Raw genomic sequence first — 144,179 nt, forward strand, 5'->3', positions numbered from 1 at the left:
CTCTTATTGACGATTAAACACAGAAATCGCATCGGAATTAAATAGAAGATTCACAATGCCGTCTGAAGTACAAGCAGACTGACTCTTCTTAGTGTCTATGCTTTGAACCATTCCTGTGACGCTAGTTACAGATTCCGATGCTTCACTTCAGGTTTACTGTATCCCTCTGACCTTCTTATTGACGATGAGACACAGAAATTGCATCGGAATTAAATACAAAACGCACAATGCCGACTTAAGTACTAGGAGACTGACTCTTCTTAGTGACTAAGTTTTGAACCATTCCTGTGACACTAGTTAGAGATTCCGATGCTTCAATTCAGGTTTACAGTATCCCTCTGACCTTCTTTTTGACGATGAAACACAGAAATTGCATCGGAATTAAATAGAAAAGGCACAATGCCGACTTCAGTACAAGAGGACTGATTCTTCTTACAGTCTATTTTGTGAACCATTCCTGTGACACTAGTTATAGATTCCGATGCTTCACTTCAGATTTAGTGTATCCCTTGGACCTTCTTATTGACGATGAAACACAGAAATTGCATCGGAATTAGATACAAAAGCCACAATGCCGACATAAGTACAAGAAGACTGACTCTTCTTACTGACTCTGTTTTGAACCATTTCTGTGACACTAGTTATAGATTCCGATGCTTCACCTCAGGTTCACTGTATCCCTCTGACCTTCTTATTGACGATGAAACACAGAAATTGCATCGGAATTAAATACAAAAGGCACAATGCCGACTTAAGTACATGTGGACTGACTCTTCCTACTGTCTATGTTTTGAAACATTCCTGTGACACTAGTTATAGATTGCGATGCTTCACTTCACGTTAACTGTACCCCTTTGACCTTCTTATTGACGTTGAAACACAGAAATTGCATCGGAATTAAATACAAATGGCACAATGCCGACTTAAGTACAAGAAGACTGACTCTCCTTAGTGCCTATAATTTGAACCATTCCTGTGACACTAGATATAGATTCCGATGCTTCACTTCAGGTTTACTGTATCCCTTGGACCTTCTTATTAATGTTGAAACACAGAAATTGCATCGGAATAAAATAGAAAAAGCACAATGCCGACTTAAGTACAAAAAGACTGCCTCTTCTTACTGTCTATGTTTTGAACCATTCCTCTGACGCAAGTTACAGATTCCGAAGCTTCCCTTCAGTTTTACTGTATCCCTCTGCCATTCTTATTGACGGTGAAACACTGAAATTGCATCGGAAAGAATTGGAAAGAGCACAATGCCGACTTAAGTACAAGAAGACTGACTTTTCTTACTGGCTATGATTTAACCATTCCTGTGACACTAGTTACAGATTCCGATGCTTCACTTCAGGTTTACTGTATCCCTCTGACCTTCTTATTGACGATGAGACACAGAAATTGCATCGGAATTAAATACAAAACGCACAATGCCGACTTAAGTACTAGGAGACTGACTCTTCTTAGTGACTAAGTTTCGAACCATTCCTGTGACACTAGTTAGAGATTCCGATGCTTCAATTCAGGTTTACAGTATCCCTCTGACCTTCTTTTTGACGATGAAACACAGAAATTGCATCGGAATTAAATAGAAAAGGCACAATTCCGACTTAAGTATAAGAGGACTGACTCTTCTTACAGTCTATTTTTTGAACCATTCCTGTGACACTAGTTATAGATTCCGATGCTTCACTTCAGGTTTAGTGTATCCCTTGGACCTTCTTATTGACGATGAAACACAGAAATTGCATCGGAATTAAATACAAAAGCCACAATGTAGACTTAAGTACAAGAAGACTGACTTTTCTTACTGGCTATGATTTAACCATTCCTGTGACACTAGTTATAGTTTCCGATGCTACACTTCAGGTTTACTGTATCCCTCTGACCTTCTAATTGACGATGAAACACAGAAATTGCATCGGAATTAAATACAAAATGCACAATGCCGACTTAAGTACAAGAAGTCTGACTCTTCTTACTGACTGTTTTGAACCATTCCTGTGACACTAGTTAGAGATTCCGATGCTTCAATTCAGGTTTACAGTATCCCTCTGACCTTCTTTTTGACGATGAAACACAGAAATTGCATCGGAATTAAATAGAAAAGGCACAATGCCGACTTAAGTATAAGAGGACTGACTCTTCTTACAGTCTATTTTTTGAACCATTCCTGTGACACTAGTTACAGATTCCGATGCTTCACTTCAGGTTTAGTGTATCCCTTGGACCTTCTTATTGACGATGAAACACAGAAATTGCATCGGAATTAAATACAAAAGCCACAATGCCGACTTAAGTACAAGAAGACTGACTTTTCTTACTGGCTATGATTTAACCATTCCTGTGACACTAGTTATAGTTTCCGATGCTACACTTCAGGTTTACTGTATCCCTCTGACCTTCTAATTGACGATGAAACACAGAAATTGCACCGGAATTAAATACCAAAGGCACAATGCCGACTTAAGTACAAGAAGACTGACTCTTCCTACTGTCAATGTTTTGAACGATTCCTGTGACGCAAGTTACAGATTCCGATGTTTCACTTCAGGTTTACTGTATCCCTCTGACCTTCTAATTGACGACGAAACACAGAAAGTGCATCGGAATTAAATAGAAAAGGCACAGTGCCGACGTAAGTACAAGAAGACTGACTCTTCTTACTGTCTATGATTTGAACTACTCCTCTGACGCAAGTTACAGATTCCGATGCTTCACTTCAGGATTACTGTATCCATCTGACATTCGTATTGACGATGAAACACTGGAATTGCATCGGTATGAAATAGAAAAAGCACAATGCCGACATAAGTACAAGAAGACTGACTCTTCTCACTGACTATGATTTGAACCATTCCTGTGACACTAGTTATAGATTCCGATGCTACACTTCAGGTTTACTGTATCCCTCTGACCTTCTAATTGACGATGAAACACAGAAATTGCATCGGAATTAAATACAAAATGCACAATGCCGACTTAAGTACAAGAAGTCTGACTCTTCTTACTGTCAATGTTTTGAACCATTCCTGTGACACTAGTTATAGATTCCGATGCTTCACTTCAGATTTACTGTATCCCTTGGACCTCCTTATTGACTATGAAACACAGAAATTTCATCGGAATTAAATACAAAAGGCACGATGCCGACGTAAGTACAAGAGGACTGACTCTTCTTACCGACTGTTTTGAACCATTCCTGTGACACTAGTTATAGATTCCGATGCTTCACTTCAGGTTTACTGTATCCCTTGGACGCTCGTTTTGACGATGATACACAGAAATTACATCGGAATTAAATACAAAAGGCACAATGCCGACTTAAGTACAAGAAGATTGACTCTTCCTACTGTCTATGTTTTGAACCATTCCTGTGACACTAGTTATAGATTCCGATGCTTCACTTCAGGTTTACTGTATCCCACTGACCTTCTTTTTGACGATGTAACACAGAAATTGCATCGGAAATAATTACAAAAGGCACAATGCCGACTTAAGTACAAGAAGACTGACTCTTCATACTGTCTATGCTTTGAACGATACCTGTGCCACCAGTTATGGATTCCGATGCATCACTACAGGTTTACTGTATCCTTTGGACCTTCTTATTGGCGACGAAATACAGTGATTGCATCGGAATTAAATAGAAAAGGCACAATGCCGACTTAAGTACAAGAGGACTGACACTTCTTTTTGTCTATGTTTTGAACCGTTCCTGTGACACTAGTTATAGATTCCGATGCTTCACTTCAGGTTTACTGCAGTCTTTGTACCTTCTTATTGACGATGAAACACAGAAATTGCATCGGAATTAAATAGAAAAAGCACATTGCCGACTTAAGTACAAGAACACTGACTCTTCCTACTGTCTATGTTTTGAACCATTCCTGTGACAATCGATATAGATTCCGATGCTTCACTTCAGGTTTATTGTATCCCTTGGTCGTTCTTATTGACGATGAAACACAGAAATTGCATCGGAATTAAATAGAAAAGGCACAATGCCGACTTAAGTACAAGAAGACTGACTCTTCTTACTGACTATGATTTGAACCACTCCTGTGACGCTAGTTACAGATTCCGATGCTTCACTTCAGGTTTACTGTATCCCTTGGACCTTCTTATTGACGATGAAACACAGATATTGCATCGGAATTAAACACAAATGTCACAATGCCGACTTAAGTTTAAGAAGACATACTCTCCTTACTGACAATGTTTGAACCATTCCTGTGACACTAGATATAGATTCCGATGCTTCACTTCAGGTTTACTGTATCCCTTGGACCTTCTTATTGCGATGAAACACAGATATTGCATCGGAATTCAATACAAAAGGCACATGCCGACTTAAGTGCAAGAAGACTGACTCTCCTTACTGACTATGTTTGAACCATTCCTGTGACACTAGATATAGATCCCGATGCTTCTCTTCAGGTTTACTGTATCCCTCTGACCTTCTTATTGACGATGAAACACGGTAATTGCATCGGAATTAAATTGAAATGGGCATAATGCCGACTTAAGTACAAGAAGTCTGTCTCTTCTTACTGTCTAAGCTTTGAACCAATCCTGTGACACTGGTTACAGATTACGATGCTTCACTTCAGATTTACTGTATCCCTTGGACCTTCTTATTGACGATGAAACACATAAATTTCAACGGAATTAAATACAAAAGGCACGATGCCGACGTAAGTACAAGAAGACTGACTCTTCTTACCGACTGTTTTGAACCACTCCTGTGACACTAGTTATAGATTCCGATGCTTCACTTCAGGTTTACTGTATCCCTCTGACCTTCGTAATGACGATGAATCACAGTAATTACGTCGGAATTACATGCAAAAGGCACAATGCCGACTTGAGTACAAGAAGACTGACTCTTCTTTTTGTCTATGATTTGAACCATTCCTGTGACACTAGTTATAGATTCCGACGCTTCACTTCAGGTTTACTGTATCCCTCTGACCTACTTATTGACGATGAAACACAGAAATTGCATCGGAATTAAATACAAAAGGCACAATGCCGACTTAAGTACAAGAAGAATGACTCTTCCTACTGTCTATGTTTTGAACCATTCCTGTGACACCAGTTATAGATTCCGATGCTACACTTCAGGTTTACTGTATCCCTCTGACCTTCGTATTGACGATGAAACACAGAAATTGCATCGGAATTAAATACAAAAGGCACAATGCCGACTTAAGTACAAGAAGACTGACTCTTCCAACTGTCTATGTTTGAACCATTCCTGTGACACTAGTTATAGATTCCGACGCTTCACTTCAGGTTTACTGTATCCCTCTGACCTACTTATTGACGATGAAACACAGAAATTGCATCGGAATTAAATACAAAAGGCACAATGCCGACTTAAGTACAAGAAGAATGACTCTTCCTACTGTCTATGTTTTGAACCATTCCTGTGACACTAGTTATAGATTCCGATGCTTCACTTCAGGTTTACTGTATCCCACTGACCTCCTTTTTACGATGTAACACAGAAATTGCATCGGAAATAATTACAAAAGGTTTAATGCCGACTTAAGTACAAGAAGACTGACTCTTCCTACTGTCTATGCTTTGAACAACTCCTGTGCCACCAGTGATGGATTCCGATGCATCACTACATTTTTACTGTATCCTTTGGACCTTCTTATTGGCGACGAAATACAGAGATTGCATCGGAATGAAATAGAAAAGGCACAATGCCGACTTAAGTACAAGAGGACTGACACTTCTTTTTGTCTATGTTTTGAACCGTTCCTGTGACACTAGTTATAGATTCCGATGCTTAACTTCAGGTTTACTGCAGTCCTTGTACCTTCTTATTGACGATGAAACACAGAAATTGCATCGGAATTAAATAGAAAAAGCACAATGCCGACTTAAGTACAAGAACACTGACTCTTCCTACTGTCTATGTTTTGAACCATTCCTGTGACAATCGATATAGATTCCGATGCTTCACTTCAAGTTTATTGTATCCCTTGGTCGTTCTTATTGACGATGAAACACAGAAATTGCATCGGAATTAAATAGAAAAGGCACAATGCCGACTTAAGTACAAGAAGACTGACTCTTCTCACTGACTATGATTTGAACCACTCCTGTGACGCTAGTTACAGATTCCGATGCTTCACTTCAGGTTTACTGTATCCCTTGGACGCTCTTATTGACGATGAAACACAGAAATTGCATCGGAATTAAATAGAAGGGGCACAATGCCGACTTAAGTACTAGAAGACTGACTCTTCTTACTGTCTTTGATTTGAACCATTCCTGTGACACTAGTTATAGATTCCGATGCTTCACTTCGGGTTTACTGTATCCCTTGGACGTTCTTATTGACGATGAAACACAGAAATTGCATCGGAATTAAATAGAAAAGGCACAATGCCGACTGAAGTACAAGAAGACTGACTCTTCTTACTGACTATAATTTGAACCACTCCTGTGACGCTAGTTACAGATTCCGATGCTTCACTTCAGGTTTACTGTATCCCTTGGACCTTCTTATTGACGATGAAACACAGATATTCCATCGGAATTAAACACAAAAGGCACAATGCCGACTTAAGTACAAGAAGACTGACTCATCCTACTGTCTATGTTTTGAACCATCCCTGTAACACTAGTTATAGATTCCGATGCTTCACTTCAGGTTTACTGTATACCTCTGACCTTCTTTTTGACGATGAAACACAGAAAATGCATCGTAATTAAATACAAAAGGCACAATGCCGACTTAAGTACAAGATGACTGACTCTTCCTACTGTCTATGTTTTGAACGATTCCTGTGACATTAGTTATTGATTCCGATGCTTCACTTCAGGTTTACTGTATCCTTTGGACCTCCTTATTGGCGACGAAATACAGAAATTGCATCGGAATTAAATAGAAAAGGCACAATGCCGACTTAAGTACAAGAAGACTGACACTTCTTTTTGTCTATGATTTGAACCATTCCTGTGAAACTAGTTATAGATTCCGATGCTTCACTTCAGGTTTACTGTATCCCTTGTACCTTCTTATTGACGATGAAACACAGAAATTGCATCGGAATTAAATAGAAAAAGCACAATGCCGACTTTAGTACAAGAACACTGACTCTTCCTACTGTCTATGTTTTGAACCATTCCTGTGACAATCTATATAGATTCCGATGCTTCACTTCAGGTTTATTGTATCCATTGGACGTTCTTATTGACGATGAAACACAGAAATTGCATCGGAATTAAATAGAAAAGGCACAATGCCGACTTAAGTACAAGAAGACTGACTCTTCTTACTGACTATGATTTGAACCACTCCTGTGACGCTAGTTACAGATTCCGATGCTTCACTTCAGGTTTACTGTATCCCTCGGACCTTCTTATTGACGATGAAACACAGATATTGCATCGGAATTAAACACAAAAGGCACAATGCCGACTTAAGTACAAGAAGACTGACTCATCCTACAGTCTATGTTTTGAACCATCCCTGTGACACTAGTTATAGATTCCGATGCTTCACCTCAGGTTTACTGTATACCTTTGACCTTCTTTTTGACGATGAAACACAGAAATTGCATCGTAATTAAATACAAAAGGCACAATGCCGACTTAAGTACAAGATGACTGACTCTTCCTACTGTCTATGTTTTGAACGATTCCTGTGACATTAGTTATAGATTCCGATGCTTCACTTCAGGTTTACTGTATCCTTTGGACCTCCTTATTGGCGACGAAATACAGAAATTGCATCGGAATTAAATAGAAAAGGCACAATGCCGACTTAAGTACAAGAAGACTGACTCTTCCTACTGTCTATGTTTTGAACCATTCCTGTGACACTAGTTATAGATTCCGATGCTTCACCTCAGGTTCACTGTATCCCTCTGACCTTCTTATTGACGATGAAACACGGTAATTGCATCGGAATGAAATTGAAAAGGGCATAATGCCGACTTAAGTACAAGAAGTCTGTCTTTTCTTACTGTCTAAGCTTTGAACCATTCCTGTGACGCTGGTTATAGATTCCGATGCTTCACTTCAGATTTACTGTATCCATTGGACGTTCTTATTGACGATGAAACACAGAAATTGCATCGGAATTAAATAGAAAAGGCACAATGCCGACTTAAGTACAAGAAGACTGACTCTTCTTACTGACTATGATTTGAACCACTCCTGTGACACTAGTTATAGATTCCGATGCTTCACTTCAGGTTTACTGTATCCCTCTGACCTTCGTAATGACGATGAATCACAGTAATTGCATCGGAATTAAATGCAAAAGGCACAATGCCGACTTGAGTACAAGAAGACTGACTCTTCTTTTTGTCTATGTTTTGAACCAGTCCTGTGACACTAGTTATAGATTTTGATGCTTCACTTCAGGTTTACTGTATCGCTTGGACGTTTATATTGACGATGAAACTCAGAAATTGCATCGGAATTAAATAGAAATTGCACAATGCCGACTTAAGTACAAGAAGACTGACTCTTCTTACTGTCTATGATTTCAACCATTCCTGTGACACTAGTTATAGATTCCGATGCTTCACTTCAGGTTTACTGTATCCCTCTGACCTTCTTTTTGACGATGAAACACAGAAATTGCATCGGAATTAAATACAAAAGGCACAATGCCGACATAAGTACAAGAAGACTTACTCTTCTTACTGAGAGTTTTGAACCATTCCTGTGACACTAGTTATAGATTCCGATGCTTCACTTCAGGTTTACTGTATCCCTCTGACCATCTTATTGACGATGAAACACAGAAATTGCATGTGAATGAAATACAAATGGCACAATGCCGACTTAAGTTTATGAAGACTGACTCTCCTTACTGACTATGTTTCAACCATTCCTGTGACACTAGATATAGATTCCGATGCTTCACTTCAGGTTCACTGTATCCCTTGGATCTTCTTATTGACGATGAAACACAGATATTGCATCGGAATTAAATACAAAACGCACAATGCCGACATAAGTACAAGAAGACTGACTCTTCTTACTGACTATGTTATGAACCATTCCTGTGACACCAGTTAGAGATTCCAATGCTTCTCTTCAGGTTTACTGTATCCCTATGACCTTCTTATTGACGATGAAACACGGTAATTGCATCGGAATTAAATAGAAAAGGCATAATGCCGACATAAGTATAAGAAGTCTGACTCTTCTTACTGTCTATGTTTTGAACCATTCCTGTGACACTAGTTATAGATTCGGATGCTTCACTTCAGATTTACTGTATCCCTTGGACTTCCTTATTGACGATGAAACACAGAAATTTCATCGGAATTAAATACAAAAGGCACAATGCCGACTTAAGTACAAGAAGACTGACTCTTCCTACTGTCTATGTTTTGAACGATTCCTGTGCCACCAGCTATGGATTCCGATGCATCACTACAGGTTTACTGTATCCTTTGGACCTTCTTATTGGCGACGAAATACAGAAATTGAATCGGAATTAAATAGAAAAGGCACAATGCCGACTTAAGTACAAGAAGACTGACACTTCTTTTTGTCTATGATTTGAACCATTCCTGTGACACTAGTTATAGATTCCGATGCTTCACTTCAGGTTTACTGTATCCCTTGTACCTTCTTATTGACGATGAAACACAGAAATTGCATCGGAATCAAATAGAAAAAGCACAATGCCGACTTTAGTACAAGAACACTGACTCTTCCTACTGTCTATGTTTTGAACCATTCCTGTGACAATCGATATAGATTCCGATGCTTCACTTCAGGTTTATTGTATCCCTTGGACGTTCGTATTGACGATGAAACACAGAAATTGCATCGGAATTAAATAGAAAAGGAACAATGCCGTCTTAAGTACAAGAAGACTGACTCTTCTTACTGACTATGATTTGAACCACTCCTGTGACGCTAGTTACAGATTCCGATGCTTCACTTCAGGTTTACTGTATCCCTTGGACCTTCTTATTGACGATGAAACACAGATATTGCATCGGAATTAAACACAAAAGGCACAATGCCGACTTAAGTACAAGAAGACTGACTCATCCTACTGTCTATGTTTTGAACCATCCCTGTGACACTAGTTATAGATTCCGATGCTTCACTTCAGGTTTACTGAATACATTTGACCTTCTTTTTGACGATGAAACACAGAAATTGCATCGTAATTAAATACAAAAGGCACAATGCCGACTTATGTACAAGATGACTGACTCTTCCTACTGTCTATGTTTTGAACGATTCCTGTGACATTAGTTATAGATTCCGATGCTTCACTTCAGGTTTACTGTATCCTTTGGACCTCCTTATTGGCGACGAAATACAGAAATTTCATCGGAATTAAATAGAAAAGGCACAATGCCGACTTAAGTACAAGAAGACCGACTCTTCCTACTGTCTATGTTTTGAACCATTCCTGTGACACTAGTTATAGATTCCCATGCTTCACTTCAGGTTTACTGTATCCCTCTGACCTTCGTAATGACGATGAATCACAGTAATTGCATCGGAATTAAATGCAATAGTCACAATGCCGACTTGAGTACAAGAAGACTGACTCTTCTTTTTGTCTATGTTTTGAACCAGTCCTGTGACACTAGTTATAGATTCCGATTTTTTCACTTCAGGTTTTCTGTATCCCTTGGACCTTCTTATTGACGATGAAACACAGAAATTACATCGGAATTAAATAGAACTGGCACAATGCCGACTTAAGTACAAGAAGACTAACTCTTCTTACTAAGTGTTTTGAACCACTCCTGTGACACTAGTTATAGATTCCGATGCTTCACTTCAGGTTTACTGTATCCCTCTGACCATCTTATTGACGATGAAACACAGAAATTGCATGTGAATTAAATACAAATGGCACAATGCCGACTTAAGTTTAAGAAGACTGACTCTCCTTACTGACTATGTTTGAACCATTCCTGTGACACTAGTTATCGATTCCGATGCTTCACTTCAGGTTTACTGTATCCCTTGGACCTTCTTATTGACGATGAAACACAGATATTGCATCGGAATTAAATACAAAACGCACAATGCCGACTTAAGTACAAGAAGGATGACTCTTCTTACTGACTATGTTATGAACCATTCCTGTGACACTAGTTGGAGATTCCGATGCTTCTCTTCAGGTTTACTGTATCCCTCTGACCTTCTTATTGACGATGAAACACGGTAATTGCATCGGAATTACATTGAAAAGGGCATAATGCCGACCTAAGTACAAGAAGTCTGAATCTTCTTACTGTCAATGTTTTGAACCATTCCTGTGACACTAGTTATAGATTCCGATGCTTCACTTCAGATTTACTGTATCCCTTGGACCTCCTTATGGACGATGAAACACAGAAATTTCATCGGAATTAAATACAAAAGGCACGATGCCGACGTAAGTACAAGAGGACTGACTCTTCTTACCGACTGTTTTGAACCATTCCTGTGACACTAGTTATAGATTCCGATTATTCACTTCAGGTTTACTGTATCCCTTGGACGCTCTTTTTGACGATGATACACAGAAATTACATCGGAATTAAAAACAAAAGGCACAATGCCGACTTAAGTACAAGAAGATTGACTCTTCCTACTGTCTATGTTTTGAACCATTCCTGTGACACTAGTTATAGATTTCGATGCTTCACTTTAGGTTTACTGTATCCCACTGACCTTCTTTTTGACGATGTAACACAGAAATTGCATCGGAAATAATTACAAAAGGCACAATGCCGACTTAAGTACAAGAAGACTGACTCTTCCTACTGTCTATGCTTTGAACGATTCCTGTGCCACCAGTTATGGATTCCGATGCATCACTACAGGTTTACTGTATCCTTTGGACCTTCTTATTGGCGACGAAATACAGAGATTGCATCGGAATTAAATAGAAAAGGCACAATGCCGACTTAAGTACAAGAGGACTGACACTTATTCTTGTCTATGTTTTGAACCGTTCCTGTGACACTAGTTATAGATTCCGATGCTTCACTTCAGGTTTACTGCAGTCCTTGTACCTTCTTATTGACGATGAAACACAGAAATTGCATCGGAATTAAATAGAAAAAGCACAATGCCGACTGAAGTACAAGAACACTGACTCTTCCTACTGTCTATGTTTTGAACCATTCCTGTGACATTCGATATAGATTCCGATGCTTCACTTCAGGTTTATTGTATCCCTTGGTCGTTCTTATTGACGATGAAACACAGAAATTGCATCGGAATTAAATAGAAAAGGCACAATGCCGACTTAAGTACAAGAAGACTGACTCTTCTTACTGACTATGATTTGAACCACTCCTGTGACGCTAGTTACAGATTCCGATGCTTCACTTCAGGTTTACTGTATCCCTTGGACCTTCTTATTGACGATGAAACACAGATATTGCATCGGAATTAAACACAAATGGCACAATGCCGACTTAAGTTTAAGAAGACTGACTCTCCTTACTGACTATGTTTGAACCATTCCTGCGACACTAGATATAGATTCCGATGCTTCACTTCAGGTTTACTGTATCCCTTGGACCTTCGTATTGACGATGAAACACAGATATTGCATCGGAATTCAATACGAAAGGCACATGCCGACTTAAGTGCAAGAAGACTGACTCTCCTTACTGACTATGTTTGAACCATTCCTGTGACACTAGATATAGATTCCGATGCTTCTCTTCAGGTTTACTGTATCCCTCTGACCTTCTTATTGACGATGAAACACGGTCATTGCATCGGAATTAAATTGAAAAGGGCATAATGCCTACTTAAGTACAAGAAGTCTGTCTCTTCTTACTGTCTAAGCTTTGAACCAATCCTGTGACACTGGTTACAGATTACGATGCTTCACTTCAGATTTACTGTATCCCTTGGACCTTCTTATTGACGATGAAACACATAAATTTCATCGGAATTAAATACAAAAGGCACGATGCCGACGTAAGTACAAGAAGACTGACTCTTCTTACCGACTGTTTTGAACCACTCCTGTGACACTAGTTATAGATTCCGATGCTTCACTTCAGGTTTACTGTATCCCTCTGACCTTCGTAATGACGATGAATCACAGTAATTACATCGGAATTAAATGCAAAAGGCACAATGCCGACTTGAGTACAAGAAGACTGATTCTTCTTTTTGTCTATGTTTTGAACCAGTCCTGTGACACTAGTTATAAATTCCGATTGCTTCACTTCCGGTTTTCTGTATCCCTTGGACCTTCTTATTGACGATGAAACACAGAAATTGCATTGGAATTAAATAGAACTGGCACAATGCCGACTTAAGTACAAGAAGACTGACTCTTCCTACTGTCTATGTTTTGAACCATTCCTGTGACACTAGTTATAGATTCCGATGCTTCACTTCAGGTTTACTGTATCGCTTGGACGTTCTTATTGACGATGAAACACAGAAATTGCATCGGAATTAAATAGAAATTGCACAATGCCGACTTAAGTACAAGAAGACTGACTCTTCTTACTGTCTATGATTTGAACCATTCCTGTGACACTAGTTATAGATTCCGACGCTTCACTTCAGGTTTACTGTATCCCTCTGACCTTCTTATTGACGATGAAACACAGAAATTGCATCGGAATTAAATACAAAAGGCACAATGCCGACTTAAGTACAAGAAGAATGACTCTTCCTACTGTCTATGTTTTGAACCATTCCTGTGACACCAGTTATAGATTCCGATGCTACACTTCAGGTTTACTGTATCCCTCTGACCTTCGTATTGACGATGAAACACAGAATTTGCATCGGAATTAAATACAAAAGGCACAATGCCGACTTAAGTACAAGAAGACTGACTCTTCCAACTGTCTATGTTTGAACCATTCCTGTGACACTAGTTATAGATTCCGATGCTTCACCTTAGGTTCACTGTATCCCTCTGACCTTCTTAATGACGATGAAACTTAGAAATCGCATCGGAATTAAATAGAAAAGGCACAATGCCGTCTTAAGTACAAGCAGACTGACTCTTCTTAGTGTCTATGCTATGAACCATTCCTGTGACATTAGTTATAGATTCCGATGCTTCACTTCAGGTTTACTGTATCCTTTGGACCTTCTTATTGGCGACGAAATACAGAAACTGCATCGGAATTAAATAGAAAAGGCACAATGCCGACTTAAGTACAAGAAGACTGACTCTTCCTACTGTCTATGTTTTGAACCATTCCTGTGACACTAGTTACAGATTCCGATGCTTCACCTTAGGTTCACTGTATCCCTCTGACCTTCTTATTGACGATGAAACTCAGAAATCGCATCGGAATTAAATAGAAAAGGCACAATGCCGTCTTAAGTACAAGCAGACTGACTCTTCTTAGTGTCTATGCTTTGAACCATTCCTGTGACGCCAGTTACAGATACCGATGCTTCACTTCAGGTTTACTGGTTCCCTCCGACCTTCTTTTTGACGATGATACACAGAAATTACATCGGAATTAAATACAAAAGGCACAATGCCGACTTAAGTACAAGAAGATTGACTCTTCCTACTGTCTATGTTTTGAACCATTCCTGTGACACTAGTTATAGATTCCGATGCTTCACTTCAGGTTTACTGTATCCCTCTGACCTTCTTTTTGACGATGTAACACAGAAATTGCATCGGAAATAATTACAAAAGGCACAATGCCGACTTAAGTACAAGAAGATTGACTCTTCCTACTGTCTATGTTTTGAACGATTCCTGTGCCACCAGTTATGGATTCCGATGCATCACTACAGGTTTACTGTATCCTTTGGACCTTCTTATTGGCGACGAAATACAGAAATTGCATGGGAATTAAATAGAAAAGGCACAATGCCGACTTAAGTACAAGGAGACTGACACTCCTTTTTGTCTATGTTTTGAACCATTCCTGTGACACTAGTTATAGATTCCGATGCTTCACTTCAGGTTTACTGTATTCCTTGTACCTTCTTATTGACGATGAAACACAGAAATTGCATCGGAATTAAATAGAAAAAGCACAATGCCGACTTAAGTACAAGAAGACTGACTCTTCTTACTGTCTATGATTTGAACCATTCCTGTGACACTAGTTATAGATTCCGACGCTTCACTTCATTTTTACTGTATCCCTCTGACCTTCTTATTGACGATGAAACACGCTAACTGCATCGGAATTAAATTGAAAAGGGCATAATGCCGACTTAAGTACAAGAAGTCTGACTCTTCTTACTGTCTATGCTTTGAACCATTCCTGTGACACTAGTTATAGATTCCGATGCTTCACTTCAGTTTTACTGTATCCCTTGGACCTCCGTATTGACGATGAAACACAGAAATTTCATCGGAATTAAATACAAAAGGCACGATGCCGACGTAAGTACAAGAGGAATGACTCTCCTTACCGACTGTTTTGAACCATTCCTGTGACACTAGTTATAGATTCCGATGCTTCACTTTAGGTTTACTGTATCCCTCTGACCTTCGTATTGACGATAAATCACAGAAATTGCATCGGAATTGAATGCAAAAGGCACAATGCCAACTTGAGTACAAGAAGACTGACTCTTCTTAATGTCAATGTTTTGAACCATTCCTGTGACACTAGTTATGGTTTCCGAAGCTTCACTTCAGGTTTACTGTATCCCTTGGACCTTCTTATTGACGATGAAACACAGAAATTAAATCGGAATTAAATAGAAATGGCACAATGCCGACATAAGTACAAGAAGACTGACTCTTCCAACTGTCTATGTTTTGAACCATTCCTGTGACACTAGTTATAGATTCCGATGCTTCACTTTAGGTTTACTGTATCCCTTGGACGCTCTTATTGACGATGAAAAACAGAAATTGCATCGGAATTAAATAGAAAGGGCACAATGCCGACTTAAGTACAAGAAGACTGACTCTTCTTACTGTCTATGATTTGAACCATTCCTGTGACACTAGTTATAGATTCCGATGCTTCGCTTCAGGTTTACTGTATCCCTCTGACCTTCTTATTGACGATGAAAAACAGAAATTGCATCGGAATTAAATAGAAAAGACACATTGCCGACTTAAGTACTAGAAGACTGACTCTTCCTACTGTCTATGCTTTGAACGATTCCTGTGACTTTAGTTATAGATTCTGATGCTTCACTTCAGGTTTACTGTATCCCTTGTACCTTCTTATTGACGATGAAACACAGAAATTGCATCGTAATTAAATACAAAAGGCACAATGCCGACTTAAGTACAAGATGACTGACTCTTCCTACTGTCTATGTTTTGAACGATTCCTGTGACATTAGTTATAGATTCCGATGCTTTACTTCAGGTTTACTGTATCCTTTGGACCTCCTTATTGGCGACGAAATACAGAAATTGCATCGGAATTAAAGAGAAAACGCACAATGCCGACTTAAGTACAAGAAGACTGACTCTTCCTACTGTCTATGTTTTGAACCACTCCTGTGACACTAGTTATAGATTCCGATGCTTCACCTCAGGTTCACTCTATCCCTCTGACCCACTTATTGACGATTAAACACAGAAATCGCATCGGAATTAAATAGAAGATTCACAATGCCGTCTGAAGTACAAGCAGACTGACTCTTCTTAGTGTCTATGCTTTGAACCATTCCTGTGACGCTAGTTACAGATTCCGATGCTTCACTTCAGGTTTACTGTATCCCTCTGACCTTCTTATTGACGATGAGACACAGAAATTGCATCGGAATTAAATACAAAACGCACAATGCCGACTTAAGTACTAGGAGACTGACTCTTCTTAGTGACTAAGTTTTGAACCATTCCTGTGACACTAGTTAGAGATTCCAATGCTTCAATTCAGGTTTACAGTATCCCTCTGACCTTCTTTTTGACGATGAAACACAGAAATTGCATCGGAATTAAATAGAAAAGGCACAATGCCGACTTCAGTACAAGAGGACTGATTCTTCTTACAGTCTATTTTTTGAACCATTCCTGTGACACTAGTTATAGATTCCGATGCTTCACTTCAGGTTTAGTGTATCCCTTGGACCTTCTTATTGACGATGAAACACAGAAATTGCATCGGAATTAGATACAAAAGCCACAATGCCGACATAAGTACAAGAAGACTGACTCTTCTTACTGACTATGTTTTGAACCATTTCTGTGACACTAGTTATAGATTCCGATGCTTCACCTCAGGTTCACTGTATCCCTCTGACCTTCTTATTTACGATGAAACACAGAAATTGCATCGGAATTAAATACAAAAGGCACAATGCCGACTTAAGTACATGTGGACTGAGTCTTCCTACTGTCTATGTTTTGAAACATTCCTGTGGCACTAGTTATAGATTGAGATGCTTCACTTCACGTTAACTGTATCCCTCTGACCTTCTTATTGACGTTGAAACACAGAAATTGCATCGGAATTAAATACAAATGGCACAATGCCGACTTAAGTACAAGAAGACTGACTCTTCTTAGTGCCTATAATTTGAACCATTCCTGTGACACTAGATATAGATTCCGATGCTTCACTTCAGGTTTACTGTATCCCTTGGACCTTCTTATTAATGTTGAAACACAGATAGTGCATCGGAATAAAATAGAAAAAGCACAATGATGACTTAAGTACAAAAAGACTGACTCTTCTTACTGTCTATGCTTTGAACCATTCCTCTGACGCAAGTTACAGATTCCGAAGCTTCCCTTCAGTTTTACTGTATCCCTCTGCCATTCTTATTGACGGTGAAACACTGAAATTGCATCGGAAAGAAATGGAAAGAGCACAATGCCGACTTAAGTACAAGAAGACTGACTTTTCTTACTGGCTATGATTTAACCATTCCTGTGACACTAGTTACAGATTCCGATGCTTCACTTCAGGTTTACTGTATCCCTCTGACCTTCTTATTGACGATGAGACACAGAAATTGCATCGGAATTAAATACAAAACGCACAATGCCGACTTAAGTACTAGGAGACTGACTCTTCTTAGTGACTAAGTTTTGAACCATTCCTGTGACACTAGTTAGAGATTCCGATGCTTCAATTCAGGTTTACAGTATCCCTCTGACCTTCTTTTTGACGATGAAACACAGAAATTGCATCGGAATTAAATAGAAAAGGCACAATGCCGACTTAAGTATAAGAGGACTGACTCTTCTTACAGTCTATTTTTTGAACCATTCCTGTGACACTAGTTATAGATTCCGATGCTTCACTTCAGGTTTAGTGTATCCCTTGGACCTTCTTATTGACGATGAAACACAGAAATTGCATCGGAATTAAATACAAAAGCCACAATGCCGACATAAGTACAAGAAGACTGACTCTTCTTACTGACTATGTTTTGAACAATTTCTGTGACACTAGTTATAGATTCCGATGCTTCACCTCAGGTTCACTGTATCCCTCTGACCTTCTTATTGACGATGAAACACAGAAATTGCATCGGAATTAAATACAAAAGGCACAATGCCGACTTAAGTACATGTGGACTCTCTCTTCCTACTGTCTATGTTTTGAAACATTCCGGTGACACTAGTTATAGATTGCGATGCTTCACTTCAGGTTAACTGTATCCCTCTGACCTTCTTATTGACGCTGAAACACAGAAATTGCATCGGAATTAAATACAAATGGCACAATGCCGACTTAAGTACAAGAAGACTGACTCTCCTTAGTGCCTATAATTTGAACCATTCCTGTGACACTAGATATAGATTCCGATGCTTCACTTCAGGTTTACTATATCCCTTGGACCTTCTTATTAATGTTGAAACACAGAAATTGCATCGGAATAAAATAGAAAAAGCACAATGCCGACATAAGTACAAAAAGACTGACTCTTCTTACTGTCTATGTTTTGAACCATTCCTCTGACGCAAGTTACAGATTCCGAAGCTTCCCTTCAGTTTTACTGTATCCCTCTTACATTCTTATTGACGGTGAAACACTGAAATTGCATCGGAATGAAATGGAAAGAGCACAATGCCGACTTAAGTACAAGAAGACTGACTTTTCTTACTGGCTATGATTTAACCATTCCTGTGACACTAGTTATAGATTCCGATGCTACACTTCAGGTTTACTGTATCCCTCTGACCTTCTAATTGACGATGAAACACAGAAATTGCATCGGAATTAAATACAAAATGCACAATGCCGACTTAAGTACAAGAAGTCTGACTCTTCTTACTGACTGTTTTGAACAATTCCTGTGACACTAGTTATAGATTGCGATGCTTCACTTCACGTTTACTGTATCCCTTGGACCTTCTTATTGAAGATGAAACACAGAAATTGCACCGGAATTAAATACAAAAGGCACAATGCCGACTTAAGTACAAGAAGACTGACTCTTCCTACTGTCAATGTTTTGAACGATTCCTGTGACGCAAGTTACAGATTCCGATGTTTCACTTCAGGTTTCCTGTATCTCTCTGACCTTCTAATTGACGATGAAACACAGAAAGTGCATCGGAATTAAATAGAAAAGGCACAGTGCCGACGTAAGTACAAGAAGACTGACTCTTCTTACTGTCTATGATTTGAACTATTCCTCTGACGCAAGTTACAGATTCCGATGCTTCACTTCAGGATTACAGTATCCCTCTGACATTCGTATTGACGATGAAACACTGGAATTGCATCGGTATGAAATAGAAAAAGCACAATGCCGACTTAAGTACAAGAAGACTGACTCTTCTCACTGACTATGATTTGAACCATTCCTGTGACACTAGTTGTAGATTCCGTTGCTACACTTCAGGTTTACTGTATCCCTCTGATCTTCTTATTGTCGATGAAACACAGAAATTGCATCGGAATTAAATAGAAAAGGCACAATGCCGTTTTAAGTACAAGAAGACTGACTCCTCGTACTGACTATGTTTTGAACCACTCCTGTGACGCTAGTTACAGATTCCGACGCTTCACTTCAGGTTAACTGTAGCCCTTGGATCTTCTTTTTGACGATGAAACACAGATATTGCATCGGAATTAAATACAAAAGGCACAATGCCGACTTAAGTACAAGAAGGCTGACTCTTCCTACTGTCTATGTTTTAAACCATTCCTGTGACACTAGTTATAGATTCCGATACGTCACTTCAGGTTTACTGTATCCCTCAGACCTTCTTTTTGACGATGAAACACAGAAATTGCATCGGAATTAAATGCAAAACGCACAATGCCGACTTAAGTACAAGAAGTCTCACTCCTCTTACTGACTGCTTTGAACCATTCCTGTGACACTAGTTATAGATTGTGATGCTTCACTTCAGGTTCTGTACCCCTCTGACCTTCTTATTGACGTTGAAACACAGAAATTGCATCGGACTTAAATACAAATGGCACAATGCCGACTTAAGTACAAGAAGACTGACTCTCCTTACTGTCTATAATTTCAACCATTCCTGTGACACTAGATATAGATTCAGATGCTTCACTTCAGGTTTACTGTATCCCTTGGACCTTCTTATTGAAGATGAAACACAGAAATTGCATCGGAATTAAATAGAAATGGCACAATGCCGACTTAAGTACAAGAAGACCTTCTCTTCTTATTGTCTATGTTTTGAACCAATCCTCTGACGCAAGTTACAGATTCCGATGCTTCCCTTCAGGTTTACTGTATCCCTCTGACATTCTTGTTGACGATGAAACACTGAAATTGCATCGAAAAGAAATAGAAAAAGCACAATGCCGATTTAAGTACAAGAAGACTGACTTTTCTTACTGACTATAATTTGAAATATTCCTGTGACACTAGTTTTAGATTCCAATGCTACACTTCAGGTTTACTGTATCCCTCTGACCTTCTTATTGACGATGAAACACAGAAATTGCATCGGAATTAAATAGAAAAGGCACAATGCCGACTTAAGTACAAGAAGACTGACTCTTATAAACTGTCTATGTTTTGGACCACTCCTGTGACGCTAGTTACAGATTCCGATGCTTCACTTCAGGTTTACTGTAGCCCTTGGACCTTCTTATTGTCGATGAAACACAGATATAGCATCGGAATTAAATACAAAAAGCACAATGCCGACTTAAGTACAAGAAGACTGACTCTTCCTACTGTCTATGTTTTGAACCGTTCCTGTGACACTAGTTATAGATTCCGATGCTTCACTTCAGGTTTACTGTATCCCTCTGACCTTCTTTTTGACGATGAAACACAGAAATTGCACCGGAATTAAATACAAAAGGCACAATGCCGACTTAAGTACAAGAAGACTGACTCTTCCTACTGTCTATGTTTTGAACGATTCCTGTGACGCAAGTTACAGATTCCGATGTTTCTCTTCAGGTTTACTGTATCCCTCTGACCTTCTAATTGACGATGATACACAGAAATTGCATCGGAATTAAATAGAAAAGGCACAGTGCCTACTTAAGTACAAGAAGACTGACTCTTCTTACTGTCTATGTTTTGAACCACTCCTGTGACGCTAGTTACAGATTCCGATGCTTCACTTCAGGTTTACTGTAGCCCTTGGACCTTCCTATTGACGATGAAACACAGATATTGCATCTGAATTAAATGCAAAAGGCAAAATGGCGACTTAAGTACAAGAAGACTGACTCTTCCTACTGTCTATGTTTTGAACCATTCCTGTGACACTAGATATAGATTCCGATGCTTCACTTCAGGTTTACTGTATCCCTCTGACATACTTGTTGACGATGAAACACTGAAATTGCATCGAAATGAAATAGAAAAAGCACAATGCCGACTTAAGTACAAGAAGACTGACTTTTCTTACTTACTATGATTTGAACAATTCCTGTGACACTAGTTATAGATTCCGATGCTACACTTCAGGTTTACTGTATCCCTCTGACCTTCTTATTGACGATGAAACACAGAAATTGCATCGCAATTAAATAGAAAAGGCACAAAGCCGACTTAAGTACAAGAAGACTGACTCTTATAAACTGTCTATGTTTTGGACCACTCCTGTGACGCTAGTTGCAGATTCCGATGCTTCACTTCAGGTTAACTGTAGTCCTTGGACCTTCTTATTGTCGATGAAACACAGATATAGCATCGGAATTAAATACAAAACGCACAATGCCGACTTATGTACAAGAACACTGACTCTTCCTACTGTCTATGTTTTGAACCGTTCCTGTGACACTAGTTATAGATTCCGATGCTTCACTTCAGGTTTACTGTATACCTCTGACCTTTTATTTGACGATGAAACACAGAAATTGCACCGGAATTAAATACAAAAGGCACAATGCCGACTTAAGTACAAGAAGACTGACTCTTCCTACTGTCTATGTTTTGAACGATTCCTGTGACGCAAGTTACAGATTCCGATGTTTCACTTCAGGTTTACTGTATCCCTCTGACATTCTTATTGACGATGAAACACTGAAATTGCATCGGAATGAAATAGAAAAAGCACAATGCCGACTTAAGTACATGTGGACTGACTCACCCTACTGTCTATGTTTTGAAACTTTCCTGTGACACTAGTTATAGATTGCGATGCTTCACTTCAGGTTAACTGTATCCCTCTGACCTTCTTATGGACGTTGAAACACAGAAATTGCATCGGAATTAAATACAAAAGGCACAATGCCGACTTAAGTACAAGAAGACTGACTCATCCTACTGTCTATGTTTTGAACCATCCCTGTGACACTAGTTATAGATTCCGATGCTTCACTTCAGGTTTACTGAATACATTTGACCTTCTTTTTGACGATGAAACACAGAAATTGCATCGTAATTAAATACAAAAGGCACAATGCCGACTTATGTACAAGATGACTGACTCTTCCTACTGTCTATGTTTTGAACGATTCCTGTGACATTAGTTATAGATTCCGATGCTTCACTTCAGGTTTACTGTATCCTTTGGACCTCCTTATTGGCGACGAAATACAGAAATTTCATCGGAATTAAATAGAAAAGGCACAATGCCGACTTAAGTACAAGAAGACCGACTCTTCCTACTGTCTATGTTTTGAACCATTCCTGTGACACTAGTTATAGATTCCCATGCTTCACTTCAGGTTTACTGTATCCCTCTGACCTTCGTAATGACGATGAATCACAGTAATTGCATCGGAATTAAATGCAATAGTCACAATGCCGACTTGAGTACAAGAAGACTGACTCTTCTTTTTGTCTATGTTTTGAACCAGTCCTGTGACACTAGTTATAGATTCCGATTTTTTCACTTCAGGTTTTCTGTATCCCTTGGACCTTCTTATTGACGATGAAACACAGAAATTACATCGGAATTAAATAGAACTGGCACAATGCCGACTTAAGTACAAGAAGACTAACTCTTCTTACTAAGTGTTTTGAACCACTCCTGTGACACTAGTTATAGATTCCGATGCTTCACTTCAGGTTTACTGTATCCCTCTGACCATCTTATTGACGATGAAACACAGAAATTGCATGTGAATTAAATACAAATGGCACAATGCCGACTTAAGTTTAAGAAGACTGACTCTCCTTACTGACTATGTTTGAACCATTCCTGTGACACTAGTTATAGATTCCGATGCTTCACTTCAGGTTTACTGTATCCCTTGGACCTTCTTATTGACGATGAAACACAGATATTGCATCGGAATTAAATACAAAACGCACAATGCCGACTTAAGTACAAGAAGGATGACTCTTCTTACTGACTATGTTATGAACCATTCCTGTGACACTAGTTGGAGATTCCGATGCTTCTCTTCAGGTTTACTGTATCCCTCTGACCTTCTTATTGACGATGAAACACGGTAATTGCATCGGAATTACATTGAAAAGGGCATAATGCCGACCTAAGTACAAGAAGTCTGAATCTTCTTACTGTCAATGTTTTGAACCATTCCTGTGACACTAGTTATAGATTCCGATGCTTCACTTCAGATTTACTGTATCCCTTGGACCTCCTTATGGACGATGAAACACAGAAATTTCATCGGAATTAAATACAAAAGGCACGATGCCGACGTAAGTACAAGAGGACTGACTCTTCTTACCGACTGTTTTGAACCATTCCTGTGACACTAGTTATAGATTCCGATTATTCACTTCAGGTTTACTGTATCCCTTGGACGCTCTTTTTGACGATGATACACAGAAATTACATCGGAATTAAAAACAAAAGGCACAATGCCGACTTAAGTACAAGAAGATTGACTCTTCCTACTGTCTATGTTTTGAACCATTCCTGTGACACTAGTTATAGATTTCGATGCTTCACTTTAGGTTTACTGTATCCCACTGACCTTCTTTTTGACGATGTAACACAGAAATTGCATCGGAAATAATTACAAAAGGCACAATGCCGACTTAAGTACAAGAAGACTGACTCTTCCTACTGTCTATGCTTTGAACGATTCCTGTGCCACCAGTTATGGATTCCGATGCATCACTACAGGTTTACTGTATCCTTTGGACCTTCTTATTGGCGACGAAATACAGAGATTGCATCGGAATTAAATAGAAAAGGCACAATGCCGACTTAAGTACAAGAGGACTGACACTTATTCTTGTCTATGTTTTGAACCGTTCCTGTGACACTAGTTATAGATTCCGATGCTTCACTTCAGGATTACTGCAGTCCTTGTACCTTCTTATTGACGATGAAACACAGAAATTGCATCGGAATTAAATAGAAAAAGCACAATGCCGACTGAAGTACAAGAACACTGACTCTTCCTACTGTCTATGTTTTGAACCATTCCTGTGACATTCGATATAGATTCCGATGCTTCACTTCAGGTTTATTGTATCCCTTGGTCGTTCTTATTGACGATGAAACACAGAAATTGCATCGGAATTAAATAGAAAAGGCACAATGCCGACTTAAGTACAAGAAGACTGACTCTTCTTACTGACTATGATTTGAACCACTCCTGTGACGCTAGTTACAGATTCCGATGCTTCACTTCAGGTTTACTGTATCCCTTGGACCTTCTTATTGACGATGAAACACAGATATTGCATCGGAATTAAACACAAATGGCACAATGCCGACTTAAGTTTAAGAAGACTGACTCTCCTTACTGACTATGTTTGAACCATTCCTGCGACACTAGATATAGATTCCGATGCTTCACTTCAGGTTTACTGTATCCCTTGGACCTTCTTATTGACGATGAAACACAGATATTGCATCGGAATTCAATACGAAAGGCACATGCCGACTTAAGTGCAAGAAGACTGACTCTCCTTACTGACTATGTTTGAACCATTCCTGTGACACTAGATATAGATTCCGATGCTTCTCTTCAGGTTTACTGTATCCCTCTGACCTTCTTATTGACGATGAAACACGGTCATTGCATCGGAATTAAATTGAAAAGGGCATAATGCCGACTTAAGTACAAGAAGTCTGTCTCTTCTTACTGTCTAAGCTTTGAACCAATCCTGTGACACTGGTTACAGATTACGATGCTTCACTTCAGATTTACTGTATCCCTTGGACCTTCTTATTGACGATGAAACACATAAATTTCATCGGAATTAAATACAAAAGGCACGATGCCGACGTAAGTACAAGAAGACTGACTCTTCTTACCGACTGTTTTGAACCACTCCTGTGACACTAGTTATAGATTCCGATGCTTCACTTCAGGTTTACTGTATCCCTCTGACCTTCGTAATGACGATGAATCACAGTAATTACATCGGAATTAAATGCAAAAGGCACAATGCCGACTTGAGTTCAAGAAGACTGATTCTTCTTTTTGTCTATGTTTTGAACCAGTCCTGTGACACTAGTTATAAATTCCGATTGCTTCACTTCCGGTTTTCTGTATCCCTTGGACCTTCTTATTGACGATGAAACACAGAAATTGCATTGGAATTAAATAGAACTGGCACAATGCCGACTTAAGTACAAGAAGACTGACTCTTCCTACTGTCTATGTTTTGAACCATTCCTGTGACACTAGTTATAGATTCCGATGCTTCACTTCAGGTTTACTGTATCGCTTGGACGTTCTTATTGACGATGAAACACAGAAATTGCATCGGAATTAAATAGAAATTGCACAATGCCGACTTAAGTACAAGAAGACTGACTCTTCTTACTGTCTATGATTTGAACCATTCCTGTGACACTAGTTATAGATTCCGACGCTTCACTTCAGGTTTACTGTATCCCTCTGACCTTCTTATTGACGATGAAACACAGAAATTGCATCGGAATTAAATACAAAAGGCACAATGCCGACTTAAGTACAAGAAGAATGACTCTTCCTACTGTCTATGTTTTGAACCATTCCTGTGACACCAGTTATAGATTCCGATGCTACACTTCAGGTTTACTGTATCCCTCTGACCTTCGTATTGACGATGAAACACAGAATTTGCATCGGAATTAAATACAAAAGGCACAATGCCGACTTAAGTACAAGAAGACTGACTCTTCCAACTGTCTATGTTTGAACCATTCCTGTGACACTAGTTATAGATTCCGATGCTTCACCTTAGGTTCACTGTATCCCTCTGACCTTCTTAATGACGATGAAACTTAGAAATCGCATCGGAATTAAATAGAAAAGGCACAATGCCGTCTTAAGTACAAGCAGACTGACTCTTCTTAGTGTCTATGCTATGAACCATTCCTGTGACATTAGTTATAGATTCCGATGCTTCACTTCAGGTTTACTGTATCCTTTGGACCTTCTTATTGGCGACGAAATACAGAAACTGCATCGGAATTAAATAGAAAAGGCACAATGCCGACTTAAGTACAAGAAGACTGACTCTTCCTACTGTCTATGTTTTGAACCATTCCTGTGACACTAGTTACAGATTCCGATGCTTCACCTTAGGTTCACTGTATCCCTCTGACCTTCTTATTGACGATGAAACTCAGAAATCGCATCGGAATTAAATAGAAAAGGCACAATGCCGTCTTAAGTACAAGCAGACTGACTCTTCTTAGTGTCTATGCTTTGAACCATTCCTGTGACGCCAGTTACAGATACCGATGCTTCACTTCAGGTTTACTGGTTCCCTCCGACCTTCTTTTTGACGATGATACACAGAAATTACATCGGAATTAAATACAAAAGGCACAATGCCGACTTAAGTACAAGAAGATTGACTCTTCCTACTGTCTATGTTTTGAACCATTCCTGTGACACTAGTTATAGATTCCGATGCTTCACTTCAGGTTTACTGTATCCCTCTGACCTTCTTTTTGACGATGTAACACAGAAATTGCATCGGAAATAATTACAAAAGGCACAATGCCGACTTAAGTACAAGAAGATTGACTCTTCCTACTGTCTATGTTTTGAACGATTCCTGTGCCACCAGTTATGGATTCCGATGCATCACTACAGGTTTACTGTATCCTTTGGACCTTCTTATTGGCGACGAAATACAGAAATTGCATGGGAATTAAATAGAAAAGGCACAATGCCGACTTAAGTACAAGAAGACTGACTCTTCTTACTGTCTATGTTTTGAACCACTCCTGTGACGCTAGTTACAGATTCCGATGCTTCACTTCAGGTTTACTGTAGCCCTTGGACCTTCCTATTGACGATGAAACACAGATATTGCATCTGAATTAAATGCAAAAGGCAAAATGGCGACTTAAGTACAAGAAGACTGACTCTTCCTACTGTCTATGTTTTGAACCATTCCTGTGACACTAGATATAGATTCCGATGCTTCACTTCAGGTTTACTGTATCCCTCTGACATACTTGTTGACGATGAAACACTGAAATTGCATCGAAATGAAATAGAAAAAGCACAATGCCGACTTAAGTACAAGAAGACTGACTTTTCTTACTTACTATGATTTGAACAATTCCTGTGACACTAGTTATAGATTCCGATGCTACACTTCAGGTTTACTGTATCCCTCTGACCTTCTTATTGACGATGAAACACAGAAATTGCATCGCAATTAAATAGAAAAGGCACAAAGCCGACTTAAGTACAAGAAGACTGACTCTTATAAACTGTCTATGTTTTGGACCACTCCTGTGACGCTAGTTGCAGATTCCGATGCTTCACTTCAGGTTAACTGTAGTCCTTGGACCTTCTTATTGTCGATGAAACACAGATATAGCATCGGAATTAAATACAAAACGCACAATGCCGACTTATGTACAAGAACACTGACTCTTCCTACTGTCTATGTTTTGAACCGTTCCTGTGACACTAGTTATAGATTCCGATGCTTCACTTCAGGTTTACTGTATACCTCTGACCTTTTATTTGACGATGAAACACAGAAATTGCACCGGAATTAAATACAAAAGGCACAATGCCGACTTAAGTACAAGAAGACTGACTCTTCCTACTGTCTATGTTTTGAACGATTCCTGTGACGCAAGTTACAGATTCCGATGTTTCACTTCAGGTTTACTGTATCCCTCTGACATTCTTATTGACGATGAAACACTGAAATTGCATCGGAATGAAATAGAAAAAGCACAATGCCGACTTAAGTACATGTGGACTGACTCACCCTACTGTCTATGTTTTGAAACTTTCCTGTGACACTAGTTATAGATTGCGATGCTTCACTTCAGGTTAACTGTATCCCTCTGACCTTCTTATGGACGTTGAAACACAGAAATTGCATCGGAATTAAATACAAAAGGCACAATGCCGACTTAAGTACAAGAAGACTGACTCATCCTACTGTCTATGTTTTGAACCATCCCTGTGACACTAGTTATAGATTCCGATGCTTCACTTCAGGTTTACTGAATACATTTGACCTTCTTTTTGACGATGAAACACAGAAATTGCATCGTAATTAAATACAAAAGGCACAATGCCGACTTATGTACAAGATGACTGACTCTTCCTACTGTCTATGTTTTGAACGATTCCTGTGACATTAGTTATAGATTCCGATGCTTCACTTCAGGTTTACTGTATCCTTTGGACCTCCTTATTGGCGACGAAATACAGAAATTTCATCGGAATTAAATAGAAAAGGCACAATGCCGACTTAAGTACAAGAAGACCGACTCTTCCTACTGTCTATGTTTTGAACCATTCCTGTGACACTAGTTATAGATTCCCATGCTTCACTTCAGGTTTACTGTATCCCTCTGACCTTCGTAATGACGATGAATCACAGTAATTGCATCGGAATTAAATGCAATAGTCACAATGCCGACTTGAGTACAAGAAGACTGACTCTTCTTTTTGTCTATGTTTTGAACCAGTCCTGTGACACTAGTTATAGATTCCGATTTTTTCACTTCAGGTTTTCTGTATCCCTTGGACCTTCTTATTGACGATGAAACACAGAAATTACATCGGAATTAAATAGAACTGGCACAATGCCGACTTAAGTACAAGAAGACTAACTCTTCTTACTAAGTGTTTTGAACCACTCCTGTGACACTAGTTATAGATGCCGATGCTTCACTTCAGGTTTACTGTATCCCTCTGACCATCTTATTGACGATGAAACACAGAAATTGCATGTGAATTAAATACAAATGGCACAATGCCGACTTAAGTTTAAGAAGACTGACTCTCCTTACTGACTATGTTTGAACCATTCCTGTGACACTAGTTATAGATTCCGATGCTTCACTTCAGGTTTACTGTATCCCTTGGACCTTCTTATTGACGATGAAACACAGATATTGCATCGGAATTAAATACAAAACGCACAATGCCGACTTAAGTACAAGAAGGATGACTCTTCTTACTGACTATGTTATGAACCATTCCTGTGACACTAGTTGGAGATTCCGATGCTTCTCTTCAGGTTTACTGTATCCCTCTGACCTTCTTATTGACGATGAAACACGGTAATTGCATCGGAATTACATTGAAAAGGGCATAATGCCGACCTAAGTACAAGAAGTCTGAATCTTCTTACTGTCAATGTTTTGAACCATTCCTGTGACACTAGTTATAGATTCCGATGCTTCACTTCAGATTTACTGTATCCCTTGGACCTCCTTATGGACGATGAAACACAGAAATTTCATCGGAATTAAATACAAAAGGCACGATGCCGACGTAAGTACAAGAGGACTGACTCTTCTTACCGACTGTTTTGAACCATTCCTGTGACACTAGTTATAGATTCCGATTATTCACTTCAGGTTTACTGTATCCCTTGGACGCTCTTTTTGACGATGATACACAGAAATTACATCGGAATTAAAAACAAAAGGCACAATGCCGACTTAAGTACAAGAAGATTGACTCTTCCTACTGTCTATGTTTTGAACCATTCCTGTGACACTAGTTATAGATTTCGATGCTTCACTTTAGGTTTACTGTATCCCACTGACCTTCTTTTTGACGATGTAACACAGAAATTGCATCGGAAATAATTACAAAAGGCACAATGCCGACTTAAGTACAAGAAGACTGACTCTTCCTACTGTCTATGCTTTGAACGATTCCTGTGCCACCAGTTATGGATTCCGATGCATCACTACAGGTTTACTGTATCCTTTGGACCTTCTTATTGGCGACGAAATACAGAGATTGCATCGGAATTAAATAGAAAAGGCACAATGCCGACTTAAGTACAAGAGGACTGACACTTATTCTTGTCTATGTTTTGAACCGTTCCTGTGACACTAGTTATAGATTCCGATGCTTCACTTCAGGATTACTGCAGTCCTTGTACCTTCTTATTGACGATGAAACACAGAAATTGCATCGGAATTAAATAGAAAAAGCACAATGCCGACTGAAGTACAAGAACACTGACTCTTCCTACTGTCTATGTTTTGAACCATTCCTGTGACATTCGATATAGATTCCGATGCTTCACTTCAGGTTTATTGTATCCCTTGGTCGTTCTTATTGACGATGAAACACAGAAATTGCATCGGAATTAAATAGAAAAGGCACAATGCCGACTTAAGTACAAGAAGACTGACTCTTCTTACTGACTATGATTTGAACCACTCCTGTGACGCTAGTTACAGATTCCGATGCTTCACTTCAGGTTTACTGTATCCCTTGGACCTTCTTATTGACGATGAAACACAGATATTGCATCGGAATTAAACACAAATGGCACAATGCCGACTTAAGTTTAAGAAGACTGACTCTCCTTACTGACTATGTTTGAACCATTCCTGCGACACTAGATATAGATTCCGATGCTTCACTTCAGGTTTACTGTATCCCTTGGACCTTCTTATTGACGATGAAACACAGATATTGCATCGGAATTCAATACGAAAGGCACATGCCGACTTAAGTGCAAGAAGACTGACTCTCCTTACTGACTATGTTTGAACCATTCCTGTGACACTAGATATAGATTCCGATGCTTCTCTTCAGGTTTACTGTATCCCTCTGACCTTCTTATTGACGATGAAACACGGTCATTGCATCGGAATTAAATTGAAAAGGGCATAATGCCGACTTAAGTACAAGAAGTCTGTCTCTTCTTACTGTCTAAGCTTTGAACCAATCCTGTGACACTGGTTACAGATTACGATGCTTCACTTCAGATTTACTGTATCCCTTGGACCTTCTTATTGACGATGAAACACATAAATTTCATCGGAATTAAATACAAAAGGCACGATGCCGACGTAAGTACAAGAAGACTGACTCTTCTTACCGACTGTTTTGAACCACTCCTGTGACACTAGTTATAGATTCCGATGCTTCACTTCAGGTTTACTGTATCCCTCTGACCTTCGTAATGACGATGAATCACAGTAATTACATCGGAATTAAATGCAAAAGGCACAATGCCGACTTGAGTTCAAGAAGACTGATTCTTCTTTTTGTCTATGTTTTGAACCAGTCCTGTGACACTAGTTATAAATTCCGATTGCTTCACTTCCGGTTTTCTGTATCCCTTGGACCTTCTTATTGACGATGAAACACAGAAATTGCATTGGAATTAAATAGAACTGGCACAATGCCGACTTAAGTACAAGAAGACTGACTCTTCCTACTGTCTATGTTTTGAACCATTCCTGTGACACTAGTTATAGATTCCGATGCTTCACTTCAGGTTTACTGTATCGCTTGGACGTTCTTATTGACGATGAAACACAGAAATTGCATCGGAATTAAATAGAAATTGCACAATGCCGACTTAAGTACAAGAAGACTGACTCTTCTTACTGTCTATGATTTGAACCATTCCTGTGACACTAGTTATAGATTCCGACGCTTCACTTCAGGTTTACTGTATCCCTCTGACCTTCTTATTGACGATGAAACACAGAAATTGCATCGGAATTAAATACAAAAGGCACAATGCCGACTTAAGTACAAGAAGAATGACTCTTCCTACTGTCTATGTTTTGAACCATTCCTGTGACACCAGTTATAGATTCCGATGCTACACTTCAGGTTTACTGTATCCCTCTGACCTTCGTATTGACGATGAAACACAGAATTTGCATCGGAATTAAATACAAAAGGCACAATGCCGACTTAAGTACAAGAAGACTGACTCTTCCAACTGTCTATGTTTGAACCATTCCTGTGACACTAGTTATAGATTCCGATGCTTCACCTTAGGTTCACTGTATCCCTCTGACCTTCGTAATGACGATGAAACTTAGAAATCGCATCGGAATTAAATAGAAAAGGCACAATGCCGTCTTAAGTACAAGCAGACTGACTCTTCTTAGTGTCTATGCTATGAACCATTCCTGTGACATTAGTTATAGATTCCGATGCTTCACTTCAGGTTTACTGTATCCTTTGGACCTTCTTATTGGCGACGAAATACAGAAACTGCATCGGAATTAAATAGAAAAGGCACAATGCCGACTTAAGTACAAGAAGACTGACTCTTCCTACTGTCTATGTTTTGAACCATTCCTGTGACACTAGTTACAGATTCCGATGCTTCACCTTAGGTTCACTGTATCCCTCTGACCTTCTTATTGACGATGAAACTCAGAAATCGCATCGGAATTAAATAGAAAAGGCACAATGCCGTCTTAAGTACAAGCAGACTGACTCTTCTTAGTGTCTATGCTTTGAACCATTCCTGTGACGCCAGTTACAGATACCGATGCTTCACTTCAGGTTTACTGGTTCCCTCCGACCTTCTTTTTGACGATGATACACAGAAATTACATCGGAATTAAATACAAAAGGCACAATGCCGACTTAAGTACAAGAAGATTGACTCTTCCTACTGTCTATGTTTTGAACCATTCCTGTGACACTAGTTATAGATTCCGATGCTTCACTTCAGGTTTACTGTATCCCTCTGACCTTCTTTTTGACGATGTAACACAGAAATTGCATCGGAAATAATTACAAAAGGCACAATGCCGACTTAAGTACAAGAAGATTGACTCTTCCTACTGTCTATGTTTTGAACGATTCCTGTGCCACCAGTTATGGATTCCGATGCATCACTACAGGTTTACTGTATCCTTTGGACCTTCTTATTGGCGACGAAATACAGAAATTGCATGGGAATTAAATAGAAAAGGCACAATGCCGACTTAAGTACAAGGAGACTGACACTCCTTTTTGTCTATGTTTTGAACCATTCCTGTGACACTAGTTATAGATTCTGATGCTTCACTTCAGGTTTACTGTATTCCTTGTACCTTCTTATTGACGATGAAACACAGAAATTGCATCGGAATTAAATAGAAAAAGCACAATGCCGACTTAAGTACAAGAAGACTGACTCTTCTTACTGTCTATGATTTGAACCATTCCTGTGACACTAGTTATAGATTCCGACGCTTCACTTCAGGTTTACTGTATCCCTCTGACCTTCTTATTGACGATGAAACACGCTAACTGCATCGGAATTAAATTGAAAAGGGCATAATGCCGACTTAAGTACAAGAAGTCTGACTCTTCTTACTGTCTATGCTTTGAACCATTCCTGTGACACTAGTTATAGATTCCGATGCTTCACTTCAGTTCTACTGTATCCCTTGGACCTCCGTATTGACGATGAAACACAGAAATTTCATCGGAATTAAATACAAAAGGCACGATGCCGACGTAAGTACAAGAGGAATGACTCTCCTTACCGACTGTTTTGAACCATTCCTGTGACACTAGTTATAGATTCCGATGCTTCACTTCAGGTTTACTGTATCCCTCTGACCTTCGTATTGACGATGAATCACAGAAATTGCATCGGAATTAAATGCAAAAGGCACAATGCCAACTTGAGTACAAGAAGACTGACTCTTCTTAATGTCAATGTTTTGAACCATTCCTGTGACACTAGTTATGGTTTCCGAAGCTTCACTTCAGGTTTACTGTATCCCTTGGACCTTCTTATTGACGATGAAACACAGAAATTAAATCGGAATTAAATAGAAATGGCACAATGCCGACATAAGTACAAGAAGACTGACTCTTCCAACTGTCTATGTTTTGAACCATTCCTGTGACACTAGTTATAGATTCCGATGCTTCACTTTAGGTTTACTGTATCCCTTGGACGCTCTTATTGACGATGAAAAACAGAAATTGCATCGGAATTAAATAGAAAGGGCACAATGCCGACTTAAGTACAAGAAGACTGACTCTTCTTACTGTCTATGATTTGAACCATTCCTGTGACACTAGTTATAGATTCCGATGCTTCGCTTCAGGTTTACTGTATCCCTCTGACCTTCTTATTGACGATGAAAAACAGAAATTGCATCGGAATTAAATAGAAAAGACACATTGCCGACTTAAGTACTAGAAGACTGACTCTTCCTACTGTCTATGCTTTGAACGATTCCTGTGACTTTAGTTATAGATTCTGATGCTTCACTTCAGGTTTACTGTATCCCTTGTACCTTCTTATTGACGATGAAACACAGAAATTGCATCGTAATTAAATACAAAAGGCACAATGCCGACTTAAGTACAAGATGACTGACTCTTCCTACTGTCTATGTTTTGAACGATTCCTGTGACATTAGTTATAGATTCCGATGCTTTACTTCAGGTTTACTGTATCCTTTGGACCTCCTTATTGGCGACGAAATACAGAAATTGCATCGGAATTAAAGAGAAAACGCACAATGCCGACTTAAGTACAAGAAGACTGACTCTTCCTACTGTCTATGTTTTGAACCACTCCTGTGACACTAGTTATAGATTCCGATGCTTCACCTCAGGTTCACTCTATCCCTCTGACCCACTTATTGACGATTAAACACAGAAATCGCATCGGAATTAAATAGAAGATTCACAATGCCGTCTGAAGTACAAGCAGACTGACTCTTCTTAGTGTCTATGCTTTGAACCATTCCTGTGACGCTAGTTACAGATTCCGATGCTTCACTTCAGGTTTACTGTATCCCTCTGACCTTCTTATTGACGATGAGACACAGAAATTGCATCGGAATTAAATACAAAACGCACAATGCCGACTTAAGTACTAGGAGACTGACTCTTCTTAGTGACTAAGTTTTGAACCATTCCTGTGACACTAGTTAGAGATTCCAATGCTTCAATTCAGGTTTACAGTATCCCTCTGACCTTCTTTTTGACGATGAAACACAGAAATTGCATCGGAATTAAATAGAAAAGGCACAATGCCGACTTCAGTACAAGAGGACTGATTCTTCTTACAGTCTATTTTTTGAACCATTCCTGTGACACTAGTTATAGATTCCGATGCTTCACTTCAGGTTTAGTGTATCCCTTGGACCTTCTTATTGACGATGAAACACAGAAATTGCATCGGAATTAGATACAAAAGCCACAATGCCGACATAAGTACAAGAAGACTGACTCTTCTTACTGACTATGTTTTGAACCATTTCTGTGACACTAGTTATAGATTCCGATGCTTCACCTCAGGTTCACTGTATCCCTCTGACCTTCTTATTTACGATGAAACACAGAAATTGCATCGGAATTAAATACAAAAGGCACAATGCCGACTTAAGTACATGTGGACTGAGTCTTCCTACTGTCTATGTTTTGAAACATTCCTGTGGCACTAGTTATAGATTGAGATGCTTCACTTCACGTTAACTGTATCCCTCTGACCTTCTTATTGACGTTGAAACACAGAAATTGCATCGGAATTAAATACAAATGGCACAATGCCGACTTAAGTACAAGAAGACTGACTCTTCTTAGTGCCTATAATTTGAACCATTCCTGTGACACTAGATATAGATTCCGATGCTTCACTTCAGGTTTACTGTATCCCTTGGACCTTCTTATTAATGTTGAAACACAGATAGTGCATCGGAATAAAATAGAAAAAGCACAATGATGACTTAAGTACAAAAAGACTGACTCTTCTTACTGTCTATGTTTTGAACCATTCCTCTGACGCAAGTTACAGATTCCGAAGCTTCCCTTCAGTTTTACTGTATCCCTCTGCCATTCTTATTGACGGTGAAACACTGAAATTGCATCGGAAAGAAATGGAAAGAGCACAATGCCGACTTAAGTACAAGAAGACTGACTTTTCTTACTGGCTATGATTTAACCATTCCTGTGACACTAGTTACAGATTCCGATGCTTCACTTCAGGTTTACTGTATCCCTCTGACCTTCTTATTGACGATGAGACACAGAAATTGCATCGGAATTAAATACAAAACGCACAATGCCGACTTAAGTACTAGGAGACTGACTCTTCTTAGTGACTAAGTTTTGAACCATTCCTGTGACACTAGTTAGAGATTCCGATGCTTCAATTCAGGTTTACAGTATCCCTCTGACCTTCTTTTTGACGATGAAACACAGAAATTGCATCGGAATTAAATAGAAAAGGCACAATGCCGACATAAGTATAAGAGGACTGACTCTTCTTACAGTCTATTTTTTGAACCATTCCTGTGACACTAGTTATAGATTCCGATGCTTCACTTCAGGTTTAGTGTATCCCTTGGACCTTCTTATTGACGATGAAACACAGAAATTGCATCGGAATTAAATACAAAAGCCACAATGCCGACATAAGTACAAGAAGACTGACTCTTCTTACTGACTATGTTTTGAACAATTTCTGTGACACTAGTTATAGATTCCGATGCTTCACCTCAGGTTCACTGTATCCCTCTGACCTTCTTATTGACGATGAAACACAGAAATTGCATCGGAATTAAATACAAAAGGCACAATGCCGACTTAAGTACATGTGGACTCTCTCTTCCTACTGTCTATGTTTTGAAACATTCCGGTGACACTAGTTATAGATTGCGATGCTTCACTTCAGGTTAACTGTATCCCTCTGACCTTCTTATTGACGTTGAAACACAGAAATTGCATCGGAATTAAATACAAATGGCACAATGCCGACTTAAGTACAAGAAGACTGACTCTCCTTAGTGCCTATAATTTGAACCATTCCTGTGACACTAGATATAGATTCCGATGCTTCACTTCAGGTTTACTATATCCCTTGGACCTTCTTATTAATGTTGAAACACAGAAATTGCATCGGAATAAAATAGAAAAAGCACAATGCCGACATAAGTACAAAAAGACTGACTCTTCTTACTGTCTATGTTTTGAACCATTCCTCTGACGCAAGTTACAGATTCCGAAGCTTCCCTTCAGTTTTACTGTATCCCTCTTACATTCTTATTGACGGTGAAACACTGAAATTGCATCGGAATGAAATGGAAAGAGCACAATGCCGACTTAAGTACAAGAAGACTGACTTTTCTTACTGGCTATGATTTAACCATTCCTGTGACACTAGTTATAGATTCCGATGCTACACTTCAGGTTTACTGTATCCCTCTGACCTTCTAATTGACGATGAAACACAGAAATTGCATCGGAATTAAATACAAAATGCACAATGCCGACTTAAGTACAAGAAGTCTGACTCTTCTTACTGACTGTTTTGAACAATTCCTGTGACACTAGTTATAGATTGCGATGCTTCACTTCAGGTTTACTGTATCCCTTGGACCTTCTTATTGAAGATGAAACACAGAAATTGCACCGGAATTAAATACAAAAGGCACAATGCCGACTTAAGTACAAGAAGACTGACTCTTCCTACTGTCAATGTTTTGAACGATTCCTGTGACGCAAGTTACAGATTCCGATGTTTCACTTCAGGTTTCCTGTATCTCTCTGACCTTCTAATTGACGATGAAACACAGAAAGTGCATCGGAATTAAATAGAAAAGGCACAGTGCCGACGTAAGTACAAGAAGACTGACTCTTCTTACTGTCTATGATTTGAACTATTCCTCTGACGCAAGTTACAGATTCCGATGCTTCACTTCAGGATTACTGTATCCCTCTGACATTCGTATTGACGATGAAACACTGGAATTGCATCGGTATGAAATAGAAAAAGCACAATGCCGACTTAAGTACAAGAAGACTGACTCTTCTCACTGACTATGATTTGAACCATTCCTGTGACACTAGTTGTAGATTCCGTTGCTACACTTCAGGTTTACTGTATCCCTCTGATCTTCTTATTGTCGATGAAACACAGAAATTGCATCGGAATTAAATAGAAAAGGCACAATGCCGTTTTAAGTACAAGAAGACTGACTCCTCGTACTGACTATGTTTTGAACCACTCCTGTGACGCTAGTTACAGATTCCGACGCTTCACTTCAGGTTAACTGTAGCCCTTGGATCTTCTTTTTGACGATGAAACACAGATATTGCATCGGAATTAAATACAAAAGGCACAATGCCGACTTAAGTACAAGAAGGCTGACTCTTCCTACTGTCTATGTTTTGAACCATTCCTGTGACACTAGTTATAGATTCCGATACGTCACTTCAGGTTTACTGTATCCCTCAGACCTTCTTTTTGACGATGAAACACAGAAATTGCATCGGAATTAAATGCAAAACGCACAATGCCGACTTAAGTACAAGAAGTCTCACTCCTCTTACTGACTGCTTTGAACCATTCCTGTGACACTAGTTATAGATTGTGATGCTTCACTTCAGGTTCTGTACCCCTCTGACCTTCTTATTGACGTTGAAACACAGAAATTGCATCGGACTTAAATACAAATGGCACAATGCCGACTTAAGTACAAGAAGACTGACTCTCCTTACTGTCTATAATTTCAACCATTCCTGTGACACTAGATATAGATTCAGATGCTTCACTTCAGGTTTACTGTATCCCTTGGACCTTCTTATTGAAGATGAAACACAGAAATTGCATCGGAATTAAATAGAAATGGCACAATGCCGACTTAAGTACAAGAAGACCGACTCTTCTTATTGTCTATGTTTTGAACCAATCCTCTGACGCAAGTTACAGATTCCGATGCTTCCCTTCAGGTTTACTGTATCCCTCTGACATTCTTGTTGACGATGAAACACTGAAATTGCATCGAAAAGAAATAGAAAAAGCACAATGCCGATTTAAGTACAAGAAGACTGACTTTTCTTACTGACTATGATTTGAAATATTCCTGTGACACTAGTTTTAGATTCCAATGCTACACTTCAGGTTTACTGTATCCCTCTGACCTTCTTATTGACGATGAAACACAGAAATTGCATCGGAATTAAATAGAAAAGGCACAATGCCGACTTAAGTACAAGAGGACTGACTCTTATAAACTGTCTATGTTTTGGACCACTCCTGTGACGCTAGTTACAGATTCCGATGCTTCACTTCAGGTTTACTGTAGCCCTTGGACCTTCTTATTGTCGATGAAACACAGATATAGCATCGGAATTAAATACAAAAAGCACAATGCCGACTTAAGTACAAGAAGACTGACTCTTCCTACTGTCTATGTTTTGAACCGTTCCTGTGACACTAGTTATAGATTCCGATGCTTCACTTCAGGTTTACTGTATCCCTCTGACCTTCTTTTTGACGATGAAACACAGAAATTGCACCGGAATTAAATACAAAAGGCACAATGCCGACTTAAGTACAAGAAGACTGACTCTTCCTACTGTCTATGTTTTGAACGATTCCTGTGACGCAAGTTACAGATTCCGATGTTTCTCTTCAGGTTTACTGTATCCCTCTGACCTTCTAATTGACGATGATACACAGAAATTGCATCGGAATTAAATAGAAAAGGCACAGTGCCTACTTAAGTACAAGAAGACTGACTCTTCTTACTGTCTATGTTTTGAACCACTCCTGTGACGCTAGTTACAGATTCCGATGCTTCACTTCAGGTTTACTGTAGCCCTTGGACCTTCCTATTGACGATGAAACACAGATATTGCATCTGAATTAAATGCAAAAGGCAAAATGGCGACTTAAGTACAAGAAGACTGACTCTTCCTACTGTCTATGTTTTGAACCATTCCTGTGACACTAGATATAGATTCCGATGCTTCACTTCAGGTTTACTGTATCCCTCTGACATACTTGTTGACGATGAAACACTGAAATTGCATCGAAATGAAATAGAAAAAGCACAATGCCGACTTAAGTACAAGAAGACTGACTTTTCTTACTTACTATGATTTGAACAATTCCTGTGACACTAGTTATAGATTCCGATGCTACACTTCAGGTTTACTGTATCCCTCTGACCTTCTTATTGACGATGAAACACAGAAATTGCATCGCAATTAAATAGAAAAGGCACAAAGCCGACTTAAGTACAAGAAGACTGACTCTTATAAACTGTCTATGTTTTGGACCACTCCTGTGACGCTAGTTGCAGATTCCGATGCTTCACTTCAGGTTAACTGTAGTCCTTGGACCTTCTTATTGTCGATGAAACACAGATATAGCATCGGAATTAAATACAAAACGCACAATGCCGACTTATGTACAAGAACACTGACTCTTCCTACTGTCTATGTTTTGAACCGTTCCTGTGACACTAGTTATAGATTCCGATGCTTCACTTCAGGTTTACTGTATACCTCTGACCTTTTATTTGACGATGAAACACAGAAATTGCACCGGAATTAAATACAAAAGGCACAATGCCGACTTAAGTACAAGAAGACTGACTCTTCCTACTGTCTATGTTTTGAACGATTCCTGTGACGCAAGTTACAGATTCCGATGTTTCACTTCAGGTTTACTGTATCCCTCTGACATTCTTATTGACGATGAAACACTGAAATTGCATCGGAATGAAATAGAAAAAGCACAATGCCGACTTAAGTACATGTGGACTGACTCATCCTACTGTCTATGTTTTGAAACTTTCCTGTGACACTAGTTATAGATTGCGATGCTTCACTTCAGGTTAACTGTATCCCTCTGACCTTCTTATGGACGTTGAAACACAGAAATTGCATCGGAATTAAATACAAATGGCACAATGCCGACTTAAGTACAAGAAGACTGACACTTCCTACTGTCTATGTTTTGAACCATTCCTGTGACACTAGTTATAGATTCCGATGCTACACTTCAGGTTTACTGTATCCCTCTGACCTTCTAATTGACGATGAAACACAGAAATTGCATCGGAATTAAATACAAAATGCACAATGCCGACTTAAGTACAAGAAGTCTGACTCTTCTTACTGACTGTTTTGAACCATTCCTGTGACACTAGTTATAGATTGCGATGCTTCACTTCAGGTTTACTGTATCCCTCTGACCTTCTTATTGACGTTGAAACAAAGAAATTGCATCGGACTTAAATACAAATGGCACAATGCCGACTTAAGTACAAGAAGACTGACTCTCCTTGCTGTCTATAACTTCAACCATTCCTGTGACACTAGATATAGATTCCGATGCCTCACTATAGGTTTACTGTATCCCTTGGACCTTCTTATTGAAGATGAAACACAGAAATTGCATCGGAATTAAATAGAAAAGGCACAATGCCGACTTAAGTACGAGAAGACCGACTATTCTTATTGTCTATGTTTTGAACCAATCCTCTGACGCAAGTTACAGATTCCGATGCTTCCCTTCAGGTTTACTGTATCCCTCTGACATTCTTGTTGACGGTGAAACACTGAAATTGCATCGAAAAGAAATAGAAAAAGCACAATGCCGATTTAAGTACAAGAAGACTGACTTTTCTTACTGACTATGATTTGAAATATTCCTGTGACACTAGTTATAGATTCCAATGCTACACTTCAGGTTTACTGTATCCCTCTGACCTTCTTTTTGACGATGAAACACAGAAATTGCACCGGAATTAAATGCAAAAGGCACAATGCCGACTTAAGTACAAGAAGACTGACTCTTCCTACTGTCTATGTTTTGAACGATACCTGTGACGCAAGTTACAGATTCCGATGTTTCTCTTCAGGTTTACTGTATCCCTCTGACCTTCTAATTGACAATGATACACAGAAATTGCATCGGAATTAAATAGAAAAGGCACAGTGCCGACTTAAGTACAAGGAGACTGACTCTTCTTACTGTCTATGTTTTGAACCACTCCTGTGACGCTAGTTACAGATTCCGATGCTTAACTTCAGGTTTACTGTATCCTTTGGACCTCCTTATTGGCGACGAAATACAGAAATTGCATCGTAATTAAATACAAAAGGCACAATGCCGACTTAAGTACAAGATGACTGACTCTTCCTACTGTCTATGTTTAGAACGATTCCTGTGACATTAGTTATAGATTCCGATGCTTCACTTCAGGTTTACTGTATCCTTTGGACCTCCTTATTGGCGACGAAATACAGAAATTGCATCGGAATTAAAGAGAAAAGGCACAATGCCGACTTAAGTACAAGAAGACTGACTCTTCCTACTGTCTATGTTTTGAACCACTCCTGTGACACTAGTTATAGATTCCGATGCTTCACCTCAGGTTCACTCTATCCCTCTGACCCTCTTATTGACGATTAAACACAGAAATCGCATCGGAATTAAATAGAAGATTCACAATGCCGTCTGAAGTACAAGCAGACTGACTCTTCTTAGTGTCTATGCTTTGAACCATTCCTGTGACGCTAGTTACAGATTCCGATGCTTCACTTCAGGTTTACTGTATCCCTCTGACCTTCTTATTGACGATGAGACACAGAAATTGCATCGGAATTAAATACAAAACGCACAATGCCGACTTAAGTACTAGGAGACTGACTCTTCTTAGTGACTAAGTTTTGAACCATTCCTGTGACACTAGTTAGAGATTCCGATGCTTCAATTCAGTTTTACAGTATCCCTCTGACCTTCTTTTTGACGATGAAACACAGAAATTGCATCGGAATTAAATAGAAAAGGCACAATGCCGACTTCAGTACAAGAGGACTGATTCTTCTTACAGTCTATTTTTTGAACCATTCCTGTGACACTAGTTATAGATTCCGATGCTTCACTTCAGATTTGGTGTATCCCTTGGACCTTCTTATTGACGATGAAACACAGAAATTGCATCGGAATTAGATACAAAAGCCACAATGCCGACATAAGTACAAGAAGACTGACTCTTCTTACTGACTCTGTTTTGAACCATTTCTGTGACACTAGTTATAGATTCCGATGCTTCACCTCAGGTTCACTGTATCCCTCTGACCTTCTTATTGACGTTGAAACACAGAAATTGCATCGGAATTAAATACAAATGGCACAATGCCGACTTAAGTACAAGAAGACTGACTCTCCTTAGTGCCTATAATTTGAACCATTCCTGTGACACTAGATATAGATTCCGATGCTTCACTTCAGGTTTACTGTATCCCTTGGACCTTCCTATTAATGTTGAAACACAGAAATTGCATCGGAATAAAATAGAAAAAGCACAATGCCGACTTAAGTACAAAAAGACTGACTCTTCTTACTGTCTATGTTTTGAACCATTCCTCTGACGCAAGTTACAGATTCCGAAGCTTCCCTTCAGTTTTACTGTATCCCTCTGCCATTCTTATTGACGGTGAAACACTGAAATTGCATCGGAAAGAAATGGAAAGAGCACAATGCCGACTTAAGTACAAGAAGACCGACTTTTCTTACTGGCTATGATTTAACCATTCCTGTGACACTAGTTACAGATTCCGATGCTTCACTTCAGGTTTACTGTATCCCTCTGACCTTCTTATTGACGATGAGACACAGAAATTGCATCGGAATTAAATACAAAACGCACAATGCCGACTTAAGTACTAGGAGACTGACTCTTCTTAGTGACTAAGTTTTGAACCATTCCTGTGACACTAGTTAGAGATTCCGATGCTTCAATTCAGGTTTACAGTATCCCTCTGACCTTTTTGACGATGAAACACAGAAATTGCATCGGAATTAAATAGAAAAGGCACAATGCCGACTTAAGTATAAGAGGACTGACTCTTCTTACAGTCTATTTTTTGAACCATTCCTGTGACACTAGTTATAGATTCCGATGCTCCACTTCAGGTTTAGTGTATCCCTTGGACCTTCTTATTGACGAAGAAACACAGAAATTGCATCGGAATTAAATACAAAAGCCACAATGCCGACATAAGTACAAGAAGACTGACTCTTCTTACTTACTATGTTTTGAACAATTTCTGTGACACTAGTTATAGATTCCGATGCTTCACATCAGGTTCACTGTATCCCTCTGACCTTCTTATTGACGATGAAACACAGAAATTGCATCGGAATTAAATACAAAAGGCACAATGCCGACTTAAGTACATGTGGACTGACTCTTCCTACTGTCTATGTTTTGAAACATTCCTGTGACACTAGTTATAGATTGCGATGCTTCACTTCAGGTTAACTGTATCCCTCTGACCTTCTTATTGACGTTGAAACACAGAAATTGCATCGGAATTAAATACAAATGGCACAATGCCGACTTAAGTACAAGAAGACTGACTCTCCTTAGTGCCTATAATTTGAACCATTCCTGTGACACTAGATATAGATTCCGATGCTTCACTTCAGGTTTACTGTATCCCTTGGACCTTCTTATTAATGTTGAAACACAGAAATTGCATCGGAATAAAATAGAAAAAGCACAATGCCGACATAAGTACAAAAAGACTGACTCTTCTTACTGTCTATGTTTTGAACCATTCCTCTGACGCAAGTTACAGATCCCGAAGCTTCCCTTCAGTTTTACTGTATCCCTCTGACATTCTTATTGACGGTGAAACACTGAAATTGCATCGGAATGAAATGGAAAGAGCACAATGCCGACTTAAGTACAAGAAGACTGACTTTTCTTACTGGCTATGATTTAACCATTCCTGTGACACTAGTTATAGATTCCGATGCTTCCCTTCAGGTTTACTGTATCCCTCTGACATTCTTGTTGTTGATGAAACACTGAAATTGCATCGAAAAGAAATAGAAAAAGCACAATGCCGATTTAAGTACAAGAAGACTGACTTTTCTTACTGACTATGATTTGAATTATTCCTGTGACACTAGTTTTAGATTCCAATGCTACACTTCAGGTTTACTGTATCCCTCTGACCTTCTTATTGACGATGAAACACAGAAATTGCATCGGAATTAAATAGAAAAGGCACAATGCCGACTTAAGTACAAGAAGACTGACTCTTATAAACTGTCTATGTTTGGACCACTCCTGTGACGCTAGTTACAGATTCCGATGCTTCACGTCAGGTTTACTGTAGCCCTTGGACCTTCTTATTGTCGGTGAAACACAGATATAGCATCGGAATTAAATACAAAAAGCACAATGCCGACTTAAGTACAAGAAGACTCACTCTTACTACTGTCTATGTTTTGAACCGTTCCTGTGACACTAGTTATAGATTCCGATGCTTCACTTCAGGTTTACTGTATCCCTCTGACCTTCTTTTTGACGATGAAACACAGAAATTGCACCGGAATTAAATACAAATGGCACAATGCCGACTTAAGTACAAGAAGACTGACTCTTCCTACTGTCTATGTTTTGAACGATTCCTGTGACGCAAGTTACAGATTCCGATGTTTCTCTTTAGGTTTACTGTATCCCTCTGACCTTCTAATTGACGATGATACACAGAAATTGCATCGGAATTAAATAGAAAAGGCACAGTGCCTACTTAAGTACAAGAAGACTGACTCTTCTTACTGTCTATGTTTTGAACCACTCCTGTGACGCTAGTTACAGATTCCGATGCTTCACTTCAGGTTTACTGTAGCCCTTGGACCTTCCTATTGACGATGAAACACAGATATTGCATCTGAATTAAATGCAAAAGGCAAAATGGCGACTTAAGTACAAGAAAACTGACTCTTCCTACTGTCTATGTTTTGAACCATTCCTGTGACACTAGATATAGATTCCGATGCTTCACTTCAGGTTTACTGTATCCCTCTGACATTCTTGTTGACGATGAAACACTGAAATTGCATCGAAATGAAATAGAAAAAGCACAATGCCGACTTAAGTACAAGAAGACTGACTTTTCTTACTTACTATGATTTAAACAATTCCTGTGACACTAGTTATAGATTCCGATGCTACACTTCAGGTTTACTGTATCCCTCTGACCTTCTTATTGACGATGAAACACAGAAATTGCATCGCAATTAAATAGAAAAGGCACAAAGCCGACTTAAGTACAAGAAGACTGACTCTTATAAACTGTCTATGTTTTGGACCACTCCTGTGACGCTAGTTGCAGATTCCGATGCTTCACTTCAGGTTTACTGTAGTCCTTGGACCTACTTATTGTCGATGAAACACAGATATAGCATCGGAATTAAATACAAAAAGCACAATGCCGACTTATGTACAAGAACACTGACTCTTCCTACTGTCTATGTTTTGAACCGTTCCTGTGACACTAGTTATAGATTCCGATGCTTCACTTCAGGTTTACTGTATACCTCTGACCTTTTATTTGACGATGAAACACAGAAATTGCACCGGAATTAAATACAAAAGGCACAATGCCGACTTAAGTACAAGAAGACTGACTCTTCCTACTGTCTATGTTTTGAACGATTCCTGTGACGCAAGTTACAGATTCCGATGTTTCACTTCAGGTTTACTGTATACCTCTGACATTCTTATTGACGATGAAACACTGAAATTGCATCGGAATGAAATAGAAAAAGCACAATGCCGACTTAAGTACATGTGGACTGACTCATCCTACTGTCTATGTTTTGAAACTTTCCTGTGACACTAGTTATAGATTGCGATGCTTCACTTCAGGTTAACTGTATCCCTCTGACCTTCTTATGGACGTTGAAACACAGAAATTGCATCGGAATTAAATACAAATGGCACAATGCCGACTTAAGTACAAGAAGACTGACACTTCCTACTGTCTATGTTTTGAACCATTCCTGTGACACTAGTTATAGATTCCGATGCTACACTTCAGGTTTACTGTATCCCTCTGACCTTCTAATTGACGATGAAACACAGAAATTGCATCGGAATTAAATACAAAATGCACAATGCCGACTTAAGTACAAGAAGTCTGACTCTTCTTACTGACTGTTTTGAACCATTCCTGTGACACTAGTTATAGATTGCGATGCTTCACTTCAGGTTTACTGTATCCCTCTGACCTTCTTATTGACGTTGAAACACAGAAATTGCATCGGACTTAAATACAAATGGCACAATGACGACTTAAGTACAAGAAGACTGACTCTCCTTGCTGTCTATAACTTCAACCATTCCTGTGACACTAGATATAGATTCCGATGCTTCACTATAGGTTTACTGTATCTCTTGGACATTCTTATTGAAGATGAAACACAGAAATTGCATCGGAATTAAATAGAAAAGGCACAATGCCGACTTAAGTACGAGAAGACCGACTCTTCTTACTGTCTATGTTTTGAACCAATCCTCTGACGCAAGTTACAGATTCCGACGCTTCCCTTCAGGTTTACTGTATCCCTCTGACATTCTTGTTGACGGTGAAACACTGAAATTGCTTCGAAAAGAAATAGAAAAAGCACAATGCCGATTTAAGTACAAGAAGACTGACTTTTCTTACTGACTATGATTTGAAATATTCCTGTGACACTAGTTATAGATTCCAATGCTACACTTCAGGTTTACTGTATCCCTCTGACCTTCTATTTGACGATGAAACACAGAAATTGCACCGGAATTAAATGCAAAAGGCACAATGCCGACTTAAGTACAAGAAGACTGACTCTTCCTACTGTCTATGTTTTGAACGATACCTGTGACGCAAGTTACAGATTCCGATGTTTCTCTTCAGGTTTACTGTATCCCTCTGACCTTCTAATTGACGATGATACACAGAAATTGCATCGGAATTAAATAGAAAAGGCACAGTGCAGACTTAAGTACAAGGAGACTGACTCTTCTTACTGTCTATGCTTTGAACCACTCCTGTGACGCTAGTTACAGATTCCGATGCTTCACTTCAGGTTTACTGTAGCCCTAGGACCTTCCTATTGATGATGAAACACAGATATTGCATCTGAATTAAATGCAAAAGTCAAAATGGCGACCTAAGTACAAGAAGACTGACTCTTCCTACTGTCTATGTTTTGAACCATTCCTGTGACACTAGATATAGATTCCGATGCTTCACTTCAGGTTTACTGTATCCCTCTGACCTTCTAATTGACGATGAAACACAGAAATTGCATCGGAATTAAATACAAAATGCACAATGCCGACTTAAGTACAAGAAGTCTGACTCTTCTTGTTGACTGCTTTGAACCATTCCTGTGACACTAGTTATAGATTGCGATGCTTCACTTCAGGTTTACTGTATCCCTTGGACCTTCTTATTGAAGATGAAACACAGAAATTGCACCGGAATTAAAAACAAAAGGCACAATGCCGACTTAAGTACAAGAAGACTGACTCTTCCTACTGTCTATGTTTTGAACGATTCCTGTGACGCAAGTTACAGATTCCGATGTTTCACTTCAGGTTTACTGTATCCCTCTGACATTCGTATTGACGATGAAACACTGGAATTGCATCGGTATGAAATAGAAAAGCACAATGCCGACTTAAGTACAAGAAGTCTGACTCTTCTCACTGACTATGATTTGAACCATTCCTGTGACACTAGTTGTAGATTCCGTTGCTACACTTCAGGTTTACTGTATCCCTCTGATCTTCTTATTGTCGATGAAACACAGAAATTGCATCGGAATTAAATAGAAAAGGCACAATGCCGACTTAAGTACAAGAAGACTGACTCCTCGTAATGACTATGTTTTGAACCACTCCTGTGACGCTAGTTACAGATTCCGATGCTTCACTTCAGGTTAACTGTAGCCCTTGGACCTTCTTTTTGACGATGAAACACAGATATTGCATCGGAATTAAATAGAAAAGGCACAATACCGACTTAAGTACAAGAAGACCGACTCTTCTTATTGTCTATGTTTTGAACCAATCCTCTGACGCAAGTTACAGATTCCGATGCTTCCCTTCAGGTTTACAGTATCCCTCTGACATTCTTGTTGACGATGAAACACTGAAATTGCATCGAAAAGAAATAGAAAAAGCACAATGCCGATTTAAGTACAAGAAGACTGACTTTTCTTACTGACTATGATTTGAAATATTCCTGTGACACTAGTTATAGATTCCAATGCTACACTTCAGGTTTACTGTATCCCTCTGACCTTCTTATTGACCATGAAACACAGAAATTGCATCGGAATTAAATAGAAAAGGCACAATGCCGACTTAAGTACAAGAAGACTGACTCTTATAAACTGTCTATGTTTTGGACCACTCCTGTTACGCTAGTTACAGATTACGATGCTTCACTTCAGGTTTACTGTAGCCCTTGGACCTTCTTAGTGTCGATGAAACACAGATATAGCATCGGAATTAAATACAAAAAGCACAATGCCGACTTAAGTACAAGAAGACTGACTCTTCCTACTGTCTATGTTTGGAACCGTTCCTGTGACACTAGTTATAGATTCCGATGCTTCACTTCAGGTTTACTGTATCCCTCTGACCTTCTTTTTGACGATGAAACACAGAAATTGCACCGGAATTAAATACAAAAGGCTCAATGCCGACTTAAGTACAAGAAGACTGACTCTTCCTACTGTCTATGTTTTGAACGATTCCTGTGACGCAAGTTACAGATTCCGATGATTCTCTTCAGGTTTACTGTATCCCTCTGACCTTCTAATTGACGATGATACACAGAAATTGCATCGGATTTAAATAGAAAAGGCACAGTGCCGACTTAAGTACAAGAAGACTGACTCTTCTTACTGTCTATGTTTTGAACCACTCCTGTGACGCTAGTTACAGATTCCGATGCTTCACTTCAGCTTCACTGTAGCCCTTGGACCTTCATATTGACGATGAAACACAGATATTGCATCTGAATTAAATGCAAAAGGCAAAATGGCGACTTAAGTACAAGAAGACTGACTCTTCCTACTGTCTATGTTTTGAACCATTCCTGTGACACTAGATATAGATTCCGATGCTTCACTTCAGGTTTACTGTATCCCTTGGACCTTCTTATTGACGATGAAACACAGATATTGCATCGGAATTAAATAGAAAAGCACAATGCCGACTTAAGTACAAGAAGACTGACTTTTTTTACTGTCTATGTTTTGAACTATTCCTCTGACGCTAGTTACAGATTCCGATGCTTCACTTCAGGTTAACTATAGCCCTTGGACCTTCTTATTGACGATGAAACACAGATATTGCATCGGAATTAAATACAAAAGTCACAATATCGACTTAGGTACAAGAAGACTGACTCTTCCTACTGTCTATGTTTTGAACCATTCCTGTGACACAAGTTATAGATTCCGATGCTTCACTTCAGGTTTACTGTATCCCTCTGACCTTCTTTTTGACGATGAAAGACAGAAATTGCATCGGAATTAAATACAAAATGCGCAATGCCGACTTAAGTACAAGAAGACTGACTTTTCTTACTGACTGTTTTGAACCATTCCTGTGACACTGGTTATAGATTGCGATGCTTCACTTCAGGTTTACTGTATCCCTCTGAAATTTTTGTTGACGATGAAACACTGAAATTGCATCGAAATGAAATAGAAAAAGCACAATGCCAACTTAAGTTCAAGAAGACTGACTTTTCTTACTGACTATGATTTGAACAATTCCTGTGACACTAGTTATAGATTCCGATGCTACACTTCAGGTTTACTGTATGCCTCTGACCTTCTTATTGACGATGAAACACAGAAATTGCATCGCAATTAAATAGAAAAGGCACAAAGCCGACTTAAGTACAAGAAGACTGACTCTAATAAACTGTCTATGTTTTGGTCCACTCCTGTGACGCTAGTTGCAGATTCCGATGCTTCACTTCAGGTTTACTGTAGTCCTTGGACCTTCTTATTGTCGATGAAACACAGATATAGCATCGGAATTAAATACAAAAAGCACAATGGCGACTTATGTACAAGAACACTGACTCTTCCTACTGTCTATGTTTTGAACCGTTCCTGTGACACTAGTTAAGGATTCCGATGCTTCACTTCAGGTTTACTGTATACCTCTGACCGTTTATTTGACGATGAAACACAGAAATTGCACCGGAATTAAATACAAAAGGCACAATGCCGACTTAAGTACAAGAAGACTGACTCTTCCTACTGTCTATGTTTTGAACGATTCCTGTGACGCAAGTTACAGATTCCGATGTTTCACTTCAGGTTTACTGTATCTCTCTGACATTCTTATTGACGATGAAACACTGAAATTGCATCGGAATGAAATAGAAAAAGCACAATGCCGACTTAAGTACATGTGGACTGACTCTTCCTACTGTCTATGTTTTGAAACATTCCTGTGACACTAGTTATAGATTGCGATGCTTCACTTCAGGTTAACTGTATCCCTCTGACCTTCTTATTGACGTTTAAACACAGAAATTGCATCGGAATAAAATACAAATGGCACAATGCCGACTTAAGTACAAGAAGACTGACTCTCCTTAGTGCCTATAATTTGAACCATTCCTGTGACACTAGATATAGATTCCGATGCTTCACTTCAGGTTTACTGTATCCCTTGGACCTTCTTATTAATGTTGAAACACAGAAATTGCATCGGAATAAAATAGAAAAAGCACAATGCCGACTTAAGTACAAAAAGACTGACTCTTCTTACTGTCTATGTTTTGAACCATTCCTCTGACGCAAGTTACAGATTCCGAAGCTTCCCTTCAGTTTTACTGTATCCCTCTGACATTCTTATTGACGGTGAAACACTGAAATTGCATCGGAATGAAATGGAAAGAGCACAATGCCGACTTAAGTACAAGAAGACTGACTTTTCTTACTGGCTATGATTTAACCATTCCTGTGACACTAGTTATAGATTCCGATGCTACACTTCAGGTTTACTGTATCCCTCTGACCTTCTAATTGACGATGAAACACAGAAATTGCATCGGAATTAAATACAAAATGCACAATGCCGACTTAAGTACAAGAAGTCTAACTCTTCTTACTGACTGTTTTGAACCATTCCTGTGACACTAGTTATAGATTGCGATGCTTCACTTCAGGTTTACTGTATCCCTTGGACCATTTTATTGAAGATGAAACACAGAAATTGCACAGGAATTAAATACAAAGGGCACAATGCCGACTTAAGTACAAGAAGACTGACTCTTCCTACTGTCTATGTTTTGAACGATTCCTGTGACGCAAGTTACAGATTCCGATGTTTCACTTCAGGTTTACTGTATCCCTCTGACATTCGTATTGACGATGAAACACTGGAATTGCATCGGTATGAAATAGAAAAAGCACAATGCCGACTTAAGTACAAGAAGACTGACTCTTCTCACTGACTCTGATTTGAAACATTCCTGTGACACTAGTTGTAGATTCCGCTGCTACACTTCAGGTTTACTGTATCCCTCTGATCTTCTTATTGTCGATGAAACACAAATATTGCATCGGAATTAAATAGAAAAGGCACAATGCAGACTTAAGTACAAGAAGACCGTCTCTTCTTATTGTCTATGTTTTGAACCAATCCTCTGACGCAAGTTACAGATTCCGATGCTTCCCTTCAGGTTTACTGTTTCCCTCTGACATTCTTGTTGACGATGAAACACTGAAATTCCATCGAAAAGAAATAGAAAAAGCACAATGCCTATTTAAGTACAAGAAGACTGGCTCTTCCTACTGTCTATGTTTTGAACGATTCCTGTGACGCAAGTTACAGATTCCGATGTCTCTCTTCAGGTTTACTGTATCCCTCTGACCTTCTAATTGACGATGATACACAGAAATTGCATCAGAATTAAATAGAAAAGGCACAGTGCAGACTTAAGTACAAGAAGACTGACTCTTCTTACTGTCTATGTTTTGAACCACTCCTGTGACGCTAGTTACAGATTCCGATGCTTCACTTCAGGTTTACTGTAGCCCTTGGACCTTCCTATTGACGATGAAACACAGATATAGCATCGGAATTAAATACAAAAAGCACAATGCCGACTTAAGTACAAGAAGACTGACTCTTCCTATTGTCTATGTTTGGAACCGTTCCTGTGACACTAGTTATAGATTCCGATGCATCACTTCAGGTTTACTGTATCCCTCTGACCTTCTTTTTGACGATGAAACACAGAAATTGCACCGGAATTAAATACAAAAGGCTCAATGCCGACTTAAGTACAAGAAGACTGACTCTTCCTACTGTCTATGTTTTGAACGATTCCTGTGACGCAAGTTACAGATTCCGATGATTCTCTTCAGGTTTACTGTATCCCTCTGACCTTCTAATTGACGATGATACACAGAAATTGCATCGGATTTAAATAGAAAAGGCACAGTGCCGACTTAAGTACAAGAAGACTGACTCTTCTTACTGTCTATGTTTTGAACCACTCCTGTGACGCTAGTTACAGATTCCGATGCTTCACTTCAGCTTTACTGTAGCCCTTGGACCTTCATATTGACGATGAAACACAGATATTGCATCTGAATTAAATGCAAAAGGCAAAATGGCGACTTAAGTACAAGAAGACTGACTCTTCCTACTGTCTATGTTTTGAACCATTCCTGTGACACTAGATATAGATTCCGATGCTTCACTTCAGGTTTACTGTATCCCTTGGACCTTCTTATTGACGATGAAACACAGATATTGCATCGGAATTAAATAGAAAAGCACAATGCCGACTTAAGTACAAGAAGACTGACTTTTTTTACTGTCTATGTTTTGAACTATTCCTCTGACGCTAGTTACAGATTCCGATGCTTCACTTCAGGTTAACTATAGCCCTTGGACCTTCTTATTGACGATGAAACACAGATATTGCATCGGAATTAAATACAAAAGTCACAATATCGACTTAGGTACAAGAAGACTGACTCTTCCTACTGTCTATGTTTTGAACCATTCTTGTGACACAAGTTATAGATTCCGATGCTTCACTTCAGGTTTACTGTATCCCTCTGACCTTCTTTTTGACGATGAAAGACAGAAATTGCATCGGAATTAAATACAAAATGCGCAATGCCGACTTAAGTACAAGATGACTGACTTTTCTTACTGACTGTTTTGAACCATTCCTGTGACACTGGTTATAGATTGCGATGCTTCACTTCAGGTTTACTGTATCCCTCTGACATTCTTGTTGACGATGAAACACTGAAATTGCATCGAAATGAAATAGAAAAAGCACAATGCCGACTTAAGTACAAGAAGACTGACTCTTCCTACTGTCTATGTTTTGAACGTTTCCTGTGACGCAAGTTACAGATTCCGATGTTTCTCTTCAGGTTTACTGCATCCCTCTGACCTTCTAATTGACGATGATACACAGAAATTGCATCGGAATTAAATAGAAAAGACACAGTGCCGACTTAAGTACAAGGAGACTGACTCTTCTTACTGTCTATGTTTTGAACCACTCCTGTGACGCTAGTTACAGATTCCGATGCTTCACTTCAGGTTTACTGTAGCCCTTGGACCTCCCTGTTGACGATGAAACACAGATATTGCATCTGAATTAAATGCAAAAGGCAAAATGGCGACTTAAGTACAAGAAGACTGACTCTTCCTACTGTCTATGTTTTGAACCATTCCTGTGACACTAGATATAGATTCCGATGCTTCACTTCAGGTTTACTGTATCCCTTGGACCTTCTTATTGACGATGAAACACAGATATTGCATCGGAATTAAATAGAAAAGCACAATGCCGACTTAAGTACAAGAAGACTGACTTTTTTTTTGTCTATGTTTTGAACTATTCCTCTGACGCTAGTTACAGATTCCGATGCTTCACTTCAGGTTAACTGTAGCCCTTGGACCTTCTTATTGACGATGAAACACAGATATTGCATCGGAATTAAATACAAAAGTCACAATATCGACTTAGGTACAAGAAGACTGACTCTTCCTACTGTCTATGTTTTGAACCATTCCTGTGACACTAGTTATAGATTCCGATGCTTCACTTCAATTTTACTGTATACCTCTGACCTTCTTTTTGACGATGAAACACAGAAATTGCATTGGAATTAAATACAAAATGCGCAATGCCGACTTAAGTACAAGAAGACTGACTCTTCTTACTTACTGTTTTGAACCATTCCTGTGACACTAGTTATAGATTGCGATGCTTCACTTCAGGTTTACTGTATCCCTCTGACATTCTTGTTGACGATGAAACACTGAAATTGCATCGAAATGAAATAGAAAAAGCACAATGCCAACTTAAGTTCAAGAAGACTGACTTTTCTTACTGACTATGATTTGAACAATTCCTGTGACACTAGTTATAGATTCCGATGCTACACTTCAGGTTTACTGTATGCCTCTGACCTTCTTATTGACGATGAAACACAGAAATTGCATCGCAATTAAATAGAAAAGGCACAAAGCCGACTTAAGTACAAGAAGACTGACTCTTATAAACTGTCTATGTTTTGGTCCACTCCTGTGACGCTAGTTGCAGATTCCGATGCTTCACTTCAGGTTTACTGTAGTCCTTGGACCTTCTTATTGTCGATGAAACACAGATATAGCATCGGAATTAAATACAAAAAGCACAATGGCGACTTATGTACAAGAACACTGACTCTTCCTACTGTCTATGTTTTGAACCGTTCCTGTGACACTAGTTAAGGATTCCGATGCTTCACTTCAGGTTTACTGTATACCTCTGACCTTTTATTTGACGATGAAACACAGAAATTGCACCGGAATTAAATACAAAAGGCACAATGCCGACTTAAGTACAAGAAGACTGACTCATCCTACTGTCTATGTTTTGAACGATTCCTGTGACGCAAGTTACAGATTCCGATGCTTCCCTTCAGGTTTACTGTTTCCCTCTGACATTCTTGTTGACGATGAAACACTGAAATTCCATCGAAAAGAAATAGAAAAAGCACAATGCCGATTTAAGTACAAGAAGACTGGCTCTTCCTACTGTCTATGTTTTGAACGATTCCTGTGACGCAAGTTACAGATTCCGATGTCTCTCTTCAGGTTTACTGTATCCCTCTGACCTTCTAATTGACGATGATACACAGAAATTGCATCAGAATTAAATAGAAAAGGCACAGTGCAGACTTAAGTACAAGAAGACTGACTCTTCTTACTGTCTATGTTTTGAACCACTCCTGTGACGCTAGTTACAGATTCCGATGCTTCACTTCAGGTTTACTGTAGCCCTTGGACCTTCCTATTGACGATGAAACACAGATATTGCATCTGAATTAAATGCAAAAGGCAAAATGGCGACTTAAGTACAAGAAGACTGACACTTCCTACTGTCTATGTTTTGAACCATTCCTGTGACACTAGATATAGATTCCGATGCTTCACTTCAGGTTTACTGTATCCCTTGGACCTTCTTATTGACGATGAAACACAGATATTGCATCGGAATTAGATAGAAAAGCACAATGCCGACTTAAGTACAAGAAGACTGACTTTTTTTACTGTCTATGTTTTGAACTATTCCTCTGACGCTAGTTACAGATTCCGATGATTCACTTCAGGTTAACTATAGCCCTTGGACCTTCTTATTGACGATGAAACACAGATATTGCATCGGAATTAAATACAAAGGCACAATATCGACTTAGGTACAAGAAGACTGACTCTTCCTACTGTCTATGTTTTGAACCATTCCTGTGACACTAGTTATAGATTCCGATGCTACACTTCAGGTTTACTGTATCCCTCTGACCTTCTTTTTGACGATGAAAGACAGAAATTGCATCGGAATTAAATACCAAATGCGCAATGCCGACTTAAGTACAAGGAGACTGACTCTTCTTACTGACTGTTTTGAACCATTCCTGTGACACTGGTTATAGATTGCGATGCTTCACTTCAGGTTTACTGTATCCCTCTGACATTCTTGTTGACGATGAAACACTGAAATTGCATCGAAATGAAATAGAAAAAGCACAATGCCGACTTAAGTACAAGAAGACTGACTTTTCTTACTGACTATGACTTGAACAATTCCTGTGACACTAGTTATAGATTCCGATGCTACACTTCAGGTTTACTGTATCCCTCTGACCTTCTTATTGACGATGAAACACAGAAATTGCATCGCAATTAAATAGAAAAGGCACAATGCCGACTTAAGTACAAGAAGACTGACTCTTATAAACTGACTATGTTTTGGACCACTCCTGTGACGCTAGTTGCAGATTCCGATGCTTCACTTCAGGTTTACTGTAGTCCTTGGACCTTCTTATTGTCGATGAAACACAGATATAGCATCGGAATTAAATACAAAAAGCACAATGCCGACTTATGTACAAGAACACTGACTCTTCCTACTGTCTATGTTTTGAACCGTTCCTGTGACACTAGTTATAGATTCCGATGCTTCACTTCAGGTTTGCTGTATACCTCTGACCTTCTATTTGACGATGAAACACAGAAATTGCACCGGAATTAAATACAAAAGGCACAATGCCGACTTAAGTACAAGAAGACTGACTCTTCCTACTGTCTATGTTTTGAACGATTCCTGTGACGCAAGTTACAGATTCCGATGTTTCACTTCAGGTTTACTGTATCCCTCTGACTTTCTTATTGACGATGAAACACTGAAATTGCTTCGGAATGAAATAGAAAAAGCACAATGCCGACTTAAGTACAAGAAGACTGACTCTTCTTACTGTCTAGGTTTTGAACCTTTCCTGTGACACTAGTTATAGATTCCGATGCTTCACTTCAGGTTTACTGTATCCCTCTGACCTTCTAATTGACGATGAAAGAAAGAAATTGCATCGGAATTAAATAGAAAAGGCATAATGCCGACTAAAGTACAATAAGACTGACTCTTCCTACTGTCTATGTTTTGAACCACTCCTGTGACGATAGTTACAGATGCTGATGCTTTACTTCAGGTTTATTGTAGCCCTTGGACCTTCTTATTGACGATGAAACACAGATATTGCATCGGAATTAAATACAAAAGGCACAATGCCGACTTAAGTACAGGAAGACTGACTCTTCCTACTGTCTATGTTTTGAACCATTCCTGTGACACTAGATATAGATTCCGATGCTTCACTTCAGGTTTACTGTATCCCTGGGACCTTCTTATTGACGATGAAACACAGATATTGCATGGGAATTAAATAGAAAAGTACAATGCCGACTTAAGTACAAGAAGACTGACTCTTCCTACTGTCTATGTTTGAAACGATTCCTGTGACATTAGTTATAGATTCCGATGCTTCACTTCAGGTTTTCTGTATCCCTCTGATCTTCTTATTGACGATAAAACACAGAAATTGCATCGGAATGAAATACAAAAGTCACAATGCCGACTTAAGTACAAGAAGACTGACCTTTCTTACTGTCTATGCTATGAACCATTCCTGTGACACTAGTTATAGATTCCGATGCTTCACTTCAGGTTTACTGTATCCCTCTGACCAACTTATTGACGATGAAACACAGAAATTGCATCGGAATTAAATACAAAGGCACAATGCCGACTTAAGTACATGTAGACTGACTCTTCCTACTGTCTGTGTTTTGAAACAATCCTGTGAAACTAGTTATAGATTCTGATGCTTCATTTCTGGTTTACTATATCCCTAGGACCTTCTTATTGACCATGAAACACAGAAAGTGCATCGGAATTAAAGACAAAAGGCACAATGCTGACTTAAGGACAAGAAGACTGACTCTTCCTACTGTCTATGTTTTGAACCATTCCTGTGACACTAGTCATATATTCCGATGCTTCACTTCAGGTTTTCTGTAATTCTCTGACCTTCTTATTGACGATGAAACACAGAAATTGCATCGGAATTAAATACAAAAGGCACAATGCTGACATAAGTACAAGAAGACTGACTCTTCACACAGTCTATGTTTGAACCATTCCTGTGACACTAGTTATAGATTCCGATGCTTCACTTCAGGTTTTCAGTATCCCTCTGACCTTCTTATTGACGATGAAACACAGAAATTGCATCGGAATTAAATACAAAAGGCACAATGCCGACTTAAGTACAAAGAGACTGACTCTTCTTACTGACTGTTTTGAACCATTCCTGTGACACTAGTAATAGATTCCGATGCTTCACTTCAGGTTTACTGTATCCCTCTGACCTTCTTCTTGACGTTGAAACACAGAAATTGCATCGGAATTAAATGCAAATGGCACAATGCCGACTTAAGTACAAGAAGACTGACTCTCCTTACTGTCTACGTTTTGAACCATTCCTGTGACACTAGATATAGAATCCGATGCTTCACTTCAGGTTTACTGTATCCCTCTGACATTTTTATTGACGATGAAACACTGAAATTGCATCGGAATTAAATAGAAAAAGCACAATGCCGACTTAAGTACAAGAAGACTGACTCTTCTTACTGACTATGATTTGAACCATTCCTGTGACACTAGTTATAGATTCCGATGCTACACTTCAGGTTTACTGAATCCCTCTGACCTTCTTATTGACGATGAAACACCGAAATTGCATCGGATTTAAATAGAAAAGGCACAATGCCGACTTAAGTACAAGAAGACTGACTCTTCTTAATGACTATGTTTTCAACCTCTCCTGTGACGCTAGTTACAGATTCCGATGCTTCACTTCAGGTTCACTGTATCCCTTGGACCTTCTTACTGACGATGAAACACAGAAATTGCATCGGAATTAAATACAAAAGGCACAATGCTACTTAAGTACAAGAAGACTGACTCATCCTACTGTCTCTGTTTTGAACCGTTCCTGTGACACTAGTTATAGATTCCGATGCTTCACTTCAGGTTTACTGTATCCCTTGGACGTTCTTATTGACGATGAAACACAGAAATTGCATCGGAATTAAATACAAAAGGCGCAATGCCGACATAAGTACATGAAGACTGACTCTTCTTACTGACTATGTTTTGAACCACTCCTGTGACTCTAGTTATAGATTCCGATGCTTCACTTCAGGTTTACTGTATCCCTCTGACCTTCCTATTGACGATGAAACACAGAAATTGCATCTGAATTAAATACAAAAGGCACAATGCCGACTTAAGTACATGTAGACTGACTCTTCCTACAGTCTATGTTTTGAACCATTCCTGTGACACTAGTAATAGATTCCGATGCTTCACTTCAGGTTTACTGTATCCCTCAGACCTTCTTTTTGACGATGAAACACAGAAATTGCACCGGTATTAAATACAAAAGGCACAATGCCGACTTAAGTACAAGAAGACTGACTCTTCCTACTGTCTATGTTTTGAACGATTCCTGTGACGCAAGTTACAGATTCCGATGTTTCACTTCAGGTTTACTGTATCCCTCTGACATTCTTATTGACGATGAAACACTGAAATTGCATCGGAATTTAAATAGAAAAAGCACAATGCCGACTTAGGTACAAGAAGACTGACTCTTCTTACTGTCTATGTTTTAAACCTTTCCTGTGACACTAGTTATAGATTCCGATGCTTCACTTCAGGTTTACTGTATCCCTCTGACCCTCTTATTGACGATGAAACACAGAAATTGCATCGGAATTATATAGAAAAGGCATAAAGCCGACTAAAGTACAATAAGACTGACTCTTCTTACTGTGTATGATTTGAACCACTCCTGTGAGGATAGTTACAGATTCCGATGCTTTACTTCAGGTATATTGTAGCCCTTGGACCTTCTTATTGACGATGAAACACAGATATTGCATCGGAATTAAATACAAAAGTCACAATGCCGACTTATGTACTGGAAGACTGACTCTTCCTACTGACTATGTTTTGAACCATTCCTGTGACACTAGATATAGTTTCCGATGCTTCACTTCAGGTTTACTGTATCCCTTGGACCTTCTTATTGACGATGAAACACAGATATTGCATGGGAATTAAATAGAAAAGCACAATGCCGACTTAAGTACAAGAAGACTGACTCTTCCTACTGTCTATGTTTGAAACGATTCCTGTGACATTAGTTATAGATTCCGACGCTTCACTTCAGGTTTACTGTATCCTTTGGACCTTCTTATTGGCGACGAAATACAGAAATTGCATCGGAATTAAATAGAAAAGGCACAATGCCGACTTAAGTACAAGAAGACTGACTCTTCTTACTGACTATGTTTCAAACCATTCCTGTGACACTGGTTATAGATTCCGATGCTTCACTTCAGGTTTTCTGTATCCCTCTTATCTTCTTATTGACGATAAAACACAGAAATACCTTCGGAATTAAATACAAAAGTCACAATACCGACTTAAGTACAAGAAGACTGACCTTTCTTACTGACTATGCTTTGAACCATTCCTGTGACACTAGTTATAGATTCCGATGCTTCACTTCAGGTTTACTGTATCCCTCTGACCTCCTTATTGATGATGAAACACAGAAATTGCATCGGAATTAAATACAAAGGCACAATGCCGACTTAAGTACATGTAGACTGACTCTTCCTAATTTCTATGTTTTGAAACATTCCTGTGACACTAGTTATAGATTCCGATGCTTCATTTCTGGTTTACTGTATCCCTTGGACCTTCTTATTGACCATGAAACACAGAAAGTGCATCGGAATTAAAGACAAAAGGCACAATGCTGACTTCAGTACAAGAAGACTGACTCTTCCTACTGTCTATGTTTTGAACCATTCCTGTGACACTAGTTATACATTCCGATGCTTCACTTCAGGTTTTCTGTAATTCTCTGACCTGCTTATTGACAATGAAACACAGAAATTGCATCGGAATTAAATACAAAAGGCACAATGCTGACTTAAGTACAAGAAGACTGACTCTTCACACAGTCTATGATTGAACCATTCCTGTGACACTAGTTATAGATTTCGATGCTTCACTTCAGGTTTTCAGTATCCCTCTGACCTTCTTATTGACGATGAAACACAGACATTGCATCGGAATTGAATACAAATGGCACAATGCCGACTGAAGTACAAGGAGACTGACCCTTCTTACTGACTGTATTGAACCATTCCTGTGACACTAGATATAGATTCCGATGCTTCACTTCAGGTTTACTGTATCCCTCTGACATTCTTATTGACGATGAAACACTGAAATTGCATCGGAATTAAATAGAAAAAGCACAATGCCGACTTAAGTACAAGAAGACTGACTCTCCTTACTGTCTAAGTTTTGAACCATTCCTGTGACACTAGATATAGATTCCGATGCTTCACTTCAGGTTTACTGTATCCCTCTGACATTCTTATTGACGATGAAACACTGAAATTGCATCGGAATTAAAGAAAAAAAGCACAATGCCGACTTAAGTACAAGAAGACTGACTCTTCTTACTGACTATGTTTTGAACCATTCCTGTGACACTAGTTATAGATTCCGATGCTACACTTCAGGTTTACTGTATCCCTCTGACCTTCTTATTGACGATGAAACACAGAAATTGCATCGGATTTAAATAGAAAAGGCACAATGCCTACTTAAGTACAAGAAGACTGACTCTTCTTAATGACTATGTTTTCAACCTCTCCTGTGACGCTAGTTACAGATTCCGATGCTTCACTTCAGGTTTACTGTACAAAGGTCACAATGCCGACTTAGGTACAAGAAGACTGACCTTTCTTACTGACTATGCTTTGAACCATTCCTGTGACACTAGTTATAGATTCCGATGCTTCACTTCAGGTTTACTGTATCCCTCTGACCTTCTTAATGACGATGAAACACAGAAATTGCATCGGAATTAAATACAAAGGCACAATGCCGACTTAGGTACATGTAGACTGACTCTTCCTAATGTCTATGTTTTGAAACATTCCTGTGACACTAGTTATAGATTTCGATGCTTCATTTCGGGTTTACTGTATCCCTTGGACATTCTTATTGACCATGAAACACTGAAAGTGCATCGGAATTAAAGACAAAAGGCACAATGCTGACTTAAGTACAAGAAGACTGACTCTTCCTACTGTCTACGTTTTGAACCATTCCTGTGACACTAATTATATATTCCGATGCTTCACTTCAGGTTTTCTGTAATTCTCTGACCTTCTTATTGTCGATGAAACACAGAAATTGCATCGGAATTAAATACAAAAGGCACAATGCTGACTTAAGTACAAGAAGACTGACTCTTCACACAGTCTATGTTTGAACCATTCCTGTGACACTAGTTATTGACTCCGATGCTTAACTTCAGGTTTTCAGTATCCCTCTGACCTTCTTATTGACGATGAAACACAGACATTGCATCGGAATTAAATACAAATGGCACAATGCAGACTTAAGTACAAGGAGAGTGACTCTTCTTACTGACTGTATTGAACCATTCCTGTGACACTAGTTATAGAATCCGATGCTTCACTTCAGGTTTACTGTATGCCTCTGACCTTCTTATTGACGTTGAAACACAGAAATTGCATCGGAATTAAATGCAAATGGCACAATGCCGACTTAAGTACAAGAAGACTGACTCTCCTTACTGTCTAAGTTTGAAACGATTCCTGTGACATTAGTTATAGATTCCGATGCTTCACTTCAGGTTTACTGTATCCTTTGGACCTTCTTATTGGCGACGAAATACAGAAATTGCATCGGAATTAAATAGAAAAGGCACAATGCCGACATAAGTACAAGAAGACTGACTCTTCTTAATGACTATGTTTTCAACCTCTCCTGTGACGCTAGTTACAGATTCCGATGCTTCACTTCAGGTTTACTGTACAAAGGTCACAATGCCGACTTAAGTACAAGAAGACTGACCTTTCTTACTGACTATGCTTTGAACCATTCCTGTGACACTAGTTATAGATTCCGATGCTTCACTTCAGGTTTACTGTATCCCTCTGACCTTCTTATTGACGATGAAACACAGAAATTGCATCGGAATTAAATACAAAGGCACAATGCCGACTTAAGTACATGTAGACTGACTCCTCCTACTGTCTATGTTTTGAACCATTCCTGTGACACTAGTTATACATTCCGATGCTTCACTTCAGGTTTTCTGTAATTCTCTGACCTGCTTATTGACAATGAAACACAGAAATTGCATCGGAATTAAATACAAAAGGCACAATGCTGACTTAAGTACAAGAAGACTGACTCTTCACACAGTCTATGTTTGAACCATTCCTGTGACACTAGTTATAGATTCCGATGCTTCACTTCAGGTTTTCAGTATCCCTCTGACCTTCTTATTGACGATGAAACACAGACATTGCATCGGAATTGAATACAAATGGCACAATGCCGACTTCAGTACAAGGAGACTGACTCTTCTTACTGACTGTATTGAACCATTAATGTGACACTAGTTATAGATTCCGATGCTTCACTTCAGGTTTACTGTATCCCTCTGACCTTCTTATTGACGTTGAAACACAGAAATTGCATCGGAATTAAATGCAAATGGCACAATGCCGACTTAAGTACAAGAAGACTGACTCTCCTTACTGTCTAAGTTTTGAACCATTCCTGTGACACTAGATATAGATTCCGATGCTTCACTTCAGGTTTACTGTATCCCTCTGACATTCTTATTGACGATGAAACACTGAAATTGCATCGGAATTAAAGAGAAAAAGCACAATGCCGACTTAAGTACAAGAAGACTGACTCTTCTTACTGACTATGATTTGAACCATTCCTGTGACACTAGTTATAGATTCCGATGCTACACTTCAGGTTTACTGTATTCCTCTGACCTTCTTATTGACGATGAAACACAGAAATTGCATCGGATTTAAATAGAAAAGGCACAATGCCGACTTAAGTACAAGAAGACTGACTCTTCTTAATGACTATGTTTTCAACCTCTCCTGTGACGCTAGTTACAGATTCCGATGCTTCACTTCAGGTTTACTGTACAAAGGTCACAATGCCGACTTAAGTACAAGAAGACTGACCTTTCTTACTGACTATGCTTTGAACCATTCCTGTGACACTAGTTATTGACTCCGATGCTTAACTTCAGGTTTTCAGTATCCCTCTGACCTTCTTATTGACGATGAAACACAGACATTGCATCGGAATTAAATACAAATGGCACAATGCCGACTTAAGTACAAGGAGAGTGACTCTTCTTACTGACTGTATTGAACCATTCCTGTGACACTAGTTATAGAATCCGATGCTTCACTTCAGGTTTTCTGTATCCCTCTGATCTTCTTATTGACGATGAAACACAGAAATTGCATCTGAATTCAATACAAAAGGCACAATGCCGACTTAAGTACATGTAGACTGACTCTTCCTACTGGCTATGTTTTGAACCATTCCTGTGACACTAGTTATAGATTCCGATGCTTCACTTCAGGTTTACAGTATCCCTTGGACGTTCGTATTAACGATGAAACACAGAAATTGCATCGGAATTAAATACAAAAGGCACAATGCCGACATAAGTACATGAAGACTGACTCTTCTTACTGACTATGTTTTGAACCACTCCTGTGACACTAGTTATAGATTCCGATGCTTCACTTCAGGTTTACTGTATCCCTCTGACCTTCCTATTGACGATGAAACACAGAAATTGCATCTGAATTAAATACAAAAGGCACAATGCCGACTTAAGTACATGTAGACTGACTCTTCCTACTGTCTATGTTTTGAACCACTCCTGTGACGCTAGTTAGAGATTCCGATGCTTCACTTCAGGTTTACTGTATCCCTCTGACTTTCTTTTTGACGATGAAACACAGAAATTGCATCGGAATTAAATACAAAATGCGCAATGCCGACATAAGTACAAGAAGTCTGACTCTTCTTACTGACTGTTTTGAACCATTCCTGTGACACTAGTTATAGATTGCGATGCTTCACTTCAGGTTTACTGTATCCCTCTGACCTTCTTACTGACGTTGAAACACAGAAATTGCATCGGACTTAAATACAAATGCACAATGCCGACTTAAGTACAAGAAGACTGACTCTCCTTACTGTCTATAATTTCAACCATTCCTGTGACACTAGATGTAGATTCCGATGCTTCACTTCAGGTTTACTGTATCCCTCTGACCTTCTTATTGACGATGAAACACAGAAATTGCATCGGAATTAAATACAAAGGCACAATGCCGACTTAAGTACATGTAGACTGACTCTTCCTACTGTCTATGTTTTGAAACATTCTTGTGACACTAGTTATAGATTCCGATGCTTCATTTCTGGTTTACTGTATCCCTTGGACCTTCTTATTGACCATGAAACACAGAAAGTGCATCGGAATTAAAGACAAAAGGCACAATGCTGACTTAAGCACAAGAAGACTGACTCTTCCTACTGTCAATGTTTTGAACCATTCCTGTGACACTAGTTATATATTCCGATGCTTCACTTCAGGTTTTCTGTAATTCTCTGACCTTCTTATTGACGATGAAACACAGAAATTGCATCGGAATTAAATACAAAATGCAAAATGCTGACTTAAGTACAAGGAGACTGACTCTTCACACAGTCTATGTTTGAACCATTCCTGTGACACTAGTTATAGATTCCGATGCTTCACTTCAGGTTTTCAGTATCCCTCTGACCTTCTTATTGACGATGAAACACAGAAATTGCATCGGAATTAAATACAAAAGGCACAATGCCGACTTAAGTACAAGTAGACTGACTCTTCTTACTGACTGTATTGAACCATTCCAGTGACACTAGTTATAGATTCCGCTGCTTCACTTCAGGTTTACTGTCCCCTTTGGACGTTCTTATTGACGATGAAACACAGAAATTGCATCGGAATTAAATACAAAAGGCACAATGCCGACATAAGTACAAGAAGACTGACTCTTCTTACTGACAATGTTTTGAACCACTCCTGTGACACTAGTTATAGATTCCGATGCTTCACTTCAGGTTTACTGTATCCCTCTGACCTTCCTATTGACGATGAAACACAGAAATTGCATCTGAATTAAATACAAAAGGCACAATGCCGACTTAGGTATTTGTAGACTGACTCTTCCTACTGTCTGTATTTTCAAACATTCCTGTGACACTAGTTATAGATTCCGATGCTTCATTTCAGGTTTACTGTATCCCTTGGACCATCATATTGACCATGAAACACAGAAAGTGCATTGGAATTATATAGAAAAGGCACAATGCTGACTTAAGTATAAGACGACTGACTCTTCCTACTGCGTATGTTTTCAATCATTCCTGTGACACTAGATATAGATTCCGATGCTTCACTTCAGGTTTACTGTATCTCTTGGACCTTCTTATTGACGATGAAACACAGATATTGCATCGGAATTAAATAGAAAAGAACAATGCCGACTTTAGTACAAGAAGACTGACTCTTCTTACTGTCTATGTTTTGAACTATTCCTCTGACGCAAGTTACAGATTCCGATGCTTCACTTCAGGTTTACTGTATCCCTCTGACATTCTTATTGACGATGAAATACTGGAATTGCATCGGTATGAAATAGAAAAAGCACAATGCCGACTTAAGTACAAGAAGACTGACTCTTTTTACTGACTATGATTTGAACCATTTCTGTGACTCTAGTTATGGATTCCGTTGCTACACTTCAGGTTTACTGTATCCCTCTGACCTTCTTATTGACGATGAAACAAGAAATTGCATCGGAATTAAATACAAAAGGCACAATGCTGACTTAAGTACAAGAAGACTGACTCTTCACACAGTCTATGTTTGAACCATTCCTGTGACACTAGTTATTGACTCCGATGCTTAACTTCAGGTTTTCAGTATCCCTCTGACCTTCTTATTGACGATGAAACACAGACATTGCATCGGAATTAAATACAAATGGCACAATGCCGACTTAAGTACAAGGAGAGTGACTCTTCTTACTGACTGTATTGAACCATTCCTGTGACACTAGTTATAGAATCCGATGCTTCACTTCAGGTTTACTGTATGCCTCTGACCTTCTTATTGACGTTGAAACACAGAAATTGCATCGGAATTAAATGCAAATGGCACAATGCCGACTTAAGTACAAGAAGACTGACTCTCCTTACTGTCTAAGTTTGAAACGATTCCTGTGACATTAGTTATAGATTCCGATGCTTCACTTCAGGTTTACTGTATCCTTTGGACCTTCTTATTGGCGACGAAATACAGAAATTGCATCGGAATTAAATAGAAAAGGCACAATGCCGACATAAGTACAAGAAGACTGACTCTTCTTAATGACTATGTTTTCAACCTCTCCTGTGACGCTAGTTACAGATTCCGATGCTTCACTTCAGGTTTACTGTACAAAGGTCACAATGCCGACTTAAGTACAAGAAGACTGACCTTTCTTACTGACTATGCTTTGAACCATTCCTGTGACACTAGTTATAGATTCCGATGCTTCACTTCAGGTTTACTGTATCCCTCTGACCTTCTTATTGACGATGAAACACAGAAATTGCATCGGAATTAAATACAAAGGCACAATGCCGACATAAGTACATGTAGACTGACTCCTCCTACTGTCTATGTTTTGAACCATTCCTGTGACACTAGTTATACATTCCGATGCTTCACTTCAGGTTTTCTGTAATTCTCTGACCTGCTTATTGACAATGAAACACAGAAATTGCATCGGAATTAAATACAAAAGGCACAATGCTGACTTAAGTACAAGAAGACTGACTCTTCACACAGTCTATGTTTGAACCATTCCTGTGACACTAGTTATAGATTCCGATGCTTCACTTCAGGTTTTCAGTATCCCTCTGACCTTCTTATTGACGATGAAACACAGACATTGCATCGGAATTGAATACAAATGGCACAATGCCGACTTCAGTACAAGGAGACTGACTCTTCTTACTGACTGTATTGAACCATTAATGTGACACTAGTTATAGATTCCGATGCTTCACTTCAGGTTTACTGTATCCCTCTGACCTTCTTATTGACGTTGAAACACAGAAATTGCATCGGAATTAAATGCAAATGGCACAATGCCGACTTAAGTACAAGAAGACTGACTCTCCTTACTGTCTAAGTTTTGAACCATTCCTGTGACACTAGATATAGATTCCGATGCTTCACTTCAGGTTTACTGTATCCCTCTGACATTCTTATTGACGATGAAACACTGAAATTGCATCGGAATTAAAGAGAAAAAGCACAATGCCGACTTAAGTACAAGAAGACTGACTCTTCTTACTGACTATGATTTGAACCATTCCTGTGACACTAGTTATAGATTCCGATGCTACACTTCAGGTTTACTGTATCCCTCTGACCTTCTTATTGACGATGAAACACAGAAATTGCATCGGATTTAAATAGAAAAGGCACAATGCCGACTTAAGTACAAGAAGACTGACTCTTCTTAATGACTATGTTTTCAACCTCTCCTGTGACGCTAGTTACAGATTCCGATGCTTCACTTCAGGTTTACTGTACAAAGGTCACAATGCCGACTTAAGTACAAGAAGACTGACCTTTCTTACTGACTATGCTTTGAACCATTCCTGTGACACTAGTTATTGACTCCGATGCTTAACTTCAGGTTTTCAGTATCCCTCTGACCTTCTTATTGACGATGAAACACAGACATTGCATCGGAATTAAATACAAATGGCACAATGCCGACTTAAGTACAAGGAGAGTGACTCTTCTTACTGACTGTATTGAACCATTCCTGTGACACTAGTTATAGAATCCGATGCTTCACTTCAGGTTTTCTGTATCCCTCTGATCTTCTTATTGACGATGAAACACAGAAATTGCATCTGAATTCAATACAAAAGGCACAATGCCGACTTAAGTACATGTAGACTGACTCTTCCTACTGGCTATGTTTTGAACCATTCCTGTGACACTAGTTATAGATTCCGATGCTTCACTTCAGGTTTACTGTATCCCTTGGACGTTCTTATTAACGATGAAACACAGAAATTGCATCGGAATTAAATACAAAAGGCACAATGCCGACATAAGTACATGAAGACTGACTCTTCTTACTGACTATTTTTTGAAACACTCCTGTGACACTAGTTATAGATTCCGATGCTTCACTTCAGGTTTACTGTATCCCTCTGACCTTCCTATTGACGATGAAACACAGAAATTGCATCTGAATTAAATACAAAAGGCACAATGCCGACTTAAGTACATGTAGACTGACTCTTCCTACTGTCTATGTTTTGAACCACTCCTGTGACGCTAGTTAGAGATTCCGATGCTTCACTTCAGGTTTACTGTATCCCTCTGACTTTCTTTTTGACGATGAAACACAGAAATTGCATCGGAATTAAATACAAAATGCGCAATGCCGACATAAGTACAAGAAGTCTGACTCTTCTTACTGACTGTTTTGAACCATTCCTGTGACACTAGTTATAGATTGCGATGCTTCACTTCAGGTTTACTGTATCCCTCTGACCTTCTTACTGAGGTTGAAACACAGAAATTGCATCGGACTTAAATACAAATGCACAATGCCGACTTAAGTACAAGAAGACTGACTCTCCTTACTGTCTATAATTTCAACCATTCCTGTGACACTAGATGTAGATTCCGATGCTTCACTTCAGGTTTACTGTATCCCTCTGACCTTCTTATTGACGATGAAACACAGAAATTGCATCGGAATTAAATACAAAGGCACAATGCCGACTTAAGTACATGTAGACTGACTCTTCCTACTGTCTATGTTTTGAAACATTCTTGTGACACTAGTTATAGATTCCGATGCTTCATTTCTGGTTTACTGTATCCCTTGGACCTTCTTATTGACCATGAAACACAGAAAGTGCATCGGAATTAAAGACAAAAGGCACAATGCTGACTTAAGCACAAGAAGACTGACTCTTCCTACTGTCAATGTTTTGAACCATTCCTGTGACACTAGTTATATATTCCGATGCTTCACTTCAGGTTTTCTGTAATTCTCTGACCTTCTTATTGACGATGAAACACAGAAATTGCATCGGAATTAAATACAAAAGGCAAAATGCTGACTTAAGTACAAGGAGACTGACTCTTCACACAGTCTATGTTTGAACCATTCCTGTGACACTAGTTATAGATTCCGATGCTTCACTTCAGGTTTTCAGTATCCCTCTGACCTTCTTATTGACGATGAAACACAGAAATTGCATCGGAATTAAATACAAAAGGCACAATGCCGACTTAAGTACAAGTAGACTGACTCTTCTTACTGACTGTATTGAACCATTCCAGTGACACTAGTTATAGATTCCGCTGCTTCACTTCAGGTTTACTGTCCCCTTTGGACGTTCTTATTGACGATGAAACACAGAAATTGCATCGGAATTAAATACAAAAGGCACAATGCCGACATAAGTACAAGAAGACTGACTCTTCTTACTGACAATGTTTTGAACCACTCCTGTGACACTAGTTATAGATTCCGATGCTTCACTTCAGGTTTACTGTATCCCTCTGACCTTCCTATTGACGATGAAACACAGAAATTGCATCTGAATTAAATACAAAAGGCACAATGCCGACTTAGGTATTTGTAGACTGACTCTTCCTACTGTCTGTATTTTCAAACATTCCTGTGACACTAGCTATAGATTCCGATGCTTCACTTCAGGTTTACTGTATCTCTTGGACCTTCTTATTGACGATGAAACACAGATATTGCATCGGAATTAAATAGAAAAGAACAATGCCGACTTTAGTACAAGAAGACTGACTCTTCTTACTGTCTATGTTTTGAACTATTCCTCTGACGCAAGTTACAGATTCCGATGCTTCACTTCAGGTTTACTGTATCCCTCTGACATTCTTATTGACGATGAAATACTGGAATTGCATCGGTATGAAATAGAAAAAGCACAATGCCGACTTAAGTACAAGAAGACTGACTCTTTTTACTGACTATGATTTGAACCATTTCTGTGACTCTAGTTATGGATTCCGTTGCTACACTTCAGGTTTACTGTATCCCTCTGACCTTCTTATTGACGATGAAACAAGAAATTGCATCGGAATTAAATAGAAAAGGCACAATGCCGACTTAAGTACAAGAAGACTGACTCCTCTTACTGACTATGTTTTGAACCACTATTGTGACGCTGGTTACAGATTCCGATGCTTCACTTCAGGTTTACTGTAGCCCTTGGACCTTCTTATTGACCATGAAACACAGAAAGTGCATCGGAAATAAATACAAAAGGAACAATGCTGAGTTAAGTACAAGAAGACTGACTCGTCCTACTGTCTATGTTTTGAACCATTCCTGTGACACAAGTTATATATTCCGATGCTTCACTTCAGGTTTTCAGTATCCCTCTGACCTTCTTATTGACGATGAAACACAGAAATTGCATCGGAATTAATACAAAAGGTACGATGCCGACTTAAGTACGAGAAGACTGACCTTTCTTACTGTCTATGCTTTGAACCATTCCTGTGACACTAGTTATAGATTCCGATGCTTCACTTCAGGTTTACTGTAGCCCTTGGACCTTCTTAATGACCATGAAACACAAAAGAGTGCATCGGAATTAAATACAAAAGGCACAATGCTGACTTAAGTACAAGAGGACTGACTCTTCCTACTGTCTACGTTTTGAACCATTCCTGTGACACTAGTTATATATTCCGATGCTTCACTTCAGGTTTTATGTAATTCTCTAACCTTCTTATTGACGATGAAACACAGAAATTGCATCGGAATTAAATACAAAAGGCACAATGCTGACTTAAGTACAAGAAGACTGACTCTTCACACTGTGTATGTTTGAAATATTCCTGTAACACTAGTTATAGATTCCGATGCTTCACTTCAGGATTTCAGTATCCCTCTGACCTTCTTATTGACGATGAAACACAGAAATTGCATCGGAATTAATACAAAAGGTACAATGCCGACTTAAGTACAAGAAGACTGACCTTTCTTACTGTCTATGCTTTGAACCATTCCTGTGACACTAGTTATAGATTCCGATGCTTCACTTCAGGTGCACAGTATCCCTTGGACCTACTTATTGACGATGAAGCACAGAAATTGCATCGGAATTAAATTTAAAAGGCACAATGCCGACTTAAGTACAAGAAGACTGTCTCATCTTACTGTCTATGTTTTGAACCATTCCTCTGACGCAAGATACAGATTCCGATGCTTCACTTCAGGTTTACTGTATCTCTCTGACATTCTTATTGACGATGAAACACTGAAATTGCATCGGAATGAAATAGAAAAAGCACAATGCCGACTTAGGTTCAAGAAGACTGACTCTTCTAACCGTTATGATTTGAACCATTCCTGTGACACTAGTTATAGATTCCGATGCTTCACTTCAGGTTTACTGTATCCCTCTGACGTTCTTTTTGACGATGGAACACAGAAATTGCATCGGAATTAAACACAAAAGGCACAATGCCGACTTAAGTACAAGAAGACTGACTCTTCCTACTGCCTATGTTTTGAACCATTCCTGTGACACTACTTATAGATTCCGATGCTCCACCTCAGGTTCACTGTATCCCTCTGACCTTCTTATTGACGATGAAACACAGAAATCACATGGGAATTAAATAGAATAGGCACAATACCGACTTCAGTACATGCTGACTGACTCTTCTTAGTGGGTATGCTTTGAACCATTCCTGTGACGCTAGTTATAGATTCCGATGCTTCACTTCAGGTTTACTGTATCCCTCTGACCTTCTTATTGACGATGAGACACTGAAATTGCATCGGAATTAAATACAAAGGCACAATGCCGACTTAAGTACATGTAGACTGACTCTTCCTATTGTCTATTTTTGAAATATTCCTGTGACACTAGTTATAGATTACGATGCTTCATTTCAGGTTTACTGTATCCCTTGGACCTTCTTATTGACCATGAAACACAGAAAGTGCATCGGAATTAAATACAAAAGGCACAATGCTGACTTAAGTACAAGAAGACTGACTTTTCTTAATGTCTATGCTTTGAACCATTCCTTTGACGCTAGTTAAAGTTTCCGATGCTTCACTTCAGGTTTACTGTATACCTCTGACCTTCTTAATGACGATGAAATACAGAAATTGCATCTTAATTAAATAGAAAAGGTACAATGCTACTTAAGTACAAGACGACTAACTCTTCCTACTGTCTATGTTTGAACCGTTCCTGTGACACTAGTTATAGATTCCGATGCTTCACTTCAGGTTTACTGTATCCCTTGGACGTTCTTATTGACGATGAAACACAGAAATTGCATCGGAACTAAATACAAAAGGCACAATGCCGACATAAGTACAAGAAGACTGACTGTTCTTACTGACTATGTTCTGAACCACTCCTGTGACACTAGGTATAGATTCCGATGCTTCACTTCAGGTTTACTGTAACCCTCCGACATTCTTATTGACGATGAAACACAGAAATTGCATCGGAATTAAATACAAAGGGCACAATGCCGCCTTAAGTACAAGAAGACTGACTCTTGTTACTGTCAATGTTTTGAACCATTCCTGTGACACTAGATATAGATTCCGATGCTTCACTTCAGGTTTACTGTATCCCTTGGACCTTCTTATTGACGATGAAACACAGATATTGCATCGGAATTAAATAGAAAAGGCACAAAGCCGACTTAAGTACAAGAAGACTGACTCTTCTTACTGACTATGTTTTGAACCATTACTGTGACACTAGTTAGTGATTCCGATGCTTCACATCAGTTTTACGGTATCCCTCTGACCTTCTTATTGTCGATGCAACACAGTAATTACATCGGAATTAAATTGAAAAAGCCACAATGCCGACTTAAGTACTAGAAGACTGACTCTTCTTACTGTCTATGTTTTGAACCATTCCTGTGACACTAGTTACAGATTCCGACGCTTCACTTCATGTTTACTGTATCCCATGGACCTCCTTATTGACGATGAAACACAGAAATTGCATCGGAACTAAATACAAAAGGCACAATGCCGACATAAGTACAAGAAGACTGACTCTTCTTACTGACTATGTTTTGAACCACTCCTGTGACACTAGGTATAGATTCCGATGCTTCACTTCAGGTTTACTGTAACCCTCCGACATTCTTATTGACGATGAAACACAGAAATTGCATCGGAATTAAATACAAAGGGCACAATGCCGACTTAAGTACAAGAAGACTGACTCTTGTTACTGTCTATGTTTTGAACCATTCCTGTGACACTAGATATAGATTCCGATGCTTCACTTCAGGTTTACTGTATCCCTTGGACCTTCTTATTGACGATGAAACACAGATATTGCATCGGAATTAAATAGAAAAGGCACAAAGCCGACTTAAGTACAAGAAGACTGACTCTTCTTACTGTCTATGTTTTGAACCATTCCTGTGACACTAGTTACAGATTCCGATGCTTCACTTCATGTTTACTGTATCCCTTGGACCTTCGTATTGACGATGAAACACAGAAATTGCATCGGAATTAAATACAAATGGCACAATGCCGACTTATGTACAAGAAGTCTGACTCTTCTTACTTACTATGTTTTGAACCATTCCTGTGACACTAGTTATAGATTCGGATGCTTCACTTCAGGTTTACTGTATCCCTCTGACCTTCCAATTGACGATGAAACACAAAATTGCATCGGAATTAAATACAAAAGGCACAATGCCGACTTAAGTACATGTAGACTGACTCTTCCTACTGTCTATGATTTTGAAACATTCCTGTGACCTTAGTTATAGATTCCGATGCTTCATTTCAGGTTTACTGTAGCCCTTGGACCTTCTTATTGAGGATGAAACACAGAAAGTGCATCGGAATTAAATAGAAATTCACAATGCCGACTTAAGTACAAGAAGACTGATCTTCCTACTGTCTATGTTTTGAACCATTCCTGTGACACTAGTTATAGATTCCGATGCTTCATTTCAGATTTACTGTATCCCTTGGATCTTCGTATTGACGATGAAATACAGATAGTGCATCGGAGTTAAATACAAAATGCACAATGCCGACTTAAGTACATGAAGACTGACTCTTCCTACTGTCTATGTTTTGAACCATTCCTGTGACACTAGTTATAGATTCCGATGCTACACTTCAGGTTTACTGTATCCCTCTGACATTCTTATTGACGATGAAACACAGAAATTGCATCGGAATTAAATACAAAAGCACAATGCCGACTTAAGTACAATAAAACTGACTCTTCTTACTGACAGTTTTGAACCATTCCTGTGACACTAGTTATAGCTTCCGATGGTTCACTTCAGGTTTACTCTATTCCTCTGACCTTCCTATTGACGTTGAAACACAGAAATTGCATCGGAATTAAATACAAATGGCACAATGCCGACTTAAGTACAATAAGACTGACTCTCCTTACTGTCTATGATTTGAACCATTCCTGTGACACTAGATATAGATTCCGATGGTTCACTTCAGGTTTACTGTATCATTTGGACCTTCTTATTGACGATGAAACACAAAAATTGCATCGGAAATAAATAGAAAAGCACAATGCCGACTTAAGTACAAGAAGACTGACTCTTCTTACTGTCTATGATTTGAACCACTCCTGTGACACTAGGTATAGATTCCGAAGCTTCACTTCAGGTTTACTGTAACCCTGTGCGTTCTTATTGACGATGAAACACTGAAATTGCATCGGAATGAAATAGAAAAAGCACAATACCGTCTTAAGTACAAGCAGACTGCCTCTTCTTTGTGTCTATGCTTAGAACCATTCCTGTGACGCTAGTTACAGATTCCGATGCTTCACTTCAGGTTTATTGTATCCCTCTGACCTTCTTATTGACGATGAAACACAGAAATTGCATCGAAATTAAATAGAAAAGGCACAATGCCGACTTAAGTACAAGAAGACTGACCCTTCTTACTGTCTATGTTTAGAACACTTCCTGTGGCACTAGCTACAGATTCCGATGCTTCACTTCAGATTTACTGTATCCCTCTGACCTTCCTCTTGACGATGAAACACAGAAATTGCATCGGAATTAAATACAAAAGGCACAATGCCGACTTAAGTACAAGCAGACTGACTCTTCTTACTGTCTATGCTTAGAACCATTCCTGTGACGCTAGTTACTGATTCCGATGCTTCACTTCAGGTTTACTGTATCACTTGGACCTTCTTATTGACGATGATACACAGAAATTGCATCTGAATTAAATACAAAAGGCAGAATGCCGACTTTAGTACAAGAAGACTGACTCTTCTTACTGACTATGTTTTGGACCATTCCTGTGACACTAGTTAGAGATTCCGATGCTTCCCTTCAGGTTTACTGTATCCCTCTGACCTTCTTATTGAGGATGGAACACAGAAATTGCATCGGAATTAAATACAAAAGGCACAATGCCGACTTAATTACAAGAAGACTGACTCTACTTACTGACAATGTTTTGAACCATTCCTGTGACTCAAGTTATAGATTCCGATATTTCACTTCAGGTTTACTGTATCCCTCTGACCTTCTTATTGACGATGAAACACAGATATTGCATCGGAATTGAACTGAAAAGGCACAATCAAGACTTAAGTACAAGAAGACTGACTCAACTTACTGACTATGATTTGAACCATTCCTGTGACACTAGTTATAGATTCCAATGCTTCACTTCAGGTTTACTGTATCCCGCTGACCTTCTTATTGACGATGAAACACAGAAATTGCATCGGAATTAAATAGAAAAGGCACAACGCCGACTTAAGTACAAGAAGCCTGACTCTTCTTACTGTCTATGATTTGAACCATTCCTGTGACACTAGTTATAGATTTCGATGCTTCACTTCAGGTTTACTGCATCCCTTGGACCTTCTTATTGACGATGAAACACAGAAATTGCATCGGAATTACATAGAAAAAGCACAATGCCGACTTAAGTACAAGAAGTCTGACTCTTCTTACTGTCTATGTTTTAAACCATTCCTGTGACGCTAGTTACAGATTCCGATGGTTCACTTCAGGTTTACTGTATCCCTCTGACCTTCTTGTTGACGATGAAACACAGAAATTGCATCGGAATAAAATACAAAAGGCACAATGCCGACATAAGTACAAGAAGACTGACTCTTCTTACTGACTGCTTTGAACCATTCCTGTGACACTAGTTATAGATTCCGATGCTTCACTTCAGGTTTACTGTATCCCTCTGACCGTCTTATTCACGTTGAAACCGAGAAATTGCATCGGAATTAAATACAAATGGCACAATGCCGACTTAAATACAAGAAGACTGACTCTCCTTTCTGTCTATGTTTTGAAAAATTCCTGTGACACTAGATATAGATTCCGATGCTTCACATCAGGTTTACTGTATCCCTTGGAACTTCTTATTGACGATGAAACACAGAAATTGCATCGGAATTAAATACACAAGGCTCAATGCCGACTTAAGTACAAGAAGAGTGACTCTTCTTATTGACTATCTTTTGAACCATTCCTGTGACACTAGTTATAGTTTCCGATGCCTCACTTCAGGTTTACTGTATCCCTCTGACCTTCTTATTGTCGATGAAACACAGAAATTGCATCGGAATTAAATAGAAAAGGCACAATGCCGACTTAAGTACAAGATGACTGACTCTTCTAACTTTCTATGTTTTGAACCATTCCTGTGACACTAGTCATAGATTCCGTTTCTACACTTCAGGTTTACTGTATTCCTCTGACCTTCTTATTGACGATGAAACACCGAAATTGCATCGGAACTAAATACAAAAGGCACAATGCCGACTTAAGTACAAGAAGACTGACTCTTCCTACTGTCTATGTATGAACGATTCCTGTGACATTAGTTATAGATTCCGATGCTTCACTTCAGGTTTACTATATCCTTTGGACTTTCTTATTGGAAACGAAATACAGAAATTGCATTGGAATTAAATAGAAGGGGCACATTGCCGACGTAAGTACAAGAAGACTCACTCTTCTTACTGTCTATGTTTTGAACCATTCCTGTGACACTAGTTATAGATTCCGATGCTTCACTTCAGGTTTACTGTATCCCTTGGACCTTCTTATTGACGATGAAACACAGAAATTGCATCGGAATTACATAGAAAAGGCACAATGCCGACTTAAGTTCAAGATGACTGACTCTTCTTACTGTCTATGTTTTGAACCAGTCCTGTGACGCTAGTTACAGATTCCGATGCTTCACTTCAGGTTTACTGTATCCCTCTGACCTTCTTATTGACGATGAAACACAGAAAGTGCATCGGAATTAAATAGAAAAGGCACTATGCCGACTTAAATACAAGAGGGCTGACTCTTCTTACTGTCTATGTTTTGAAACATTCCTGTGACACTAGTTATAGATTCCGATGCTACACTTCAGGTTTACTCTATCCCTCTGACCTTCTTAGTGACGATGAAACACAGAAATTGCATCGGAATTAAATACAAAAGGCACAATGCCGACTTAAGTACAAGAAGACTGACTCTTCTTACTGACTATGTTTTAAACCATTCCTGTACACTAGCTAAGGATTCCGATGCTTCACTTCAGGTTTACTGTATCCCTCTGACATTCTTATTGACGATGAAACACTGAAAATGCATCGGAATGAAATAGAAAAAGCACAATGCCGACTTAAGTACAAGAAGACTGACTCTTCTTACTGACTATGTTTTGAACCATTCCTGTGACACAAGTTATAGATTCCGATTCTTCACTTCAGGTTTACTGTATCCCTCCGACCTTCTTATTGACGATGAAACACAGATATTGCATCGGAATTGAATAGAAAAGGCACAATGCCGACTTAAGTACAAGAAGACTGACTATTCTTACTGACTATTATTTCAACCATTCCTGTGACACTAGTTATAGATTCCAATGCTTCACTTCAGGTTTACTGTATCCCGCTGACCTTCTTATTGACGATGAAACACAGATATTGCATCGGAATTGAATAGAAAAGGCACAATGCCGACTTAAGTACAAGAAGACTGACTATTCTTACTGACTATTATTTCAACCATTCCTGTGACACTAGTTATAGATTCCAATGCTTCACTTCAGGTTTACTGTATCCCGCTGACCTTCTTATTGACGATGAAACACAGAAATTGCATCGGAATTAAACAGAAATGGGACAACCCCGCTTTAAGTACAAGAAGCCTGACTCTTCTTACTGTCTACGATTTGAACCATTCCTGTGACACTAGTTATAGATTCCGATGCTTCACTTCAGGTTTACTGTATCCCTTGGACCTTCTTATTGACGATGAAACAAAGAAATTGCATCGGAATAACATAGAAAATTCACAATGCCGACTTAAGTACAAGAAGACTGACTCTTCTTACTGTGTATGTTTTGAACCATTCCTGTGACGCTAGTTACAGATTCCGATGCTTCACTTTAGGTTTACTGTATCCCTCTGACCTTCTTATTGACGTTGAAACAGAAATTGCATCAGAATTAAATAGAAGAGGCACAATGCCGACGTAAGTACAAGAAGACTGACTCTTCTTACTGTCTGTGTTTTGACCCATTCCTCTGACGCAAGTTACAGATACCGATGCTTCACTTCAGGTTTACTGTATCCCTCTGACACTCTTATTCACGATGAAACACTGAAATTGCATCGGAATGAAATAGAAAAAGCACAATGCCGACTTAAGTACAATAAGACTGACTCTGCTTACTGACTGTTTTGAACCATTCCTGTGACACTAGTTATAGCTTCCGATGCTTCACCTCAGGTTTACCGTACCCTCTGACCTTCTTATTGACGTTGAAACACAGAAACTGCATCGGAATTAAATACAAATGGCACAATGCCGACTTAAGTACAAGAAGACTGACTCTCCTTACTGTCTATGTTTTGAACCATTCCTGTGACACTAGATATAGAATCCGATGCTTCACTTCAGGTTTACTGTATCCCATGAACCTGCTTATTGACGATGAAAAACTAAAATTGCATCGGAAATAAATAGAAAAGCACAATGCCGACTCAAGTACAAGAAGACTGACTCTTCTTACTGTCTATGATTTGAACCACTCCTCTGACGCAAGTTACAGATTGCGATGCTTCACTTCAGGTTTACTGTAACCCTCTGATATTCTTATTCACGATGAAACACTGAAATTGCATCGGAATGAAATAGAAAAAGCACAATGCCGACTTAAGTACAAGAAGACTGTCTCTTCTTACTGACTATGATTTGAACCATTCCTGTGGCACTAGTTATAGATTCCGATGCTTCACTATAGGTTTACTGTATCCCTCTGACCTTCTTATTGACGATGAAACACAGAAATTGCATCTTAATTATATAGAAGAGGCACAATGCCGACATAGGTACAAGAAGACTGACTCTTCTTACTGACTGCTTTGAACCAATCCTGTGACGCTAGTTACAGATTCCGATGCTTCACTTTAGGTTTACTGTATCCCTCTGACCTTCTTATTGACGATGAAACACAGAAATTGCATCGGAATTAAATAGAAGAGGCACAATGCCGACGTAAGTACAAGAAGACTGACTCTTCTTACTGACTGCTTTAAACCCTTCCTGTGACACTAGTTATAGATTCCGATGCCTTACTAGCAGGTTTACTGTATCCCTCTGACCTTCTTATTCACGTTGAAACCCAGAAATAGCATCGGAATTAATTACAAATGGCACAATGCCGACTTAAGTACAAGAAGACTGACTCTCCTTACTGCCTATGATTTGAACCATTCCTGTGACACTAGCTATAGATTCCGATGCTTCACTTCAGGTTTACTGTATCCCTCTGACCTTCATATTGACGATGAAACACAGAAATTGCATCGGAATTAAATCGAAAAGGCACTATGCCGACTTAAGTACAAGAAGACTGACTCTTCTCACTGTCTTTGTTTTGAACCATTTCTGTGACGCTAGTTACAGATTCCGATGCTTAACTTCAGGTTCACTGTATCCCTTGGACCTTCTTATTGACGATGGGACACAGATATTGCATCGGAATAATATACAAAAGGCACAATGCCGACGTAAGTACAAGAAGACTGACTCTTCTTACTGACTATGTTTTGAAATATTCCTGTGACGCTAGTTATAGATTCCGATGCTTCACTTCAGGTTTACTGTATCCCTCTGACCTTCTTATTCACGTTGAAACCGAGAAATTGCATCGGAATTATATACAAATGGCACAATGCCAACTTAAGTACAAGAAGACTGACTCTCCTTACTGTCTATGTTTTGAACCATTCCCGTGACACTAGATATAGATTCCGATGCTTCACTTCAGGTTTACTGTATCCCTTGGACCTTCTTATTGACGATGTAACACAGAAATTATATCGGAATTAAATAGAAAGGGCACAATGAAGACTTAAGTACAAGAAGACTGACTCTTCATACTATCTATGTTTTGAACCATTCCTCTGACGCAAGTTACAGATTCCGATGCTTCACTTCAGGTTTACTGTATCCCTCTGACATTCTTATTCACGATGAAACACTGAAATTGCATCGGAATGAAATAGAAAAAGCACAATGCCGACTTAAGTACAAGAAGACTGACTCTTCTTACTGACTATGATTTGAACCATTCCTGTGACCTTAGTTATAGATTTTGATGTTTCATTTCAGGTTTACTGTATCCCTAGGACCTTCTTATTGACGATGAAACACAGAAAGTGCATCGGAATTAAATAGAAAAGGCACTAGGCCGACTTAAATACAAGAGGACTGACTCTTCTTACTGTCTATGTTTTGAAACTTTCCTGTGACACTAGTTATAGATTCCGATGTAACACTTCAGGTTTACTGTATTCCTCTGACCTTCTTAGTGACGATGAAACACAGAAATTGCATCGGAATTAAATACAAAAGGCACAATGCCGACTTAAGAACAATAAGACTGACTCTTCTTACTGACTGTTTTGAACCATTCCTGTGACACTAGTTATAGCTTCCGATGGTTCACTTCAGGTTTACTGTATCCCTCTGACCTTCTTATTGACGTTGAAACACAGAAATTGCATCGGAATTGAATACAAATGGCACAATGCCAACTTAAGTACAAGAAGACTGACTCTCCTTACTGTCTATGTTTTGAACCATTCCTGTGACACTAGATATAGGTTCCGATGCTTCACTTCAGCTTTACTGTATCCCTTGACCCTCCTTATTGACGATGAAACACAAAAATTTCATCGGAAATAAATAGAAAAGCACAATGCCGACTTAAGTACAAGAAGACTGACTCTTCTTACTGTCTATGATTTGAACCACTCCTCTGACGCAAGTTACAGATTCCGATGCTTCACTTCAGGTTTACTGTATCCCCCTGACATTCTTATTCACGATGAAACACTGAAATTGCATCGGAATGAAATAGAAAAAGCACAATGCCGACTTAAGTACAAGAAGACTGACTCTTCTTACTGACTATGATTTGAACCATTCCTGTGACACTAGTTATAGATTCCGATGCTTCACTATAGGTTTACTGTATCCCTCTGACCTTCTTATTGACGATGAAACACAGAAATTGCATCGGAATTAAATAGAAAATGCACAATGCCGACATAAGTACAAGAAGACTGACTCTTCTTTCTGACTATGTTTTGAACCATTCCTGTGACACTAGTTATAGATTCCAATGCTTCACTTCAGGTTTACTGTATCCCGCTGACCTTCTTATTGACGATGAAACACAGAAATTGCATCGGAATTAAATAGAAAAGGCACAACGCCGACTTAAGTACAAGAAGCCTGACTCTTCTTACTGTCTATGATGTGAACCATTCCTGTGACACTAGTTATAGATTCCGATGCTTCACTTCAGTTTTACTGTATCCCTTGGACCTTCTTATTGACGATGAAACACAGAAATTGCACCGGAATTAAATAGAAAAGGCACAATGCCGACTTAAGTACAAGATGACTGACTCTTCTAACTTTCTATGTTTTGAACCATTCCTGTGACACTAGTCATAGATTCCGTTTCTACACTTCAGGTTTACTGTATTCCTCTGACCTTCTTATTGACGATGAAACACCGAAATTGCATCGGAACTAAATACAAAAGGCACAATGCCGACTTAAGTACAAGAAGACTGACTCTTCCTACTGTCTATGTATGAACGATTCCTGTGACATTAGTTATAGATTCCGATGCTTCACTTCAGGTTTACTGTATCCCTCTGTCCTTCTTATTGACGATGAAACACAGATATTGCATCGGAATTAAATAGAAAAGGCACAATGCGGACTTAAGTACAAGAAGACTGACCCTTCTTACTGACTATAATTTGAACCAGTCCTGTGACACTAGTTACAGATTCCAATGCTTCACTTCAGGTTTACTGTATCCCTCTGACCTTCTTATTGCCGATGAAACACGGAAATTGCATCGGAATTAAATTTAAAAATGCACAATGCCGACTTAAGTGCAAGAAGACTGACTCTTCGTACTGACTATGTTTTGAACCACTCCTGTGACACTAGTTATAGATTCCGATGCTACACTTCAGGTTTACTGTATCCCTTGGACCTTCTTATTGACGATGAAACACAGAAATTGCATCGGAATTAAATACATAAGGCACAATGCCGACCTAAGTACAAGAAGACTGACTCTTCTTACTGTCTATGTTTTGAACCATTCCTGTGACGCTTGTTACAGATTCCTATTGTTCAATTCAGGTTTACAGTATCTCTCTGACCTTCAGATTGGCGATGAAACACAGAAATTACATCGCAATTAAATTGAAAAGGCACAATGCCGACTAAAGTACAAGAAGACTGACTCTTCCTACTGTCTATGTTTTGAACCATTCCTGTGACAGTAGTTATAGATTCCAATGCTTCACTTAAGGTTTACTGTATCCCTTGGACGTTCTTATTGACGATGAAACACAGAAATTGCATCGGAATTAAATAGAAGAGGCACAATGCCGACATAAGTACAAGAAGACTGACACTTCTTACTGACTATGTTTTGAACCATTCCTAAGGCGCTAGTTACAGATTCCGATGCTTCACTTCTGGTTTACTGTATCCCTTGGACCTTCTTATTGACGTTGAAACGCAGATATTGCATCGGAATTAAATACAATAGGCACAATGCCGACTTAAGTGCAAGAAAACTAACTCTTCTTACTGACTATGTTTTGAACCATTCCTGTGACACCAGTTATAGATTCCGATGGTTCACTTCAGGTTTACTGTATCCCTTGGACGTTCTAATTGAAGATGAAACACAGAAATTGCATCGGAATTAAATACAAAAGGCACAATGCCGACTTAAGTACAAGAAGACCGACTCTTCTTACTGACTATGTTTGAAACATTCCTGTGATACCAGTTATAGATTCCGATGCTTCACTTCAATATTACTGTACCCCTTCGACCTTCTTATTGACGATGAAACACAGGAAGTGCATCGGAATGAAATAGGAAAGGCACAATGCTGACTTAAGTACAAGAAGAGTGACTGCTCCCACTGTCTATGTTTTGAACCATTAATGTGACACTAGTTATAGATTCCGATGCTTCACTTCAGGTTTTCTGAATCCCTCTGACCTTCTTATTGACGATGAAATACAGAAATCGCATTGGAATTAAATAGAAAAGGCACAATGCCGACCAAAGTACAAATAGACTAACTCTTCTTACTGTCTATGTTTTGAACCATTCCTGTGACGCTAGTTACAGATTCCGATGCTTCAATTCAGGTTTACTGCATCCCACTGACCTTCTTATTGACGATGAAAGACAGAAATTGCATCGGAATTAAATACAAAAGGCACAACGCCGACTTAAGTACAAGAAGACTGACTCTTCTTACTGACTATGTTTGAAACATTCCTGTGCTACCAGTTATAGATTCCGATGCTTCACTTCAATATTACTGTACCCCTTCGACCTTCTTATTGACGATGAAACACAGGAAATGCATCGGAATGAAATAGGAAAGGCACAATGCTGACTTAAGTACAAGAAGACTGACCGCTCCTACTGTCTATGTTTTGAACCATTCCTGTGACACTAGTTATAGATTCCGATGCTTCATTTCAGGTTTTCTGAATCCCTCTGACCTTCTTATTGACGATGAAATACAGAAATCGCATTGGAATTAAATAGAAAAGGCACAATGCCGACCAAAGTACAAATAGACTAACTCTTCTTACTGTCTATGTTTTGAACCATTCCTGTGACGCTAGTTACAGATTCCGATGCTTCACTTCAGGTTTACTGCATCCCACTGACCTTCTTATTGACGATGAAACACAGAAATTGCATCGGAATTAAATACAAAAGGCACAATGCCGACTTAAGTACTAGAAGACTGACTCTTCTTACTGACTATGATTTGACCATTCCTGTGACACAAGCTATAGATTCCGATGCCTCACTTCAGGTTTACTGTATCCCTCTGACCTTCTTATTGACGATGAAACACAGAAATTGCATCGGAATTAAATACAAAAGGCACAACGCCGACTTAAGTACAAGAACACTGACTCTTCTTACTGACTATGTTTTGAACCATTCCTGTGACACTAGTTATAGATTCCGATGCTTCACTTCAGGTTTACTGTATCGCTCTGACCTTCTTATAGACGATGAAACACAGAAATTGCATGGGAATTAAATTTAAAAATGCACAATGCCGACTTAAGTGCAAGAAGACTGACTCTTCGTACTGACTATGTTTTGAACCATTCCTGTGACACTAGTTATAGATTCCATTGATTCACTTGAGGTTTACTCTATCCCTTGGACCACCTTATTGGCGATGAAACACAGAAATTGCATCGGAATTAAATAGAAAAAGCACAATGACGACTTAAGTACAAGAAGACTGACTCTTCTTACTGTCTATGTTTTGAACCATTCCTGTGACGCTAGTTACAGATTCCGATTTTTCAATTCAGGTTTACTGTATTTCTCTGACCTTCTTATTGACAATGAAACACAGAAATTGCATCGGAATTAAATAGAATCATCAACAATGCCGACTTAAATACAAGAAGACTGACTCTTCCTACTGTCTATGTTTTGAACCATTCCTGTGACACTAGTTATAGATTCCAATGCTTAACTTAAGGTTTACTGTATTCTAGGACGTTCTTATTGACGATGAAACACAGATATTGCATCGGAATTAAATACAATAGGCACAATGAAGACTTAAGTGCAATAAGACTGACTCTTCTTACTGACTATGTTTTGAACAATTGCTGTGACACTAGTTATAGATTCCGATGCTTCACTTCAGGTTTACTGTATCCCTTGGACTTTCTTATTGAAGATGAAACACAGAAATTGCATCGGAATTAAATACAAAAGGCACAATGCCGACTTAAGTACAAGAAGACTGACTCTTCTTACTGACTATGTTTGAAACATTCCTGTAACGCTAGTTACAGATTCCGATTCTTCAATTCAGGTTTACTGTATCTCTCTGACCTTCAGATTGAGGATGAAACACAGAAATTACATCGGAATTAAATAGAAAAGCCACAATGCCGACTTAAGTTCATGAAGACTGACTCACCCTACTGTCTATGTTTTGAACCATTCCTGTGACACTAGTTATAGATTCCAATGCTTCACTTAAGGTTTACTGTATCCCTTGGACATTCTTATTGACGATGAAACACAGAAATTGCATCGGAATTAAATAGAAGAGGCACAATGCCGACATAAGAACAAGAAGACTGACGCTCCTTACTGTCTATAGTTTGAACCATTCCTGTGATGCTAGTTACAGATTCCGATTCTTCAATTCAGGTTTACTGTATCTCTCTGACCTTCAGATTGTCGATGAAACACAGATATTACATCGGAATTAAATAGAAAAGGCACAATGCCGACTTAAGTACAAGAATACTGACTCTTCCTACTGTCTATGTTTTGAACCATACCTGTGACACTAGTTATAGATTCTAATGCTTCACTTAAGGTCTACTGTATCCCTTGGACGTTCTTATTGACGATGAAACACAGAAATTGCAACGGAATTAAATAGAAGAGGCACAATGCCCACATAAGTACAAGAAGACTGACACTTCTTACTGACTATGATTTGAACCATTCCTAAGACGCTAGTTACAGATTCCGGTGCTTCACTTCTGGTTTACTGTATCCCTTGGACCTTCTTATTGACGATGAAACACAGATATTGCATCGGAATTAAATTCAATAGGCACAATGCCGACTTAAGTGCAAGAAGACTGACTCTTCTTACTGACAATGTTTTGAACCATTCCTGTGACACTAGTTATAAATTCCGATGCTTCACTTCAGGTTTACTGTATCTCTTGGACGTTCTTATTGAAGATGAAACACAGAAATTGCATCGGAATTAAATACAGAAGGCACAATGCCGACTTAAGTACAAGAAGACTGACTCTTCTTACTGACTGTGTTTGAAACATTCCTGTGACACTAGTTATAGATTCCGATGCTTCACTTCAGATTTACTGTATCCCTTCGACCTTCTTATTGACGATGAAACACAGAAAGTGCATCGGAATGAAATAGTAAAGGCACAATGCTTACTTAAGTACAAGAAGACGGACTCTTCCTACTGTCTATGTTTTGAGCCATTCCTGTGACACTAGTTATAGATTCCGATGCTTCACTTCAGGTTTTCTGTATCCCTCTGACCTTCTTATTGACGATGAAATACAGAAATTGCATTGGAAATAAATAGAAAAGGCACAATGCCGACTTAAGTACAAATAGACTAACCCTTCTTACTGTCTATGTTTTGAACCATTCCTGTGACGCTAGTTACAGATTCCGATGCTTCACTTCAGGTTTACTGTATCCCACCGACCTTCTTATTGACGATGAAACACAGAAATTGCATCGGAATTAAATACAAAAGGCACAATGCCGACTTAAGTACTAGAAGACTGACTCTTCTTACTGACTATGATTTGAACCATTCTTGTGACACTAGCTATAGATTCCGATGCTTCACTTCAGGTTTACTGTATCCCTCTGACCTTCTTATTGACGCTGAAACACAGAAATTGCATCGGAATGAAATTTAAAAATGCACAATGCCGACTTAAGTGCAAGAAGACTGACTCTTCGTACTGACTATGTTTTGAACCATTCCTGTGACACTAGTTATAGATTCCGATGATTCACTTGAGGTGTACTCTATCCCTTGGACCATCTTATTGACGATGAAACACAGAAATTGCATCGGAATTAAATAGAAAATCCACAATGCCGACTTAAGTACAAGAAGACTGACTCTTCTTACTGTCTATGTTTTGAACCATTCCTGTGAAGCTAGTTACAGATTCCGATGCTTCACTTCAGGTTTTCTGTATCCCTCTGACCTTCTTATTGGCGATGAAATACAGAAATTTCATCGGAATTAAATAGAAGAGGCACAATGCCGACATAAGTACAAGAAGAAGACTTTTCTTACTGACTATGTTTTGAACCATTCCTAAGACGCTAGTTGCAGATTCCGATGCTTCACTTCAGGTTTACTGTATCCATTGGACGTTCTTATTGAAGATGAAACACAGAAATTGCATCGGAATTAAATACAAAAGGCACAATGACGACATAAGTACAAGAAGACAGACTCTTCCTTCTGTCTATGCTTTGAACCATTCCTGTAACACTATTTATATTTACCGATGCTTCACTTCAGGTTTTCTGTATCCCTCTGACCTTCTTATTGACGATGAAACACAGAAATTGCATCGGAATTAAATACAAAAGGCTCAATACCGACTTAAGTAAAAAAAGACTGACCTTTCTTACTGTCTATGCTTTGAACCATTCCTGTGACACTAGTTATAGATTCCGATGCTTCACTTCAGGTTAACTGTATCCATTGGACGTTCTTATTGAAGATGAAACACAGAAATTGCATCGGAATTAAATACAAAAGGCACAATGACGACATAAGTACAAGAAGACAGACTCTTCCTACTGTCTATGCTTTGAACCATTCCTGTGACACTAGTTATAGATTCCGATGCTACAATTCAGGTTTACTGTAACCCTCTGACCTTCTTATTGACGATGAAACACAGAAATTGCTTCGGAATTAAATACAAAAGGCACAATGCCGACTTAAGTACAAGAAGACTGACTCTTCTTACTGACTGCTTTGAACCATTCCTGTGACACTAGTTATAGATTCCGATGCTTCGCTTCAGGTTTACTGTATCCCTTTGACCTTCTTATTCACGTTGAAACCCAGAAATTGCATCGGAATCATATACAAATGGCACAATGCCGACATAAGTACAAGAAGACTGACTCTTCTTACTGACTATGTTTTGAACCATTCCTGTGACACTAGTTATAGATTCCGATGCTTCACTTCAGGTTTACTGTATCCCTCTGACCTTCTTATTGACGATGAAACACAGAAATTGCATCGGAATTAAATAGAAAAGGCACAATGTCGACTTAAGTACAAGAAGACTGACTCTTCTTTGTGACTGTGTTTTGAACCATTCCTGTGACACTAGCTATAGATTCCGATGCTTCACTTCAGGTTTACTGTATTCCTCTGACCTTCTTATTGACGATGAAACACAGAAATTGCTTCGGAATTAAATAGAAAAGGCACAATGCCGACGTAAGTACAAGAAGACTGACTCTTCTTACTGTCTATGTTTTGAACCATTCCTGTGACGCTAGTTCCAGATTCCGATGTTTCACTTCAGGTTTACTGTATCCCTCGGACCTTCTTATTGACGATGAAACACAGATATTGCATCGGAATTAAATACAAAAGGCACAATGCCGACGTAAGTACATGAAGACTGACTCTTCTTACTGACTATGCTTTGAACCATTCCAGTGACAATAGTTAGAGATTCCGATGCTTCACTTCAGGTTTACTGTATCCCACTGACCATCTTATTGACGATGAAACACAGTAATTGCATCGGAATTAAATTGAAAAGGGCTCAATGCCGACTTAAGTACAAGAAGACTGACTCTTCTTACTGTCTATGATTTGAACCATTCCTGTGACACTAGTTATAGATTCAGATGCTACACTTCAGGTTTACTGCATCCTTTGGACCTTCTTATTGACGATGAAACACAGAAATTGCATCGGAATTAAACACAAAAGGCACAATGCCGACTTAAGTACAAGAAGACTGACTCTTCTTACTGACTATGATTTGAACCATTCCTGTGACCCTAGTTATAGATTCCGATGCTTCACTTCAGGTTTACTGTATCCCTCTGACCTTCTCATTGACGCTGAAACACAGAAATTGCGTCGGAATTAAATTCAAAAGGCACAATGCCGACATAAGTGCAAGAAGACTGACTCTTCGTACTGACTATGTTTTGAAACCTTCCTGTGACACTAGTTATAGATTCCAATGCTTCACTTCAGGTTTACTGTATCCCTTGGACTTTCTTATTGACGATGAAACACACAAATTGCATCGGAATTAAATACAAATGGCACAATGCCGACTTAAGTACAAGAAGACTGACTCTTCGTACTGACTATGCTTTGAACCATTCCTGTGACACTAATTATAGATTCCGATGGTTCACTTCAGGTTTACTGTATCCCTTGGACTTTCTTACTGACGATGAAACACAGAAAATGCATCGGAAATAAATAGAAAAGGCACAATGCCGAGTTAAGTGCAAGAAGACTGACTCTTCTTACAGTCTATGATTTGAACCATTCCTCTGACGCAAGTTACAGATTCCGATGCTTCACTTCAGGTTTACTGTATCCCTGTGACACTCTTATTGACGATGAAACACAGAAATTGCATCGGAATTAAATAGAAAAGGCACAATGCCGACTTAAGTACAAGAAGACTGACTCTTCTTTCTGACTATGTTTTGAACCATTCCTGTGACACTAGCTATAGATTCCGATGCTACACCTCAGGTTTACTGTATCCCTCTGACCTTCTTATTGACGATGAAACACAGAAATTGCATCGGAATTAAATAGGAGAGGCACAATGCCGACTTAAGTACAAGAAGACTGACTCTTCTTACTGTCTATGTTTTGAACCATTCCTGTGACACTAGTTACAGATTCCGATGCTTCACTTTAGGTTTACTGTATCCCTTGGACCTTCTTATTGACGAGGAAACACAGAAATTGAATCGGAATTAAATACAAAAGGCAAAATGCCGACGTAAGAACAAGAAGACTGACTCTTCTTACTGACTATGTTTTGAACCTTTCCTATGACACTAGTTAGAGATACCGATGCTTCACTTCAGGTTTACTGTATCCCACTGACCATCTTATTGACGATGAAACACAGTAATTGCATCGGAATTAAATTGAAAAGGGCTCAATGCCGACTTAAGTACAAGAAGACTGACTCTTCTTACTGTCTATGATTTGAACCATTCCTGTGACACTAGTTATTGATTCAGATGCTACACTTCAGGTTTACTGCCTCCTTTGGACCTTCTTATTGACGATGAAACACAGAAATTGCATCGGAATTAAACACAAAAGGCACAATGCCGACTTAAGTACAAGAAGACTGACTCTTCTTACTGACTATGATTTGAACCATTCCTGTGACCTTAGTTATAGATTCCGATGCTTCACTTCAGGTTTACTGTATCCTTCTGACCTTCTCATTGACGCTGAAACACAGAAATTGCGTCGGAATTAAATTCAAAAGGCACAATGCCGACATAAGTGCAAGAAGACTGACTCTTCGTACTGACTATGTTTTGAAACCTTCCTGTGACACTAGTTATAGATTCCAATGCTTCACTTCAGGTTTACTGTATCCCTTGGACTTTATTATTGACGATGAAACACACAAATTGCATCGGAATTAAATACAAAAGGCACAATGCCGACTTAAGTACAAGAAGACTGACTCTTCGTACTGACTATTTTTTGAAACATTCCTGTGACACTAATTATAGATTCCGATGGTTCACTTCAGGTTTACTGTATCCCTTGGACTTTCTTACTGACGATGAAACACAGAAAATGCATCGGAAATAAATAGAAAAGGCACAATGCCGAGTTAAGTGCAAGAAGACTGACTCTTCTTACAGTCTATGATTTGAACCATTCCTCTGACGCAAGTTACAGATTCCGATGCTTCACTTCAGGTTTACTGTATCCCTGTGACACTCTTATTGACGATGAAACACAGAAATTGCATCGGAATTAAATAGAAAAGGCACAATGCCGACTTAAGTACAAGAAGACTGACTCTTCTTTCTGACTATGTTTTGAACCATTCCTGTGACACTAGCTATAGATTCCGATGCTTCACCTCAGGTTTACTGTATCCCTCTGACCTTCTTATTGACGATGAAACACAGAAATTGCATCGGAATTAAATAGGAGAGGCACAATGCCGACTTAAGTACAAGAAGACTGACTCTTCTTACTGTCTATGTTTTGAACCACTCCTGTGACACTAGTTATAGATTCCGATGCTTCACCTCTAGTTTACTGTATCCCTTGGTCCTTCTTATTGACGATGAAACACACAAATTGCATCGGAATTAAATACAAAAGGCACAATGCCGACTTAAGTACAAGAAGACTGACTCATCGCACTAACTATAATTTAAACCATTCCTGTGACTCTAGTTATAGATTCCGATGCTTCACTTCAGGTGAACTGTATCCCTCTGACCTTCTAATTGACGATGAAACACAGAAATTGCCTCGGAATTAAATAGAAAAGGCACAATGCCGACTTAAGTACAAGAAGACTGACTCTTCTTACTGTCTATGTTTTGAACCATTCCTGTGACGCTAGTTACAGATTCTGATGCTTCACTTCAGGTTTACTGTATCCCTTGGACCTTCTTATTGATGATGAAACACAGAAATTGCATCGGAATTAAATACAAAAGGCACAATGTTGACTTAAGTACAAGAAGACTGACTCTTCGTACTGACTATGTTTAAAACCATTCCTTTGACACTAGTTATAGATTCCGTTGATTCACTTCCGGTTTACTCTATCCCTTGGACCTTCTTATTGACGTTGAAACACAGAAATTGCATCGGAAATAAATAGAAATGGCACAAAGCCGACTTAAGTGCAAGAAGACTGACTCTTCTTACTGACTATGTTAGGAATCATTCCTGTGACACTAGTTATAGATTCCAATGCTTCACTTCAGGTTTACTGTATCCCTTGGACGTTCCTATTGACGATGAAACACAGAAAATGCATCGGAATTAAATAGAAGATGCACAATGCCGACATAAGTACAAGAAGACTGACTCTTCCTACTGACTATGTTTTGAACCATTCCTAAGACGCTAGTTACAGATTCCGATGCCTCACTTCAGGTTTACTGTATCCCTTGGAACTTCTTATTGACGATGAAACTCAGATATTGCATCGGAATTAAATACAAAAACCACAATGCCGACTTAAGTACAAAAAGACTGACCTATCTTACTGTCTATGTTTTGAACCATTCCTGTGACACTAGTTATAGATTCCGATGCTTCACTTCATGTTAACTGTATCCCTCTGACCTTCTTATTGACGATGAAACACAGAAATTGCCTCGGAATTAAATAGAAAAGGCACAATGCCGACTTAAGTCCTAGAAGACTGACTCTTCTTACTGACTATGTTTTGAACCATTCCTAAGACGCTAGTTACAGATTCCGATGCCTCACTTCAGGTTTACTGTATCCCTTGGACCTTCTTATTGACGATGAAACACAGATATCGCATCGGAATTAAATACAAAAGGCACAATTCCGACTTATGTACAAGAAGACTGACTCTTCTTACTGACTGCTTTGAACCATTCCTGTGACACTAGCTATGGATTCCGATGTTTCACTTCACTGTATCCCTCTGACCTTCTTATTCACGTTGATACCCAGAAATTGCATCGGAATTAAATACAAATGGCACAATGCCGACTCAAGTACGAGAAGACTGACTCTCCTTACTGACTATGTTTTGAACCATTCCTGTGACACTAGCTATAGATTCCGATGCTTCACTTCGGGTTTACTGTATCCCTTGGACCTTCTTATTGACGATGAAACACAGAAATTGCATCGGAATTAAATACAAAAGGCACAATGCCGACTTAAGTACAAGAAGACTGACTCTTCGTACTGACTATGTTTAAAACCATTCCTTTGACACTAGTTATAGATTCCGTTGATTCACTTCCGGTTTACTCTATCCCTAGGACCTTCTTATTGACGTTGAAACACAGAAATTGCATCGGAAATAAATAGAAATGGCACAAAGCCGACTTAAGTGCAAGAAGACTGACTCTTCTTACTGACTATGTTTGGAATCATTCCTGTGACACTAGTTATAGAATCCAATGCTTCACTTCAGGTTTACTGTATCCCTTGGACGTTCCTATTGACGATGAAACACAGAAATTGCATGGGAATTAAATGGAAGAGGCACAATGCCGACATAAGTACAAGAAGACTGACTCTTCTTACTGACTATGTTTTGAACCATTCCTAAGACGCTAGTTACAGATTCCGATGCCTCACTTCAGGTTTACTGTATCCCTTGGACCTTCTTCTTGACGATGAAACACAGATATTGCATCGGAATTAAATACAATAGGCACAATGCCGACTTAAGTGCAAGAAGACTGACTCTTCTTACTGACTATGTTTTGAACCATTCCTGTGACACTAGTTATAGATTCCAATGCTTCACTTCAGGTTTACTGTATCCCTTGGACCTTCTTATTGAAGATGAAACTCAGAAATTGCATCGGAATTAAATCCAAAAGGCACAATGCCGACTTAAGTACAAGATGACTGACTCTTCTTACTGACTATGTTTGAAACATTCCTGTGACACTAATTATAGATTCCGATGCTTCGCTTCAGATTTACTGTATCCCTTCGACCTTCTTATTGACGATGAAACACAGAAAGTGCATCGGAATGAAATAGGAAATGCACAATGCTGACTTAAGTACAAGAAGACTGACTCTTCCTACTGTCTATGTTTTGAACCATTCCTGTGACACTAGTTATAGATTCCGATGCTTCACTTCTGGTTTTCTGTATCCCTCTGACCTTCTTCTTGACGATGAAACACAGAAATTGCATCGGAATTAAATACAAAAGGCACAATGCCGATTTAAGTACAAGAAGAGTGACTCTTCTTACTGAGTATGATTTGAACCATTCCTGTGACACTAGTTATAGATTCCGATGCTTCACTTCAGGTTTACTGTATCCCTCTGACCTACTTATTGACGCTGAATCATAGAAATTACATCGGAATTAATTCAAAAGGCACAATGCCGACTTAAGTGCAGGAAGACTGACTCTTCGTACTGACTATGTTTTGAACCACTCCTGTGACACTAGTTGTAGATTCCGATGCTTCACTTCAGGTTTACTGTATCCCTTGGACCTTCTTATTGACGATGAAACACACAAATTGCATCGGAATTAAATACAAAAGGCACGATGCCGACTTAAGTACAGAAAGACTGACTCTTTGTACTGACTATGTTTAGAACCATTCCTGTGACACTAATTATAGATTCCGATGGTTCACTTCAGGTTTACAGTATCCCTTGGACCTTCTTATTGACGATGAAACACAGAAATTGCATCGGAAATAAATAGAAAGGGCACAATGCCGACTTAAGTGCAAGAAGACTGACTCTTGTTACTGACTATGTTTGGAGCCATTCCTGTGACACTAGTTATAGATTCCGATGCTTCACTTCAGGTTTACTGTATCCCTCTGACCTTCTTATTGACGATGAAACACAGATATTGCATCGGAATTAAATAGAAAAGGCACAATGCCGACTTACGTACAAGAAGACTGACTCTTCTTACTGACTATAATTTGAACCTTTCCTGTGACACTAGTTATAGATTCCGGTGCTTCACTTCAGGTTTACTGTATCCCTCTGACCTTCTAATTGACGATGAAACACAGAAATTGCCTCGGAATTAAATAGAAAATGCACAATGCCGACTTAAGTACAAGAAGACTGACTCTTCTTACTGTCTATGTTTTGAACCATTCCTGTGACGCTAGTTACAGATTCTGATGCTTCACTTCAGGTTTACTGTATCCCTTGGACCTTCTTATTGACGATGAAACACAGAAATTGCATCAGAATTAAATACAAAAGGCACAATGCCGACTTAAGTACAAGAAGACTGACTCTTCGTACTGACTATGTTTAAAACCATTCCTTTGACACTAGTTATAGATTCCGTTGATTCACTTCCGGTTTACTCTATCCCTTGGACCTTCTTATTGACGTTAAAACACAGAAATTGCATCGGATATAAATAGAAATGGCACAAAGCCGACTTAAGTGCAAGAAGACTGACTCTTCTTACTGACTATGTTTGGAATCATTCCTGTGACACTAGTTATAGAATCCAATGCTTCACTTCAGGTTTACTGTATCCCTTGGACGTTCCTATTGACGATGAAACACAGAAATTGCATCGGAATTAAATAGAAGAGGCACAATGCCGACATAAGTACAAGAAGACTGACTCTTCTTACTGACTATGTTTTGAACCATTCCTAAGACGCTAGTTACAGATTCCGATGCCTCACTTCAGGTTTACTGTATCCCTTGGACCTTCTTTTTGACGATGAAACACAGATATTGCATCGGAATTAAATACAATAGGCACAATGCCGACTTAAGTGCATGAAGACTGACTCTTCTTACTGACTATGTTTTGAACCATTCCTGTGACACTAGTTATAGATTCCAATGCTTCCCTTCAGGTTTACTGTATCCCTTGGACCTTCTTATTGAAGATGAAACTCAGAAATTGCATCGGAATTAAATACAAAAGGCACAATGCCGACTTAAGTCCTAGAAGACTGACTCTTCTCACTGACTATGTTTTGAACCATTCCTAAGACGCTAGTTACAGATTCCGATGCCTCACTTCAGGTTTACTGTATCCCTTGGACCTTCTTATTGACGATGAAACACAGATATTGCATCGGAATTAAATACAAAAGGCACAATTCCGACTTACGTACAAGAAGACTGACTCTTCGTACTGACTATGTTTAAAACCATTCCTTTGACACTAGTTATAGATTCCGTTGATTCACTTCCGGTTTACTCTATCCCTTGGACCTTCTTATTGACGTTGAAACACAGAAATTGCATCGGAAATAAATAGAAATGGCACAAAGCCGACTTAAGTGCAAGAAGACTGACTCTTCTTACTGTCTGTGTTTTGAACCATTCCTGTGACGCTAGTTACAGATTCTGATGCTTCGCTTCAGATTTACTGTATCCCTTCGACCTTCCTATTGACGATGAAACACAGAAAGTGCATCGGAATGAAATAGGAAATGCACAATGCTGACTTAAGTACAAGAAGACTGACTCTTCCTACTGTCTATGTTTTGAACCATTCCTGTGACACTAGTTATAGATTCCGATGCTTCACTTCTGGTTTTCTGTATCCCTCTGACCTTCTTCTTGACGATGAAACACAGAAATTGCATCGGAATTAAATACAAAAGGCACAATGCCGACTTAAGTACAAAAAGACTGACCTATCTTACTGTCTATGCTTTGAACCATTCCTGTGACACTAGTTATAGATTCCGATGCTTCACTTCATGTTAACTGTATCCCTCTGACCTTCTTATTGACGATGAAACACAGAAGTTGCCTCGGAATTAAATAGAAAAGGCACAATGCCGACTTAAGTCCTAGAAGACTGACTCTTCTCACTGACTATGTTTTGAACCACTCCTAAGACGCTAGTTACAGATTCCGATGCCTCACTTCAGGTTTACTGTATCCCTTGGACCTTCTTATTGACGATGAAACACAGATATTGCATCGGAATTAAATACAAAAGGCACAATTCCGACTTAAGTACAAGAAGACTGACTCTTCGTACTGACTATGTTTAAAACCATTCCTTTGACACTAGTTATAGATTCCGTTGATTCACTTCCGGTTTACTCTATCCCTTGGACCTTCTTATTGACGTTGAAACACAGAAATTGCATCGGAAATAAATAGAAATGGCACAAAGCCGACTTAAGTGCAAGAAGACTGACTCTTCTTACTGACTATGTTTGGAATCATTCCTGTGACACTAGTTATAGAATCCAATGCTTCACTTCAGGTTTACTGTATCCCTTGGACCTTCTTATTGACGATGAAACACAGATATTGCATCGGAATTAAATACAAAAGGCACAATTCCGACTTAAGTACAAGAAGACTGACTCTTCTTACTGTCTATGTTTGAACCATTCCTGTGACGCTAGTTACAGATTCCGATGCTTATCTTCAGGTTTACTGTATCCCTCGGACCTTCTTTTTGATGATGAAACACAGAAATTGCATCGGAATTAAATAGAAAGGCACAATGCCGACTTAAGTGCAAGGAGAGTGACTCTTGTTACTGACTATGTTTTGAACCATTCCTGTGACGCTAGTTACAGATTCCGATGCTTCACTTCAGGTTTACTGTATCCCTTGGACCTTCTTATTGACGATGGAACACAGATATTGCATCGGAATTAAATTCAAAGGGCACAATGCCGACTTAAGTACATGAAGACTGACTCTTCATACTGACTATGTTTGAACAATTCCTGTGACACTAGTTACAGATTCCGATGCTTCACTTCAGGTTTAGTGTATCCCTCTGACCTTCTTATTGACGATGAAACACAGTAATTGCATCGGAATTAAATTGAAAAGGGCATGATGCCGACTTAAGTACAGGAAGTCTGACTCTTCTTACTGTCTATGTTTTGAACCATTCCTGTGACACTAGTTATAGATTCCGATGCTTCACTTCAGATTTACTGTATTCCGCTGACCTTCTTATTGACGATGAGACACAGAAATTGCATCGGAATTAAATACAAACGGCACAATGCCGACTTAAGTACATGTAGACTGACTCTACCTACTGTCTATGTTTTGAAACATTCCTGTGACACTAGTTATAGATTCCGATGCTTCATTTCAGGTTTATTGTATCCCTTGGACGTTCTTATTGACGATGAAATAAAGAAAGTGCATCGGAATTAAATAGAAAAGGCACAATGCCGACTTAAGTACAAGAAGACTAACTCTTCTTTCTGACTGTTTTGAACCATTCTTGTGACGGTAGTTTCAGATTCCGATGCTTCACTTCAGGTTAACTGTATCCCTCTGACCTTCTTATTGACGATGAAACACTGAAATTGCATCGGAATTAAATACAAAAGGCACAATGCCGACTTAAGTACATGTTGACTGACTCTTCCTACTGTCTATGTTTTGAAACAATCCTGTGGCACTAGTTAGAGATTTCGATGCTTCACTTCACGTTTACTGTATCAGTCTGACCGTCTTATTGACGATGAAACACAGTAATTACATCGGAATTAAATTGAAAAGGGCACAATGCCGACTTAAGTACGAGAAGACTGACTCTTCTTACTGTCTATGTTTAAACCATTCCTGTGACACTAGTTATTGATTCCGATGCTTCACTTCTGGTTTACTGTATCCCTTGGACCATCTTATTGACGATGATACACAGAAATTGCATCGGAATTAAATACAAAGGGCACAATGCCGACTTAAGTACAAGAAGACTGACTCTTCTTACTGACTATGTTTTGAACCATTCCTGTGACACTAGTTATAGATTCCCATGCTTCACTTCAGGTTAACTGTATCCCTCTGACCTTCTTATTGACGTCGAAACTCTGAAATTGCATAGGAATTAAATACAAAAGGCACAATGCCGACTTAAGTACATGTTGACTGACTCTTCCTACTGTCTATGTTTGAAACATTCCTGTGACCTTAGTTATAGATTCCGATGCTTCATTTCTGGTTTTCTGTATCCCTCTGACCATCTTATTGACGATGAAACACAGTGATTGCATCGGAATTAAATTAAAAAGCTCACAATTTCGACTTAAGTACAAGAGGACTGACTCTTCTTACTGACTATGATTTGAACCATTCCTCTGACGCAAGTTACAGATTCCGATGCTTCACTTCAGGTTTACTGCATCCCTCTGACATTCTTATTGACGATGAAACACTGAAATTGCAGCGGAATAAAATAGAAAAAACACAATGCCGACTAAAGTACAAGAAGACTGACTCTTCTTACTGGCTATGATTTGAACCATTCCTGTGACACTAGTTATAGATTCCGATGCTTCACATCAGGTTTACTGTATCCCTCTGACCTTCTTATTGACAATGAATCACAGAAATTGCATCGGAATTAAATAGAAAAGGCACAATGCCGACTTAAGTTCAAGAAGACTGACTCTTCGCACTGACTATGTTTTGAACCATTCCTGTGACACTGATTATAGATTCCGATGATTCACTTCAGATTTACTGTATCCCTTGGACCTTCGTGTTGACGATGAAACACAGAAATCGCATCGGAATTAAATACAAAAGGCACAATGCCAACTTAAGTACAAGAAGACTGACTCTTGTTACTGACTATGTTTTGAACCATTCCTGTGACGCTAGTTACAGATTCCGATGCTTCGCTTCAGATTTACTGTATTCCTCTGACCTTCAAATTGACGATGAAACACAGAAATTGCTTCGGAATTAAATACAAACGGCACAATGCAGACTTGAGTACATGTAGACTGACTCCTCCTACTGTCTATGTTTTGAAACATTCCTTTGACACTAGTTATAGATTCCGATGCTTCATATCAGGTTTACTGTATCCCTTGGACCTTCTTATTGACGATGAAACACAGAAAGTGCATCGGAATCAAATAGAAAAGGCACAATGCTGACTTATGTACAAGAAGACTAAACCTTCATTCTGACTGTTATGAACCATTCCTGTGACGGTAGTTACGGAATCCAATGCTTCACTTCAGGTTTACTGTATCCCTCCGACCTTCTTATTGACGATGAAACCCAGAAATTGCATCGGAATTAAATAGAAAAGGCACAATGCCGACTTATTTACAAGAAGACTGACTCTTCCTACTGTCTATGATTCGAACCATTCCTGTGACACTAGTTATGGATTCCGATGCTTCACTTCAGGTTTACTGTATCCCTCTGACCTCCATATTGCCGATGAAACACAGAAATTGCATCGGAATTAAATAGAAAAGGCACAACGCCGATTTAAGTACAAGAAGACTGACTCTTCTTCCTGACTATCTTTTGTACGATTCCTGTGACACTAGTTATAGATTCCGATGCTTCACTTCAGGTTTACTGTATCCCTCTGACCTTCTTATTGACGATGAAACACAGAAATTGCATCGGAATTAAATAGAAAAGGCACAATGCCGACTTTAGTACAAGAAGACAGACTCTTCTTACTGTCTATGTTTTGAACCATTCCTGTGACGCTAGTTACAGATTCCGATGCTTCTCTTAAGGTTTACTGGATCCCTTGGACCTTCTTATTGACGATGAAACACAGAAAATGCATCGGAATTAAATACAAGGGGCACAATGCCGACCTAAGTACAAGAAGACTGACTCTTCTTACTGACTATGATTTGTACCATTCCTGTGACACTAGTTATAGATTCCGATGATTCACTTCAGGTTTACTGTATCCCTTGGACCTTCATATTGCCGATGAAACACAGAAATTGCATCGGAAATAAATACAAAAGGTACAATGCCGACTTAAGTACAAGAAGACTGACTCTTCTTACTGACTATGTTTGGAACCATTCCTGTGACACTAGTTATACATTCCGATGATTCACTTCAGGTTTACTGTATCCCTCTGACCTTCTTATTGACGATGAAACACAGAAGTTGCATCGGAATTAAATAGAAAAGGCACAATGCCGACTTAAGTACAAGCAGACTGACTCTTCTTTCTATGTTTTGAACCATTCCTGTGACACTAGTTATAGATTCCGATGCTTCACTCCCGGTTTACTGTATCCCTTGGATCTTCTTATTGACGATGAAACACAGAAATTGCATCACAATTAAATACAAAAGCACAATGCCGACTTAAGTTCAAGAGGACTGACTCTTCGTAGTGACTATGTTTTGAACCATTCCTGTGACACTGGTTATTGATTCCGATGATTCACTTCAGATTTACTGTATCCCTTGGACCTACGTATTGACGATGAAACACAGTAATTGCATCGGAAGTAAATGGAAAAGGCACAATGCCGACCTAAGTACAAGAAGACTGACTCTTCTTACTGACTATGTTTGGAACCATTCCTGTGACACTAGTTATAGATTCCGATGCTTCACTTCAGGTTTACTGTATCCCTCTGACCTTCTTATTGACGATGAAACACAGATATTGCATCGGAATTAAATAGAAAAGGCACAATGCCGACTTAAGTACAAGAAGACTGACTCATCTTACTGTCTATGATTTCAACCATTCCTGTGACACTAGTTATAGATTCCGATGCTTCACTTCAGGTTTACTGTATTCCTTGGACCTTCTTATTGAAGATGAAACAAAGAAAATGCATAGGAATTAAATAGAAAAGGCACAATACCGACTTAAGTACAAGAAGACTGACTCTTCTTACTGTCTATGCTTTGAACCATTACTGTGACGCTAGTTACAGATTCCGATGCTTCACTTCAGGGTTACTGTATCCCTCTGACCTTCTTATTGACGATGAAACACAGAAATTGCATCGGAATTAAATAGAAAAGGCACAATGCCGACTTAAGTACAAGAAGACTGACTCTTCCTACTGTCTATGTTTTGAACCATTCCTGTGACACTAGTTATAGATTCCGATGCTTCACTTCAGGTTCACTGTATCCCTCTGACCTTCTTATTGGCGATGAAACACAGTAATTGCATCGGAATTAAATTGAAACGGGCACAATGCCGAATTAAGTACAAGAAGACTGTTTCTTCCTACTGTCTATGTTTTAAACCATTCCTGTGTCACTAGTTATAGAATACGATGCTTCATTTCAGGTTTACTGTATCCCTCTGACCTTCTTATTGACGATGAAACACAGATATTGCATCGGAATTAAATAGAAAAGGCACAATGCCGACTTAAGTACAAGAAGACTGACTCATCTTACTGTCTATGATTTCAACCATTCCTGTGACACTAGTTATAGATTCCGATGCTTCACTTCAGGTTTACTGTATTCCTTGGACCTTCTTATTGAAGATGAAACAAAGAAACTGCATAGGAATTAAATAGAAAAGGCACAATACCGACTTAAGTACAAGAAGACTGACTCTTCTTACTGTCTATGCTTTGAACCATTACTGTGACGCTAGTTACAGATTCCGATGCTTCACTTCAGGGTTACTGTATCCCTCTGACCTTCTTATTGACGATGAAACACAGAAATTGCATCGGAATTAAATAGAAAAGGCACAATGCCGACTTAAGTACAAGAAGACTGACTCTTCCTACTGTCTATGTTTTGAACCATTCCTGTGACACTAGTTATAGATTCCGATGCTTCACTTCAGGTTTACTGTATCCCTCTGACCTCCATATTGCCGATGAAACACAGAAATTGCATCGGAATTAAATAGAAAAGGCACAACGCCGATTTAAGTACAAGAAGACTGACTCTTCTTACTGACTATGTTTGGAACCATTCCTGTGACACTAGTTATAGATTCCGATGCTTCACTTCAGGTTTACTGTATCCCTCTGACCTTCTTATCGACGATGAAACACAGATATTGCATCGGAATTAAATAGAAAAGGCACAATGCCGACTTAAGTACAAGAAGACTGACTCATCTTACTGTCTATGATTTCAACCATTCCTGTGACACTAGTTATAGATTCCGATGCTTCACTTCAGGTTTACTGTATTCCTTGGACCTTCTTATTCAAGATGAAACAAAGAAACTGCATAGGAATTAAATAGAAAAGGCAGGATACCGACTTAAGTACAAGAAGACTGACTCTTCTTACTGTCTATGCTTTGAACCATTACTGTGACGCTAGTTACAGATTCCGATGCTTCACTTCAGGGTTACTGTATCCCTCTGACCTTCTTATTGACGATGAAACACAGAAATTGCATCGGAATTAAATAGAAAAGGCACAATGCCGACTTAGGTACAAGAAGACTGACTCTTCCTACTGTCTATGTTTTGAACCATTCCTGTGACACTAGTTATAGATTCCGATGCTTCACTTCAGGTTTACTGTATCCCTCTGACCTTCTTATTGACGATGAAACACAGAAATTGCATCGGAATTAAATAGAAAAGGCACAATGCCGACTTAAGTACAAGAAGACTGACTCTTCCTACTGTCTATGTTTTGAACCATTCCTGTGTCACTAGTTATAGAATACGATGCTTCATTTCAGGTTTACTGTATCCCTTGGACCTTCTCATTGACGATGAAACACAGAAAGTGCAACGGAATTAAATTGAAATGCACAATGCCGACTTAAATACAAGAAGACTGACTCTTCCTTATGGTTTTTTTTTAACAATTCCTGTGACACTAGTTACGGATTCCGGTGCTTCACTTCAGGTTTACTGTATCCCTCTGACCTTCTTATTGACGATGAAACACAGAAATTGCATCGGAATTAAATACAAAAGGCACAATGCAGACATAAGTACAAGAAGACTGACTCTTCCTACTGTCCATGTTTTGAACCATTCCTGTGACACTAGTTATAGATTCCGATGCTTCACTTCAGGTTTAGTGTATCCCTCTGACCTTATTGACGATGAAACACCGAAATAGCATCGGAATTAAATACAAAAGGCACAATGCCGACTTAAGTACAAGAAGACTGTCCCTTCTTACTGTCTATGTTTAGAACCATTCCTGTGACACTAGTTATAGATTCCGATGCTTCACTTCAGGTTTACAGTATCCCCCTGAACTTTTTCTTGACGATGAAACACAGAAATTGCATCGGAATTAAATACAAAAGGCACAATGCCGACTTAAGTACATGAAGACTGAGTCTTCCTACTGTCTATGTTTTGAACCATTCCTGTGACACTAGATATATATTCTTATGCTTCACTTCAGGTTTACTGCATCCCTCTGACCTTCTGATTGACGATGAAACACAGAAATTGCATCGGAATTAAATAGAAAAGGCACAATGCCGACTAAAGTACAAGAAGACAGATTCTTCTTACTGTCTATGTTTTGAACCATTCCTGTAACGCTAGTTACAGATTCCGAATTTTCACTTCGGGTTCACTGTATCCCTTGGACCTTCTTATTGACGATGAAACACAGAAATTTAACCGGAATTAAATACAATATGCACAATGCCGAATTAAGTACAAGAAGACTGACTCTTCTTACTGACTATGTTTTGAACCATTCCTGTGACACTAGTTATAGATTCCGATGCTTCACTTCAGGTTTACTGTATCCCGCTGACCCTCTTATTGACGATGAAACACAGAAATTGCCTCGGAATTAAATACAAAAGGCACAATGCCGAGTGAAGTACATGTAGACTGACTCTTCGTACTGTCTATGGTTTGAACCATTCCTGTGACACAAGTTATAGAATCCGATGCTTCATTTCAGGTTTGCTGTATCCCTTGGACCTTCTTATTGACGATGAAACACAGAAAGTGCAACGGAATTAAATAGAAAAGTCACAATTCCGACCTAAGTACAAGAAGACTGACTCTTCCTATTGTCTATGTTTTGAACCATCTGTGACACTAGTTACAGATTCCGATGCTTCACTTCAGGTTTACTGTATCCCTCTGACCTTCTTATTCACGATGAAAGACAGAAATTGCAACGGAATTAAATACAAAAGGCACAATGCCGACTTAACTACAATAAGACTGATTCCTCTTACAGTCTATGATTGGAACCATTCCTGTGAACCTAGTTATAGATTCCGATGCTTCACTTCAGGTTTACTGTATCCTTTGGACCTTCTTATTTACGATGAAACGCAGAAATTACATCGGAATTAAATACAAAAGGCACAATGCCGACTTAAGTACAAGAGGACAGACTCTTCCTACTGTCCATGTTTTAAACCATTCCTGTGACACTAGTTATAGATTCCGATGCTTCACTTCAGGTTCACTGTATCCCTCTGACCTTGTTATTGACGATGAAACACAGATATTGCATCGGAATTAAATACAAAAGGCACAATGCCGACTTCAGTACAAGAAGACTGACTCTTCTTACTGACTATGTTTTGAACCATTCCTGCGATACTAGTTAGAGATTCCGATGCTTCACTTGAGGTTTAGTGTATCCCTCTGACCTTCTTATTGTCGATGAAACACAGTAATTGCATCGGAATTAAACTAAAAAGGGCAAAATGCCGACTTAAGTACAAGAAGACTGACTCTTCCTACTGTCTATGTTTTGAACCATTCCTGTGACACTAGTTACAGATTCCGATGCTTCACTTCAGGTTTACAGTATCCCTCTGACCTTCTTATTGACGATGAAACACAGAAATTGCACCGGAATTAAGTACAAAAGGCACAATGCCGACTTAAGTACAAGTAGACTGACTCTTCTTACTGTCTATGTTTTGAACCATTCCTGTGACACTAGTTATAGATTCCGATGCCTCACATCAGGTTTACTGTATCTCTCTGACCTTCTTATTGACGATGAAACACAGAAATCGCATCGGAATTAAATAGAAAAGGCACAATGCCGACTTAAGTACAAGAAGACTGACTCTTTCTACTTTCTATGTTTTGAACCATTCCTGTGACACTAGTTATACATTCCGATTCTTCACCTCAGGTTTACTGTATCCCTCTGACCTTCTTATTGACGATGAAACACAGATATTGCATTGGAATTAAATACAAAAGGCACAATGCCGACTTAAGTACAAGTAGACTTACTCTTCTTACTGTCTATGATTTGAACCACTCCTGTGACACTAGTTATAGGTTCTGATGCTTCCCTTCAGGTTTACTGTGACCCTCTGACTTTCTTATTGACGACGAAACACAGAAATTGCATCGGAATTACATACAAAATGCACAATCCCGACTCAAGTACATGAAGACTGAATCTTCCTACTGTCTATGTTTTAAACCAATCCTGTGACACTAGTTATAGTTTCCGATGCTTCACTTCAGGTTTACTGTATCCCTTGGACCGTCTTATTGACGATGAAACACAGAAATTGCATCGGAATTAAATACAAAAGGCACAATGCCGACTTAAGTACAAGAAGACTGACTCTTCCTACTGTCCATGTTTTAAACCGTTCCTGTGACACTGGTTATAGATTCCGATGATTCACTTCAGATTTACTGTATCCCTTGGACCTTCGTATTGACGATGAAACACAGTAATTGCATCGGAAGTAAATAGAAAAGGCACAATGCCGACTTAAGTACAAGAAGACTGACTCTTCTTACTGACTATGTTTGGAACCATTCCTGTGACACTAGTTATAGATTCCGATGCTTCACTTCATGTTTACTGTATCCCTCTGACCTTCTTATTGACGATGAAACACAGATATTGCATCGGAATTAAATAGAAAAGGCACAATGCCGACTTAAGTACAAGAAGACTGACTCTTCTTACTGTCTATGATTTCAACCATTCCTGTGACACTAGTTATAGATTCCGATGCTTCACTTCAGGTTTACTGTATCCCTTGGACCTTCTTATTGAAGATGAAACACGGAAACTGCATAGGAATTAAATAGAAAAGGCACAATGCCGACTTAAGTACAAGAAGACTGACTCTTCTTACTGTCTATGTTTTGAACCATTACTGTGACGCTAGTTACAGATTCCGATGCTTCATTTCAGGGTTACTGTATCCCTCTGACCTTCTTATTGACGATGAAACACAGAAATTGCATGGGAATTAAATAGAAAAGGCACAATGCCGACTTAAGTACAAGAAGACTGAATCATCCTACAGTCTATGTTGGAACCATTCCTGTGACACTAGTTATTGATTCCGATGCTTCAGATCAGGTTTACTGTATCCCTTGGACTTTCTTATTGACGATGAAACACAGAAATTGCATCGGAATTAAGTAGAAATGGCACAATGCCGACTTAAGTACAAGAAGACTGACTCTTCATACTGACTATGTTTTGAACAATTCCTGTGACACTAGTTACAGATTCCGACGCTTCACTTCTGGTTAACTGTATCCCTCTGACCTTCTTATTGACGATGAAACACAGTAATTGCATCGGAATTAAATTGAAAAGGGCATGATGCCGACTTAAGTACAGGAAGTCTGACTCTTCTTACTGTTTATGTTTTGAACCATTCCTGTGACACTAGTTATAGATTCCGATGCTTCACTTCAGATTTACTGTATGCCGCTGACCTTCTTATTGACGATGAGACACAGAAATTGCATCGGAATTAAATACAAACGGCACAATGCCGACTTAAGTACATGTAGACTGACTCTACCTACTGTCTATGTTTTGAAACATTCCTGTGACACTAGTTATAGATTCCGATGCTTCATTTCAGGTTTATTGTATCCCTTGGACCTTCTTATTGACGATGAAATAAAGAAAGTGCATCGGAATTAAATAGAAAAGGCACAATGCCGACTTAAGTACAGGAAGACTAACTCTTCTTTCTGACTGTTTTGAACCATTCCTGTGACGGTAGTTTCAGATTTCGAAGCTTCACTTAAGGTTTACTGTATCCCTTGGACCATCTTATTGACGATGATACACCGAAATTGCATCGGAATTAAATACAAAGGGCACAATGCCGACTTAAGTACAAGAAGACTGACTCTTCTTACTGACTATGTTTTGAAGCATTCCTGTGACACTAGTTATAGATTCCGATGCTTCACTTCAGGTTAACTGTATCCCTCTGACCTTCTTGTTGACAATGAAACACTGAAATTGCATCGGAATTAAATACAAAAGGCACAATGTCGACTTAAGTACATGTTGACTGACTCTTCGTACTGTCTATGTTTTGAAACATTCCTGTGGCACTAGTTAGAGATTTCGATGCTTCACTTCACGTTTACTGTATCAGTGTGACCTTCTTATTGACGATGAAACACAGTAATTACATCGGAATTAAATTGAAAAGGGCACAATGCCGACTTAAGTACGAAAAGACTGACTCTTCTTACTGTCTATGTTTTAAACCATTCCTGTGACACTAGTTATTGTTCCGATGCTTAACTTCTGGTTTACTGTATCCCTTGGACCATCTTATTGACGATGATACACAGAAATTGCATCGGAATTAAATACAAAGGGCACAATGCCGACTTAAGTAGAAGAAGACTGACTCTTCTTACTGACTATGTTTTGAACCATTCCTGTGACACTAGTTATAGATTCCCATGCTTCACTTCAGGTTAACTGTATCCCTCTGACCTTCTTATTGACGATGAAACTCTGAAATCGCATAGGAATTAAATACAAAAGGCACAATGCCGACTTAAGTACATGTTGACTGACTCTTCCTACTGTCTATGTTTTGAAACATTCCTGTGACCTTAGTTATAGATTCCGATGCTTCATTTCAGGTTTTCTGTATCCCTCTGACCATCTTATTGACGATGAAACACAGTGATTGCAGCGGAATTAATTTAAAAAGCTCACAATTTCGACTTAAGTACAAGAGGACTGACTCTTCTTACTGACTATGATTTGAACCATTCCTCTGACGCAAGTTACAGATTCCGATGCTTCACTTCAGGTTTACTGCATCCCTCTGACATTCTTATTGACGATGATACACTGAAATTGCATCGGAATAAAATAGAAATAACACAATGCCGACTTAAGTACAAGAAGACTCCCGGTTTACTGTATCCCTTGGATCTTCTTATTGACGATGAAACACAGAAATTGCATCACAATTAAATACAAAAGCACAATGCCGACTTAATTCAAGAAGACTGACTCTTCGTACTGACTATGTTTTGAACCATTCCTGTGACACTGGTTATAGATTCCGATGATTCACTTCAGATTTACTGTATCCCTTGGACCTTCGTGTTGACGATGAAACACAGAAATCGCATCGGAATTAAATACAAAAGGCACAATGCCGACTTAAGTACAAGAAGACTGACTCTTCTTACTGACTATGTTTTGAACCATTCCTGTGACACTAGTTATAGATTCCGATGCTTCACTTCAGATTTACTGTATTCCTCTGACCTTCAAATTGACGATGAAACACAGAAATTGCATCGGAATTAAATACAATCGGCACATTGCCGACTTGAGTACATGTAGGCTGACTCCTCCTACTGTCTATGTTTTGAAACATTCCTGTGACACTAGTTATAGATTCCGATGCTTCATATCAGGTTTACTGTATCCCTTGGACCTTCTTATTGACGATGAAACACAGAAAGTGCATCGGAATCAAATAGAAAAGGCACAAGGCTGGCTTATGTACAAGAAGACTAACCCTTCTTTCTGACTGATTTGAACCATTCCTGTGACGGTAGTTACGGAATCCAAAGCTTCACTTCAGGTTTACTGTATCCCTCTGACCCTCTAATTGACGATGAAACCCAGAAATTGCATTGGAATTAAATAGAAAAGGCACAATGCCGACTTAATTACAAGAAGACTGACTCTTCCTACTGTCTATGTTTCGAACCATTCCTGTGACACTAGTTATAGATTCCGATGCTTCACTTCAGGTTTACTGTATCCCTCTGACCTTCATATTGCCGATGAAACACAGAAATTGCATCGGAATTAAATACAAAAGGCACAAAGCCGACGTAAGTACAAGAAGACTGACCCTTCTTACTGACTATGTTTTGAACCATTCCTGTGACACTAGTTAGAGATTCCGATGCTTCACTACAGGTTTACTGTATCCCTCTGATCTTCGTATTGACGATGAAACACAGAAAGTGCATCGGAATTAAATAGAAAAGGCACAATACCAACTTAAGTACAAGAAGACTGACTCTTCCTACTGTCAATGTTTTGAACCATTCCTGTCACACTAGTTATAGATTCCGATGCCTCACTTCAGGTTTACTGTATCCCTTGGACCTTCTTATTGACGATGAAACACAGTAATTGTATCGGAATTAAATACAAATGCCACAATGCCGACTTAAGTACAAGAAGACTGACTCTTCTTACTGACTATCTTTGGAACCATTCCTGTGACACTAGTTATAGATTCCGATGCTTCACTTCATTTTTACTGTATCCCTTGGACTTTCTTATTGACGATGAAACACAGATATTGCATCGGAATTAAATACAATAGGCACAATGCCGACGTAAGTACTATAAGACTGACTCTTCTTACTGACTATGTTTTGAACTATTCCTGTGGCACTAGTTAGAGATTCCGATGCTTCACTTCAGGTTTGCTATATCCCTCTGACCTTATTATTGACAATGAAACACAGAAATTGCCTCGGAATTAAATTGAAAAAGGCACAATGCCGACTTAAGTACAAGAAGACTGACTCTTCTTACTGTCTATGTTTTGCACCATTCCTGTGACACTAGTTATAGATTCCGATGCTTCACTTCAGGTTTACTGTATCCCTCTGACCTTCTTATTGACGGTGAAACACAGAAATTGCATCGGAATTAAATACAAAAGCCACAAAGCCGACTTAAGTACAAGAAGACTGACTCTTCTTACTGACTATGTATTGAACCATTCCTGTGACACTAGTTATAGATTCCGATGCTTCAATTCAGGTTTACTGTATCCCTCAACCTTCTTATTGAAGATGAAACACAGATAGTGCATCGGAGTTAAATACAAAAGGCACAATGCCGACTTAAGTACATGACGACTGACTCTTCCTACTGTCTATGTTTTGAACCACTCCTATGACACTAGTTATAGTTTTCGATGCTTCACTTCTGGATTACTGTATCCCTCTGACCTTCTTTTTGACGATGCAACACAGAAATTGCATCGGAATTAAATAGAAAAGGCACAATGCCGACTTAAGTACAAGAAAACTGACTCTTCCTACTGTCTATGTTTTGAACCATTCCTGTGACACTAGTTATAGATTCCGATGCTTCACTTCAGGTTTACTGTATCCCTCTGACCTTCTTATTGACGGTGAAGCACAGAAATTGCATCGGAATTAAATACAAATGGCACAATGCCGACTTAAGTACAAGAAGACTGACTCTGCTTACTGTCTATGTTTTGAACCATTCCTGTGACACTAGATATAGATTCCGATGCTTCACTTCAGTTTTACTGTATCCCTTGGACCTTCTTGTTGACGATGCAACACAGAAATTGCCTCGGAATAAAATAGAAAACGCACAATGCCGACTTAAGTACAAGATGACTGACTCTTCTAACTGTCTATGTTTTGAACCATTCCTGTGACCGTAGTTACAGGTTCCGATGCTTCACTTCAGGTTTATTGTATCCCTCTGACCTTCTTATTGACGATGAAACACAGAAATTGCATCGGAATTAAATAGAAAAGGCACAATGCCGACTTAAGTACAAGAAGACTGACACTTCCTACTGTCTATGTTTTGAACCATTCCTGTGTCACTAGTTAGAGACTCCGATGCTTCACTTCAGGTTTACTGTATCCCTCTGACCTTCTTATTGACGATGAAACACATTAACTGCATCGGAAATAAATTGAAAAGGGCACAATGCCGAGTTAAGTACAAGAAGACTGACTCTTCTTACCGTCTATGTTTTAACCATTCCTGTGACACTAGTTATAGATTCCGATGCTTCACTTCAGGTTTACTGTATCCCTCTGACCTTCTTATTGACGATGAAACACAGAAAGTGCATCGGAATTAAATAGAAAAGGCACAAAGCAGACATAAGTACAAGAGGACTGACTCTCCCTACTGTCTATGTTTTGAACCATTCCTGCGGCACTAGTTATAGATTCCGATGCCTCACTTCAGGTTCACTGTATCCCTTAGTCCTTCTTATTGACGATTAAACACAGATATTGCATCGGAATTAAATACAAAAGGCACAATGCCGACGTAAGTACTAGAAGACTGACTCTTCTTTCTGTCTATGATTTGAACCATTCCTGTGACACTAGTTATAGATTCCGATGCTTCACTTCAGGTTTACTGTATCCATCTGACCTTCTTATTGACGGTGAAACACAGAAAATGCATCGGAATTAAATAGAAAAGGCACAATGCCGACTTCAGTACAAGAAGACTGACCCTTCTTACTGTCTATGATATGAACCATTCCTGTGACACTAGTTATAAATTCCGATACTTCACTTCAGGTTTACTGTATCCCTTGGACCTTCTTATTGACGATGAAACACAGAAATTGCATCGGAATTAAACAGAAAAGGCACAATGCCGACATAAGTACAAGAACACTGACTCTTCATACTGACAATGTTTTGAACCATTGCTGCGACGCTAGTTACAGATTCCGATGCTTCACTTCAGGTTTACTGTATCCCTCAACCTTCTTATTGAAGATGAAACACAGATAGTGCATCGGAGTTAAATACAAAAGGCACAATGCCGACTTAAGTACAAGACGACTGACTCTTCCTACTGTCTATGTTTTGAACCACTCCTATGACACTAGTTATAGTTTTCGATGCTTCACTTCTGGATTACTGTATCCCTCTGACCTTCTTTTTGACGATGCAACACAGAAATTGCATCGGAATTAAATAGAAAAGGCACAATGCCGACTTAAGTACAAGAAAACTGACTCTTCCTACTGTCTATGTTTTGAACCATTCCTGTGACACTAGTTATAGATTCCGATGCATCACTTCCGGTTTACTGTATCCCTCTGACCTTCTTATTGACGGTGAAGCACAGAAATTGCATCGGAATTAAATACAAATGGCACAATGCCGACTTAAGTACAAGAAGACTGACTCTGCTTACTGTCTATGTTTTGAACCATTCCTGTGACACTAGATATAGATTCCGATGCTTCACTTCAGTTTTACTGTATCCCTTGGACCTTCTTGTTGACGATGCAACACAGAAATTGCCTCGGAATAAAATAGAAAACGCACAATGCCGACTTAAGTACAAGATGACTGACTCTTCTAACTGTCTATGTTTTGAACCATTCCTGTGACACTAGTTATAGATTCCGATACTTCACTTCAAGTTTACTGTATCCCTTTGACCTTCTTATTGACGATGAAACACAGAAATTGCATCGGAATTAAACAGAAAAGGCACAATGCCGACTTATGTACAAGAACACTGATTCTTCTTACTGTCTATGTTTTGAACCTTTCCTGTGACCGTAGTTACAGATTCCGATGCTTCACTTCAGGTTTACTGTATCCCTCTGACCTTCCTATTGACGTTGCAACACAGAAATTACATCGGAATTAAATAGAAAAGGCACAATGCCGCCTTAAGTACAAGTAGACTGACTCTTCCTACTGTCTATGTTTTGAACCATTCCTGTGACACTACTTATAGATTCCGATGCTTTACTTCAGGTTTACTGTATTTCTCTGACCTTCTTATTGACGATGAAACACAGATATTGCATCGGAATTAAATACAAAAGCCACAATGCCGACTTAAGTACAAGAAGACTGACTCATCTTACTGACTATGTTTTCAACCATTCCTGTGACGATAGTTACAGATTTCAATGCTTCATTTCAGGTTTACTGTATCCCTTGGACCTTCTTATTGACGATGCAAAACAGAAATTACATCGGAATTAAATAGAAAAGGCACAATGCCGCCTTAAGTACAAGTAGACTGACTCTTCCTACTGTCTATGTTTTGAACCATTCCTGTGACACTACTTATAGATTCCGATGCTTTACTTCAGGTTTACTGTATTTCTCTGACCTTCTTATTGACGATGAAACACAGATATTGCATCGGAATTAAATACAAATAGCACAATGCCGACTTAAGTACAAGAAGACTGTCTCTTCTTACTCTCTATGATTTGAACCTTTCCTGTGACACTAGTTATAGATTCCGATGCTTCACTTCAGGTTTACTGTACCTCTCTGACCTTCTTGTTGACGATGAAACACAGATATTGCATCGGAATTAAATACAAAAGGCACAATGGCGACTTAAGTACAAGAAGACTGACTCTTCTTACTGACTGTGTTTTGAACCATTCCTGTGACGATAGTTACAGATTCCGATGCTTCACTTCAGGTTTACTGTATCCCTTGGACCGTCGTATTGACGATGAAACACAGATATTGCATCGGCATTAAATACAAAAGGAACAATGCCGACGTAAGTACAGGAAGACTGACTTTTCTTACTGACTCTGTTTTGAACCATTCCTGTGACACTAGTTAGAGATTCCGATGCTTCACTTCAGGGTTACTGTATCCCTCTGACCTTCTAATTGACGATGAAACACAGTAATTGCATCGGAATTTAATTGAGAAGGGCACAATGCCGACTTAAGTACTAGAAGACTGACTCTTCTTACTGTATATGCTTTGAACCATTCCTGTGACACTAGTTATAGATTCCGATGCTTCACTTCAGGTTTAATGTATCCCTTGGATCCTCTTTTTGACGATGAAACACAGAAATTGCATCGGAATTAGATACTAAAGCCACAATGCCTACTTAAGTACAAGAAGACTGTCTCTTCTTACTGACTATGTTTTGAACCATTCCTGGGACACTAGTTATAGATTCCGATGCTTCACTTCAGGTTTACTGTATCCCTCTGATCTTCGTATTGACGATGAAACACAGAAAGTGCATCGGAATTAAATAGAAAAGGCACAATACCAACTTAAGTACAAGAAGACTGACTCTTCCTACTGTCAATGTTTTGAACCATTCCTGTGACACTAGTTATAGATTCCGATGCCTCACTTCAGGTTCACTGTATCCCTTGGACCTTCTTATTGACGATGAAACACAGAAATTGTATCGGAATTAAATACAAATGCCACAATGCCGACTTAAGTACAAGAAGACTGACTCTTCTTACTGACTATCGTTGGAACCATTCCTGTGACACTAGTTATAGATTCCGATGCTTCACTTCATTTTTACTGTATCCCTTGGACCTTCTTATTGACGATGAAACACAGATATTGCATCGGAATTAAATACAATAGGCACAATGCCGACGTAAGTACTATAAGACTGACTCTTCTTACTGACTATGTTTTGAACTATACCTGTGGCACTAGTTAGAGATTCCGATGCTTCACTTCAGGTTTGCTATATCCCTCTGACCTTATTATTGACAATGAAACACAGAAATTGCATCGGAATTAAATTGAAAAAGGCACAATGCCGACTTAAGTACAAGAAGACTGACTCTTCTTACTGTCTATGTTTTGCACCATTCCTGTGACACTAGTTATAGATTCCGATGCTTCACTTCAGGTTTACTGTATCCCTCTGACCTTCTTATTGACGGTGTAACACAGAAATTGCATCGGAATTAAATACAAAAGCCACAAAGCCGACTTAAGTACAAGAAGACTGACTCTTCTTACTGACTATGTATTGAACCATTCCTGTGACACTAGTTATAGATTCCGATGCTTCAATTCAGGTTTACTGTATCCCTCAACCTTCTTATTGAAGATGAAACACAGATAGTGCATCGGAGTTAAATACAAAAGGCACAATGCCGTCTTAAGTACAAGACGACTGACTCTTCCTACTGTCTATGTTTTGAACCACTCCTATGACACTAGTTATAGTTTTCGATGCTTCACTTCTGGATTACTGTATCCCTCTGACCTTCTTTTTGACGATGCAACACAGAAATTGCATCGGAATTAAATAGAAAAGGCACAATGCCGACTTAAGTACAAGAAAACTGACTCTTCCTACTGTCTATGTTTTGAACCATTCCTGTGACACTAGTTATAGATTCCGATGCTTCACTTCAGGTTTACTGTATCCCTCTGACCTTCTTATTGACGGTGAAGCACAGAAATTGCATCGGAATTAAATACAAATGGCACAATGCCGACTTAAGTACAAGAAGACTGACTCTGCTTACTGTCTATGTTTTGAACCATTCCTGTGACACTAGTTATAGATTCCGATGCTTCACTTCAGTTTAACTGTATCCCTTGGACCTTCTTGTTGACGATGCAACACAGAAATTGCCTCGGAATAAAATAGAAAACGCACAATGCCGACTTAAGTACAAGATGACTGACTCTTCTAACTGTCTATGTTTTGAACCATTCCTGTGACCGTAGTTACAGGTTCCGATGCTTCACTTCAGGTTTATTGTATCCCTCTGACCTTCTTATTGACGATGAAACACAGAAATTGCATCGGAATTAAATAGAAAAGGCACAATGCCGACTTAAGTACAAGAAGACTGACTCTTCCTACTGTCTATGTTTTGAACCATTCCTGTGTCACTAGTTAGAGACTCCGATGCTTCACTTCAGGTTTACTGTATCCCTCTGACCTTCTTATTGACGATGAAACACATTAACTGCATCGGAAATAAATTGAAAAGGGCACAATGCCGAGTTAAGTACAAGAAGACTGACTCTTCTTACCGGCTATGTTTTGAACCATTCCTGTGACACTAGTTATAGATTCCGATGCTTCACTTCAGGTTTACTGTCTCCCTCTGACCTTCTTATTGACGATGAAACACAGAAAGTGCATCGGAATTAAATAGAAAAGGCACAAAGCAGACATAAGAACAAGAGGACTGACTCTCCCTACTGTCTATATTTTGAACCATTCCTGTGGCACTAGTTATAGATTCCGATGCCTCACTTCAGGTTCACTGTATCCCTTAGTCCTTCTTATTGACGATTAAACACAGATATTGCATCGGAATTAAATACAAAAGGCACAATGCCGACGTAAGTACTGGAAGACTGACTCTTCTTTCTGTCTATGATTTGAACCATTCCTGTGACACTAGTTATAGATTCCGATGCTTCACTTCAGGTTTTCTGTATCCATCTGACCTTCTTATTGACGGTGAAACACAGAAATTGCATCGGAATTAAATAGAAAAGGCACAATGCCGACTTCAGTACAAGAAGACTGACCCTTCTTACTGTCTATGATTTGAACTATTCCTGTGACACTAGTTATAGATTCCGATACTTCACTTCAGGTTTACCGTATCCCTTGGACCTTCTTATTGACGATGAAACACAGAAATTGCATCGGAATTAAACAGAAAAGGCACAATGCCGACTTAAGTACAAGAACACTGACTCTTCATACTGACAATGTTTTGAACCATTGCTGCGACGCTAGTTACAGATTCCGATGCTTCACTTCAGGTTTACTGTATCCCTCAACCTTCTTATTGAAGATGAAACACAGATAGTGCATCGGAGTAAAATACAAAATGCACAATGCCGACTTAAGTACAAGACGACTGACTCTTCCTACTGTCTATGTTTTGAACCACTCCTATGACACTAGTTATAGTTTTCGATGCTTCACTTCTGGATTACTGTATCCCTCTGACCTTCTTTTTGACGATGCAACACAGAAATTGCATCGGAATTAAATAGAAAAGGCACAATGCCGACTTAAGTACAAGAAAACTGACTCTTCCTACTGTCTATGTTTTGAACCATTCCTGTGACACTAGTTATAGATTCCGATGCTTCACTTCAGGTTTACTGTATCCCTCTGACCTTCTTATTGACGGTGAAGCACAGAAATTGCATCGGAATTAAATACAAATGGCACAATGCCGACTTAAGTACAAGAAGACTGTCTCTGCTTACTGTCTATGTTTTGAACCATTCCTGTGACACTAGATATAGATTCCGATGCTTCACTTCAGTTTTACTGTATCCCTTGGACCTTCTTGTTGACGATGCAACACAGAAATTGCCTCGGAATAAAATAGAAAACGCACAATGCCGACTTAAGTACAAGATGACTGACTCTTCTAACTGTCTATGTTTTGAACCATTCCTGTGACACTAGTTATAGATTCCGATACTTCACTTCAGGTTGACTGTATCCCTTGGACCTTCTTATTGACGATGAAACACAGAAATTGCATCGGAATTAAATAGAAAAGGCACAATGCCGACTTAAGTACAAGAACACTGATTCTTCTTACTGTCTATGTTTTGAACCATTCCTGTGACCGTAGTTACAGATTCCGATGCTTCACTTCAGGTTTACTGTATCCCTCTGACCTTCCTATTGACGATGCAACACAGAAACTACATCGGAGTTAAATAGAAAAGGCACAATGCCGCCTTAAGTACAAGTGGACTGACTCTTCCTACTGTCTATGTTTTGAACCATTCCTGTGACACTACTTATAGATTCCGATGCTTTACTTCAGGTTTACTGTATTTCTCTGACCTTCTTATTGACGATGAAACACAGATATTGCATCGGAATTAAATACAAAAGGCACAATGCCGACTTAAGTACAAGAAGACTGACTCTTCTTACTGACTATGTTTTCAACCATTCCTGTGAAGATAGTTACAGATTTCAATGCTTCATTTCAGGTTTACTGTATCCCTTGGACCTTCTTATTGACGATGCAACACAGAAATTACATCGGAATTAAATAGAAAAGGCACAATGCCGCCTTAAGTACAAGTAGACTGACTCTTCCTACTGTCTATGTTTTGAACCATTCCTGTGACACTACTTATAGTTTCCGATGCTTTACTTCAGGTTTACTGTATTTCTCTGACCTTCTTATTGACGATGAAACACAGATATTGCATCGGAATTAAATACAAATAGCACAATGCCGACTTAAGTACAAGAAGACTGTCACTTCTTACTCTCTATGATTTGAACCTTTCCTGTGACACTAGTTATAGATTCCGATGCTTCACTTCAGGTTTACTGTACCTCTCTGACCTTCTTGTTCACGATGAAACACAGATATTGCATCGGAATTAAATACAACAGAAACAATGGCGACTTAAGTACAAGAAGACTGACTCTTCTTACTGACTATGTTTTGAACCATTCCTGTGACGATTGTTACAGATTCCGATGCTTCACTTCAGGTTTACTGTATCCCTTGGACCGTCTTATTGACGATGAAACACAGATATTGCATCGGCATTAAATACAAAAGGCACAATGCCGACGTAAGTACAGGAAGACTGACTTTTCTTACTGACTCTGTTTTGAACCATTCCTGTGACACTAGTTAGAGATTCCGATGCTTCACTTCAGGGTTACTGTATCCCTCTGACCTTCTAATTGACGATGAAACACAGTAATTGCATCGGAATTTAATTGAGAAGGGCACAATGCCGACTTAAGTACTAGAAGACTGACTCTTCTTACTGTATATGTTTTGAACCATTCCTGTGACACTAGTTATAGATTCCTTAGCTTCACTTCAGGTTTAATGTATCCCTTGGATCCTCTTATTGACGATGAAACACAGAAATTGCATCGGAATTAGATACTAAAGCCACAATGCCTACTTAAGTACAAGAAGACTGTCTCTTCTTACTGACTATGTTTTGAACCATTCCTGGGACACTAGTTATAGGTTCCGATGCCTCACTTCAGGTTTACTGTATCCCTCTGATCTTCGTATTGACGATGAAACACAGAAAGTGCATCGGAATTAAATAGAAAAGGCACAATACCAACTTAAGTACAAGAAGACTGACTCTTCCTACTGTCAATGTTTTGAACCATTCCTGTGACACTAGTTATAGATTCCGATGCCTCACTTCAGGTTTACTGTATCCCTTGGACCTTCTTATTGACGATGAAACACAGAAATTGTATCGGAATTAAATACAAATGCCACAATGCCGACTTAAGTACAAGAAGACTGACTCTTCTTACTGACTATCTTTGGAACCATTCCTGTGACACTAGTTATAGATTCCGAAGCTTCACTTCATTTTTACTGTATCCCTTGGACCTTCTTATTGACGATGAAACACAGATATTGCATCGGAATTAAATACAATAGGCACAATGCCGACGTAAGTACTATAAGACTGACTCTTCTTACTGACTATGTTTTGAACTATTCCTGTGGCACTAGTTAGAGATTCCGATGCTTCACTTCAGGTTTGCTATATCCCTCTGACCTTATTATTGACAATGAAACACAGAAATTGCATCGGAATTAAATTGAAAAAGGCACAATGCCGACTTAAGTACAAGAAGACTGACTCTTCTTACTGTCTATGTTTTGCACCATTCCTGTGACACTAGTTATAGATTCCGATGCTTCACTTCAGGTTTACTGTATCCCTCTGACCTTCTTATTGACGGTGAAACACAGAAATTGCATCGGAATTAAATACAAAAGCCACAAAGCCGACTTAAGTACAAGAAGACTGACTCTTCTTACTGACTATGTATTGAACCATTCCTGTGACACTAGTTATAGATTCCGATGCTTCAATTCAGGTTTACTGTATCCCTCAACCTTCTTATTGAAGATGAAACACAGATAGTGCATCGGAGTTTAATACAAAAGGCACAATGCCGACTTAAGTACAAGGCGACTGACTCTTCCTACTGTCTATGTTTTGAACCACTCCTATGACACTAGTTATAGTTTTCGATGCTTCACTTCTGGATTACTGTATCCCTCTGACCTTCTTTTTGACGATGCAACACAGAAATTGCATCGGAATTAAATAGAAAAGGCACAATGCCGACTTAAGTACAAGAAAACTGACTCTTCCTACTGTCTATGTTTTGAACCATTCCTGTGACACTAGTTATAGATTCCGATGCTTCACTTCAGGTTTACTGTATCCCTCTGACCTTCTTATTGACGGTGAAGCACAGACATTGCATCGGAATTAAATACAAATGGCACAATGCCGACTTAAGTACAAGAAGACTGACTCTGCTTACTGTCTATGTTTTGAACCATTCCTGTGACACTAGATATAGATTCCGATGCTTCACTTCAGTTTTACTGTATCCCTTGGACCTTCTTGTTGACGATGCAACACAGAAATTGCCTCGGAATAAAATAGAAAACGCACAATGCCGACTTAAGTACAAGATGACTGACTCTTCTAACTGTCTATGTTTTGAACCATTCCTGTGTCCGTAGTTACAGGTTCCGATGCTTCACTTCAGGTTTATTGTATCCCTCTGACCTTCTTATTGACGATGAAACACAGAAATTGCATCGGAATTAAATAGAAAAGGCACAATGCCGACTTAAGTACAAGAAGACTGACTCTTCCTACTGTCTATGTTTTGAACCATTCCTGTGTCACTAGTTAGAGACTCCGATGCTTCACTTCAGGTTTACTGTATCCCTCTGACCTTCTTATTGACGATGAAACTCATTAACTGCATCGGAAATAAATTGAAAAGGGCACAATGCCGAGTTAAGTACAAGAAGACTGACTCTTCTTACCGTCTATGTTTTGAACCATTCTTGTGACACTAGTTATAGATTCCGATGCTTCACTTCAGGTTTACTGTATCCCTCTGACCTTCTTATTGACGATGAAACACAGAAAGTGCATCGGAATTAAATAGAAAAGGCACAAAGCAGACATAAGTACAAGAGGACTGACTCTCCCTACTGTCTATGTTTTGAACCATTCCTGTGGCACTAGTTATAGATTCCGATGCCTCACTTCAGGTTCACTGTATCCCTTAGTCCTTCTTATTGACGATTAAACACAGATATTGCATCGGAATTAAATACAAAAGGCACAATGCCGACGTAAGTACTAGAAGACTGACACTTCTTTCTGTCTATGATTTGAACCATTCCTGTGACACTAGTTATAGATTCCGATGCTTCACTTCAGGTTTACTGTATCCATCTGACCTTCTTATTGACGGTGAAACACAGAAATTGCATCGGAATTAAATAGAAAAGGCACAATGCCGACTTAAGTACAAGACGACTGACCCTTCTTACTGTCTATGATTTGAAATATTCCTGTGACACTAGTTATAGATTCCGATACTTCACTTCAGGTTTACTGTATCCCTTGGACCTTCTTATTGACGATGAAACACAGAAATTGCATCGGAATTAAACAGAAAAGGCACAATGCCGACTTAAGTACAAGAACACTGACTCTTCATACTGACAATGTTTTGAACCATTGCTGCGACGCTAGTTACAGATTCCGATGCTTCACTTCAGGTTTACTGTATCCCTCAACCTTCTTATTGAAGATGAAACACAGATAGTGCATCGGAGTTAAATACAAAAGGCACAATGCCGACTTAAGTACAAGACGACTGACTCTTCCTACTGACTATGTTTTGAACCACTCCTATGACACTAGTTATAGTTTTCGATGCTTCACTTCTGGATTACTGTATCCCTCTGACATTCTTTTTGACGATGCAACACATAAATTGCATCGGAATTAAATAGAAAAGGCACAATGCCGACTTAAGTACAAGAAAACTGACTCTTCCTACTGTCTATGTTTTGAACCATTCCTGTGACACTAGTTATAGATTCCGATGCTTCACTTCAGGTTTACTGTATCCCTCTGACCTTCTTATTGACGATGAAACACAGAAAGTGCATCGGAATTAAATAGAAAAGGCACAAAGCAGACATAAGTACAAGAGGACTGACTCTCCCTACTGTCTATGTTTTGAACCATTCCTGTGGCACTAGTTATAGATTCCGATGCTTTACTTCAGGTTCACTGTATCCCTTAGTCCTTCTTATTGACGATTAAACACAGATATTGCATCGGAATTAAATACAAAAGGCACAATGCCGACGTAAGTACTAGAAGACTGACTCTTCTTTCTGTCTATGATTTGAACCATTCCTGTGACACTAGTTATAGATTCCGATGCTTCACTTCAGGTTTACTGTATCCATCGGACCTTCTTATTGACGGTGAAACACAGAAATTGCATCGGAATTAAATAGAAAAGGCACAATGCCGACTTAAGTACAAGACGACTGACCCTTCTTACTGTCTATGATTTGAAATATTCCTGTGACACTAGTTATAGATTCCGATACTTCACTTCAGGTTTACTGTATCCCTTGGACCTTCTTATTGACGATGAAACACAGAAATTGCATCGGAATTAAACAGAAAAGGCACAATGCCGACTTAAGTACAAGAACACTGACTCTTCATACTGACAATGTTTTGAACCATTGCTGCGACGCTAGTTACAGATTCCGATGCTTCACTTCAGGTTTACTGTATCCCTCAACCTTCTTATTGAAGATGAAACACAGATAGTGCATCGGAGTTAAATACAAAAGGCACAATGCCGACTTAAGTACAAGACGACTGACTCTTCCTACTGTCTATGTTTTGAACCACTCCTATGACACTAGTTATAGTTTTCGATGCTTCACTTCTGGATTACTGTATCCCTCTGACATTCTTTTTGACGATGCAACACATAAATTGCATCGGAATTAAATAGAAAAGGCACAATGCCGACTTAAGTACAAGAAAACTGACTCTTCCTACTGTCTATGTTTTGAACCATTCCTGTGACACTAGTTATAGATTCCGATGCTTCACTTCAGGTTTACTGTATCCCTCTGACCTTCTTATTGACGATGAAACACAGAAAGTGCATCGGAATTAAATAGAAAAGGCACAAAGCAGACATAAGTACAAGAGGACTGACTCTCCCTACTGTCTATGTTTTGAACCATTCCTGTGGCACTAGTTATAGATTCCGATGCTTTACTTCAGGTTCACTGTATCCCTTAGTCCTTCTTATTGACGATTATACACAGATATTGCATCGGAATTAAATACAAAAGGCACAATGCCGACGTAAGTACTAGAAGACTGACTCTTCTTTCTGTCTATGATTTGAACCATTCCTGTGACACTAGTTATAGATTCCGATGCTTCACTTCAGGTTTACTGTATCCATCGGACCTTCTTACTGACGGTGAAACACAGAAATTGCATCGGAATTAAATAGAAAAGGCACAATGCCGACTTAAGTACAAGACGACTGACCCTTCTTACTGTCTATGATTTGAAATATTCCTGTGACACTAGTTATAGATTCCGATACTTCACTTCAGGTTTACTGTATCCCTTGGACCTTCTTATTGACGATGAAACACAGAAATTGCATCGGAATTAAACAGAAAAGGCACAATGCCGACTTAAGTACAAGAACACTGACTCTTCATACTGACAATGTTTTGAACCATTGCTGCGACGCTAGTTACAGATTCCGATGCTTCACTTCAGGTTTACTGTATCCCTCAACCTTCTTATTGAAGATGAAACACAGATAGTGCATCGGAGTTAAATACAAAAGGCACAATGCCGACTTAAGTACAAGACGACTGACTCTTCCTACTGTCTATGTTTTGAACCACTCCTATGACACTAGCTATAGTTTTCGATGCTTCACTTCTGGATTACTGTATCCCTCTGACATTCTTTTTGACGATGCAACACATAAATTGCATCGGAATTAAATAGAAAAGGCACAATGCCGACTTAAGTACAAGAAAACTGACTCTTCCTACTGTCTATGTTTTGAACCATTCCTGTGACACTAGTTATAGATTCCGATGCTTCACTTCAGGTTTACTGTATCCCTCTGACCTTCTTATTGACGATGAAACACAGAAAGTGCATCGGAATTAAATAGAAAAGGCACAAAGCAGACATAAGTACAAGAGGACTGACTCTCCCTACTGTCTATGTTTTGAACCATTCCTGTGGCACTAGTTATAGATTCCGATGCTTTACTTCAGGTTCACTGTATCCCTTAGTCCTTCTTATTGACGAATAAACACAGATATTGCATCGGAATTAAATACAAAAGGCACAATGCCGACGTAAGTACTAGAAGACTGACTCTTCTTTCTGTCTATGATTTGAACCATTCCTGTGACACTAGTTATAGATTCCGATGCTTCACTTCAGGTTTACTGTATCCATCGGACCTTCTTATTGACGGTGAAACACAGAAATTGCATCGGAATTAAATAGAAAAGGCACAATGCCGACTTCAGTACAAGAAGACTGACCCTTCTTACTGTCTATGATTTGAACCATTCCTGTGACCCTAGTTAGAGATTCCGATGCTTCACTTCAGGGTTACTGTATCCCTCTGACCTTCTTATTGACGATGAAACACAGTAATTGCATCGGAATTTAATTGAGAAGGGCACAATGCCGACTTAAGTACTAGAAGACTGACTCTTCTTACTGTATATGCTTTGAACCATTCCTGTGACACTAGTTATAGATTCCGATGCTTCACTTCAGGTTTAATGTATCCCTTGGATCCTCTTATTGACGATGAAACACAGAAATTGCATCGGAATTAGATACAAAAGCCACAATGCCTACTTAAGTACAAGAAGACTGTCTCTTCTTACTGACTATGTTTTGAACCATTCCTGTGACACTAGTTATATATTCCGATGCTTCACTTCAGGTTTACTGTATCCCTCTGATCTTCGGATTGACGATGAAACACAGAAAGTGCATCGGAATTAAATAGAAAAGGGACAATACCAACTTAAGTACAAGAAGACTGACTCTTCCTACTGTCAATGTTTTGAACCATTCCTGTGACACTAGTTATAGATTCCGATGCCTCACTTCAGGTTTACTGTATCCCTTGGACCTTCTTATTGACGATGAAACACAGAAATTGTATCGGAATTAAATACAAATGCCACAATGCCAACTTAAGTACAAGAAGACTGACTCTTCTTACTGACTATCTTTGGAACCATTCCTGTGACACTAGTTATAGATTCCGATGCTTCACTTCATTTTTACTGTATCCCTTGGACCTTCTTATTGACGATGAAACACAGATATTGCATCGGAATTAAATACAATAGGCACAATGCCGACGTAAGTACTATAAGACTGACTCTTCTTACTGACTATGTTTTGAACTATTCCTGTGGCACTAGTTAGAGATTCCGATGCTTCACTTCAGGTTTGCTATATCCCTCTGACCTTATTATTGACAATGAAACACAGAAATTGCATCGGAATTAAATTGAAAAAGCCACAATGCCGCCTTAAGTACAAGAAGACTGACTCTTCTTACTGTCTATGTTTTGCACCATTCCTGTGACACTAGTTATAGATTCCGATGCTTCACTTCAGGTTTACTGTATCCCTCTGACCTTCTTATTGACGGTGAAACACAGAAATTGCATCGGAATTAAATACAAAAGCCACAAAGCCGACTTAAGTACAAGAAGACTGACTCTTCTTACTGACTATGTTTTGAACCATTCCTGTGACACTAGTTATAGATTCCGATGCTTCACTTCAGGTTTACTGTATCCCTCAACCTTCTTATTGAAGATGAAACACAGATAGTGCATCGGAGTTAAACACAAAAGGCACAATGCCGACTTAAGTACAAGACGACTGGCTCTTCCTACTGTCTATGTTTTGAACCACTCCTATGACACTAGTTATAGTTTTCGATGCTTCACTTCTGGATTACTGTATCCCTCTGACCTTCTTTTTGACGATGCAACACAGAAATTGCATCGGAATTAAATAGAAAAGGCACAATGCCGACTTAAGTACAAGAAAACTGACTCTTCCTACTGTCTATGTTTTGAACCATTCCTGTGACACTAGTTATAGATTCCGATGCTTCACTTCAGGTTTACTGTATCCCTCTGACCTTCTTATTGACGGTGAAGCACAGAAATTGCATCGGAATTAAATACAAATGGCACACTGCCGACTTAAGTACAAGAAGACTGACTCTGCTTACTGTCTATGTTTTGAACCATTCCTGTGACACTAGGTATAGATTCCGATGCTTCACTTCAGTTTTACTGTATCCCTTGGACCTTCTTGTTGACGATGCAACACAGAAATTGCCTCGGAATAAAATAGAAAACGCACAATGCCGACTTAAGTACAAGATGACTGACTCTTCTAACTGTCTATGTTTTGAACCATTCCTGTGACCGTAGTTACACGTTCCGATGCTTCACTTCAGGTTTATTGTATCCCTCTGACCTTCTTATTGACGATGAAACACAGAAATTGCATCGGAATTAAATAGAAAAGGCACAATGCCGACTTAAGTACAAGAAGACTGACTCTTCCTACTGTCTATGTTTTGAACCATTCCTGTGTCACTAGTTAGAGACTCCGATGCTTCACTTCAGGTTTACTGTATCCCTCTGACCTTCTTATTGACGATGAAACACATTAACTGCATCGGAAATAAATTGAAAACGGCACAATGCCGAGTTAAGTACAAGAAGACTAACTCTTCTTACCGTCTATGTTTTGAACCATTCCTGTGACACTAGTTATAGATTCCGATGCTTAACTTCAGGTTTACTGTATCCCTCTGACCTTCTTATTGACGATGAAACACAGAAAGTGCATCGGAATTAAATAGAAATAGCACAAAGCAGACATAAGTACAAGAGGACTGACTCTCCCTACTGTCTATGATTTGAACCATTCCTGTGGCACTAGTTATAGATTCCGATGCCTCACTTCAGGTTCACTGTATCCCTTAGTCCTTCTTATTGTCGATTAAACACAGATATTGCATCGGAATTAAATACAAAAGGCACAATGCCGACGTAAGTACTAGAAGACTGACACTTCTTTCTGTCTATGATTTGAACCATTCCTGTGACACTAGTTATAGATTCCGATGCTTCACTTCAGGTTTACTGTATCCATCTGATCTTCTTATTGACGGTGAAACACAGAAATTGCATCGGAATTAAATAGAAAAGGCACAATGCCGACTTCAGTACAAGAAGACTGACCCTTCTTACTGTCTATGATTTGAAATATTCCTGTGACACTAGTTATAGATTCCGATACTTCACTTCAGGTTTACTGTATCCCTTGGACCTTCTTATTGACGATGAAACACAGAAATTGCATCGGAATTAAACAGAAAAGGCACAATGCCGACTTAAGTACAAGAACACTGACTCTTCATACTGACAATGTTTTGAACCATTGCTGCGACGCTAGTTACAGATTCCGATGCTTCACTTCAGGTTTACTGTATCCCTCAACCTTCTTATTGAAGATGAAACAACGATAGTGCATCGGAGTTAAATACAAAAGGCACAATGCCGACTTAAGTACAAGACGACTGACTCTTCCTACTGTCTATGTTTTGAACCACTCCTATGACACTAGTTATAGTTTTCGATGCTTCACTTCTGGATTACTGTATCCCTCTGACATTCTTTTTGACGATGCAACACAGAAATTGCATCGGAATTAAATAGAAAAGGCACAATGCCAACTTAAGTACAAGAAAACTGACTCTTCCTAATGTCTATGTTTTGAACCATTCCTGTGACACTAGTTATAGATTCCGATGCTTCACTTCAGGTTTACTGTATCCCTCTGACCTTCTTATTGACGGTGAAGCACAGAAATTGCATCGGAATTAAATACAAATGGCACAAAGCCGACTTAAGTACAAGAAGACTGACTCTGCTTACTGTCTATGTTTTGAACCTTTCCTGTGACACTAGATATAGATTCCGATGCTTCACTTCAGTTTTACTGTATCCCTTGGACCTTCTTGTTGACGATGCAACACAGAAATTGCCTCGGAATAAAATAGAAAACGCACAATGCCGACTTAAGTACAAGATGACTGACTCTTCTAACTGTCTATGTTTTGAACCATTCCTGTGACCGTAGTTACAGGTTCCGATGCTTCACTTCAGGTTTATTGTATCCCTCTGACCTTCTTATTGACGATGAAACACAGAAATTGCATCGGAATTAAATAGAAAAGGCACAATGCCGACTTAAGTACAAGATGACTGACTCTACCTACTGTCTATGTTTTGAACCATTCCGGTGTCACTAGTTAGAGACTCCGATGCTTCACATCAGGTTTACTATATCCCTCTGACCTTCTTATTGACGATGAAACACATTAACTGCATCGGAAATAAATTGAAAAGGGCACAATGCCGAGTTAAGTACAAGAAGACTGACTCTTCTTACCGTCTATGTTTTGAACCATTCCTGTGACACTAGTTATAGATTCCGATGCTTCACTTCAGGTTTACTGTATCCCTCTGACCTTCTTATTGACGATGAAACACAGAAAGTGCATCGGAATTAAATAGAAAAGGCACAAAGCAGACATAAGTACAAGAGGACTGACTCTCCCTACTGTCTATGTTTTGAACCATTCCTGTGGCACTAGTTATAGATTCCGATGCCTCACTTCAGGTTCACTGTATCCCTTAGTCCTTCTTATTGACGATTAAACACAGATATTGCATCGGAATTAAATACAAAAGGCACAATGCCGACGTAAGTACTAGAAGACTGACTCTTCTTTCTGCCTATGATTTGAACCATTCCTGTGACACTAGTTATAGATTCCGATGCTTCACTTCTGGTTTACTGTATCCATCTGACCTTCTTATTGACGGTGAAACACAGAAATTGCATCGGAATTAAATAGAAAAGGCACAATGCCGACTTCAGTACAAGAAGACTGACCCTTCTTACTGTCTATTATTTGAACCATTCCTGTGACACTAGTTAGAGATTCCGATGCTTCACTTCAGGGTTACTGTATCCCTCTGACCTTCTTATTGACGATGAAACACAGTAATTGCATCGGAATTTAATTGAGAAGGGCACAATGCCGACTTAAGTACTAGAAGACTGACTCTTCTTACTGTATATGTTTTGAACCATTCCTGTGACACTAGTTATAGATTCCGATGCTTCACTTCAGGTTTAATGTATCCCTTGGATCCTCTTATTGACGATGAAACACAGAAATTGCATCGGAATTAGATACAAAAGCCATAGTGCCTACTTAAGTACAAGAAGACTGTCTCTTCTTACTGACTATGTTTTGAACCATTCCTGTGACACTAGTTATAGATTCCGATGCTTCACTTCAGGTTTACTGTATCCCTCTGATCTTCGGATTGACGATGAAACACAGAAAGTGCATCGGAATTAAATAGAAAAGGCACAATACCAACTTAAGTACAAGAAGACTGACACTTCCTACTGTCAATGTTTTGAACCATTCCTGTGACACTAGTTATAGATTCCGATGCCTCACTTCAGGTTTACTGTATCCCTTGGACCTTCTTATTGACGATGAAACACAGAAATTGTATCGGAATTAAATACAAATGCCACAATGCCAACTTAAGTACAAGAAGACTGACTCTTCTTACTGACTATCTTTGGAACCATTCCTGTACACTAGTTATAGATTCCGATGCTTCACTTCATTTTTACTGTATCCCTTGGACCTTCTTATTGACGATGAAACACAGATATTGCATCGGAATTAAATACAATAGGCACAATGCCGACGTAAGTACTATACGACTGACTCTTCTTACTGACTATGTTTTGAACTATTCCTGTGGCACTAGTTAGAGATTCCGATGCTTCACTTCAGGTTTGCTATATCCCTCTGACCTTATTATTGACGGTGAAACACAGAAATTGCATCGGAATTAAATTGAAAAAGCCACAATGCCGACTTAAGTACAAGAAGACTGACTCTTCTTACTGTCTATGTTTTGCACCATTCCTGTGACTCTAGTTATAGATTCCGATGCTTCACTTCAGGTTTACTGTATCCCTCTGACCTTCTTATTGACGGTGAAACACAGAAATTGCATCGGAATTAAATACAAAAGCAACAAAGCCGACTTAAGTACAAGAAGACTGACTCTTCTTACTGACTATGTTTTGAACCATTCCTGTGACACTAGTTATAGATTCCGATGCTTCACGTCAGGTTTACTGTATCCCTCAACCTTCTTATTGAAGATGAAACACAGATAGTGCATCGGAGTTAAATACAAAAGGCACAATGCCGACTTAAGTACAAGACGACTGACTCTTCCTACTGTCTATGTTTTGAACCACTCCTATGACACTAGTTATAGTTTTCGATGCTTCACTTCTGGATTACTGTATCCCTCTGACATTCTTTTTGACGATGCAACACAGAAATTGCATCGGAATTAAATAGAAAAGGCACAATGCCAACTTAAGTACAAGAAAACTGACTCTTCCTAATGTCTATGTTTTGAACCATTCCTGTGACACTAGTTATAGATTCCGATGCTTCACTTCAGGTTTACTGTATCCCTCTGACCTTCTTATTGACGGTGAAGCACAGAAATTGCATCGGAATTAAATACAAATGGCACAATGCCGACTTAAGTACAAGAAGACTGACTCTGCTTACTGTCTATGTTTTGAACCATTCCTGTGACACTAGATATAGATTCCGATGCTTCACTTCAGTTTTACTGTATCCCTTGGACCTTCTTGTTGACGATGCAACACAGAAATTGCCTCGGAATAAAATAGAAAACGCACAATGCCGACTTAAGTACAAGATGACTGACTCTTCTAACTGTCTATGTTTTGAACCATTCCTGTGACCGTAGTTACAGGTTCCGATGCTTCACTTCAGGTTTATTGTATCCCTCTGACCTTCTTATTGACGATGAAACACAGAAATTGCATCGGAATTAAATAGAAAAGGCACAATGCCGACTTAAGTACAAGATGACTGACTCTACCTACTGTCTATGTTTTGAACCATTCATGTGTCACTAGTTACAGACTCCGATGCTTCACATCAGGTTTACTATATCCCTCTGACCTTCTTATTGACGATGAAACACATTAACTGCATCGGAAATAAATTGAAAAGGGCACAATGCCGAGTTACGTACAAGAAGACTGACTCTTCTTACCGTCTATGTTTTGAACCATTCCTGTGACACTAGTTATAGATTCCGATGCTTCACTTCAGGTTTACTGTATCCCTCTGACCTTCTTATTGACGATGAAACACAGAAAGTGCATCGGAATTAAATAGAAAAGGCACAAAGCAGACATAAGTACAAGAGGACTGACTCTCCCTACTGTCTATGTTTTGAACCATTCCTGTGGCACTAGTTATAGATTCCGATGCCTCACTTCAGGTTCACTGTATCCCTTAGTCCTTCTTATTGACGATTAAACACAGATATTGCATCGGAATTAAATACAAAAGGCACAATGCCGACGTAAGTACTAGAAGACTGACTCTTCTTTCTGTCTATGATTTGAACCATTCCTGTGACACTAGTTATAGATTCCGATGCTTCACTTCTGGTTTACTGTATCCATCTGACCTTCTTATTGACGGTGAAACACAGAAATTGCATCGGAATTAAATAGAAAAGGCACAATGCCGACTTCAGTACAAGAAGACTGACCCTTCTTACTGTCTATTATTTGAACCATTCCTGTGACACTAGTTAGAGATTCCGATGCTTCACTTCAGGGTTACTGTATCCCTCTGACCTTCTTATTGACGATGAAACACAGTAATTGCATCGGAATTTAATTGAGAAGGGCACAATGCCGACTTAAGTACTAGAAGACTGACTCTTCTTACTGTATATGTTTTGAACCATTCCTGTGACACTAGTTATAGATTCCGATGCTTCACTTCAGGTTTAATGTATCCCTTGGATCCTCTTATTGACGATGAAACACAGAAATTGCATCGGAATTAGATACAAAAGCCATAGTGCCTACTTAAGTACAAGAAGACTGTCTCTTCTTACTGACTATGTTTTGAACCATTCCTGTGACACTAGTTATAGATTCCGATGCTTCACTTCAGGTTTACTGTATCCCTCTGATCTTCGGATTGACGATGAAACACAGAAAGTGCATCGGAATTAAATAGAAAAGGCACAATACCAACTTAAGTACAAGAAGACTGACACTTCCTACTGTCAATGTTTTGAACCATTCCTGTGACACTAGTTATAGATTCCGATGCCTCACTTCAGGTTTACTGTATCCCTTGGACCTTCTTATTGACGATGAAACACAGAAATTGTATCGGAATTAAATACAAATGCCACAATGCCAACTTAAGTACAAGAAGACTGACTCTTCTTACTGACTATCTTTGGAACCATTCCTGTACACTAGTTATAGATTCCGATGCTTCACTTCATTTTTACTGTATCCCTTGGACCTTCTTATTGACGATGAAACACAGATATTGCATCGGAATTAAATACAATAGGCACAATGCCGACGTAAGTACTATACGACTGACTCTTCTTACTGACTATGTTTTGAACTATTCCTGTGGCACTAGTTAGAGATTCCGATGCTTCACTTCAGGTTTGCTATATCCCTCTGACCTTATTATTGACGGTGAAACACAGAAATTGCATCGGAATTAAATTGAAAAAGCCACAATGCCGACTTAAGTACAAGAAGACTGACTCTTCTTACTGTCTATGTTTTGCACCATTCCTGTGACTCTAGTTATAGATTCCGATGCTTCACTTCAGGTTTACTGTATCCCTCTGACCTTCTTATTGACGGTGAAACACAGAAATTGCATCGGAATTAAATACAAAAGCCACAAAGCCGACTTAAGTACAAGAAGACTGACTCTTCTTACTGACTATGTTTTGAACCATTCCTGTGACACTAGTTATAGATTCCGATGCTTCACGTCAGGTTTACTGTATCCCTCAACCTTCTTATTGAAGATGAAACACAGATAGTGCATCGGAGTTAAATACAAAAGGCACAATGCCGACTTAAGTACAAGACGACTGACTCTTCCTACTGTCTATGTTTTGAACCACTCCTATGACACTAGTTATAGTTTTCGATGCTTCACTTCTGGATTACTGTATCCCTCTGACCTTCTTTTTGACGATGCAACACAGAAATTGCATCGGAATTAAATAGAAAAGGCACAATGCCGACTTAAGTACAAGAAAACTGACTCTTCCTACTGTCTATGTTTTGAACCATTCCTGTGACACTAGTTATAGATTCCGATGCTTCACTTCAGGTTTACTGTATCCCTCTGACCTTCTTATTGACGGTGAAGCACAGAAATTGCATCGGAATTAAATACAAATGGCACACTGCCGACTTAAGTACAAGAAGACTGACTCTGCTTACTGTCTATGTTTTGAACCATTCCTGTGACACTAGATATAGATTCCGATGCTTCACTTCAGTTTTACTGTATCCCTTGGACCTTCTTGTTGACGATGCAACACAGAAATTGCCTCGGAATAAAATAGAAAACGCACAATGCCGACTTAAGTACAAGATGACTGACTCTTCTAACTGTCTATGTTTTGAACCATTCCTGTGACCGTAGTTACAGGTTCCGATGCTTCACTTCAGGTTTATTGTATCCCTCTGACCTTCTTATTGACGATGAAACACAGAAATTGCATCGGAATTAAATAGAAAAGGCACAATGCCGACTTAAGTACAAGATGACTGACTCTACCTACTGTCTATGTTTTGAACCATTCCTGTGTCACTAGTTAGAGACTCCGATGCTTCACATCAGGTTTACTATATCCCTCTGACCTTCTTATTGACGATGAAACACATTAACTGCATCGGAAATAAATTGAAAAGGGCACAATGCCGAGTTAAGTACAAGAAGACTGACTCTTCTTACCGTCTATGTTTTGAACCATTCCTGTGACACTAGTTATAGATTCCGATGCTTCACTTCAGGTTTACTGTATCCCTCTGACCTTCTTATTGACGATGAAACACAGAAAGTGCATCGGAATTAAATAGAAAAGGCACAAAGCAGACATAAGTACAAGAGGACTGACTCTCCCTACTGTCTATGTTTTGAACCATTCCTGTGGCACTAGTTATAGATTCCGATGCCTCACTTCAGGTTCACTGTATCCCTTAGTCCTTCTTATTGACGATTAAACACAGATATTGCATCGGAATTAAATACAAAAGGCACAATGCCGACGTAAGTACTAGAAGACTGACTCTTCTTTCTGTCTATGATTTGAACCATTCCTGTGACACTAGTTATAGATTCCGATGCTTCACTTCTGGTTTACTGTATCCATCTGACCTTCTTATTGACGGTGAAACACAGAAATTGCATCGGAATTAAATAGAAAAGGCACAATGCCGACTTCAGTACAAGAAGACTGACCCTTCTTACTGTCTATTATTTGAACCATTCCTGTGACACTAGTTAGAGATTCCGATGCTTCACTTCAGGGTTACTGTATCCCTCTGACCTTCTTATTGACGATGAAACACAGTAATTGCATCGGAATTTAATTGAGAAGGGCACAATGCCGACTTAAGTACTAGAAGACTGACTCTTCTTACTGTATATGTTTTGAACCATTCCTGTGACACTAGTTATAGATTCCGATGCTTCACTTCAGGTTTAATGTATCCCTTGGATCCTCTTATTGACGATGAAACACAGAAATTGCATCGGAATTAGATACAAAAGCCATAGTGCCTACTTAAGTACAAGAAGACTGTCTCTTCTTACTGACTATGTTTTGAACCATTCCTGTGACACTAGTTATAGATTCCGATGCTTCACTTCAGGTTTACTGTATCCCTCTGATCTTCGGATTGACGATGAAACACAGAAAGTGCATCGGAATTAAATAGAAAAGGCACAATACCAACTTAAGTACAAGAAGACTGACACTTCCTACTGTCAATGTTTTGAACCATTCCTGTGACACTAGTTATAGATTCCGATGCCTCACTTCAGGTTTACTGTATCCCTTGGACCTTCTTATTGACGATGAAACACAGAAATTGTATCGGAATTAAATACAAATGCCACAATGCCAACTTAAGTACAAGAAGACTGACTCTTCTTACTGACTATCTTTGGAACCATTCCTGTACACTAGTTATAGATTCCGATGCTTCACTTCATTTTTACTGTATCCCTTGGACCTTCTTATTGACGATGAAACACAGATATTGCATCGGAATTAAATACAATAGGCACAATGCCGACGTAAGTACTATACGACTGACTCTTCTTACTGACTATGTTTTGAACTATTCCTGTGGCACTAGTTAGAGATTCCGATGCTTCACTTCAGGTTTGCTATATCCCTCTGACCTTATTATTGACGGTGAAACACAGAAATTGCATCGGAATTAAATTGAAAAAGCCACAATGCCGACTTAAGTACAAGAAGACTGACTCTTCTTACTGTCTATGTTTTGCACCATTCCTGTGACTCTAGTTATAGATTCCGATGCTTCACTTCAGGTTTACTGTATCCCTCTGACCTTCTTATTGACGGTGAAACACAGAAATTGCATCGGAATTAAATACAAAAGCCACAAAGCCGACTTAAGTACAAGAAGACTGACTCTTCTTACTGACTATGTTTTGAACCATTCCTGTGACACTAGTTATAGATTCCGATGCTTCACGTCAGGTTTACTGTATCCCTCAACCTTCTTATTGAAGATGAAACACAGATAGTGCATCGGAGTTAAATACAAAAGGCACAATGCCGACTTAAGTACAAGACGACTGACTCTTCCTACTGTCTATGTTTTGAACCACTCCTATGACACTAGTTATAGTTTTCGATGCTTCACTTCTGGATTACTGTATCCCTCTGACCTTCTTTTTGACGATGCAACACAGAAATTGCATCGGAATTAAATAGAAAAAGCACAATGCCGACTTAAGTACAAGAAAACTGACTCTTCCTACTGTCTATGTTTTGAACCATTCCTGTGACACTAGTTATAGATTCCGATGCTTCACTTCAGGTTTACTGTATCCCTCTGACCTTCTTATTGACGGTGAAGCACAGAAATTGCATCGGAATTAAATACAAATGGCACACTGCCGACTTAAGTACAAGAAGACTGACTCTGCTTACTGTCTATGTTTTGAACCATTCCTGTGACACTAGATATAGATTCCGATGCTTCACTTCAGTTTTACTGTATCCCTTGGACCTTCTTGTTGACGATGCAACACAGAAATTGCCTCGGAATAAAATAGAAAACGCACAATGCCGACTTAAGTACAAGATGACTGACTCTTCTAACTGTCTATGTTTTGAACCATTCCTGTGACCGTAGTTACAGGTTCCGATGCTTCACTTCAGGTTTATTGTATCCCTCTGACCTTCTTATTGACGATGAAACACAGAAATTGCATCGGAATTAAATAGAAAAGGCACAATGCCGACTTAAGTACAAGATGACTGACTCTACCTACTGTCTATGTTTTGAACCATTCCTGTGTCACTAGTTAGAGACTCCGATGCTTCACATCAGGTTTACTATATCCCTCTGACCTTCTTATTGACGATGAAACACATTAACTGCATCGGAAATAAATTGAAAAGGGCACAATGCCGAGTTAAGTACAAGAAGACTGACTCTTCTTACCGTCTATGTTTTGAACCATTCCTGTGACACTAGTTATAGATTCCGATGCTTCACTTCAGGTTTACTGTATCCCTCTGACCTTCTTATTGACGATGAAACACAGAAAGTGCATCGGAATTAAATAGAAAAGGCACAAAGCAGACATAAGTACAAGAGGACTGACTCTCCCTACTGTCTATGTTTTGAACCATTCCTGTGGCACTAGTTATAGATTCCGATGCCTCACTTCAGGTTCACTGTATCCCTTAGTCCTTCTTATTGACGATTAAACACAGATATTGCATCGGAATTAAATACAAAAGGCACAATGCCGACGTAAGTACTAGAAGACTGACTCTTCTTTCTGTCTATGATTTGAACCATTCCTGTGACACTAGTTATAGATTCCGATGCTTCACTTCTGGTTTACTGTATCCATCTGACCTTCTTATTGACGGTGAAACACAGAAATTGCATCGGAATTAAATAGAAAAGGCACAATGCCGACTTCAGTACAAGAAGACTGACCCTTCTTACTGTCTATTATTTGAACCATTCCTGTGACACTAGTTAGAGATTCCGATGCTTCACTTCAGGGTTACTGTATCCCTCTGACCTTCTTATTGACGATGAAACACAGTAATTGCATCGGAATTTAATTGAGAAGGGCACAATGCCGACTTAAGTACTAGAAGACTGACTCTTCTTACTGTATATGTTTTGAACCATTCCTGTGACACTAGTTATAGATTCCGATGCTTCACTTCAGGTTTAATGTATCCCTTGGATCCTCTTATTGACGATGAAACACAGAAATTAGATCGGAATTAGATACAAAAGCCATAGTGCCTACTTAAGTACAAGAAGACTGTCTCTTCTTACTGACTATGTTTTGAACCATTCCTGTGACACTAGTTATAGATTCCGATGCTTCACTTCAGGTTTACTGTATCCCTCTGATCTTCGGATTGACGATGAAACACAGAAAGTGCATCGGAATTAAATAGAAAAGGCACAATACCAACTTAAGTACAAGAAGACTGACACTTCCTACTGTCAATGTTTTGAACCATTCCTGTGACACTAGTTATAGATTCCGATGCCTCACTTCAGGTTTACTGTATCCCTTGGACCTTCTTATTGACGATGAAACACAGAAATTGTATCGGAATTAAATACAAATGCCACAATGCCAACTTAAGTACAAGAAGACTGACTCTTCTTACTGACTATCTTTGGAACCATTCCTGTACACTAGTTATAGATTCCGATGCTTCACTTCATTTTTACTGTATCCCTTGGACCTTCTTATTGACGATGAAACACAGATATTGCATCGGAATTAAATACAATAGGCACAATGCCGACGTAAGTACTATACGACTGACTCTTCTTACTGACTATGTTTTGAACTATTCCTGTGGCACTAGTTAGAGATTCCGATGCTTCACTTCAGGTTTGCTATATCCCTCTGACCTTATTATTGACGGTGAAACACAGAAATTGCATCGGAATTAAATTGAAAAAGCCACAATGCCGACTTAAGTACAAGAAGACTGACTCTTCTTACTGTCTATGTTTTGCACCATTCCTGTGACTCTAGTTATAGATTCCGATGCTTCACTTCAGGTTTACTGTATCCCTCTGACCTTCTTATTGACGGTGAAACACAGAAATTGCATCGGAATTAAATACAAAAGCCACAAAGCCGACTTAAGTACAAGAAGACTGACTCTTCTTACTGACTATGTTTTGAACCATTCCTGTGACACTAGTTATAGATTCCGATGCTTCACGTCAGGTTTACTGTATCCCTCAACCTTCTTATTGAAGATGAAGCACAGAAATTGCATCGGAATTAAATACAAATGGCACACTGCCGACTTAAGTACAAGAAGACTGACTCTGCTTACTGTCTATGTTTTGAACCATTCCTGTGACACTAGGTATAGATTCCGATGCTTCACTTCAGTTTTACTGTATCCCTTGGACCTTCTTGTTGACGATGCAACACAGAAATTGCCTCGGAATAAAATAGAAAACGCACAATGCCGACTTAAGTACAAGATGACTGACTCTTCTAACTGTCTATGTTTTGAACCATTCCTGTGACCGTAGTTACAGGTTCCGATGCTTCACTTCAGGTTTATTGTATCCCTCTGACCTTCTTATTGACGATGAAACACAGAAATTGCATCGGAATTAAATAGAAACGGCACAATGCCGACTTAAGTACAAGAAGACTGACTCTTCCTACTGTCTATGTTTTGAACCATTCCTGTGTCACTAGTTAGAGACTCCGATGCTTCACTTCAGGTTTACTGTATCCCTCTGACCTTCTTATTGACGATGAAACACATTAACTGCATCGGAAATAAATTGAAAAGGGCACAATGCCGAGTTAAGTACAAGAAGACTGACTCTTCTTACCGTCTATTTTTTGAACCATTCCTGTGACACTAGTTATAGATTCCGATGCTTCACTTCAGGTTTACTGTATGCCTCTGACCTTCTTATTGACGATGAAACACAGAAAGTGCATCGGAATTAAATAGAAAAGGCACAAAGCAGACATAAGTACAAGAGGACTGACTCTAACTACTGTCTATGTTTTGAACCATTCCTGTGGCACTAGTTATAGATTCCGATGCCTCACTTCAGGTTCACTGTATCCCTTAGTGCTTCTTATTGACGATTAAACACAGATATTGCATCGGAATTAAATACAAAAGGCACAATGCCGACGTAAGTACTAGAAGACTGACTCTTCTCTCTGTCTATGATTTGAACCATTCCTGTGACACTAGTTATAGATTCCGATGCTTCACTTCAGGTTTACTGTATCCATCTGACCTTCGTATTGACGGTGAAACACAGAAATTGCATCGGAATTAAATAGAAAAGGCACAATGCTGACTTCAGTACAAGAAGACTGACCCTTCTTACTGTCTATGATTTGAACCATTCCTGTGACACTAGTTATAGATTCCGGTACTTCACTTCAGGTTTACTGTATCCCTTGGACCTTCTTATTGACGATGAAACACAGAAATTGCATCGGAATTAAACAGAAAAGGCACAATGCCGACTTAAGTACAAGAACACTGACTCTTCATACTGACAATGTTTTGAGCCATTGCTGCGACGCTAGTTATAGATTCCGATGCTTCACTTCAGGTTTACTGTATCCCTTGGACCTTCTTATTGACGATGAAACACAGATATTGCATCGGAATTAAATAGATAATGCACAATGCCGATTTAAGTACAAGAAGAATGACTCTTCTTACTGACGATGTTTTGAACCATTCCTGTGACACTAGTTAGAGCTTCCGATGCTTCACTTCAGGTTTACTGTATCCCTCTGACCTTCCTATTGACGATGAAATACAGTAATTGCATCGGAATTAAATTTGAAAGGGCATAATGCCGACTTAAGTACAAGAAGACTGACTCTTCGTACTGTCTATGTTTTGAACCATTCCTGTGACACTAGTTATAGATTCCGATGCTTCACTTCAGGTTTACTGTATCCCTTGGACCTTCTTATTGACGATGAAACACAGAAATTGCCTTGGAATTAAATACAAAATGCACAATGCCGACTTAACTACAAGAAGACTGACTCTTCTTACTGACTATTTTTTGAACCATTCCTGTGACACTAGTTGTAGATTCCGATGCTTCACTTCAGGTATACTGTATCCCTCTGACCTTCTTATTGACGATGAAACACAGAAATTGCATCGGAATTAAATACAAAATGCACAATGCCGACTTAAGTACATGTAGACTAACTCTTCCTACTGTCTATGTTTTAAAACATTCCTATGACACTAGTTATAGATTCCGACGCTTCATTTCAGGTTTACTGTATCCCTTTGACCTTCTTATTGACGATGAAACACAGAAATTGCATCGGAATTAAATACAAAAGGCACAATGCTGACTTAAGTACAATAAGACTGACCTTTCTTACTGTCTATGCTTTGAACCATTCCAGTGACACTAGTTATAGATTCCGATGCTACACTTCAGGTTTACTGTATCCCTGTGACCTTCTTATTGACGATGAAACACAGAAATTGCTTCGGAGTTAAATACAAAACGCACAATGCCGACTTAAGTACAAGAAGACTGACTATTCTTACTGACTGTTTCGGACCATTCCTGTGACACTAGTTATAGATTCCGATGCTTCACTTCAGGTTTACTGTTTCCCTCTGACCTTCTTATTGACGGTGAAGCACAGAAACTGCATCGGATTTAAATACAAATGGCACAATGCCGACTTAAGTACAAGAAGACTGACTCTCCTTACTGTCCATGTTTTGAACCATTCCTGTGACACTAGATATAGATTCCGATGCATCACTTCAGTTTTACTGTATCCCTTGGACCTTCTTGTTGACGATGAAACACAGAAATTGCCTCGGAATAAAATAGGAAACGCACAATGCCGACTTAAGTACAAGATGACTGACTCTTCTTACTGTCTATGATTTGAACCATTCCTGTGACCGTAGTTACAGATTCCGATGCTTCACTGCAGGTTTATTGTATCCTTCTGACCTTCTTATTGACAATGAAACACAGAAATTGCATCGGAATTAAATAGAAAAGGCACAATGCCGACATAAGTACAAGTAGACTGACTCTTCCTACTGTCTATGCTTTGAACCATTCCTGTGACACTAGTTATAGATTCCGATGCTTCACTTCAGGTTTACTGTATCCCTTAGACGTACTTATTGACGATGAAACACAGAAATTGCATCGGAATTAAATAGAAAAAGCACAATGCCGACTTAAGTACAAGAAGACTGACTCTTCTTTCTGACTATGTTTTGAACCATTCCTGCGACGCTAGTTACAGATTCCCTTGCTTCACTTCAGGCTTACTGGATCCCTTGGACCTTCTTATTGACGATGAAAGACAGATATTGCATCGGAATTAAATACAAAATGCACAATGCCGATTTAAGTCCAAGAAGACTGACTCTTCTTACTGACGATTTTTGAACCATTCCTGTGACACTAGTTAGAGCTTCCGATGCTTCACTTCAGGTTTACTGTATCCCTCTGACCTTCCTATTGACGATGAAACACAGTAATTCCATCGGAATAAAATTGAAAAGG

The sequence above is a fragment of the Schistocerca americana genome, chromosome X, assembly GCF_021461395.2.
Source record: "Schistocerca americana isolate TAMUIC-IGC-003095 chromosome X, iqSchAmer2.1, whole genome shotgun sequence".
Lineage (NCBI taxonomy): Eukaryota > Metazoa > Arthropoda > Insecta > Orthoptera > Acrididae > Schistocerca > Schistocerca americana.